The sequence below is a fragment of the Podarcis raffonei genome, chromosome 6 (genome assembly GCF_027172205.1).
Source record: "Podarcis raffonei isolate rPodRaf1 chromosome 6, rPodRaf1.pri, whole genome shotgun sequence".
NCBI lineage: Eukaryota > Metazoa > Chordata > Lepidosauria > Squamata > Lacertidae > Podarcis > Podarcis raffonei.
This window is the reverse complement of record NC_070607.1, coordinates 2,607,455-2,729,350: the sequence shown is the minus strand read 5'-3', so window position 1 is coordinate 2,729,350 and position 121,896 is coordinate 2,607,455. Positions and strand designations below refer to the sequence as shown.

At 43.2% G+C, this 121,896-nt stretch overlaps 2 protein-coding genes and 1 pseudogene across 13 annotated transcripts; 2 read left to right on the top strand and 1 right to left on the bottom strand.

The window, feature by feature from the left end:
* Positions 1-733: 733 nt before the first annotated feature.
* PRRC2C (proline rich coiled-coil 2C) lies at positions 734-73,689 on the bottom strand. Of its 12 annotated transcripts, none has more exons than XM_053391145.1 (36): positions 73,581-73,689; positions 64,182-64,332; positions 62,553-62,730; positions 62,228-62,337; positions 57,771-57,905; positions 56,490-56,731; positions 56,028-56,107; positions 55,269-55,402; positions 55,093-55,180; positions 54,704-54,818; positions 53,006-53,080; positions 49,768-50,317; positions 47,408-47,568; positions 46,306-46,555; positions 44,687-44,900; positions 41,099-43,474; positions 39,589-39,794; positions 39,070-39,224; positions 35,638-35,986; positions 34,706-34,791; positions 34,175-34,360; positions 32,471-32,722; positions 28,755-28,844; positions 25,208-25,309; positions 20,219-20,444; positions 17,908-18,111; positions 17,445-17,557; positions 16,731-16,867; positions 15,711-15,945; positions 14,234-14,356; positions 11,628-11,840; positions 9,874-9,977; positions 9,256-9,321; positions 7,873-7,993; positions 6,692-6,928; positions 734-2,446 (listed from the first exon to the last, which is right to left on the bottom strand). In XM_053391145.1, the coding sequence occupies exons 2-36, from the start codon at positions 64,294-64,296 to the stop codon at positions 2,186-2,188; spliced, it is 8,289 nt and encodes a 2,762-aa protein (XP_053247120.1). In that variant the 5' UTR covers positions 64,297-64,332; positions 73,581-73,689; the 3' UTR covers positions 734-2,185. The 12 variants fall into 12 exon arrangements, with proteins under 12 accessions (XP_053247120.1, XP_053247121.1, XP_053247123.1 ...); XM_053391146.1 differs by having other exon boundaries at positions 14,249-14,356; XM_053391148.1 differs by having other exon boundaries at positions 14,234-14,311.
* LOC128416757 (protein sel-1 homolog 1-like) lies at positions 60,119-61,871 on the top strand (annotated as a pseudogene).
* A 3,883-nt stretch (positions 73,690-77,572) lies between the features above and the next one.
* Positions 77,573-107,418, top strand: LOC128415211 (dimethylaniline monooxygenase [N-oxide-forming] 4-like). Its single transcript, XM_053391157.1, has 8 exons — positions 77,573-77,833; positions 79,102-79,290; positions 94,329-94,491; positions 95,341-95,483; positions 97,632-97,831; positions 102,414-102,769; positions 103,641-103,713; positions 106,703-107,418. The coding sequence occupies exons 1-8, from the start codon at positions 77,702-77,704 to the stop codon at positions 107,121-107,123; spliced, it is 1,677 nt and encodes a 558-aa protein (XP_053247132.1). The 5' UTR covers positions 77,573-77,701; the 3' UTR covers positions 107,124-107,418.
* Positions 107,419-121,896: the final 14,478 nt, after the last annotated feature.

The window sequence follows — 121,896 nt, the reverse complement described above, 5'->3', positions numbered from 1 at the left end:
CAAGTTGTTGTGAGTTAAGAACCACTATTTTTCATCAATATGTTGAGGACTGGTGTTCTGGCTTCTTTTTTATGGACCACATTTCATAACTTTACATCAAACAGGAAAGAACCTGAAAGGATTCTAAATTAAAACTGAAATGCTATTTGTTCCCGGTGGCCAAAAGCCAAACAAACGTTGCACAGCCTGAGGTTTCTTTGTGCAGCACCACAAGCTGTTTTTCCAACTTACAATGGCCCAAGAACACATCTAACAACTCTAGCTGAAGAGTTCAATCTTGAAAGAGATGAGTAACTTCCATCTTCAGCAGTTTCCCCTTATTGTTTTCATCTCAGTCTGAAATTGTACTAAACTGCTCGGTTTGTATCTAACTAGCACATTATAGCTTTGATACATTAAAGGAGGTGTCAGGTGCTGCTTTCAACCCAAACTCCTATTCTAGGTAGCCAAGCAACACTTCCAACTTTAGCACCTGCAATGCAGACTTAACTCAGGACAGTCTCCTCCAGCTGCCTCAGAAGCAACTAGAGAATGCCAGCTGCCCTGGGTCCTAGTTAGTTTCCAAGCCTCAATTCAGGGTGCCGGTTTTAATCTTTAAAGCGTTTTTTGGCTTGGGATTAGGGGACCCGAAGGGGTACTTGTCTCCATATGAACCTGATGGTGTTCTAAGTTCTTCAATGGAGGCCATTCTTTAAAGGTGAGGTGGGTGGCAAAGCATGACATTCCCAGACACTTTATGTAGAGAATATTTTTTATTAGTTTCTGTAATCAAACCCATGTAAATAAGACCTTACATATTTAATACAGTGTTACCCCTGTACAAATGAAAAAAAAGTTTAAACATTTCTAGACCAATATGGCTGTTAATTTCTGTACAATGCCAACTCACAGTACAAGTGGATATCTTTCCCCCAAAGCTGACATCACAGCTAAGTTTCCAAAAATTTCAAATTATAATATTTATATAAAAAGATAACCAATAGCATTTCACTAGGCATCAATAGCAGCAACAGACTTTTCCAGCTTCTGCTGTCATCTGAACAAAATTATACACATTAGACTTTTAGCTCACTCTTCGTTCCAAAAAAATGTTGGGAAGGGGAAGAAGAAATTCTCAGAGAAAACAGTCAATTCTGCAATTGCTATGGTACGTGGTGCTCTCTTATTAACTTCCAATCATTGCCTGAAAAAGTCTTCAGTAACGTCATTAAAACAGCTCTACTATAGCACAGTCACAACTACATATAAGCAGGTATGGAGTATTTTACATTCACAGAAGTTATCATACAGTACTCTCCTACAGCTATACTACTAGAAGGATACAATTAAGAAGGCATTATTTGACTTGATTCTATTTCCCAGCACACAGTGAGCAGGAAGGAGTAGCTTTGATATAAGAATGCATTGTTTCAGAGGATGCTGTCTTGCAGCAGGTTACGTGCTTGTTGCTCTATACAGACATAAGCTGAAAACAGTTTGAAGGCCAAAGGATTCTTTCCCCCAAGTACTACTGAGCCAGAGCTCAATGTGACTGGCAATACAACTCCTAAATGGGAGTATTCTAAACTCTGCACTTTTGGTATGAACATGGGAGTCAATTCGCATCTTCCCCAGTTAATTCAGCACCATATCAAACCACAGCAGCAGCTATAGCCTGCCTTTTAGGGATCTCTGATGTAGAGCATCACAGAATGAAGTGTGTGTTGGTGGGGAAAATGAGGAAGGCTGAGGGTAAGTTGCTCCGTGTGACTTCTCAATTGCCTTAAACTCTCTTGTTTCATTATTAAATAACAGCATCCTCTTAGGACCCTGAGCAACATAAAACCATTTTCACTTCTGTCCAGCATAGCCTTCTTCAATCTGCCTTTCTTTTCAAAATGAAACAGCAAACAGAAGAGCATTTACCACTGGTTAATAACATGCTTCAGCAGCATTATTTTTCATTTTGCATCCTCAGAAAAACAGGTGCCCCTATACAGACAGATTACGCTCAATTCATGTGGTGGCCTGGAAGCCACAAGATCCCCAGACCTTTAAAGCATGTTACCATTCATGTCTGCCAAGGCTAATTAGCAACTGTGTCTATTTATGCCATTCACAGCCTTGAAGGGACATGCTTTGCCCTTTGGCTACAGGTTTTGCCAGTGGCATTTCACTCCCCAATTGAAAGAAATGGGCACCACACTTAGGATTTTGTTTCCTCTGTCTTGATAGCCTGAGGTTTGATTGGTCCAGTTCTAACAGGCTTGGGGGCTGTTGTGGGTGCAGGGCTTGGTTTCTCCGCCACTTTGTCCTGACATACTCCTGGGGAGGAGTCTGCCATTGCCTCAGCCGCTTTACTTCCACTGTCACTCACTTTCTGCATTTTGCTTCCAGGTGGCTTGGCCTGCTGCTGTTCAGAGAAGAATCTCTGTGTTGACTGAAGGACTTCTGCTCTCTGCTTTGCCTTAATAAGAAAGAAAGTGGGTTAAATAAGAGCACAGGCCTGAAAGAAACTACTTATTCAGTGTGTTCAGGATCTGAGGGATTCAGAGTTCTCCTGGTAGTGCCTACAATAGTAACTCACACACCTTGAAATTTCTTCCACAATGTAGTTTGAATGCCAAGACAAAATCATTTCTTGTCATGCCTGGCATTTTGAATTTCTCTGGAGATCCAGTGAACCTGCAGTTCTCCAGATGTTGATAGGAGTTGTCATTCAACTCCCTAACCTAGAGCCTACTAGTAGTACTACAGGAATTAAAAGGAGCTGGAGTGACATTTAGGTCAGTCCCCTTGCGCAAGCCATGACCATGCTTCTTCCTCTCAAACACATTCCAGTTTGTGGTAAGCAGAAAGGCTACAAACACCACCAAAGTCAAGGCCAAAAACGCAATGAAGAATACACTGTATTTCCACCTTTTTATAAAGTCAACCTAAAGGCTACAGTGCCAAAAACATGTCATCAACATTTATACAAGCATGTGGTAAGAATGGAATGTGACCTGTGCAAAGACTAAAAGCAAGGATACAGAAGTATAAAAGTACAGCTTTGCATACAAGTCAAAAACTTCAGATGCTGACTTCATAAACTATAAATAATAGTAGTATGCCAGCATGTGTAAAAACTCAGTGCAATCAAGAAAATAATCAATATTCTTCAGTGAAGTTCTATAGACCCTTCAAATGCCAAACATATTTTGGCTTGGTCAGATTTCCTCAGTGGCAGATGTTCTTGTACAGAAGTTCTACTGTATTTCTGAGTCTAACGTGCTATTGAATTTAATGCACACCTCAATTTTCAAAACCTTGAAACCAAAAAAATTTAATGTGCATCAGCAAAAAGTGCACTCTTTACAACAATCTGGACTCTTTATAACAAGAACACAAAGCTGAAAATGAATGAACAGCAGCTAAAATCTTATGTTCATTTTTCATACGGTCTTGTCCACATCAGAAGACCGAAAAAGCAAAGCCATGCTTCCCCTGCCTGCCCTCCTAGTATTCTTATGTGGGCCCCTTCTCCAGTCTTCAGGGACTGGCTGGAAGTGGGGAGGCAGAAAAAGGTCCTCCTTTCCTTCCACTCTGCAGACAGGCTCTGGATTCTCCCTGCACCCCCTTTCCTTCATAATACATCTAATTTTCTAGCACAACAACTAACACAATACAGGCCTACACAACTGATGGCAGACACACTCACCTTGAGTGTACAGTTCACACAAACCTGACTTCAGTGTCCCTCAGCGTTTCCCCTCTACAAATGTTCTCTGATGGCAAGGAACAGCTTGCCTCCAGTGACACGCAGAGAGAGAAAGACTGTATGTGTTAGTGAGGAAGCCAAAAGCGGGGACATTTAACTAAACAGTCTTAAAGGCATTTCCAAAATCATGCATAGGTGGTGTATTTCTCTCTGGGCTAGAGCTTGGATGCCCCAGCCCTCACGGCCAATAGGGACAGCCCTAGGAGTAGCAGGACGGGGCTTGGAGGATGCTGTTTACTGCCTCCCCCCCGTCCTCGCTGCCAATAAAAGTGACAAAAAATGGGGTGTCCCTAAGAAGAGGCACTTCTTTATTTCGTTTTTCATTTCCAGTAAAAACATTTTTGCAAGTAACATTTACCACTTATAGAAGTTTAAAGACTATTTCCCTCCAAAGCATGGTTTGTAAGGATGAATGACTAGCAACTCTCTCCTGGTCTTAGGCTTCTGGGAGTTGGCTTAGTGAGATAAAAGACGCTTTCTTTAGTGAGCAGGCAGTGGTGCATTTTGCAGCTGCTGCCCACTCCTGATGACCCTTCCACCTCCTTTTAACTAAGGAGGTTGGAGGAAGAGAACACAGACTGAATAATTCATTTCCTTCTTTCTTTTTAAAAAAAGATGCTTCTTTTTGCAAGGGGCTGTGGGTGATGAGAAAGAGAAAGTGGCTTGGTGCCGGTGGACTTTGGGTAGCAGGGGGAGCTGGGAGGGGGGACACAAGCCTCCCGGAGGAAGTCAAGCTGCAGGAGGCCGATGGCCTGCAAAACTACCCTATCTACTTGGATGTAATGCGCCACAGAAACTAATGTACACCCTAATTTTTGCAACGCAATTTGGCCAAAAAAGGTGGGTATTAGATTTGAGTAAATATGGTATATGCATGAGCTCAATGTATCACACTTGTTGATATCTTCCATCTGCAAAAATTTGCAGCATCTTTTTCACAGGAATAACACTTGATTATTGGGTTGCACATTGTAATATTCGTGATTTTGCAAGGGTCAAACTCCATTTTTATCACATACTTGTATAAATATTGCAAACACTTTCTTGGAACTGTAGCCACTAGGCTGACTTTACTAAAAGGTAGAAAATTTAAATATACCGTTTGAGTTTAAAGAGAAGTCAGAATTACAAGCAAACCACCTGAGAAGAATTATTATAATACCATCAGGGCTCGCCAAGAGGAAAGTCCCTTCTCATACCCTTACACCCAAAGGTTGTGTGATTAAGCTGCAGTTAGTCACAAGCACCATAAAAAATTCTGCACAATCAGACCCTGCAAATAATTTTACTCAAGAGAAAAGGATTCTGCTTCCATGAAACAGGCATCCAGTTCATTGTATAGACCTGGAAATTAAGGAGAAGAAGGGGTGGTATGGGGGACAACAACTGAAAGTGCCATTTCCTCTTCACAATTCAACTGTGTATTTCCACAATTTTTCAAAATGGGATACGGGATTCCTGAGCACTATCATCGGAAATGGTAACTGGAATTGAAAAAGCATGCATGCCTGTAACAATTCAAAGTATCTTTTTGTAGCACAAACTTTCCACATGGTATAAAAATGTCTTCTTCTTTTAAACAAAATGATAGATGGTAACATGGCAACGGGCAAGGCTTTATTCTAGGTATCATTACACCTGGTTATTGTTGGCCCTGCATAGGCAAACTCAGCCCTCCAGATGTTTTGGGACTACAACTCCCATCATCCCTGACCATGGTCTTGTTAGCTAGGGATGATGGGAGTTGTAGTCCCAAAACATCTGGAGGGCCGAGTTTGCCTATGCCTGTTGTTAGCCTTCCTCAAGCCAAATATATATTTTTAAACATTTTCTCCAAATGTAATAATGAAAACTTTGGCTGAGAAAGCTGCTACTTGCCTAGGGACAGAAAAAGGACAGCAATGAGAGCAAAATAATTCAGGTGGATGTTCACTACCATCTGCAGTATATGTGCCCTACATGATCTGGGACACAGGTTATCTAAAGAACCACCTTCTCTCACTTGAGTCTTTCTCAGAGGTCCTCCTCCAAGATAGGCGGCTTTTTGACTGTGTTGTCAAAAATGTGGGACTCCAAATCCAATGTCAGGCAAATATATTTTTATTTGCCCAAGCCTTCCAATATGTGATTGAAGATGTTTTTAACTGGAAATTTATACTGATTCTAGTTTAATTAGTCTGTTATGTTTTTACTGGTCCTACTGATTTAGTAATTTAGTTCTATTGGGATTTGATACTGTTTTTTCTTGTAAGTTGCCTGATAAGTTTTAATTTTAATATTAAAACTTAACAACATATTCACTCCTCCCATCCACCCTCAAGCCAGCCAGCCATAATTTGGACAAATAGCAGAACTCATTTATCAGAGGCATTGCCTATTATACTGACCAAACCATTTGAAAATCACAAAAAACCTGTAGATTGTCTCAGGGAACCACTCTTTTGTCCTTGTACACAACTGAAAATAATAAGGAAATTCTGTCCTTTTTAACAATTGACTGGGTGCATTGACTTCTGAGTTCATTTAATCTTATGGTATCCCCACACAGCTCACATCGAAAGGAAAGTGTCTTGTTTCATTCAGAAGGGTCTCCAAGTGCTCTTCAAATAATGTCATGCAGTGAAATGCAGCTATTGATGGGAGGTTCTAGCTATTTAATAATGGTTTTGTACATTTAAAATAAGAGAAAGGCAAAGGGAATAGGTGCAATCCACCCGGCAGCGGACTGCAATAAAAGCAGGCAAACCCTTAAGTGTTGAAATCATATTCCCTGGGATTGTGCTTTTACTAACATGTGCTACCTGAAATCAATATTTGGATTTATATTCTCTGTGGCCACTGCAGAAAGGGGTATCTGAAGGATCGAGAGGCATTTTAATAGTAGTATTTTGCCTTGCAAGCTGTTAAGACTGAACTGTGGTTAACACAGCATGGCCATCCAAAAATACTAACCTTCATGTCTTGTTCAGCCTTCATCGCAGTCTGGGCCTGATTGCCTCTGACTCCAGAGAGTGATCCACAAGGACCCCTGGCCATATGTGGCAAACGAGGGTGGCTCATAAGGCCTGTGGTCATCTGAGGTGGCATCTGACTAGCCAGTGCCACTGGCGGCCTCTGAACAGGCGCTGGGAAGGTGTTAGTATGTGGGGCTCTTACCAATGGAGGGACCAGGTTAGGCTGAGAGAGGATCTAAGTGGGGGAAAAACAACAACAAAAAGAGAGACATTTAGCTGTTAGCATAATGCCAACCTGATCACATGGTGGCTTCTCTGCAGAGAGCACGCCTCCGCCACCAATCAGTGCCTTGTAGTGGGTGCATTTTTTCTATTAAGATTGGCCATGTTTGGAGAATTCTAAGGGGGGGGGGGGCTTAAGGTAGGAAGTGTGCTTAAAAATTGTCTTAGCACATTTGAAAACCAAAAGGGGGAAGGGGTTCCTCAAAATATATGTCAAGATGCAGGGATTGGCAACAGATAGGTTTATGTTTTCAAACAGAATCTGGCAATCTCAAATTTGAAGTGCAACATACAAGACATTTTTAGAATCAAAAGTACACACCACATGTCTCCATATCATATACTTTATAGCAACAGCACTCTGAAAGTACTCCCCCTTTTAAAGGATGCTCAATTTTTTATTTGTAGCTGACTGTTTGGAAGACTGCCTTACAGCTGCATTTCAGGTAAGTGGCGAAGAGCACACAATTCACCAGGAATTTCTGCACAAGCACCAATAAAATGAGTAGAGGTGGAGGCATATGCAATTCTCAGCAGAGCAGCACAGGAGACATTCCTGTTGTATTGTGCACTTGATGATGTCTGCTTTAAGCCGCACACTGGGACCCTTCTCTCAGACACTATTTTCCCCTCCCTTTAAATGTTTAACACTCAAATGTAGCAAGAGCTGTGCGGAGAAGCCTGTGGTCACCTGCCTGCATTAGAGCTGTCCAATCTCTCAACTTTAGGAGCACAGATGTTACTGAAAGCAAGATACAGAATGTTTATATATATTTGATTTATAAATTATTTAAGGAAATATTTGATAGATATTCCTGCATATAGGGGTTCTTCCATTTGAAATAAGCTGAAGATAGAAAATCTCAGACCACTGGCAGTATAGCAGCTGCTGCCCACCTGGGGTGCAAACTGAGGAGGAAATGGTTGCGTCATTCTCACAGCTGCCGACTGAAACTGCTTCTGGTAGACGATGGTATTCATTTTATTGGCCTGACTGTTCGGACTTGTGGAAGCAACCCTTAAAGAGAAAACATTTTAAGTAAGTTAATATATTGGGTATCATAGGCACCAGAGAAACCTTTTGTTACACTTTTCATGTGCTACCTTGAATCCAGAAGAAAACTGGCCATTATTTAGTAAATGCTGTTTGTAGCGAACACAAGGAAACAGGAGTTTATTGTACAGCAATATGAAATAGAGAGATGCTAAAATTAAAGCTTAATTTACTACCACCACCCCACACAAAGGGAGAAATTAAGATTAAATATAAATTGTGGTGTTCTGAATTCAATAGGCAGTGCCTCTAGAAACCCTGTAATACAGCAGGAGGATTTAACACTGTTCTGTTCTTTCAAACAGAACCATGAGACCTTTGCTTTCTTCTGGCACCCAGCAAACATTCCTATGTGATACTGGTAGTTTAATCTCCTGAGCTGCTGCCACACCTGACTAGGGTAATCACTATGGCTAAATGCTTCTATTAAAAACATGTCTTCAGAATTTGGGAAACTCCCAAATAACACTCAGCTGGGGGCTTTATTTTACGGGAAGCACAAAACTTAGCTTTCCAAAACATCTTGTTTAGACTGCCACTGATTTTGTGCTCAGTACCGCTTTCAAAATCAATCTCCAGCTCTGATCAGGATCCAATGTACTATGAAGCGAGTTGTGTTAGCCCTCAAAACTGAGAGGGGAAAACCTGAATGGGAACCTGCTTTTAAAGCTGAGGAGAATTTCAGTGGTTTGGTATGGTGGTCAGCATTTCAAAGGGGAAAAAACATTCTAACGGATGAGTGCAAGCTTATTGTGTAAGCCGAAGCATATATTTGGTCCCCAGCCTTCTATGTTCTGATCTCTCCTCTCAATTTGTGTTCTTCAAGTAAGCATTCAAAATAATACTAAAAAGAGTCTTACAAGTCACCTTACTTTTCAATTTGAGTAATATGAGTGACTTTTGAGTAATTTGAAACCCTAAGTGCTGGCTGTAGCTCAAATCTGCCAGTTCTTCCCTCTCCAACTGAAGACCAAATACTACATGGCACTAATAAGAAGTATTTCTTCTTGCTCTGTTATTGCTGAATCCCTAATACTGCATAGATAATACTGGCGCTATGTAGAAAAATGTACAAGGAAATGAAAATAAATTCTAAGGAGCACTCTTCATAAAATTCAGAACATTTAATCAAACAGCAGTATTCACTGACATGAGTACAGTATCCAAATCATAGTCATATTGATTGTTGTCATATATATATGAAACACAATCCTATGGAAACACACCTGTGCAAGCTCTGCTGAAATAAATGGGAATTGGGCAAGTATGCAGTCATTCTGTCTTCATATTTCCTGCAAAATAAATTGCCCTGTTTCCAAATATGTTTCCTTTTTCATCTCAGTCCTGAGCAGCTCAGTTAGTTGAGCCCTCCAGCCACACAATTACTGACACTGTCTCCTTACTACAAAGTAGAGGAAATACTAAAAAGCAATCTGAAATGACTGACTGCAAAAAGAGGCCAGAATGCCTGTTAATGGCTTAATTAAAACATAAATATTCCACGCCAGCCAACCCATTCCCACATAACCCCATTAATTACATTCACTTAAAAAAAATAAAATATAAAATATAACAATATTATAGCAGTTTTAAGATGGGAGGCGTGGTCCATATTCTGTGTTGTTAGAAGCATGTCCATATAAAATATCATGGCCCAAGTCAATGTTCTGCACAAATCTTTCTCCAAACTGCATTAGCCTTATTTATTTATTAAACATTTCTATGCCACTTCACAGCTGGCTACCAGAGTGGCACCCTTACACTAATGCTTAATAAGTACTATTTCTTTAAGTGGGCTTCATCACAAATCTATGCTGCTAACTTGTTTGTAAAGACTTGCTTACCGGAAGGGACTAGACGTTGGAGTGGTGCTTCGTCCGGTGACTGGAGGTGTGCCTGGTTTAACATCAATGCCACTTCCAAAAGCTTTCAGGTCCATTTCTGACATCTGAAGCAAAGAAACCCAACCAACTTACAAAGGACACAAAATTACACACTAATACTTGCATGGGACACGGGTGGCACTGTGGGTTAAACCATAGAGCCTAGGACTTGCTGATCAGAAGGTCGGCGGTTCGAATCCCCATGACGGGGTGAGCTCCTGTTGCTCGGTCCCTGCTCCTGCCAACCTAGCAGTTCGAAAGCACGTCAAAAGTGCAAGTAGATAAATAGGTACCGCTCCGGCGGGAAGGTAAACGGCGTTTCTGTGCGCTGCTCTGGTTCGCCAGAAGCGTCTTACGTCATATTGGCCACATGACCTGGAAGCTGTATGCCAGCTCCCTTGGCCAATAAAGCAAGATGAGTGCCGCAACCCCAGAATTGGCCACGACTGGACCTAATGGTCAGGGGTCCCTTTACCTTTACTTTCATGAAGGGCCCTGCCATACTCATTTAATCATCTTTACAATGGCAATAGGAGCTAGGAAACAAGTTCCACACCTACTCCAAAATCTCTTTGGGTGGTGGGGAGCTGTTGACATATTACGGTTCATACTCTAATATTCCATGTGACATAATTAAAATCCTCAGCTAGGCAAACTGAAAGCTCTTAAGCACTCTCTACCAATACTCAGTGAATCTCACCAAAAGACTTATGCGTAACAGATAAAGGAGTCACTGAGCATTTGCTTGGTCTCTATGGGACTCAGAAGTACTTACTGGATAGTGTCAAATGGTCTAAGTAAATGTATTGCTATGGTGTTCCAGTATTTGGTTGAGTCCTCCAGAAAGCTATGTGGACAACACGAGCCCCTGAGCACAAACTCTGTCTGCTCAGCCTACCTCAGTCAGCTGTGCAGAGCGTGAGTGGCAAACCCGAGATTTGCATATTGCACGCCAAGGTTTTTGGTGGTCTACAGGGAGCCCCAACAATTCAGTGGAAAATCAGTGGCTTTTTAAAAATAAAAATAGTGACCTCCACCAAACACTTTCCTCCAGGTAATTTTCAGTAGTATAAAAAGAACTGGAGTTTCTAACACACCATCCCCACCCCTTTGGAAACATGTCCTTTCTTCCCTTTTTTGCTTATGGGTCCACTATTTTTAGTGCTACTCAGTGATGCCATTGGCTCACAGCTGGAGAAACAACACAACTGTGGTTCAGAGTATAAGGATGCTTGGGGGAGGTACACTCACTAAGTAGCCAAAAGTCAAGCATTTGACTGTGAATGTGAACCACCATAGGATACAAAACCTCCAGCCTGTGGGCCAACCTTAGCTTACCAGGGGGTCCAATTTGGCCCATGAGGCTATTTCCCTCAAACTACTCACTGTCCACCAGCTGACAACACTGGGTGATGTCAGCTGATGGGGAGAGAGAGTGTTCAATGGTTCTGGCTACTGTTTTGCCAGGGTGTTTCCCTGCAGGGTATGTGCTGGGGAACCTTTGGTTGAATTAGTTTAATTCTAAACCAGTTCCATCCATGTTCAATCTCTTCCATTTGCTATTTCCTCATAAACTGGTTATGGTGCTATAAGGACTAAGACGTTATTCCTTTGGAATGATTGCTATACAATAACCATGGCATGCCTGGATATGATGTGCATTTGTTCACGCTTTCCTGCTGCCATTCAGCAAGATTTAAGACAGTCACCTTTACCTTCCCAGTTATAATGCTGTGTTGAGCTCCAGCGGGAATTAGTCCTCTGAAAGGCTGGCCGACTTGTGCTGGCCGACTCAGATTCTGAGCCTGAGGCTGTGGTGGCGTATGCTGTAAAGGAGGCTGGAGGGACTGTGGAAGAGCAATTAATGGCTGGCCTGCTGATCCAAAGTTGGGCAAAGAAAGTTGTGATCCTGGTATAGGTACTGTCACCTGGAGAAAAACGCAAGAATGACTTAGACACACAGATGCTTCAATAGCTAAAGTGCATCATGATTAAATTGCCACTTCTGAATACTGTTGAGAAATATACACATGTTGCTCTCTATGTACAGCTAATATAATTTGTACCTTTAGTGCATCTGAACAGAAAGAATATACACATTTTTATCCTTTGGAGTTATAAACCTGAAAACATATGGGCAGCATCTGATGATTCAGAAAGCAAGCCAGAGTAGGACATGGTTCTTAGTAAACAGAATTCCCTCCCTGTCCTTCTCCTGTAACTTATGTTTTCCCTATCCCACTCATTATTCCCTGTAAAACTGAGGTTTCAGAAGCAGGAATTGGGTTTTGTGGTGCAGAAAGCAGTAACTGAAAGCATTTATTTCTTGGCCCTGATGGAGAAGACATGCACCATACAGGCTCAAAAGGACAACGCTGTGAGGACACAATAGTGGAAGAGATGTAGTTTCTTCATAGCCACCTTATTTGTGCGGGGTAGATTTGCTAAAATTCCACACACACCCCACCTGGTATTTTAATCATGGCCCAGCCATTTCTCTGCCCCTAATCCTCAAGTAAGCCATGGAGGTATATGGACTCTACCTAGGGAGAGTACACTTAGGGATTGTGTCAAACAGGTTCCACCAAGTGGCCAGAGCACCAATAGGAACACCAGTGATATCGACTGGAAATGTTCCAAGAACTCTCAAGAATCCATATGAATCCATCAGCTTCTGTGGTGGGAGACCATCTTAATGTGTCCCCTACTCTGTGCAGAGAAACAGGAAAGCGAGATATGTAAATCTCACCAGGAAATGAGCTTAAGACAAGTGTGCTTTTAAAAAAAATCTCATCTAAATCACCAAACCTATACCCTGTTCCGATCCAGAGTGTTACCTGCCTCAGGGTGGGATCATAACATATTGTGACAGCTCTATTGTTGTCATAGTAGCCGTGAAGTCCTGAGACACCAAAGATGAGCTCACTATGGATGCTGAAAATCCACTATTAAATTGGTGTGGCATCTAGGGTCCACACATTCAAAGGGAAGGACTGAGAAGAGGCTTAGCAGTATATTTCTAACCCCTCATCTGTTCTGTCCAGCCCCCATTGCAACCTCTCTTGTGTGTCTGTAATGACTTCAGTGATGGTGTCCTCACTGGATAACTAGACAATTAGATACAAAATACCAAAATTTAAAGTGCTATGTGCATAAAATAAGATAGCAGTATCAGTGGCAATATAGTTAGAAGACAAACTACACCCTCCACCAAACAATATACCAAAATATCACATAACACGAAGGGGAAATTGCTCCTGGCTACAACAGGGCACAAGCGCAGTTCTTAATTTATCCACTCCAGTTGCAGACCTTATCTAAATACCTTATTCTGATATTACCTTTCTTACTCAGAAGCAACCATTCTCTGCTCTCATGTAGAGACTTCTGTCTTTAGAGCAGGGAAATTCTGGTAAACATACATACTATGCCCAATTCCCCTTGCAACTCTGCAATAAAATAGAGCCTCCATTCTTGATCCAAAAGGGATGACCTCTTTTTTATTATTGTCCCACCATCCTAATTTAAAGATTTACCTCTTGCCTAGCAACAGTGCTGGCCTCCAATGCCACCATTGACTGCTGAGCCATGGTTTGGGGTCATACCGCAGTATGATCTAATGTAATATACCAAGTAGCCATTATTCAAAAGAGGCAAGCTTATGAAATACTTTTAGGATGTTCGCCTCTATAGAAGATCAGCACATCACTGAACAAACTGAACTGAATGGGAATTGTATGCAGACATTTATCTAGTGCTCCTATTCATTTCTATGTACTCTATGTAGAAGAAATGCCTATGTAGTTTACAGATCTGCACCATCTTGCTAATGTTTAGATGCCATGAACAGCATGCACAGGATTTTTCTAACAAATCCCCAGCAGAAGCACTATGGTCTTGAGTATTTATCACCTGATTTGGAGAAAACTATTCTTGGAAACCACATTATGGTTTTGCATAATGGAAGATCAACTTCCTAGCTGTTGACTCTAGGATCATAAGAAGTTTAACTGGAGTAGGGTAAGGACCACAGTAAACATCACAGTGATCTCTAGACAAAAGGTGGCTTGATTTTTTTAGAGCAACACTTCTGAAGAAAAAAAGAAAAGAAAAAGAAAAAGAACACTATATTGTTTTTTAAAAAAGAAAGTTTTGTGTTAGAACTGTTTTGGACTGCTATATTGAGAGAGACAGCAACTTCTCTATAAAAGAACACAAACTATGTTCTCAAAAGAACATTCTCCTGTCATGAGACAATGGTACTACATGCACCACAAGCACACAAACAAACACATATTAAATATAATTGAAAGCAATTTACCGTGCCATAGTTTACCTGCTGGAGAGCACTGGGAGACGGCGCAGTGTTATAGAAGCTAGTCTGACCTGGTTGCTGAACCTGTCCAGAATACAAATTTGAGGCCTGGGTAAGAGTAGCTCTGGCCTGAGAAGAGAGAGGTTAACATTTTCTAGGTGACTAGCTACGCAAGGTTAATTTAATCTTAAGAACAGAACAGTTGTATGACCATTTCATTTTAGATTTACTCTTCTCTGTACGCTGCAGCAGGAATGTTGCTGAACTTTAATTCCTATCAGCCCCAGCCAGCATGCCCAATGGTGAGAGCTGAAGTCCAAGGACACCTGGAGGGTCACAGGTTCTCCACTCCTGCTATAAACATTTCCACATTTGGAAAAGCAGCAAGCGTGGATAAAATATGTCCCAGATTTAATTGGACACATAACTGCTGCTATGTATAATCTATATTCAAAACAGCTGAAATACATCACTGCCAAATATGGGAACAAGGTTCTATAAAAAGTGTAAGTTTTAATGGGTGAATCAGGACTGCATCAGGGTGTGCAGGACTCTTCCATACATCGGTCTGAAATTACCTGAAACCTGCACGCTATCTCTCTGTTCCAGTTTTCCTTCCTCCCTGCTACAGTTTGGAAAGAAGGGGGTGGGGAGAAGAGGTGTATTTGGGGAATCATATCCAGGGTTTGATGGGGTCCCTTCAAGTGTGGGTAACATTGTGATCTGTCCCAGGTGTCTATGGGTCACCTACCATTAATTACTCACAACGTCCTGGAGCGTCACTGTGTGTAAATGAAAGAAAGGCTGCAGACCCAGCTGCATGGGAATGCTGGCTGTTGACACCAGCCCAGTACAGCAAGTGTTCAACAGTATGGTGCCTCAAACAACTGAAGCACTATGTATAATAATACACACGAGTTGGGCTGTAGCTCAGTGGCAGAGAATCTGCTTTGCACGCAGAAGATTCCAAGTTCAATCCCTGGCATCCTCCAGTGGGGCTGGGAGAGACCCCTGTCTGAATCTGAAATGCTGCAGAGCCGTTGCCAGATAGTGAACCACTGGCCTGACTCAGTAGAAGGCAGCTTCCAACGCTCATATGACAGGGCACAATTAAATAAATGCACATCACAAAAACTGGGAAGGCTGTTTGCATGATAGGGCAGCGAGTGCCTGTGACAGAAAGGATAACATTACCCTGTAGCTCAGAGGTTTTCAACCTTTTTGAGTCCACGGCTCCCTTGACCAACTACATGCTTTCTGTGGCTCCCCTGTGGGGAAACATATTCTGAGCCTCAGAAGTCCAGTTATGTCACCCCTTGCCTACAGAGCCGGGTACTCATTGTCTCATAATGCAGATTAATTTCCCTTTTATATACACTCAGAAGCAGCACAACCATTCCATTTTGTTGTATTAAAGCTCTTGTTGTATTAAAGAGGCTATTCCAACTCTTCAGTTACTTTTCTGGGGAGGTCTGACTCTGACCTGGAGAAGATGCGTATCAATAAGCTGGGAGCCTCCTAGTCCTGAAGCTTGACTCAGTTGATGCTCATACAAGATAGGAATAGGTTGAGTATTAGATGTCTGCTGAAATGCAAGGCTTGACTGTGCCTTGGCAAGTTCCTGATGCTGCACTGCTGGGAAGTTGTGTAAGGCTGTGCCAGAAAGAACCACTGGTGACGGCTGAGACAGGCCACTTTGCATAAATGCCTGCTGGGATCTATAAAACAATAGTGCCCTGAATTAGTTAAGTTAATAAAACGTTATTAAACTACAAAAACTGTTTTTATGATTAAAGTTCTAATGTGCACTAGGCATAAAACAAGGAGAAACACTCAAACGTATCATACACCCCCTTATTACAAGAAAAAGATTACTAAGGGGGGAATCCATGCAAATACTCAAAATTGACATTAATTTTAGACTTCTTTTGTTCTTGTTTACAGAACTGTAAGAATGGTTCTTTCTAGAAACTGTAACACATGACTTAAAGCCACTTCGCCAGCAGTTGAATAAAAGTGTCATAGCCAGAGAAACAGATTATTTCAAAATCTAGCACAAAAATGCACCACACAAGTTGTAAGACATCAAATTTACAATATTTCAAGCGATTCTGCTCAGAATAGCAGAGAAAACCTAAACTGGACAAACACAAAGGACTGGCAAGATTCTGAACAGGCAGAGAAATGATACTTCACATACCACATCTATCCTACTCCCACCTCAGAAATTCTAAGCCTCCTTTTAGTCTAACATTTTCTACACTTATCCCCAAAGCACACAAAAATTTAAAAATGAATGAACTTACTTTGCATAAATTTTTAAATTTTAATGTGGACTGTTTAATTTCAGAACATTTTCTGGACATTTTCAGAACATTTCATAAAACAGTGCAGTTTTCACAATTCTTACACCAATGAATACAAATGGAAAAAATGCGTGACATAGTTAAGAGACTAGAACTAGAAACAAAATGTTAACCAAGAGGTGTTGCTTTCTACTTACCTATAAGGCTGCAATGATGAATTAAACAATTCCTGGGCTTGGGAAACAGCAGGTGCTGCTCCTAAACCCAACTGAGCTTGATGCTGCCCTTGCAGAGGTGCATATATAGGGATTGGTATCTGCTGAACTGATGTAGGCTGTAAGGAATATAATTAATTAGATATCCAAGCAAGCAAACAAACATCAGAAACTGCCTTGTGCTCAGTCCGTCTAGCAATTCTATTCTCTTGAGGTGGCTCTCAAAGTTCTCAGTTAAAAGGATGCCTTTTCAACCTGCTTCTTGAAATCCTTTAACTATAGATGCTGTGGATTGAAACTGGGAGGTTTTACTCACAAAGTGCTCTGACACTGACCTATGATACCTGAACTAATAATGGTGTGTGCATCTCACTAGCTGCTAAAAATATCAAAGGAGTGGGAAGTACCTACAGATTCTGTGCAAGACATTTGGCTTGCAGGAACTGCAGATTACAGAAGGTACCCCAGTTCTTGCAGCTGATGAGCATAATCTTTCAGAGTAGGATGCCTCTCCTCTTTGAATACACAGTTAAAAATGTTCCAGTATGAGCCACCAGCTGTGACCACAACTCAATGGTTTAGCTGGACAAGGACATTCAAAATGGAGAATGGTTGAACTCTGATTTGGAATACAAGAGTCAACATTTGTATTGTTATTAAAAAGCAAATATGCCACCCAGTCAATCCCCATAGTACCTGTGAGAGCCCTGGCTGAAATCCCTGCTGTTGGGCCAGTGATGGAGGAGCCAGTCGTGCATGCTGGGTACCAAAGAGATGGCTTGTATCCATGTAGAAAGCCGGAATTTGAGCTACATAGTCATAAGAGAAAAAAATCAGTAGGATGGTGCATGAGTTAACTAAAAAGTAAAGGTAATTGATATGCCTAGCTGCTAAACAAATGCTTGGAGGGGGGCACATTTCAAAGGCAAGAAAAAAAGACGGATGTAAACTTTCAAAAAGAGCATTTGTGTTTTGTTTACAAATACTACAACATTCAATACAATTGTTGGGAGAAATGAATAGACTACAAAGTTGCAATCATGAAAGTAACCAGAAGATTTAAGAAACACTGAGCTTAAATTTAGTCACCCCACCTTTAAATAGAAAGAGGAACCATTTATACCCAGATACAATGCAAAGAGACTACCTCGTATATTACCTGCTGCTGACTGAGACACATAGACCTGTGGACTCTGCTGCTGCTGAGCAATTAGCGATGGCATACAGCTTAGCTGGGAAAAGTGACCAGCAGATGCCAAATTACTTGTCTGTAACTGCTGTGGCTTCACTTTACAAATGTTGGGTGGATCAGAGGTTGTGGTTGTTTTTGTACTCAGTGAAGAGGTAGTGTATGTTCCAGCTCCTAGAATTACAACCAGCAAAGCACCATTTTAATAGTTACTAAAATCTAACATGCTTCAGTAAGCTAGTCATAAATTTGGTGTACCCTAAGTAAAAATGCAAGTTGCTAAGTACTGCAGTACTTTATTCAAACATTCTACTTCTGTATTATTTATTTATTTAATTTCTGTCCCAACCTTCTTTCCAAAGAAGACCAGGAAAGCTAACAACAAAGCAGCAAAATATCATCAAAAATTTTAAAAACATTAAGAACACCTAGAAACATTCAAACACAGTTAATGTATTCTTACAGGTAATACTTTCAAGGTTGCCAAGAACAGTATATTTCAGTCATCAAATGCTTGGGAGGTCTTGTCATGGATCATCGCCAACCAGGCAACACCCAGACATAACAACACTAACAGGACCTTCCATGCCAATTGAAGGGTGCCTACAGGAGGATTTGCCTAAAGTAGCTTCACAGATTACTTCTTCCTGTATGTGATGGCCCTAGTTGGCCCCCAAGTCTGTATAACAGAGGGATGTGTTGGTAATAATGGTGGCCGCTCATTCTTATAGGGTCACATTTCCTGGATTAAATTAAAAATGATGATGGTGGTGGTGGTGATACACCACCATAGGACATATACAAGAGAATGATACATATAGCCAGAGTTTACTTTGCAGTTTTCAGGACTGCTTCTTCTATAAATGAGGGAGCAAATTGTTTCTCTCCCCGCTCCCTGAATGAAGAAGCAGTCTCAGCAGTTGTGGGAGTTGCACTAGAAAAACCAAGCAAGCCCTGGTTACATGAATAATTCCCTGACATGAGTTTTAAACCACTCTTTTAGACTGCAGTTAACTTTTTTCAGTAACATCAACTGCTTTAAAGCAATGATTCTTTAAATGTTTCCTGGGAGACACTATTGTACTATGAGAGGGGGTGAAGTATGTCATGAAAATGTAAGTCCTCTTATCTTCCACTCTATTATGCCACTTCAAGGAGGCTTTATTCGGTCAATGAACAGGCATAAACAGCATCCAGAGTGAGTAATTTAGACTCTGATGTACAGGCTACGACCATTTTGTGCGATCATTTTAGCCCTGCCCCATTGCATCCCTGTTCTGGATTAAGTAGCATGTTCACAGCTAGATTAAGTAGCATGTTCATATACCAATGTTCTTATGTGCTTAAAATTACACATCACGTGTTAAACTTTCTTAAAAATTGACCAACAATCTACTGGACAAATACTACATCAAGTGCCAAAGAGCTACCTGAACCCCTGTGCTAGATTTGTAGACGTGCTTGAACCTAAATACTGATTTTCTTCCCCAACATTCAGTTGTATTAAAGCTTGATCAGACTTTATTGTCCATAATTAATGGGCTTTCCAGTGAAATTCATGTACTGTAGTAAAACCTTATCTGAGCATCTTAGGCGGAGGAGGAAATCTTGGAAGCTTTCAGTTCCAGGCAACTCTCTGTTTGCATTCCAGGCATTCACACGGGTCAGTGGAGCGCCTGTCAGCCCACCCTACTATCCCCCACCCTCTTCCAGGTTCAAAATGACATGCTCATCGGTGATTGCATGTCATGTGAACACATGCGAAATGGTCGCCACCTGTATTATGGTTTAATTACCATATCTCTATAGTCGAGGTAAACTAACCAAAGCAGGCAAGCTGAGAACAAGCTAGCTATGTGTGTTGCTTTTAGAATAGAGTTGAATAATGCAGAGAGTTAAACAGAACTGGAACCTGAGTTTGCTTTTACCCTCTTCCCTCCCTATCCCTTTAGTGTCATGTCTTTTAGACTGTGGCCAGGGGCTCTCTTGCCTTGTTTCAAGGGACTGTATGCAAGCCGTTCTGGCAGTCTTTTAGACTGAAGGATTATGAAACTTTCAAGGAGATGAATAACTATATAAGCTTTAGAAGACATCTGAAAGCAGCCCTGTATCGGGAAGCTTTTTAATGTTTAATTATGCTTTTATATATGTTGGAAGCCACCTAGAGTGACTGGTGCAACCCAGTCAGACAGACTGCATAACAACAACAACAACAACAACAACAACAACAACAACAACAACAACAACAACAACAACAAGGCTGTAGTCCAAAAGTTTATACCTGACAATGAAGTTGTAGGTGTAACTGAAGCCACAGGAATGGGAGGCATTGATGCACTTGAGAAAGAGCTGTATGTACCACTGGTTGGTCCACTGCTACTGCTGCTGCTTCCGCTGCCACTGCTGCTACCACTACTACCACCTACTGGAGATGCTGACGATGTAGCTGGTGAATTCTTCTCCCCGACATTTGGTGAATTCTCCCATGCTTTGCGAGCAGACTCCATCTAGTAAGAAAAAGGAAATGGTTCCACTTTGAAATACAAATTTAGCCCATTTAATTTTCACAGTGTCTTATTTTCACTTTCTCTCTCTAGATAGCATCCATACTCCTCTAGTTAGCTGTCAGGGAAACTGAATTGTTTTAGAATATTAGAGGTATAAATTGTTTAACGTTTTCAAAAAACATGGGGCAAGCATACAGCAAAGGTTAGAGCCAAGTGTGAATCATTACTAGCTTTGATACATTAAAAAAATCTTTTCTCAAGAAAACCTTTTAGAAGTATTCCCCAGCTATTTAATCCACATATTAAAATTACATTAATGGCACCATTAATCTAACACGTCTTACACTCTAGATCTGAATCTCAGGGACCCACAAGTATGCAATATGAACTAAGCCAAATGTAGCACAATCCTGCACATTGACCATAATACAGTTTTTGAAAACTCCGGTGAATCGTTTGCTTTTTATACCACAGTTTAGAATTTGCCAGTAACCAAAACCAGGATTAAATAGGTTTAAGTAAGCTGGGCTATAGTGGAAAAAGTCAAAGAAGAGATTTGGAACTACATTTTCATTAACTGCCTATCACTGGGCTTGCTTTCAAGTATAAAAATCTGCCCAAGACACGTGTCAACTCTTCATGGTTCTATATTGAAGCTACCACCTTAGCATCTCTGAGCAGTCCTGAAAAACGCATAAACCACCATATTAATAGTACTCATACCTAATGAGGCATCATAAAATTGAACAGATTGTTACTTCTCTGGAAGTTGTATTATATTTTTGCAGTGATTGAATACAGAAACAGGTGATGAAAATATACAGTTGCAATCAAAATTATTCAACCCCCGTTGCAAATCAGGTTTATGATCAAAATTTACAGACTTTCAGCTGTTTGCAATGAGCAAATCAAACAAAAGCAATTGAAATAGCTCAACAGAATGGATGCTGCAAGTGGTTTCTCCAAATTCAACTCAAATTGCAGCTTATACTATCTTCTCCAGTCTCACTATTATCCAACCCCTTCATGGCAAGCATCTTAGTAGAGCAGCCTTTTGCTGCTATGTCCTGCTGCAAATGAGATGCATAGCCAGACAGCAGCTTCTGGCAGTGTTCCTGAGGAATCTTAGCCCATTCCTATGAGCAATGGTCTCCATTTCAGTAATCTTCTTGGGGTTGTGTGCTGCAACCGCCTTCTTCAAATCCCACCAGAGATTTTCTATGGGGTTCAAGTCAGGTAACTGTGATGGCCACTGTAGAACCTTCCAGGACTACTTCTGCAACCAAGCCTTGGTGGAATTTGAGGTGTGCTTGGGATCATTATCCTGTGGGAAGGTCCAGTGATGCCCTGGCTCCAGCTTCCTCACGGACAGCATGTTATCTTCTAAGATTTCCTGATACTTCAATGAATCCATCCTGCCTTCCACATGCTGCAAGTGTCAGAGGATGCAAAGCAGCCCCAGAGCAGAGTGTTCTTTTCCTTCTTCTTCCTCCAGACATAGTGCTGATCCATGGGGCCAAAAAGTTCCAATTCTGTTTCATCACTCCACAGAACAGTATCCCAAAACTTCTGTGGCTTATTTGTATGATTTTGAGTATACTGGAGCTGAGTTTTCTTGTGCTTTTGGTTCAGTAGTGGTGAACGTCTTGGAGTTCTGGCATGAAAACCTTCTGCACTTAGTAAGGCGCCTTACTGTGCTCACTGAAACATCAGTGCCTGCTGTCATCAGGTCTTGCTGCAGCTCTTTTGCAGTCACTTGAAGGTTTCTCCCAGCCTGCCTTCTCTGCATTGTGGTTGCTGCCTCAGATAGCTTCCATTTTCTGCCCTGTCCAAGTATTGTAACCACTGTTCCTTTTACCTTTTAACTTGTGAATTATGCTTACAACAGTGTTTCTGGGAACATGCAGTGCTTTTGCTATCTTCTTGAATCTTGCTCCTTGTTTGTGAAGGGCGATGGTATCCTCTCTTATCTTCTTGGACCATTCTCCAAGAAATTCATATTTCTAACACGACCTATTTCTAACATGCAGCCAAATTTGACACTCAGCAAACACCTAGCCAGCTCAGGTATTTCATGTGTTCTGGCTCAAGCACACCTGTTGCAACTAGTGAAGCCCTTGTTCAGCTACATAAGGTGTGCTTGAGACAACACCTGTTGTATTTGTGCTGTTGTGAAGGATTCTATTCAGGGGGGTTGAATAATAGTGAGATGGGAGAAGCCAGTATAAGTTGCAATTTGAGCTGAATTTGGAGAAACCACTTGCAGCATCCATTCTGTTGAGCTATTTCAATTGCTTTTGTTTGATTTGCTTATTGCAAACAGCTGAAAGTCTGTAAATTTTGATAATAAACCTGATTTGCAACGGGGGTTGAATAATTTTGATTGCAACTGTATACTGTGCTTCTTAAATTATGGAAGAAATATAGCTTGATCTTCTTTACCGTTGCCTTCTTTGAATCACTTCCAAGATGTGGAAGTGGGTTAAAGGCAACCCATGCCCTGTATGTTGCACTCACCCTTCTCCCATGCAATCAGTTGGTTGCTTCGAGCAGCTGCCAAAATTACCCTGCTGACTATCAATTTCAGCTTAAAAGTTCAGCCTAAAAAACCCTGGTATTTACTTCCTTCCTTCCTGGTGTTTAATCATCTGCTTTGCGCTCTTGTGCCACACAGTGAGTACTGAATGACTGCCACCACTGCTCTTCCTTTTAGTGAGAGAGGATGGTTGAGTTTGGTGCAGAAAATGGCAGGTCACCCACAACTGTGGCCTCTTGCCTGCCTTTGAGCTACAGCCTGTCCTGTCCTGATAACCCTTGCCATTGCCCCAACAATCCTTCTAACACCAGTAGGATATGCAGACAGAGTGCAATTTCAAAATACAGCATGCTCTTCAAACCTGCATAGGACAATTAGGAGAATACTGAAGACAACCCATTGTATGTGTAACCACGCCCTGCAACCTGGCAATTGCAACAATCCAGCCAAGATTATTGTGCCAAGATAGCCAAGATTATTGTGTGTTATGAGAGGCATGCTGGTTTTGCCCCCCACAAACTGTAGGAAACATTTTTGCCCACTAGTGTGTGGTCCTCAGGGGAAAATGCTGCTTATCCCTGCTATGGCTTTCAGAAAAGTAACAATAAGTCAGTCTTCAGATGCCACAGGACTTGTAGTTGTCTATGCTAGACAATTTTTATGGATAACCACTTTTGATCATGCGATTATGTATTATATGTATCCGTTTAAAATCAACCCTATTTTCTAATGCAACTGTTTTCAGCTACAATGCATGCTTCAAATTAGCATCTTACTGGAAATTAACCCAGACAAAACTATGTACTGGTTATTAAGCGTATTTTATGGCATTTGAAGCCTCCCCCCCATTAAGTTTAATATAAAATTATATCCCTAGGTGTAAAATATTCCAAATACTGCACAGAAATATCAAATCTTCATTGCAGAACACAAAAGGTTCAAATGTAAAACCTATTTTAACGAAGACAATAGCATGATAAGAATCCGTAACAAGACATTAGATACTGTTCATAATACAAGTGCTGTATAAGAACATGGCATGTGCCTTTATCTACCTTCCTATCGTCCTGCCTGTCCACATTCACAACAACAAATTACATGCAAACTTTATACCAAATACACAAATAGTTCCTCAGACTAAACAGAACAAAAAGGTATATTACTTTATCACAGAAATGCTTTCAGCTGAATACATCCACAGAGGCACAATAGTGAAGCTTAAATGATACGTCAACATGAAACAGATCAGAGAGGAAAAAGGCAGCACAGCCATGTCAATCTAAGCAACAACTGTAATAAGTGTTGAGTGTAAGCTCTGTTGTGCACATTTACTTTACAAGTTGCTTTCAGCCCAGTGCTATGTCTGTTGGACAATTTTCATAAGTATTTTGAAATGTGGGCCAGGTCTTCAAAAATTCAGTCTAGTCTCAGCTGATTAAGAGAGTTACTAGTATATACATATGATGTATGTCAATAAGACAAGAAACACCCTCTAAAATCTGTAATCATAGGAGGCATGTTCCTATTTGGAACCTCTGTCACAAAACCTCTATTTAACTGAGTTATGCAAACACATGTTCTACCACTTTGCAGAACTGAGAAGAATTGGAATCAATCTGTAAATAATGCTACTGAGACTCACTTTGCAGCATGAGATGCACAATATAGTCCAAATGAACACTGTCACCTATGAACACTACCTGGCTGCCTTCACACACATACCTCACACCATCACTAAAAAGGTCACACCAGTTACCACTTAATAGAAAATATTAAGCTATCAGCAAATTCTAACACTGCCAGTCTCCTGCACAAAGTGTGCTGCATCAGCCAGCCAATATACATTACATATTGCTAACCTCAACAATAATTGCTCAAAACAATACAAGCTATTTCACAGAAAGGCATCTGGAACCACCTATCTATACATAGCTCATTTCCCATATACTCTCTATAGGAGGGGGAAATCACAATCACCCTAATAAGTCCTATCTGATATTCTGATGTGCATCCTAGGATTTGGGTGGCAAGAGTCAGCCAGTTGCTGTTAGTTACAAAGTGGGGTCAAAGAAATGTAATGAACCCCCTTAGAAACTATTGTTCTAGTGGTCTAAAAAGCAAAAACTGCCTTTTTGGTCTCTCCACTGAAGTCTGCCAGCAAGATCTTGATGAAGTCTTTCTTCCCCTGCATGCAAGAAAATGACCCTTAGAGGGATGTGGTACATACCTTGAGGGTGAGGTCCACGGTAGCGGGAGAAACTGGAGTTAGGCTGGAGCTCTGTTGTAGAGCCTCCCTCCTAGGGAGGGGAAGGGTGTGGGGCAGGGGCACCTGAAAGGCAGGCAACACACATCACATTCTAGCTAGGTCTATAACAAAAGCCCCAAGAAAAGCAAGAGCTCAAGCAATGCCGCTGAACTAAATTGTCTTTCAGGTGCAAGCATTTAGCAGGGAAGCTTTAACATAAAAAGGACAAAAAAAGATCTGACAGGTGGGGGAAAAGACTTTCTGGTTCATAGTCATGGCTTGTTGACCATTTCCTTTTGGATTTAATTCCAAAAATTAAATTCAGGTTATTGTAATTCCCCTACACTGATTCTCACAGGACTCATTAAAGAAGTAGAATGATGGTCCTCAAACGTTGAGAAATATCCTCCTTTCATAGTCTCACAGGTGCACAAAAACTAAACTACTGCAGGAATAGTACAATTTTACTTGAACTTAACTAAGTGCAATCAATAGATTTTCCTGAAGACTCAAATATAGACAAAACAAAGACATTGATGCTCTCTTACTCTTGGCCATTATCAGTGCTCTTACAATCATTCTTACAAGATACTGCCACAGAATGGAATTAAGCTAGTTTAAAGAATGAAGGTAGATGAAATTTTCAAACCACACATCCAGGAGTAAATTGAACTCCAAAAATACTGTACACAAAAGTCATCAGCACCCAAGAATTACACAGTACTCCATCATGGACATAATAATCAACCTCAAACATTTCAAAACTTTATGAACAAAAGGGATGACAAAGAAAGCCTCAAACACCGCCATAAAGTATACTTAATAGGAAACAATTCACTAACTGGAAACTCTCTTGGAGAGTCGTTCAAATCCTGCTCTCCTTCAAACACAAGCAACATGGTTACGCCAGAGATGGAGTCGCAAAGCAACAAAATAATAAGCACCAGGATTCCATAAGGGGACACTTTTTGTTGCCAGACAGCATTTGCCAAGGTTTACCATCAATCAAAGAACGCAAAACCAAAGCCTTTGCAGACTTACCAAATAAAAATAAAGGTACATTGGATAAAAGCATTTAATTCAATAACCACTGCCATTATTCTGCTCTTAAAGTTCTAGGTTGCTTCGCTCTTATTTGGCATCCACAAATGGTTTCCAGAGTTATTCACAGAATATTTAGGTGTCCACATATTGCAGTAGGAAATAAGATACTAGTCAGAAGAACCATTTGTAGAGGACCTGTACCACTTTGCCGAGAAACACGAGACTAACACACAAACAGAATGGTTACAATTCACATTGTATGCCACATTATTTAGAGGTCATCACCCACACACTTCTCAATTTTGTGTGTGTTGCTTTTGCTTTTTCAAGCCCTTATAAGATGAACAGAAACTTGCCTTCCCTCTTGTAGCTGTGGCTAAAAAGAGATATCTCACAGAGCCATGATTTGGCAGTCAGAAGCAACTTCATGGTATCATGCTTTCACCCCTCAAACTTGTGCATGCCTTCTCCATCCTTTTCAGAGTTTGAGAGAAAAATAATTTCCCACAATGTTTTAATTGGGCAGGCCATCAGTCCAAACCAGGGACTTAGACCCACTTCAAAGCATGGCTCCAATCTCCACTTTGCAGACACACTATGGTTACTGCTAACCTGAATTATCCAATCCAAATTAGCTGTCAGCTGTTACAGTAATCTCAGTGAAAGAGAAGGTGAAGGAGCAGACTAACCATGGGGGTGGGGGAGTAGAGAAGAGGAAGAAGCGTGTGATCATAAATGGATGCTCCAACTGGCTCCATGGCATATGAATTTACTCTGCAAGTGATATTCTTGCACAAAAAGTCTGTTTTGTCACTTACATGCTTGTCCAGAGTAATGCCTACTAGCATAACACAAAAAGCCGATGTCAAGGCTACGGTGGGAAGGGTGTGTGTGAAAGACAACAAAGTAATTATTGAGTAAACCCTATTACTATATTACGATTGCAAATATGATCTTCAGGATTGCGCAATATAGATGTAGTTACCCTTAACAAAATTCTTCCTGCGTGTGTGATGAGTCATATTTTTCAACATGTTCACTTCATGTTATATAACAGATTGGCAATTTTGATATAGAAATAAATTCTAGTAAAACTGATGTATGTGCAGGTGCTGCTATTGGAATGCTCATTATACAAAATCTCAGTTATCTGAACACAAAGAATTATGCCCAAACCTTGGTACATAGATGGCCAATTCAGATACCCAAACAGTCAAAGTTTGCCCATTTCCTTACTTGGTTGTGTTTTGCTGGACAGCAGCAGCCATTTCAGGCACAAAGCATGGAAGGAGATCAGACAAATCAGGGAGCAGGAGAGATCAAAGAAATATTTTTTCTTTTGTTTGGCTTTTGCTGATTGGCTGCAGCAGTTTCAGGCAGAAACCATTAAGTGATGGAGGGAGGGAGATCAGACAAATCAGGGAACAGGAGAGATCAAAGAAATAATTTTTCCTTTGTTCGGCTTTTGCTGACTGGCTGCAACAGTTTCAGGCAGAAAGCATAGAGGAAGAATGGATAAATCATGAATTAGAAATGTTCCCATAGGAAATAATGGAAATCATCAGCTCATTATGCGAACGCTCACATCACAAACCATTTCCTGGGAATGCATTGTGTTTGGAGAACGGAACCTGCATGCAGATGATGCAGTGGAAAGGATTATGTAAGTAAATCCCTCCTGGCGTATTGGAGATGTCATGACTGAATGCTCTCCCACCTACAGCTGGGAAGGTAGCACTTTGGAAAGAAGAGCTAGGCCAGATTTCTTCTCAACACACAGCTTTCTACAGGAAGGGAGGTGTGTGTTTATTTTTAGTGTGGAGGGTGATTTTATGCAAACCTCACCTGTATTGTATATTCTGAAATCAGACAAGCCCAAGAGAGATGACACCAAGTCATCCTTCTGAATGTGTAGTGAGAGCCTTAATGAACCTAGAATTAACTATTTTGTGAAAATCTCAATTGCCATAACAATATGCATTTCCTTACCACATGGTACTGCACACACAATATGCTAATACAGTGGTACCTCGGGTTAAGTACTTAACTCATTTCGGAAGTCTGTTCTTAACCTGAAGCACCACTTTAGCTAATGGGGCCTCCAGCTGCTGCTGTGCCGCCGGAGCACAATTTCTGTTCTTATCCTGAAGCAAAGTTCTTAACCAAAGGTACTATTTTTGGGTTAGTGGAGTCTGTAACCTGAAGCATATGTAACCCGAGCTACCACTGTAACCCTATAGCCTAGCTAGCACTGATTGCTCAAACCACTATTTTTTCCACAATTCTTGAAAGCTTCTCAAAATTCCATTAAGATGAAACACCCACGTTCCACTAGCCTTTATCTACAAGGTCTCTAACATTATTTTTGCATTATTACTACAAAATAAAAATTACAGAAGATCTGTATAGCAGAGTTTTAGTTTTAAATGCCATGAAAAATAAGAGTTATGTTTAAAGCTATGCTTAAAGTAACTAATAAGCTTACATTTGTCACTAAAGCCTCTTCCATCTTTGCACTGCTTGTAGCCACTGTACTGGAGTGAGAAGAAGGTGCTGTATAGTCTGTTACAGACTCCTGTAAAGAAAAGAAGTTGAAGAAGCTGACCTATACAATAACAATACCCTGTAAAAAAGAGAGCTTTAAAGAGATGAAAAAGCTAAAATAATCTCTCCATTCACAACTTCATTAACTAAACTGTCATAACAATAAAGCATCATAAATAACTTTACATAACTTCATAATCCACAAAAAAGGTACATGAATACACTTCTTTTTACTTAAGATAAATTATAGGCCACCTTAAAGACCAAACTCTCTCAAGGTAATTTCCACAATAATAGAACAATGCAATACTTTCAGAATACCAAGCATTAATGAAACCAGCAGTAATAAGCAAATATCCAGCCCCCCTAATATAGCTATAACCTAAAGCATCAGCAGCAAGACAGCACAGCAAATGGATTAAAACAACATTCAAGTGAAGGCCATCAAAACCAGGCAAGCTCTTAATGCCTTCCTAAGGACCTAAGGAGATGTGGCTGGACAAAGCCCTACTGGTACTGAAATCCAGAACCATGAAGGTACTAAAGAAAATGCCTGTCAATTTTCTTGAAGGTTGGCAGGTAAGATGGCCTCCATTGCCAACTATGGAAGTATGGGCAGACTGGTATGGGGGCAGGCCTTTAAAAAACACACCAAAAACCTCAAATCCAACCATTGGCCCTCCAGCTGTTGCTGAACTATAACTCTCATCAGCCCCTGCATGGATGACAAATGGCCAGCAATGATGCAAATTGTGGACCGGCAACATCTGGAGGGCCAATGGTTCTTTTAAATGTCACCACCAGCACTTTAAATTAGGCTCAGAAACACACTAGCAACCAAGTGCAGTTTCAAAGCTTCACATGGACTGACCACCTAGCTCCCATCAAGACACTGACAGTTGCATGCTAAACCAGTTGAAATTTTAAAACTGTCTTTAAAGGAAACCCCACAAGGAGTCCAGCCTGGATGTGACTAGAGCATTAATAACTGTGGCCACATTTGACCTCTCCAATAGGTACACCAGCTGAAGCTGATAAAATGAGCTCCTGGCCACCATCACCTGTGCTTTGCCTGTTAGTGTATAGTACACAAGAACTCAGAAAGTGTGTACTTGGTTCTTTAGTGGGAGGGCAACTCCATCTAAGATCAGTTGTAAGGAGCATGTGATCTCCCTACCTACAGATTTCAATCTTATCTGAATTTAATTTTAGCTTGTTTACCCCCCATCAGTTCAAAGAAAGCATCTAGATACCAGTTTAGGAACTCTACAGCCCCCCTGAAATCAGAGGACAAAAAGGAGGGGTAGATTTGAGTGTCATCTGCAAGCTAGACATTGCTGCCAAAACATCCAGCTGATGTCCCCCCAGCAGTTTTATGCAGATGGTAAAAAGCACGGGGGACAAGACAGACCCTTGAGGCACTCCACAAGGCACCATGGGGAGAACTGGAAGTCCTCCTCAACCACCTTCTGAAAATGCTCCTCAAGGAGGAACTGGAAATGTTTAATTACGAATTACTGAGGGCCCCCTATTTTTCAAAAGCCAAGTCACGAACCCTCTACTTTTGAAAATTTTGATAACTCTATGGTAGTTACCTCTGTAAAGCAATGTTCTGAACAAAATGTGGGGTAGTCCCTAATAAGCAAAGGATTTTAGGGATACTGAAAAAAACAAGACCAGGGCTGAGTGATACCTGGTTTTTAACATAGTGATATATCAGCAGCTAAACATCACGATATTCTGATATATCACAATGTCTGAAATTGGAGATCAGGCGTGGGGATGAGGAAAGGAGCAGCCATGGAGATCGCACAGGTAGGGTGAGATCATCATGTGATATTGGCGGTCCCTTGAAATCGGCTGTCCTGTTCTCCCTCGTATGAGGAGCAATATATTGCTGTGTATTGCCAGGTCAAAATCATGATTGCGGTGCGATTTCAAAAGAGATTTTGGCCAATATATTGAAAAATCGCTGAGCACTAAAACAGACCATAAAATTTGAAAGATCCAGAACATTGTTTGGCATAAGCTATTCACTAGGCCAATCAAGGTTGTTTCTGTCCCAAATCCAGGCTGAAGCTGAACTGGGATCTTCACATGAATGGTGGTATACAAATTTAATAAACAAACAAATAATAGTAACTGGGATGGACCCAAATAATCAGCATCTTCCTAAGCTACCTGGAGTTGATATACCACATCCCACTCCAACACCATGACCCAAAATAGCCAATGTGAAAGTGGACAATAATTGTCCGAAGCCATAGGATCTAAAATGGCCTCCTTTAATACTCTAGTTTAAACATACAAATGTGTATTGACTTTCCAAGGGTGGATAGAGGTGACTGTTAAAAGCCAATTTTTCTTCTTCTTCTTCTTCTGAAGGCAGAACAAGACTATTTGGGAAAATACTAAAATATTTAAAACAACATGACATGGAACATACCCGGACACTGAGGTCCAGCACCGAGGGCCTTCTGGCGGTTCCCTCATTGTGAGAAGCCAAGTTACAGGGAACCAGGCAGAGGGCCTTCTCGGTAGTGGCGCCTTCCCTGTGGAACGCCCTCCCACCAGATGTCAAAGAGAATAACAACTACCAGACTTTCAGAAGACATCTGAAGGCAGCCCTGTTTAGGGAAGTTTTTAATGCTTGATGTATTATAGTATTTTAATATTTTTTTGGAAGCCGCCCAGAGTGGCTGGGGAAGCCCAGCCAGATGGGCGGGGTATAAACAACAACAACAACAACAACAACAACAACAACAACAACAACAACATGCTTTGAAGTTCCAGGCTGTTTTCCTTGATCAGTTGAATAGGTTTAGGAAACATTAGCTACATGACTAACTGATGCTGAAATACTTGATTATTGTAAGGCAAGACATTGCCTGAAAGAATATTTCCACATGCATCAACTGAGAAGAAAGTAAGAGGACTTCTCCCATATGGAGCAGAGGTGGGGAAACTTTGGCCCTGTCATTAGGTTTGGATGCAATGCTAGGTGAAACAATGGCTTAGCTTTGGGGAGCATGGCAGCAACATGACTATGGGAGGAGCAAAGCATCCACATTTTTTTCTCCAAGTACCCACATGTTCAATCATTCATGCTTAGCCATGGTTTGGCTTCATTTTTGTGTGTACCAGAATCCATGAGCCTATGAAACCATGCATTTTGGACAGTTCTTTAAAAGTCTTCAAATAAAAAACAAAGGAAACTGAGCGAAAGCAATGCAGAAAACACAACCCTGTTCTTTGTCTTATGCTGATGTTTCCACCCTATTACTTCATTCTGGAACTAGGAAAAGTATGAGGAAACAAAGCTTTAAGCTGTTTCAGCTTATTTCAGCGACTTGTAGCTGTTGTTACTTTTCTACTAAAGCAAATCTCCATAAAAGCTGCATGGCGCAATATCTGAGCAAGAACGTAATGCTTGGATGCCTTCACTTACTCATAGCCATTTTTAAAAAATGGGTACTGCAAACTTCTAGGACGAAGGCCATAGAAAGAGCTCTACTGAAGCCAGCTTCTCCATATTTATGAAAATTCACTATATATGAATATTTATCGTATTTATAAATATTCCACTCAGGTATATCTAAATTCCACCCATTCAGCACTGATTAGTTAACTTAAGTAGCCATTCCATTTGATTCTTACCTTTTGGGTTGCTCCAAACTCTGAAGCCGTCACGGATATCATTGTTCCTATTTCAGTACCAAGTTCAGCAGCTGCTTTGCCTTCTTTAGCAGGAACAGGGTCTGGACTTCTGACGGCAGCAGGGCTTGGTTTCTCTTGCCCCTCAGGGTCCCCTTGTTGAGCCTCCTTTACTTTCTTGTTCTTTAATGACCGTTCTTTCCCAATGGGACCAGGCTTGTACTCTTTGTTTTCTACTGGACTCAAATCTGAAAGCTATGCAATGTATTGAAAGATTATTGCCTCTTCGTTTATTATGTTTGTTATTATATAACCTATATTCCATCCTTCCTCCCTCGGCTTTTTTCCAGCCAGAACACAGTTCTAGCACATCTCAGGTGGGCACCATTACCATTAAAAGAGAACAAGGGAAGTGTTCCTGGTGAGCTCTGGTACCTCTTTTTCTAGAAAAATAGCATTGCTTTCTCCCAAGGCAGCAATGGGCGGCAAACACAAACATGAGAAAATACAGTTAAAACTAATGTATAAACTTTAGTTACAACTACAAGTGGGCCTGAAACCAGACACAATTAGATCTCTGTAACTGCTTCCTCTAGTCAAACTGCAGCTGGCTGGTCAGCATGGCAAGGTGACTCTCTTAAGTCACCTTGCCATGAATGGAATATTAAGAGACTGGGTGGTAGTTTCTAAAGCCTCTGGATCCAGGAAGGTTTAAAAAGCGTTGCACCACTGCCTCTTTCAAGATGCTTCACATAATTCCCTTTGTGGGAAGGCTTTGACCACTCCCCCAGTCTAGTCAATCCCTGCTACTAGATTTTACCAGTCACGGGCAGAGATCAAGAGGGCACACAATCAACCTCACTACTGTGTCCTGTCCATGTCCTCAGGCTACAACAACAGAAACTTATCCCACAGGCTGTAACATGATGGTGCTCTGGCATAAAGTCTGACATAGATCCGAGTGATTTCGCCCAAAAAGGGATTCACAAATCTCTCACAGTAAGCTATTGAATGGTTAATGAAACAATACCGGTCTGGACCAGTCAATTTACTATTCTATAAAGCTCTGCTGGGCATTCAGTGATGATATGCTCTCTTTGCCACCGGCACTGCCACATGGTAGGTGGAGCTATGTATCTGTACCTCTGTTAGGTCAGATTTGCACTGGGATATACAGGAATCCACATACCCTACGTTTTTTGCTAGTTTTGGGAATTGTTATAATTCATTTTTTCCAGGAGTGAAGTAATGGATTGCAATTCATTATTCCAATAAACAACGTAAGAAAGTATGTTTCAATTTTTATTATCCTGGAAATGCAGCAATCTCTGGTGCCTTATAAATTTTTAATTATCGTCTATTTTTCTTCTTCTATTATTTCCTTATTTAGGTATTCTTGATGCTCCAGTATCTTAAGTTGTATTTTTGATTTTCCTAGATAAATGTATAGACTTTGGAGTGAGTTAATTTGTTTCAGTTATATCAACAAGCAATCACAGCAGTTTTTAACATGTGGCAGTTGATTTTGTGAGCATCCCACATAAATATTCAATTCTCTCCCCCCCCCCCAAATAATCAGAAATATGTTAACCAGGATACATAATCATAGAAGTTTGATTAGATTTCCTCTTGCTGGAACACATGGGCACAAAAATGCAGCTTCTGAAATGCTTCTGTAGTTCATGAAAGTTGGAGAGTTTCACTTACCTTCTGTGCTTTTATAGGTCCTGCCCGGGGCTGCTTTTGCCTTTGCTCCTTTGGTTCAAGAAGCTTCTCTGAGGTCTTCTCTGAAACTGGGCCAACTTCACTGTCACTCCCACTAGATGCTGGAGCACCAAACTGAATAGTTTCTATTCCCAAATCAATTCCACTTTCTTGCCCAACTGTTGTTCCCTAGTAAGGATCCCAGAAAATTTAGTTTAACACAGGCACACTTTTGTTCCATACTGCAACATTCAATTAAGTAATTCACCATAGCTCTAATGTTATCAGCAAATTTATATTATAACCATTAAAGATTATATTTCATATCAATCAGGTTTTATTTAACCTATCAGATATTGGTTTGAAGATGTTAACACCTGTAAGCTAGCTACCTACTAACGAGTAATGGCTGTTTTACCTGTGAAAACTAGTTACCCATTTGAGAAAATGGATAATGTGTTTTGCCTTTTCACTTCTAGCCACTGACAAATTAGAACACAGCTAACAATAGATGAGAACATGTCTGTTCATTACCTCTGGAGATGGAGCTGATCCAAATGATGTCAAAGGCTTGTTCCATGCACTGACTGAAGGAGGCTGGGGAGGGCTAATGGGTCCCACTAAAAGTCCAGAGAACAAGGTGGAATTAGAACAAAATTTGATAGTATAAGTGCTAATTGCAAACTAACTATGATTCCCCCCCTTACATAAAATTAGTGCAAGGCAGCATGCTGCTTGCTAAGAATTCAAAATATTTTAACACTTTGCATGAAATGGTAAGAGAACATTCAGGACAAAGTATCCCAGTTATCTGCTCACAAAGAACACATTAATAAAGTGTGTGCTAGGAGTTCAGCAATTCTATTGCTTCTAGATTGATTTCTATATTATCTACATCCTCCTCTCAAGTAGTAGAGGCCAATGAAAATAAATCAAAAGTTCGGATGGATGGCATGTGTGGGAAGATCAAATAAGCTTTTCATTTTTGGTTAAAGCTGAAATGCCTAAAAATACCTACTGGCATTAGCCTAGGTTAAAAAAAAAGCTCATAGAATTGTAGAGTTGCAAAGGACTCTGAGGGTAATCTAGTCCAACCCCCTGCAATGCAAATGAACAAAGATATGTCAAAGCAGTAAATAATTCTCAACAATTCCCTTTTAAAAAGTGTCCACATAAAAGGCAAATGGCAGGCAGTAAATGTTTTCGCAAACATTGGGTAGTCCTACCCATACATAAGAACAGTGAGGTCAGAGAAAGGAGGACTGAGAATGGGTATATGTGGACAAGCCTTGGAGCTCTCCATCATTATAAATCACTTCACAGGACAGCTTATCTACGTGGAGGTTCCAAAGCATCAACCCAAGAGTAACTGAGGTGCCCAGGAAAGGCTGTCTGTTACTCAAGATTTCAAGCACACATTTTTTTCTTGCATGTCTTACCAGGAGGAAAAAAAATGGCTTGCTTACATTTTTTTGAGATGTCATTGAGGACTGTTGTAGGTGGCACTTTATTATCCCATAATTCGGTTCCTACAGCGTTATGAGATGGTGTGTTCTGAAGAGTTTTGCTTGTTGCTGTATACTCGGTGCTGCTGTTTGCTGCACAGGTTGCCTGTGGTTGCAGCTGAACTGAAGTCTGTGGACTTGGAATCTGAGACACACACTGCAGGGGGAGTTGCGGTTGAGCCTGAACCTGAACCTGCTGAGTGGCAGCTGCGGCTGCTGCTGTCGCCTGCTGTTGCTTTTTGGCAAACCTGGGTGGTAGTTTGGAATTTGGACACCTTCCTTTTTCATTTGAACTCTTTTTGGTCCAGACCTAAAAATATGTAAGATTGTTAAGAGAGCTTGCAGTTTACCTTCCCAGAACAACTGAAATGGAAACTCTGCTCCAAAGAACTGTTAGATATTTTGTTTTCCCATATGCATCAGTTGGGCTTTTTTAAGCTACAATAGGGAAAATGAAGGTTTTATGAAAGGTTTATTAAATCACAAGACATATGGAGAAAGTAAGCAGGAACACTGATTTACACTCAAAATAAAATGGCCATCCACTAAAATTGACAAGAAGCACATTCAAGGTGAAGTACTTTTTGCAAACAATATACAATTTAACCTATGGAACTTATTGCCACTGATATGATATCCACTAGCATTAAGGCACTCTAAATTAAAGATTGGATGAACTCATGGATGACATTACATCAATTAGCTACTACTAGTTGCAAAACTGATTCCTTATTTTCAGTGCCAATACAGCAGTGGGCTCAATTCTTATAATATCCTGATTGTGAACTCCTGAGGCACTCTGGTGGTCAGTCAGGGTTCGTCCACACTTCCACTCGTCCCTTGCTTAGAAAGCACAGGTCTGAGTGGTTTTCCCCTTGTCCTGTTCCTTTCCTTTATATATATATTATTTCTGATTTTCAATTTTGTACATTTCAATAATTTTACAGCCATTTTAACATATCAAAACTTGACTTCCTTCTTCCTCTTTCTGCAGTTCTTTAAATTTATTTTTTATATTTTCTGCATATCTAAATTAACTTAATTTGTTCATTTATTCATCTCCCTTAAATATATACTCTTATAAAACTGCAGGTTATTACAATAATTCTGCCAATGTTCTTATCTGTTTACAGTTTGTTTGTAAATATTCAACAAACTATTTCCATTTTCATGTTTTTCCGCTAAGTTTTTGTATCCATTTTTCTTTTGCTGGGACTTCTTTCCATTTTGGGGCAAGTAACATTCTTGCAGCTGTAGTCGCATACATGAATAAATTTCAATATAGTTTGGGTAGTTCTGTCCCTATAATTCCCAAAAAGAAAGCTTCTGGTTTTTTTAACAAACATTATTTAAAACAGGGGTCGGCAAGGCTTATCGGCGCAGTGCGACGCCAGAAATCCCTTCTGTGCCTGCCCAGATGCCAAAAAGTGCACCTGGTCAGAAGCGATTTCCAGCGCTGCGGACATGCGCAGAAGCGAATTCCGGAGCCACGGAAGAGAGTCCCCATGCTGTGCTGTGCCGGCTTAGCGCAATGCGTGGGGACTCGCTGAGCGGACGGCTCGGTTCGGAGGCAGCTCACGGGCCAGTTAAACGGCCTCCGTGGGCCGCTTCCGGCCCATGGGCCTTAGGTTGCCGACCCCCGATTTAAAACATCTTTTTCAATTCATTATATATCATTTCCCAGTAAGCTTTAATCTTACTACAAAACCACCACATATGATAAAAAGAACCTTCTTTCGCTTTACATTTTCAGCACTTATTTGATTGAGATTTATACATTTTTGCCAGTCTACTCGGTGTTAGGTACCATCAATATATCATTTTCATACAATTTTCTCTTAGACATAACATGCTGTAAATTTTATATCCATATTCCACAATTGTTCCCTTGCTCCATATCTATATTGTGACCAATATCTATTGCCCAATTTATCATTAAGGATTTTACTTGCTCATCCTTTGGCTCCCATTCCAATAATATCTTATACATTTTAGACAGCACTTTTACATTACATTCCATCAGGTCACTCTCCAGTTGTAATATTTGTTCCCCAAACCCTTGTATCCTATCTTTCTTAAATACATCATTCAAATGATGATATTGTATCCATGCTGTTAATTTTCCTGATAATTTCTTAAATTCTTTTAATTGATACTCTCCTCCCTCATTTTAATAAATTTCTCTAAGTTGTCCACCCTTCTATCATATTTTTTCTTTACCGCTATAGCGCTTCCAACAGTGAGAGCCAAAGTGGTGTTTTAACCTCTAATAGATTTTTGCATTTATCCCATACTCTACACATATTTTTCCTAATTATATGATTTGTAAATCCTTTATGTACTTTCACCTTTTCATATCATAAATAAGCGTGCCAACCAAAAATACTATCATGACCTTATAAGTCTAGAATACATGAATTCTCTAATGTCATCCATTCCTTCAGCCAACAAAGGTAAGATGCTTCACAGTATAGTCTCATATCCGGCAGGGAACAACCTCCTCTCTCTTTTGCATCAATATTTTATATTTTATGTTCGGTTTTTTCCCTTGCAAAATATATTTAGAAATATCTTTTTGCCCTGCTCCTTTTCCCAAGGAAAACCCAGTTTTTAGTGCTAAATCGGAGAAACCCCAAATTGTCGTTTGCTCCAATTTAGTGCCAAAGGACTGTTTGAGGTTTTCTACATTGGAAAGCAGCAGGATAAGAGGAAGTGTGGAGAAGCCCTCAGTCCAGAGAACACTCAGCTGCTCAAGCAAAGGATTTGATCTTAGAGTTGTATTGAGAAATCTGCCATGAACTGCAAGCAGCACGTGTTGCTCAGAGCTGGAACGCCAGACCTTCAATGACTATCAGGAAGCACTGTTAGAGCTAACTGGAATTTAAGCGACTTCCCAAATAAGACCAATGAATATGGGTAAGCAAGAATAAAGACTGAAATGTGTTGCCATGAAAGGTTAGGTTTACAAATTCCACCACAGGTTTTGACATTTTTGAAGAAAGTTTATTTATTTATTCTGTTTCAGTCTCCACCAAAGGGCCAGCAAATAAATAAATAAATAAATAAATAAATCAGGGTTCCTGTCAAATAAATAAGAAATTCACTACATTTAAAAAAACAACAACTGCATCATACAAAACTGAGCAACTCAGCATCCTTCTGTGAGAACTGGAGCTTGTGGGTAGCCTGACAGGCTGACACCATGGAGTAAGACTATTTCAGAAAGTAGCCAGCTCAAGTGAACAATGCTTTTAGAGAACTCTTGCTACTGAGTTATTCATGCAAGTGTGAGCTCACAATGGAGGGCAGGAATGCACTGCATATGCACATATTAAATAATGTGTACAAAAAAGATGCATGGGACAGAGAGAGATGATACATATGATACTAAACCTGCACTGTTTGCTCTTCCTTCTTCCTGCGTTCTTCATCTTGCAGGCGTTTTTGTTGCTTTTTTGATACCACTTCAGTAAAACCATCATTGTTCAAATTGGACTGGGAATCTTCAACTACTGTCACTTCAGGGTGGTCATCAATAATCACAACACCTGTAATGAAGGTCCGAAATTTAGTTAAAATTAACCCCTATTCAAATAAATGAAGCCATCATCTGTGGGGTTGATTCAAATGGCAGAAAAAAACAAAATAAAATACTATTATACTGCAGACCCATTTATGCACGTTCAGTATGTGTGCATACGCCAAACCCGGAAGTGATCCAAAAAGTCACACAAGAGGCAGAGTAGGGCGTGGTAGAATGGGGGGTTTGCAGGCCTTTTCCAATGGTGTTTCAAATATACACAATTTCACTGATGTGTGCAGTGCCTCGGAACATAACCCCCATGTAAGCGTGTGTGTGTGCGCGCGCCTGTAATACATCTAAGATTCTGAAGAGGAGCTTCCAGTACATACTTGCATAGTTGTTAAGGTCAAATTGAGAAATTGCATCCACTTTCTCTTTCGGTTTCTTTGGACCAGCTTTGGGCTCTTCTCGCTTCTTGATGTTGGGATCTTTGGAACCTTTCAGGGCAGCAGCGCTGTTCCCACTTTCTTCTGGATGTAAACTGCTCCCAACTGTTTCAGCACTAATCACAACTGCAGCTTGTTCTTCAAATGGTCTGTATCATAAACACAAAATGAGATAGCATTGTATAGCAAAAGGTGGAGGAGAAGGGAGAGGCAGAGCTACATAGAACTTTAATAAGACTTTAGTTGAAGCTAACACGCTCCATTCTGTGCATCACAATGAATTCAGAAAAGATACTGAGAAATGACAAAGGAAATAGAAAGATGGCAAAGAGCCTATAACCAAGTTGTAGAAGAAAAACTAATGGGAGTTGCATTTGGTCTAGTTCAAAACTTAAGTGGGTGAAATTGTTCAACAATAATTTAGAGGTAGAACTTAACTACAGGAGTGCTACTGATATTCCCCTGAAAATACCAAAAGTGGGGATTTTACTGGGGGGGGGGCACAAACCTGGTGGTAGAATACATGACTTGCATGCCCTGACATGTCCTGGTATATACAGCTGTGCAAGAGTCCCGCCTAAAAGCCTTGGAGCAGCTGTCTGTCTGTTTAGGTTAGATGGACCAACGGTCTGTCTCTACATAAGACAGGTATCTTTGTCCCTACAGACGTATACATTTGTTTTGAGTATAGCCTATTTTAACGGCAAGAAAGGGATCTCTAGATGTTTTGATTCAGATACAATATAGGAAAAAGTATCTGATGAAACACTTCTCCCAACAACTTCTAAAGGCAAATTTGTAGATGCTTGAAACACCTACTGGAGGAGTTGCTGTTTCAGGGTTGTAGGCAGTGCTAGTCCTACTCTGAATAATTTGACTATGAATGGTTTAGAACTATTAATTTCAGTGGGTCTAATCTGAGTATAATTTAATTGTATATGACCCACAAATTTGTTTTTCCTCTGCCTACACTGAGCTACAAGGACTGATCAAGGTTCAATTTGGTTAGCTAAAGAGATTCTGTTTTAGTAAGGTGTTTGGGAAAACTCCTGGAACTGGTGCAGAAAATTATACTTCCTCACCAGACTTTAACACAAAAGAGTAAGTGACTCAATTCCACAACTTGTATATGAGGAAATAAACTTTAAAAAGGTAAAAAGCAGTTGGGGTTACAGGTGCCGGAGACAAGAATAATTTGGGGCAAGCATCATTGCTGGATGGTGGTTTGATCTCACAGCGTTCTGTCTCTATCCATAATTATCACCTCAATTTTCCATTTATTTTGCAATCATTAGATACCACTTATCAAAGCTAGTTAACTCGAACCACTACCCATTGAATGGTCATAGCTCTTTAAACCAATTTGGTTAAGTGAATCTATTTTTAAGTTTCCAGTGAACTCAGTAATTGAATGGAATTTCTGCATCCATCTTCCAGTGGCAAACACACTTACCCCCTTTTCCCAGGTCTTGTTGGAGGGCCACTTCTCCTTTCATTTCTTGGCCCTGAGAAGTTCCGTCCAGATTTGGGTGGTCCACAATTTCCACGACGATTTTGCCGATCAATCCCAGGCCGCTGACTGGAAAAACTTCTCTTGGCTATTTCCCTTTTTGGGGCTAGCGTGCTTTCCCCAGTCTTAACAGCTACCTGTGCTGTAACATCTGCTGTTTTTTTTTCATCCCTCTCACGCCTCTCATTGAAATCACTGCTTTCTGAAGCAGTTTCCCACTCTTCATTTGCTTGGTCTGAGGAGTTCTGATTGGACAAGTCTGGTGTCTTACTTCCTGACACCTCCAAAGTAGTGCTTGGCTGTTCATTAACTGCGCTACTCATTGCAGCACTTGATGATGAGCTGGTTGTGGCTTCACTTATTTTTGATGCTGCCTCTCTCTCTTTTAGACGCCTAAAGCGTGGTGGCTTATCTTGCCTGGGAGGTCGTGCAGGTCTTTGCCTACGAGGCCTTTCCCGAGTAGGATCAAATTTTCTCTCAAACTTCGCAGGTGGCCTTTTATCCAGTGACATAGAACCATAATGGTCATGCCTTTGTGGGGGCTCCCCATCTTCAAGTTTGGGGGGTTCCATCTGCCTCGGGTTCCACTGATTCTCTCTGTATCCTGGTTTCCTAAGAGTAGATGGCCGAGGTGGACGGCCAACTGGATCTCTACCCCCACGTCTGAACATGCCCCCCCTGCCACGTCTAGAAGGTTCTCCTTTAGGAAGAAATCCTGGTTTGGGTTTATTCTCATCTTCCCTCCCGTAAGTTTTGTCTAAAACCCTATTGTCCCCTCGGATATTATGTTCAGGTTTATAAGACAATATAGCTTTTGCAGGCTTTTTGACACCTGTCTTTTCTTCTCTCTTTGGGTGTCTGCCTTTGCTTAAGCTGTCCTTGTCTGAAAGAAGGGTGTCACTTGCACTTTCATGCACTTCACTGTCAGAGTCAGTTTCTGAGCCTCTCTGTCTTCGCCGTTTTGGAACTACTTCAAAATCAGAGCTCTCACTACGGGTTTCACTCTCTTCTCTCTGCCTAAGAGGACCAGAAGGCACGTGCTCCACACGAGGCTTAGTGTCTCTGTAATGTGGATAGTCTCTATTGTGGCCTCTCCCACCTCGACCCCTGCCTCCATAAGAACCTCTGTAGCTTCGTCCTCTAGAATAATATTCTCCACGTCCTCTGCCTCTGTATCCTTGGTCTGGAAACCAGTCCCTATCCCTAGCTTCTTTCCAGTATGTTCTGGGAGGCAAACCAGGTTCTCTTTTCACAGGTCTAGTTTCCATACGAGGTCTCTCTACAGTTCGTTCTTTGTTGATTACTTTCTCTGGCTGCTTTTCTTCCTTTGTTGTGCTGACAGGCTGCTGAACTGGTAGCTGCTGGATAGTAAGGGATGGAAGCTCAACAGTAATTTGTGGACTAGGCAGTTGTGGAGCTATGGGTGGAGATGTCTGTACTGCAGGTGGCTGCTGAGACACTGGTGGTACGATTGCAGGCTGCTGGACAATGAGAGGCTGCTGCACAGCAGGTGTAACTGTGGACTGCACAGGCGCATCTGTGCAGTCTGAAGCTTGTGGTGTGCTTTGCAATGCCTTTTTACCACCAGTGGTGGTCTTCTCTGGTTCTAGCCTGGGAGGTGGAACCTGAGACTGTTCCTTTTTCTCAATCTTGCTAGCTCTCTCATTTGTCAGTTTTTCTCCTTCCCTTTCCTTCTTTTGTTCACGCTCTTCTCTTTGCTCACGCTCTTCTTTCATATCTCGAAGGATAGGCTTTTTAATAGGACCAGACCTTCTCACTGGCCTATCACTACCTTCCTCTCTTCTCCCATAACCTGGTCTTGGACCCCACCTAGTTTCAGATTTAGGCTTAAAGGGTTTTTCAGGCTTTGGTCCTTCAGACAGCCTATTAGTTACAAACACTTCTTTTTTCAGTTTACTATCTATTCTTTCAAGAACTGGTTCTTTTGGCTCAATGTGTCTGCTGCTGACTTTGGAAACATTTGATTGTGAATCATTTGCTTGGTCTTCAGATTTCAGAGAATGGCTTGACCCATGAGAAATGCTCTTCAGGGAAGTATTGCTCTCTTCTACAAGCATTTCTTCTTCCTTGGAGATCTGGGAGACATTTTCTGCATTTACTTCAAAACTCAGCGCAGGAGCAGGTGTGTCAGTTTGGTGAGGCTGAGCATCTTCTAAAGTCCTGACTGAAGTCTTCTGTACACTCATTTCACTGGGTTCTTTGAAGAAGTCCACCTTTGTCTGAGAGTCCAAATGAATCTGTTCTGCTGCGTAAACCTCTTGAACAGCTATGTGTTCCTGATCCAGAAGTGCCTCAGGCCTAAAAGAAGGAAGCCACAATTTAAGTTGAATTCCTATCAAAGTCTCTATATATTAAACATGATAAAAAGAATGCAGGACAACTGCTGTAGGATTAGCCCATACAATGTTCACAAGAGACAGAAAATCATTTCTGGAGAGCATTTTAGCCAATGAACTTGTGGTGGGGGACAAGGCTAAAACAGGGGTGGCTAGCCTTTGGCCTCCAGATGTTGCTGGATTACAACTCTCATCACCCCTGCCCTGACAATTGGCCATGCCAATGGTGTCCATGCCCACCCCCCACCCCCAAATTGCACTAACAACCCCCCCGAAGCAGCCAATTAGGAAGAATCATTCTGCCGGTCACTTCAGATTCAATAAAATATATGAGGTACACTGAACGTTCTAGCTGTATTACTGAAGGTCTACCATGCAAAGGTCTACTCAGCTCGCTGTATACCTTCATATTTGAAAGTGTACAAAGCCAGAGCAGTTACCAAGATTATGGTCAGAGTCCAACCTTGCATACTGTGGATTAATGAATCCCTAGAGAGAGAACACAAACTAGAAATATCTTTTGAGAAATATCTTTTGTGCCCCAAAATGTGTCCCTAATACAGTCTTACAACTTGAAGCAAGGCATTTGTTATTTGCAAACAACAGCGTTGCCCCTTGCAATTGGTTATTGGATTTTATGCTCAACACACTTGGACTATCACAAGCTTTGTCTGCAGGCCAGATCCTAACCTCCCCCAAAGACCACTTTGACAGCTGACATCAGGTAACATCTTCAAAAGGCCCCACTGAAAGTGAGTCCCTTTGCACTGTGAAAACCAAACAGCTGAAAGCACACATTCAAAGGTCTTGCTTTCAGCTTCAGACCCCTCAGGTGAACCCATCAAGAACTCCCTAGTGCAACACATCCCAGTGAGATTCCTTAACAGTGAGCTATCCTTGTAAAAGAACAAGTGGGAGCCCATTTTAAGCTCATAATTGTTCCTTTGCAGCTGCATGCTTACCTATACATCAACTGGCATCACATATGTCAGGCAACAGGAAGTGGTTTGGGGAAACAATCTTGTGGGCCAAATTAGAACCCTAGATGGATCTAACTTGGCCCATGAGCCAGATATTCCCTAGGCCTGTTTTACGGTATGTGAAATGCGCAAGATGCAATAGGATAATGCAGAAAAAGATAAATAGAATACAGTAAGAGAACCCCAAAGCTTACCTTAGATCTTCAGTGTCTTCTAGTATTTTGGGGGGATTGCTAGTCTGCTGAGGCTCTGCATGAGGATATGGTTCTGACCCCCACACCATGCGCGGTTCTGACAGAGGAATAGCATGCTCCCTTGCTGATCGAGTAACATGATCAAAAGAGTCCGCAGCAGTTCCTGCCCCTTCCATCTGGTCCCTTCTTAGAAGTGGCTTAGGAGGTATTATTCCTATAATGGAGATATTGAAATTAAGAAGTTAAACCATGCAGCTCAAAAAAGTAACTGAAAGGTCAGCGGTTCAAATCTATGTGACAAGGTGAGCTCCCTTTGCTCTGTCCCAGCTTCTGCCAACCTAGCAGTTTGAAAGCATGCCGCTGCTATGGGAAGGTAAAATGCGGCTTCCAATTGGCTGCAGGAGCTTCCCGCACTCAATAGGAAGCCACATCAGATGTTTGACTTCCAAAAAACATTTGCAAACCAGAACACTCACTTCTGCGTTTGCAACGTTTGGGAGCCGATTTTTCCCTGACAACTAAGGCAATCGAGTACCAAGGTACCACTGTATCTTAATCATGCCAAGAACAGGTCAGGTAGTAGGATTCCACTGTGCATCACCGAAAAAACATTTCAAAGGAATGTATAACGGGACTTTGCCCACACTTAATCCTATATGCCCCTCAAAGAATGGGTTCAGCTGACGGAGGAGAAATAAACATGCAGAAATCCCAAGAGGAGGAAAAGATCAGATGAAAAGAGGTAGCAGGGACTGGGACCCACACCCTGCATTGAAGAGCTCAATGAGCCTGAACAAAGGTTGTAAAGGCAAGCCTAAATGCACTTATCCACCCCTCCTGCCTCTGTTGAATTATTTGCAAAGGGGAAGGGGAATGAAACGCAGCTGTGAGGCTTGCTCACAGTCCTAAGAACTGTGGGCCAGGAATAAGCTCAGCCTGGAAAGAACAGTGTTCACTACTGCTGTCTCCTTTCTCTCCCTTGCCTACAAAAGAGGAACCTTGCACAAATCAGATAAAAATCAGCAGAACAGTGCAGACTTGGAACTCGTTCACTATAAAGGCAGGAGAAAAGACTTTAGGGAGGTAGGAGGTATCCCTAGAGATCAGCCATCATGTAGTCATAGAAGAAAATATGTTTGGACCACTGGGATAACAGCAAACAGACATAAACCACCCCTTTTGAAAACAACAACAATACAGCAACTCTCTAATTTAGCAGTCAGTAAACATCTACTAAATAAACTGGGCAGCCAATTGTAGTGAAACACACCACATACGACAATAAATTAAGTCGCCAAAATTAGAGTACCATAATTCCATACAAACAGAACAGGTTTTGCTAGGATATAACAAAGGTGTAAGATGCATCTCTTTTAAGAAGGAGTTCCACTAGCTGGATGCAAATACAGAAGCAACTTCTTCAGTAGCCATCAGTCTAAAATGAGCCAACCAAAGGAGGATCTCAATTGCCATACCGATTCACATTAGAGCAGGCAAACCATTAGGGACCTTCGTCCCAAACCTTTTAGGGCTTTAGAACTCTAAAGAAGCACTCTGAATTGTGTCGAGCAACAAACTGAGAGCCAACTAAACACCTTTAGTATAGGTGAGATTTGTACCTGGATGCATGGGTGGCAGATCCATAGCAGGCCTTCCTGACATCATTCGTGGATCCACATAAGATTGCATCATGAGCCACCGTGGATCAAAGCCCATAGAAGCCAAATGTGGGGGGTGTGGCTGCATGGGCTGATAGAGCGGTCTATGTTGTGGTGGGGGAACAGGGCCAGCAGAAGGCTGAGAAGGGGTAGACTGTGGTAGGACCCCTTGCTGCTGCTGCTGCTGCCACTGTTGCTGTTTCATCTGCTCCTATAAAGCAAGAGAAAATATGAAATTTTAGATAAGCTACAGCAAATTGCTTTTAAACAAGTTTTTCCTCTAAAAATGTTTTAGGCACCTTATTTCAGAGCTTTTTTGGCGATGCTCCAATTCCAATTGAACCCAATAATTCATTGGTACACACATAATGCTCTTAAGCTTCAAGCTCTGATTATGAGGTTAATGTTTGCTAGATATGGCCGAGACAATAGACATAAACCTTAGCCATGGTTAATAACAAGGACAGGAGGGATTAGCATTTGGAAGTATTATGACTGTACTAGGTCACTTGAGGCCAAAAAGAAGGAAACAAGGAGGACCATTCTTGGAAAAACTTGGATGGGGAAGACAAGCCTATCTTAGCACTGAGGAACATAGTGGACAGACAAATGAATCATCTGGCACAGTAATTTGAATGCATGGTAACATTTGCAAATCTTAAATATGATAGATGGCAAGCTATGGCTGACAGATCATTGAATAACAGCAAAGGTTACAAAACACTTATGAATACGTGAAGTTATTACTTGCCAACTACCGCATGTTACCCACATCTTAAAGTTTAGTTACTTGTCTGGTGTCTCCCCTTAACCACAAATCACAATTCCCCCCCCCCAAAAAAAGTTTTAAGATTATTCACCCTGAGAATGCAAATTTATACTATTAATTAATTAATTAATTTTGTATACCATCCTTCATTTGAAGATCTCACAGCAGTTCAAAGTGCAGAAATGCAAAATAAATACATAATAAAAGCAAGGGGAAAACACCAAACCAACCCATAACTTCATCTCCCACAATTTAATAACTATATGTATTAATCTCAAAGTGCTATCCTTTTACCTGTTGTCTCTGAAACCTTGGTGGCAATGATTTCTGAAACTGTTTTGAATAGCCAGAAGAAATAGCAGGACGAGGCTGAGCACCAGAATCAGTCTCGCTTTCGTGAGAACTTTCTCTTTCACTATGATTGCTTTCTTGAGTGGTGGAAATAGCTTGACACACTGTCCAGGGGTGGGGAATGCAAGAGAAAAATAACATTAGCACCATGGATGATAAATATGGATGATTACAAGTTCAAACTCAAAAACCACTCCAATTATCTTAAATAATAATAATAATAATTTATTATTTATACCCCGCCCATCTGGCTGGGCCTCCCCAGCCACTCTGGGCGGCTTCCATAGAAACCAAAAATACACTAAAATATCACACGTTAAAAACTTCCCTGAACAGGGCTATTAATGTAGGTGGGTTTTTAAAAAGACTTATTGGACATCATGACAAAGCAATGCTGAAACAGGGGAATAGGAGAGGCAGGAACTACAGAAATGTGGCGCAGGTAAGAAAATATTACCTTGAAAGCACACCCCATGGAAATAGGTACGTAAGCTATGGAAAGTGCACAGACCACAGTTCAGGACACCTTGTAATAAACAGAGGCCGTTACCTATTATGCTCCTGATCTACAAACGGTTTAGAAATCTCACCTTAAAGAAGAATTCCATCTCCATAAATCTGGAATAGATGTGCAGATTAAAACCATGTGTTTTTAGAGGCTTTTTGGAAGCTGTCACTGAAGCAGCTCCCATTGCAAATTAAGCACTCTGTTAATAAACGTGACAGCCTGGTTTTTAGCAATGTGCACATTGGCCGCAATCCTGGTGACAGTCATGCAACTAAAACCCCATTAACTTTAATGCATGCAGGATTGAAGCAATGTTTTTAATACACATATTTATCTGCACTGTGGCACATACTGTTCAAAATTGATTAGACAAAACTTGCAAACGCATCCTGCTCCTGACCTTTCGGGCATTCATCAGGATGGTTTGTTTTAAACCCACCTTATAAATTTTCTGTCAGAAGACTTATTATTTCAGATATTACAAATGCTACTTTATAATCTAGGCCAGAGGTTTTCAACCTTTTTGAGTTCACGGCTTCCTTGACCAACTACATTATTTCTGCAGCACCCTGTGGGGTTCAGGAGCCCAGTTATGTCACCCCTTGTCTGCAGAGCTGGCAGCCTCTCATCCTTTTTCGAACACCGTCTCTCGTGGAGTGTTCCCGCAGCCTCCTTTCTTCTCTCCTCTCCTTGAGAATCATCCAGGCAGCTGCTGCTGCTGGTCCTGCTCTCCGATCTGCACCACCCTGCCCCAAGGAGCCTCCTCACACTGCCCCACAGGGGCCTGGGAAAAGGATGCCCCCAGCCTTAGTGGCCCAAGGTGAACATGAGGCCAGCACCTTAGCTTGGGAAGCAGCAGTGGGTGCTGCAGGGCCTGCATGGTGGAAAGGCTCCCTATCAGCACTAGGCACTCAGCTTCTAGGCAGGCCTTGCACACAGCAAGCACCAGAAAGGCGAGCGCAGTGCCTGCCTGCCCAGACTCCCACTTGTTTGTCTATTCTCAACAGCAAGGGCTGGGGTGGACTGGGTGGCTGGCTGGGTTCCCTTGCCCACTTGCTTGCTTATTCCAAGGCTGCCTCAGCTCCTGGCAACCAGCACCCCCTGGCCACCAGTGGCACCATTCACCTGGAGAGCTTGTAGTCAGCGCTGCTGCAACAAACAGCTGTGAAAGCCTTTAGGAGGCAGAGACTTGAGAGGGCATCAGAGGAGGGAGGGAGGGAAGGAAAGAGGGACAGAGGCCAGTGTTGCCTGCAGCACCCCTGACCCAAAATTCAAGGCACCACAGTGTGCCATGACACACGGGTTGAAAACCACTGATCTAGGCACATGTAATCACTACCAAGTAAGCTTTGTCTTCTAGCCTTAGTTTACAAGATGCTGAATGCAGTTGCTATTTATCTCATTTATGAATTGCTTCCCATGAGGCATTCTGAAACAATTTACGACATTTCCTTCAATATATCCAAAACTAAAACTAGTACAGTGGTACCCCTGGTTACGAACTTAATTCGTTCCGGAGGTCCATTCTTAACCTGAAACTGTTCTTAACCTGAGGTACCACTTTAGCTAATGGTGCCACCCGCAGCCGCGCAATTTCTGTTCTCATCCTGAGGTAAAGTTCTTAACCCGAGGTACCACTTCCAGGTTAGCTGAGTCTGTAACCCAAAGTGTTTGTAACCCAAAGTGTTTGTAACCCGAGGTACCACTGTACAGTTCTTAGGCAGTGCTATAGTTAGGATTCTAGTTACAGACAGCAGGTTGCTTACTTTAAACAAACAAAATAACTGGTACAAACCTCTCTCCTCTTTACTGCTGCTTTCACTTTCTTGTGGCTTTTCAACTGTAACAGATGGAGTGATTGGCTCTTGAGGTTCAGACACTTCAGCTTTTGGTTTCTCTTCTGCTTCTTCCCTCTCCACTTTTTCCCTTTCCTTCTCGGCTTCCTTTTCCCTCTCTTGGTTTTCTTTTTCTTCCCTTTCCTTTTCTATCACTGTGTCTTTTTCCTTTTCACTTACTTTTTCCCTCTCCTTATCAGTATCCTTTTCCTTTTCCTTTTCCTTCTCCTTTTCTTTTTCTTTTTCTTTCAGTGGGTCTTCTCGGGGTGGTTTTGTTACACAGCCAAATTTCTCATTTAACCGTTTTAGCTTTTCGGCACATGCTGCTTTTCTTTGCTCTTCCATTCTTCGCTCCTCTTCCTCTCGCCTTTTACGGGCTCGTTCTACAGCTGCAGATACTTCTGCTTGCTGTCTTCGCCTCTGTTTCCAAATCTCATCCTCATCTGGTGTTGGCCTAGGAGGAAAGGGACCTTGCTTTCCTGGCCCTGCCAAGCGATCTGGAAGTGGATGCTATGTTTTTTGAAATAAAAAAGTGCAAAAGTCTCAAACAAAGGCAGTTTTAGACCCACTACAGAAGTGTATATGCAAAGTGATTCTATGGTTCTTTTAGCAACCCCTGAAACAGGGGTCTTCAATCTATGAACTGTCAGAAGGTCTCACACTAAAGTTAGGCCTAACAAGTGAAGTGCTGATCACAAGCAATGCAAACTAGAAATGTGCAATTCTGCTAGAAATCCCTGAGTTCTATTTATTTCCCCCTAGTTGGGCAGCTGTGCAGAAGAATGGGCCTCAATTAAAAGTTGTATGGAGGAAAAAAACATTATCTTAACAGAGAATAATGCTAGGGCTAATGTAGGCCTACTACTCTAAAAGCATCTTTTTAATTTGTTGTAAACTGACAAGCAAAGAATAAAGAAAAAGCTGCAATAAATATTTGCCAACAGTGGTTTCCAAACTCCTCCCACCCATGGACCACTTGGAAAATTGCAAAGGGTCTTGGCAGAACACTTAATTATTTTTCTGCCTATTGTAGCAATTGTAATGCGCTGTGCAGGGTGCTGCAGGATTTTTAAATATATTATTGCTTCTTTTATTTCTTATATGCAGTGTTAGAAATTCCCAACTGCAACCATGTGGAGATCTCTGTATGCTGGGCTGGCAAATGACATCCCCATCTGGTTGGGTCCTTAAGAAGCTAAGCAGAAGAACTTATTTATTGTGTTTATATGCCACCTTTTTCTCCAAGGAGTACATGGATCACCCTCCTCCTCAGTTAATCCCTACAATGACCCTGTGACATAGGTTAAGAGGCTGTGACTGGCCCAAGGTCACCCAGTGAGCTTCATGACTGAGTGGGGATTTGACCCTGTCCTCCAAGGTCCAATACTCTAACCACTATACCACACTACTGGCTCCCTACAGTACTTCTGCTATGGGGCAAGCTATATAAATTAAGTGGATAAATAAATAAGGGAGAAGCAAAATGTCAATTGGAGAAGAATCTGAAATATTTTCCTTGAGGCTTGAACTTGTTTTATTCTGTATTATTTAATTTGATGTTTTAATGCTGTAAAAGCTTTGAGATTTTTTCATTAAAATATAAAGCAGTATAGAAATGAAATGAATACTACCACTACTAAATTTCATTGGGAAAAAGGGCTCCTAGACATTCCGTTGTGGCATCCATAACCTAGGTTTAAGTTGCGATCTGGCAATTAGTTTATATATTTGAGTTTCTAACACTGCTTATAGGTATTTTATTTACAGATAGGTAGCCGTGTTGGTCTGCCATAGTCAAAACAAAAAATTTTTTTCCTTCCAGTAGCACCTTAAATACCAACTAAGTTAGTTCTTGGTATGAGCTTTCGTGTGCATGCACACTTCTTCAGATACACACTTCAGATATCTGAAGAAGTGTGCATGCACACGAAAGCTCATACCAAGAACTAACTTAGTAGGTATTTTATTGCACATGTTAATTGTAACTTGTGCACATTTAACTTTTGCGCATTCAGCTTTATGCACCTGGCAAAATTTCTTTTAAGATTTTAAAAGGGATGGAAAGGTGGTGAGTGTTTGGGGGGAAAGACTTTGGCAATCGCACCCGCCCACTGAACCTAATGTGTTTCGACCATACGCCATTTTGGTTTTAGGTGTTATCCCCGGAATGTAACTCAAGTGTAAGCTGAGTCACCTGTGTCTCAAGTGCAACTCAAGTGTAAGCTGAGTCATCACAATTTGAATTCCACAGAATTAAAATTGTTACATGCTCTTCAAAGACATGCTGTGGGCCACCTGAATGAAGTTTGCAGACCACAGTTCAATTCCCTGTGCTGTATTTTATGGAATTACTACATTTTAAAAATGTGGATTGTAAGGAGTGGAGAAGCCTGTTTTAATCTCTCAACTGAAAGTAATTTACTGCAAAGTATTGCAGCCGGGATCCAGAAGATTGTGCATAGGTATTAAACATAGGCACCAGGGATTTATTGCCTCCCATACAGAGCATATACCTCCTCTGCCTTACTATGGCACTGCTAAGGATCAGGCCCTTGGAGCAGCATTTGATGTGATGTGTGGGACTGTAGCTTGAAGGGGGAAATCACTCCCTGGACATGCATTGCTACACATCCAAAGGCCTCTTTGAATTCTACAAAGTCATTTAAAGGAAAAAACAACGGAATGAAAAAATCAGCTGGTCTTCCATGTATTACAATGTGCACTGCATGACTACTATGCAAAGCATAATCTTACATTTTACTAAAAAATTAAAGAGAGAACAGGGACGTGGGTGGCGCTGTGGGTAAAACCTCAGCGCCTAGGACTTGCCGATCGTATGGTCGGCGGTTCGAATCCCCGCGGCGGGGTGAGCTCCCGTCTTTCGGTCCCAGCTCCTGCCCACCTAGCAGTTCGAAAGCACCCTTAAGTGCAAGTAGATAAATAGGTACCGCTTTATAGTGGGAAGGTAAACGGCGTTTCCGTGTGCTGCGCTGGTGCTGGCTCACCAGAGCAGCTTCGTCACGCTGGCCACATGACCCGGAAGTGTCTGCGGACAGTGCTGGCTCCCGGCCTCTAGAGTGAGATGAGCGCACAACCCTAGAGTCTGTCAAGACTGGCCCGTACGGGCAGGGGTACCTTTACCTTTACCTTTAAAGAGAGAAAGTTAAGGATGGGCCCAGAGGTGAATTTTGCTCATACCTGAACAGATTTTGGCTGAAGCCCAGAACTGCCCCTCTCAAGCACTAAAGACTGGGCTGGTGTCAGACTGCGTTCCTATTGGATTAAAAAGCACAACTGTAAATATTCTTGTGAAACAAACCGAATGCTGTTGATTTAATCCTTTACTAGTTCCCTTTCAGTTGGATGTACTCAGTGTGATGTACACAACATGTAATTACTCACTTAGGAATCATTCTTAACACACACATCTTCGTGCTCCTGAAGGGAAAAAGGGCAGAGATGTCCTTTTCTCCAGTGCTGCTGGCTATTGATGGCAATGTGGTCACTGAAGGTGTGGCACTGTTTGGGAGTTAACACCAGCCATGTTCCCACTGGCAGTGGCTGGCACAACACCCCCAAAAGGGTTGTTTTGAGTGGGTGGAATAGTGTCAGCCAGGGAGCTGCTGGATCCTAAACGGGCCCAGTGACAGGCCAGGGGCTTGATCCAGGCCTTTCTGTTGCAGCAACATGGTGCAGCATAACAATATGCAAACCAGAACAAAAAATGTGACCTTCCTGTCCCGGCCAACAGAAGCTGGCAAGGATTTGGCTCCAGCACTGGCTTCATTCACTTCCATCATCCCCAAGGCCAGGGTCCTGGGTTAGGATTCATCGTTCTATGCCAACACTAAAATCCCCAAAATATCCAGCGACAGAATCAAACATTCTTAAATCAGCCAAACCACAAATCTGTTCAGTGTCTCTGATAATTGGAGTTCAAATGTGCTTAAGGCTTCAGACTACAATGGTCTCAAAACCTCTCAGTGCCAATGTAAGGGGCATGCAGTCTCCAGTCAGTTTCCATGTCAGCACAGAGACTAGGTACCTGTCTTTTGCAGGAGCACTTAGCTGCACAGAAAGTTAAATAATGCCAATTCTCTATTTAGAAAGAATCTTTCAATCTGTATGAGCATTCAATTACATGAACACATAAACACAGGCTTGCTATCTCAGAAAGAAAGTCTTTTTTCAGTTCATCCAAAAAACCCTTTGTTTTGTCAACAATCACATATATGGCAGATCAGATATGAGCAGAATGTTCCAAATGGAAATGGACAGACTAGGTCTTTTGACTACAGTGTTACCTCGGGTTAAGAACTTAATTCGTTCTGGAGGTCCGTTCTTAACCTGAAGCTGTTCTTAACCTGAGGTAGCACTTTAGCTAATGGGGCCTCCCGCTGCTGCTGCGCCGCCGCCACGCGATTTCTGTTCCCATCCTGAAGCAAAGTTCTTAACCCGAGGTACTATTTCTGGTTTAGTGACATCTGTAACCTGAAGCGTCTGTAACCCAAGGTACCACTGTACTGTTGGATTCCATCACCTTTAACCCCACTTAATCAATGATAGGTTTAAAAGGTACTAACCAATTCAATACACCAAGTGGTTACCTCAAAAAGAGAGGCTATAACTTGTTGGGATGCAAAATGCAGCTCAGTCAGAAGGGAAGCTATGATAAGAGTAATTGGGGGGGGAAACCCCTAAAAAACCCAACACAACACCCTTATTTTATGTAAAGTCCCCCCCAAAGCATGTTTCATTACTTCATTTACACTTTCATTAACCCTGGTTGGAGAGGCATACCAGCACTTAACTAGTTCTATCACAATAGTATCTGGATAATGCACACCTAAATTGTAACTTATACATCAGGAGAGAAAAGTGATTAGATAAAAATACCTGATCAAAGTAGTTGCTTTTATTATATGGCACTTTGGAACCAACTGACTGCAAAGGAGCAGATGATTTATGTTCTTCTGAATCTTTCTTCTCCACATCTTTTGTAGGTTCATTACTGCATGAAGGGGATCATAAAAGGTCATATTTTGCATACCACCCTTTTTACATCAAACATGCTTTTTATGTTAATTATGAAGATTATGTTAATCTTCTCAAGTTGCAATTTATATGCAATTTATAGCTGTGTTTCGCACATCCAAAACTCTCGCTACTACATAACTCTCAGTCTCTCGAGGGCATTTTACAAATGTAGTACAAATACTAGCTGATTATTTCAAATTTCTAAACATGAATATTGTGTGTGTGTGTGTGTGTGTTTTACAAATCACCTGCTATACTGTTCTTTCTGGTTACTTCCTTGGTCATCATCATCACTGAAGTTCAACTGTTCAGTATAATCTACCTCACTCTGGGCTCCTAGAATAATAAAGAATTGTAGGTCAGCACTGCAAAACACTTTTCTACATGCAACCAGTTAAATGTTCACTGATATTAATGTTCTTACCAGCCCAGCCTTCATCAGCTTCAGCATCCAAATTATCAAACTTGTCAAGTTCTTTGAGCTCATTAGCACTTAGGATGGCTGGGCGTTCTACAGTTTCTGAGCTCCATGAAGAGGGCCCTCTACCCCTTGGTCCTCTAGAAAAAGAAAGCAATCTATCATGTAGGGTTTATCTATCAGTATTTCACAGTTAAGTCACTGAAGAGACTTAAGATTAGTTTAGTTCAATACTGAAAAAAGTAGATACTTGTTTACAAACAGCAAGTTTAATTAACAAAGGGAACTATTTTCAGTTACTAGATGTCAGAATCAAATGTTAAAGAATCAGAAAGGAAAAAAGTTCTAGGTGCTGACATATTAAGTGCTTGGGTGTCTGAGGTTTCCCCAGTGCTGCTGAAAGAATACAGAGACAATTTAATATATACCAAAGACACACAACAATATATATCATCAATGGACAACAGAGTTTTAAAAGCTATACAAAAATATCAACGGTACAGGGTCCAATGTTATGAATAAGGGAAAACTGCAAAAACATGCACCTGTAGGTTGACTACTGATGTTTTGCTAACATTGGACTATGCACCACTGCTGCTTTAGTAATTTTATGCTTTGCATTGTTGCATCCTCTTTAAAGTTTAAAATAATCATGGTTTTAAAATTATGTTAAATAAGACTATATACACATTATGCAAATATAGTTGTGATATCAAAAGGTTTTAAGAGCAGTAATCAAATCATGCATGTAATTGGTATTTTTACCTGGTAGCCTCAGATGGAGTAGGGAACCTGCTGGGACCTGGCATTTGAGGATATGCCAATTTGGGGTACTGGTTAAACATCTAAGGAAAAAACAAAACACCATCTATGTAAACATTGTATTTTAATTAAATGCCAAAATCATAAATTGGAAAGTGAGCGTTTATATAATATACCATAAATAAAAACTGAAGTCTACCTAAAATTAACAAACTCTTAAATTGACAACTTTATAGAGTTAAGTTATTTAGGTGTGTGCCTTTTTGCAAGTCCCTTGGTGCTCTATGATTTCTCAATCACATCACTTGCTAGGAGAAAAGGACTCTCAGTTAGCAATTAACAGCAACAGGAATATAAACAGCACAGCTGCAAAGAGCTTAGCAATTCCACTTCAAAGGAAAGTTTCCCTCCCTTCAGATCCCTCAAGAGAAAGAAGTCTACAAGATACTGATGGACATGACTTACATAGGGTGGTATCATTGCTCTGTACTGAGATATGATCCCAGGCTGTTGCTGACCATTAAGCTTGGGAGCAGGTGGCAGTGGTATCCTTATATCCCTCTTCTCTGGTACTTTGGGGCCATCACTCTGTTCTACTGGTCCAGGCACATTACCGTCTTCTTGAGCAACAGGTTTTGCTTCTTGATCAGTTGGAGAATTTGGAGAGTTCAGATTCCTGCCTCCACCTTCTCGCCAGCTAGCAACATCTGCAATAGGGGATAGGGGAGGTTATATTCTAAACAGATTTCTGAACACCATTTATTTTGTGTTGTGCAAAAAGTGCTTGGTATATTTCTCACCCGCTTCACCCACCCCACACACCCCAAAAAGGACCTTCAGTGACAAAACTGTCATCTCAGCCTACTTGAGCTGTGACACCACCAAGAATTAGTCCACTTTAGCCACAGAAATTGTTTAACTTGATCAATTCAAGCTCTCTATAACCGAGAACATTCAGCAGTTGCTGTTTTATATAGGGCTATCACTGGCTCAATTAAGGCACTATACTAAACAGTGGTTAAAGAAGCTGAATTAAAGTTTAATGTAGTGTTTGAATTGGTTAACAACAATATGCAACAGGCTGGCAAAACCCAATCAGAAACCACATTTTGAAGTGGGTTTGCAAACTGTTGTTTGTGCTAATTATGGTTGGCATTATGTATTAACTGACATTCCAGTTACACCACTTGCTCCATTTCTAAAGGCTACAGCCTGGATTACAGATCAGGTGGAAAATGACTGTAGACAAGCAGCAGTCATGATTTGATTGTAGGTTTGAATGAGGAACTAGTGGCCTTGCAGGTGCTGTTGGACTCAAACTCGCATCAGCCCTGGCCAACATGGCCAAGGATGGAAGTTGTTGTCTAACAACATCCAGAGAGCCACAAGTTTCCTGTCCCTGATCTCAACTACCATGAATGCAAACCATGTCAGAATTTTTATAAGTTATTTGTAGAAGAAGGGCAAACTACTGGGCTCGGTTTGGATATAAAACCGGAAAAAATGCTTTTTTCCAATTACATCTGATGCAGAGGAGGAAGCTAGAGCATCTGAGTCTGTGCTTATTGTCAGCTTCATCGACTAATATTTAATTTAGGTCAAGAGATCAAGCAAATGTCTACGTGAACAAATGTTTCTTCAAGAGCTGGTAGAATTCATTTGCATATTACTTTAGGAATGGCAACATGGGCAAAAATCTAATTAAAACTGTATTCAAAACTATTATTACATTTTATGTATACTTACTTTGTGGTCGTAAACTGGGCCCAGGACCATAAGGCTCTTCAGCTGCATCCTTCTCTTTAGTCTTCTCTTGATCACCAGCTGCCTGCAGACTAGGAAACTCTTGCTGGAAATAGCTATTTATTTGAACTCCAGGACCTGAGATAGTTGTAAAAAATGCAAGTCAGTAATTAACAGTTCAGAAAATCCAAATCTGCAATGTGGAACGTAATAAGCTTTTATTTTAGTCTCCAATTTCAAATAAGAAATACTTCTTCCATAAGAGATTCTGGTACTTCAGGTACCACTACTGGATCAATTGCCTTCCTCATGGTAAGAAGCTATACCAAGGAGCAAAGAGTAGTCTGCTCTGTTTAAATATATAGTATATGAATATCTTACTTACAGAAAGGTTTTCCAGAACTATAATGGCAGCAACTTGTGATCACTAGCTTTAACATAACCAGAGGCTCATTTGAACATAGCCTAGAAACCTGCTTTAAGAACACACTACATAAATGAGGCCAGAAGACAGTTTTTGGTTCTTCTGTGATAATATTAACAATTGTACAATAGAGCAATCTAAACCCTCAACCTGACATGCTGGAGAGGCTTTGAATGAAGCAGAATTGTCCTGCCCAGTCCAGCTCTGCTGGTGAGGAACAACCCAATATGACCATGTACTCCAACTCCTTTCAGCTCAAAGTAGCATGGCCAGTGGTCAGGGATAATGGGAGCTGTAGTCCAGAAGCATCAGGAGGGTCAGATATTAGGGAGAGAAATATTCTAGATCAATTTTCTTATACATGCAACTTTGGATCAATTTTCTTATACATGCATCCTTTTGATCATAAACTTTTCACACAATGAAAACTGCTGTCTAGCATTTGTACATTAAAAGCCAGGATGGGTTTCAGAATGTAATTTGGAAGCATCCAAAACACATAATACGTAAAATCCCCTTATGTTAAAACTGCTTTCGTTTTATGATTTTTGGATTTGTATTTTATTTAAAAAATAATGGCCAAAATGATATCTAGAAGAATGTTGTGTAAAAAGGGCAAAATAAATAAGGGGTGGGTTAAGATGCCTTGTCAGAGAAATGCCATCAGAAGTGTTGAAAGGATGTACAAAATAAGCCATGCAAAAATAATTACTTCATTTTTCCCAGTAAGTGGGAAAGAGTTGCAGGCACACTTTAAACAGGAAACCCCAAGCATAAGCAGCTGGGTAATCCAAGCAACAGATCAAGGATGGGCTGAGTATAGAAACACTGTACACAAGCAGGTCACCAGCTAATGTTCATGTAGGACCATGTATTGCCTGCTGATTACTGATGGGCCTTGTTCTTATTCTGCAAGATCCTTCTTATGTTCCTAAACAAAAGGGCAAACTGAAGATCACATAAGCTACATTTGCTATACCTTAACTCAGGGTGGCCCAACTTTTCACATTAAGTGGGCCACAAGAGTACTTCACCATGGAACACATGGGCCACAACACTGCATTGTCACACAGGGATGGGGAGCAAAGCCAAAATCTGGTGCCCTCATTCCAGCCCTGTCTTCCCAAAGCCAGGTAAGCAAGGGGCCAGGCTTTGAGAAAGAGGCGACAGGCTCAAGCAGGATCCTAGAGCCCTTCCTACACCTTCCCAAAGCTGGAAAAATGCTAACTAAGCTTTAAGAAGTAGGTGGAAGAATTATAGGACCCTGTCAGAGCCCTTATGCCTCCTTCCCAAAGCCTAGCACCTTGCTTACCCAACTTTGGGAAGGCAGTGCAAAGACTGGGGTGGGGAGTCAAATGTTGCTGAGGGCTGCCAAAAAATGCCATGAGGGGCAGACATGGTGCTTGGGCCATGCGTTGGACCACCTTGCCTTAACTGCAAAAAGAAGAAGAAAAGAAATAGTTTGAGGGTGAAGCATTAATGTTCTGGTAAATAACAGACCATGCAAGGCTTAAGGCAGCTCACTACTGCAACAGAAGTTTCCCCAAACAACATGTTTAAATAACTGTGTGTTCCACTATGCCAGTGCCCACTTAGTCCAAGTTTACTATATCCATCTATGGACCAGGTTCCACAAAAGTCATGGAAGCTGACAGCTGTCATCAGGTATACTCTAAATGCACCTTGAAATAATTAGTTGGAGATATATATATATATATATATATAATCCTTCAACTCTCTGAAGACCAAGCGGTAAACAAATTCAATTAATTATAATAAATTTGTCAGAAGAAAACGTTTTTTAGTTCTAACGCTGGAAGTGAAATTCTTCTCTTTAAGAATTTAGGGGAAAATCAGAGTAACAACAAAATCAGGCATTGCCACCCCAACACTATTTGTCCCACGAAAGCATTAAGACCTAGCTTCTATGAAGCTTGTCTTGCACCCCTACCACCAGCAGCAGAAGAAGAGGAGCAGTAGCCAGATCAAGTGCAAAGCAGGTAAAACTTATGCTATCATCTTCCTGCTTTGCCTGCTACAACTCCCCTGAAAGGAGGAGTGATGCCAGACCATCCCTGGAGGACAATGGACTTGTGACAGCTGACGCAGGGTGGTCCAAAAAGAGAGTGGGAGAATAGTTATCTAATTAGTGGTGGGAATCTTCTTTGTTTATTATTAGTGTATAGTTATGCCTTTCGTTATTATTTATATGGCAGATGTGTTGTTTTTGTTTTTACATGTTATGTTAGGTGATATATTGATGAATTTGTATGACAGCCCCCCCCTGGTCTTTCCTTATGGTATTAAGCATGTGTGCATAATGTATTGCTATAAGTTGCTTGGAGACCTTTGGATGACAAGCAACTATTAAGATTAATTAATTAATTAATATGAGCCAGATGACATTATGATATAAGTTATTAAACCCAAATTCTATTCAGTTACTGAAATTAATTGGAGATGTCTAATAAAAACACTGCAACGAAGAACGCTGAAATCAACTGATCTGCAGTGACATTTTAGAACCTCTCAGCCCTGTAATACTGTAATTCACAAAGTGTGCGTTGTGAGGCAGGCTGAAATGAATCTCAAATATCCATATGCATATGGCCAGAGCAAGATGCCCTGTGCAACGCCGATTCTCTCCCCACTCCAATTATTAAGAACAGCACTATCATTTTGAAGTTGCACCATGAGCAGCTCAAAGTACAGCTCAAAGTTATGAGGGAATATTGCTGTAACTTGAGTTTGGGCACTGACCAGTATGGGATTTATGTAAGAGGCCCAACAAAATGTCTAGCCAATCTGACCAGAAAGTTGGCAGATGTGTAGTTAAAAGTAACTGTACAGTTAGTCCCTTACAGGTAGGATAGCTGTGACACATAATGGATAAGAAATCTCCCACATATAAAACACCCACTACTGACCCAACCTTATGTAAAGCTATCATTTTCAACTGCATTTACTCGGGTGTTGGTGTCTCTTCTTGCGGCAGGGGAAGGAACCCTGGGCAACAGGGATAGAGCAGGCCAGGCGGGTTGTGCCGCGGTGACTGCTACTACTGTGGGCCACAGTGGCACTGTTGTTAGAGGCTCTGGGCCTTGTTGCTGCTGATGAAGAAGGAATTCAAGAGGAGCCTTTTGAATCAAAGACAGCCTTGCCTTCTGAGGAACAGGTGAAAGAGCATTCAAATGGAACCCATGTGGTAGCAGGTCAGATCTTCATTGACTCTGATGAATCAGTCTCACATTGAAGATGGAGAGTGTTTCAGAAGCCAATAGGAGGAAAAGGAAAGAACTTTGGAGGAGTTAAATTCTCTATGACTGTCATCCCTATTAAATAAGGATTTGGGAGAGGTAAAAGCACAAAAAGCAGTTTTGACAGCCACTGGAGGAACTGCAGATGGTGAGCGATGCTACTTCCCCTTTATTTTTCTGGAGAAGGAATACTCAGAATGTACTGCAGATGGGAGGGAAGATGGTAGACTCTGATGTGCAACAACCTACAATGACAAGGCTTATCAAAAGTGGGGCTTCTGTGAAACTGAAGAAGAGTCTAATAAGAGAAAACAAATGCAAGAGGCAGAGGATGTTTACCAGACTGGAATGAAAATCCTTAATGAAAGCAGTAAAAAGGCCCAAAAGAAGCCTATCAGTATCTTATGAGAGAGCTGACATGAATCATACCACTCAACCTTCAAAGCTATTAATTTAAACTACAAACAAACACACACACACAGAGAGAGAGAGAGAAAGAAAGAAAGAAATGGATGACAGAAGATTTAAACTTTTGGGGGAAACTAGATGTCTAGGGCTTTTGTTTTCTCTAAAATGTTTTACGATATAAAATCATTACTCACTTTTCTATCAAGTGATCTATGCTAAATTTCTCATCAGAATAAAACTGCAAAAGACTTGAGGTTTCCTTGAATGAAAGCACAGTACAGCCAAGAACAATGCTTCCACAATGCTATCAATTTTGGCTGCAATGCAAAGCGGAACTGCTGGCCCAAGGAGGCTGGCCCACCTCCACTTACCATCACCCTGCCCACCTTGCTTGGTACTGGCCCACGATTTGGCAACGGGAGGCGCTTCTTGAGGAGCAGGAACTGCAGGCTTTGGCTGGGTCTGTGGCACTTCTGGCGGTCTGAAACCATAAGAAATGTGAAGAAGCAATCCTGTTAGCACAAATGTTTTAGCAGGGGTTGAAAGAGGATGTTACTGATAGAAGACAGAGAATTCAGACTCTTGGATCATTAAATGAAGTGTTTGCCATGGATCTTCCAAAGTGCTCTTGTGGCATATGCCAAAACTTTATACCACTATGCTTAATGAGAATTTACAGTATGACCTTTAACTTACTTTTCTTCCTCGTGTTGCTCTTGTTTAGAAGCCCATCCTGTGCCATCCTTAGGCACAATGTTTATATTAGGATCATTGCCTTTGTTTTCTGCTTTAAGACTGGGGAGATTAGCAGGAGGCGGCATCCTTCGTGAAATGGCAACTTTTCCAAGACTCTGTAATCCATGGCGTGTTGTGACTGCATCAAGAAAAGACATTTTTAACTGCTGACTGTCACAGAAATGTACAGATTTATCAAAGAAATATGATTCTAAGTAGAACTTGGAAGATCTGCGAATCCATTGCTCCTAGATCCCAAGTTAGGATTGCTTTGGTATTTATTCTATGTGTACCCTGTCCTTCTATTGAGACAAATGTGACTTCCATTGTTTCCATAAAATGGGTGCCTCTCATATCGCAACCAGGATGCTGTTCCATAGGAGAGGATGCATCAATAGAAAAAACAAGGGTACAGGCCAAAATATAAAAACACAATATGTAGGAAACAAAGTACAATGAATGTATTTGTCACAATGTACCCGTTATTACAAGGCATACAAGACATGCAAGCGGTACTCCAAAAACATCGAAGTGAATACAGAGTTACAATTAATGATGTATTTTATTATCTCCAATGCAAAGAAATTATTGAAAGTGATGGAGCAGCTGTAGTAATCAGGACTGCAGCCTGGTGATCCCAGTATCAAAGCGAACTGGCTCTAGCCAGTATACAGCAGAAGCTTCAACTTGTACCTGGTGTGGGACTTTGTTAACTTACAGGCTGAAGGATTTTTTTCTCCACTTTGTATGTATCGTATGCCTTGTAATAGCGAGTGCATTGTGATGAATATATTCGTTGTACTTTGTTTGTTACATATTGTGTTTTTATATTTTGGCCTGAATCTGTTTTTTCTATTGGTGCATGCTTTCACACAGTGGGTTCCTTCATTTTGTTCCACAGGAGAGGGGCAGCCACACTGAAGACCCTGCTCTGAATGACTGTGGAGTGGGGCTTCTGATATTTTAGATGTGATTCCCGCCTTTTAGCTGTAATTCCTGAATTGCAGGTGGTTGGACGAGATAACCCTTCGGGTTGCTCCCATCTCTACAATTCTATGGTTCTATTTAAAAAGGTTCAAGCACACTAACAGCCTAATAAAAAAATAAAATTCAAAATGCACAAAACAATCATAGATGGCAGACAACAAGTTAAGGATAAAATGCTAGGGAAGTTTGAAACAAGTACACTACTTAGTAGGCAAAATGCCTGCCAAAAGAGAAATACAGGGTCTTTAGGCTCACAGAAGGCCTAAAGAAAGAATGCAAGATAGGCCTCCCTCAATAGTGTGTTCAACAGTAGTAAACTAAACACATTATTTAGATTTATTTGTTTGTTAAATTCATATCCTGCCTTCCTCCTCAAAGGGCACCCAGGACCCTCCAGAGCAGATCTGGAGAGCATGGAGGGACTGGAGGGGGAGAGAATCAGCAGTCCTCTTGCGCAAGTGGGTGGACATCATTGATAGAACTCAAAATGGTAGCCAACTATAAACAGCTTATTAAATTTAGATGAGATACTTTAATAATGCAAACAAAGCTATCAGCAATGAGCATTTCTCAAACAGTAGTAGCTCATATTACTTTACATACCTGTAGCTTTCTGTGTTTCCAGAGTCTTTCCTTTATAAGTATTAAACAGACTAAGTGTTGCATACTTGGTTTTTCCATCCTTTGCTTTTGTGTTCTGTCCTGACTTTTCAGACATTTCAGTTCATTGAGCTAGAGCCTCCTTGCTCACCCCCTCAAAATGAAAAGAAAACTCATTAGACAATAAATGGACATGTTAACCAGTGAAAGTGACATAGCTTATTTGAGAAAAGAGGCATTCAGAAAGAAAGGTGCTGCTGCAAATGTCCCATGATGACATAGTTGTAGCTCTGCCTATTGTGTATTACAATGGATAATGTAACAGGATGGGCTCTCCTACCAGAGTATAGGAATACTTGGCTCAAGATACTGCCACAGCACAGGCAGCGGTCAGATGAACTGCAACACTGCATTGAAACAATGCTGCTGAAAGACTGTTGTTGAGATGCTGACATGCATTCATCATTAAAACAATTTCACAATCCATGATATTGATTTTCCAGAAAATTTAGAACTAACTTTTTTTGTTCTGATTTCCCCCGAAAATTAGTTAGCATGTTAACATATTTAGTAAATTAAACTAAATCCAAAAAGTATGTCAGGTTAATTTTCCGTGTTGTGTTTCCCCAACAGCTAAAGGTATTTGACCTGAAGTATCTGAAAAGAAAAACAATTCAGTAAAACACTTTATGTGATTTATATGTTATATTTAAATCGGGGTGGGAAGCTGGATCTGGCTCTCCACTGCCATGGACCAAATTGGGACAGCCACCTATCACTTGACATCACAATGACATCAGGTGACCCTATTTTGCCTGCATGTACAGGCAAATGAATGCACAGCCTGCCAAACTTTCAGCTGACTGTTGGGTCTCATGCAGCCCAAAGCAAAGTACTCCACACGACCAGAAAATCAGATGATAAGTTAGATCCTGTGGAACCCATTTGCACAGGGTTTTGCAGGTGCTGCCAATAAGCTTGAAAAACTCCTTACAGTTGAGCCATGTCTTTATCTGCCCCACATCTGACTTGTGGGCCAAATGGGAAGGCATGGTAGGCATGTTAAAGAAACTGATCTTCAGTGGGCAAATTAAGGGAACTGATCATTCCTCAGGTATATTATACATGCCCTGTAGTCAAACAAATATACAAGTTCCATGGACACAACTGAAACACCAATGTGTTGCTGAGGAAATATGGCATGTTTCCTGTTGCAGTTTATCTTCCACCAAAAACTACCCTACACAAATCTAATCTGCACAAGATCATATGGCTTGCTGCTCAGATGTACTAATGCTAACAACAGAGTCATCCCAAACTGCATTCTTAGCTAAGATCATGTTATGTCGTAACATGATTCCACTGAATCGCTCTAGTTCTATAATTTTTTGAAGAGTAATATTAAATAAAGGAAATACCAAACCTTATGGCTAGAATGGCAAATATAAAATCAAAGCTATAATTGCTAATCCCTGGGAAGTCAATATATTTATGCAAACAACTCTACAGGTATGCAAAACTTGTTATGTTAACAGTTTTCAGTGTCTTCACCACATCACATTAAAATCTAAATAATGAAAGAGAAATGTATTCTATGAATTATGATACCTTAAAATATTTACAGGCATTTTAAAAGAATTTAACTCTTTGAGTAACATCATATACTTTGCTGATGTAGTAAAAAAATTGTGTTCTGTTATTTTTGACTACTGAGAAAATCTTCTATTCTGTATAAATATTTGAAAAGTTAACACCCCATAACAATACTTTTAGAAGTTTTGTTTACTAAATATAAATTAAACATACTAAATCAGAACTCTGTTATCTTAAGGGAGTCAAAAATTTACTGGAAAAAATCCAATTCAAAGTTTCTAAAAAACCCCACTAACATCACTTGCTGAAATATTGCTTCCATATTCTTTTGTTTTCTACAACATTTTTCTCAGCAAACCATCACATACATCTATAGACTGTGCTGCCTATATGTAGTCAATCAAACAGGATTTTCACTTTTTGTAATACAATTATGCTCCAAGTACAGTATAATCACATCTTACGTTGGGGTTTGCTGGCAGCAGTATTTGCTCACAAGCAAGCTAGCGACCACATTCTATACTAGCTGCATATGACATCTGTGATGTTGTGAAGGCCCAACACTTAAAAAAATAAATAAAATAGCCCCCCCTTCTGATTCCAATAATGCAAAAAAGGCCACAGCTGTATATGGTATGCAGAGTCAACTGTTACATGGTTTCAAGTGGTATGTAATCACAAACTAAAGAGGAGATGTAACAGTTCTGACTATCAATATATGCCAGATTACAAATGGCATATGTCAGCATCTGCTGAATCATTCATACTCTCATCAAAGCATAGGAAAATGAAAGAAATAGGTTTCCACATCTGCCAGTGTGCCTGGCTTGAGGTCAAGAAGTTTACCGGGATGATGGTTACTAGGTAAAATGTATTTTTTAAACCAGACAGGGGAATCCAGTTACTGACAGCTCAACACATTAACATTTCCAGTTTTAAAAAATGTTCTATCAATATAAAGTCGTACCTTGGCTCTTAAACACAATGCATTCTGGGAGTCCGTTAGACTCTTGGAACCATTTGAAAACCAAGGTGTGGCTTCCGATTGGCTGCAGGAGTGTCCTGCAGCCAACTGGAAGCCGCGCTGGATGTTGAGTTCCGAAAATCATTCAAAAACCAGAACGCTCACTTCTGGGTTTCGATTGCTCTGGACCGATTTGTTTAGGAGCAAAGATGTTTGAGATCCAAGGCATGACTGTATACCACATTGCAATGAATTACAGTTAGTTCTCTTGTCTTTCGGGCAGTTCAGAAAAGTAAGTAGAAAGACTACACAGCCAGTAAACCTTGGTGCATTTGCCAGACCGATGACAGATGTGGAATTCTGTTCTCTATCCTAAAGGAAGGGAAGAGCTAGCAACCTCATGACATTCCCTGGCTAAGGAATAGTGAGGCTAGCAGTGCCTACTTGTTCATCTCTTCCACTAGCGGAAGGTGGGGGACTGAGATTGGAAGTTTCCTTTTTAGATAAACTACGGTTTGTTGGGTTCGGACAACATGACATGGTAAATAGAAATTTCTCTTAAATAATAACTAGATAAATATTAAATCATTTGGATATAAATTATGTAGCTGATTGACTCCAGCTATAAAAGCTGAGGCTCCTGAACAGGCTCTTGGACTGGGGTATTGTATGGAGGGGTGTTTGGCTGTTATTGATATTATTTTCTATCTTTATACAGTCAAACCTTGGTTTTCGAACATCACAGCTGCTGAACGCCGAAAACCCTGAAGTGAATGCTTCCATTTTCGAACACGCCTCAGAAGTCAAACAGCTTCCACAGCGCATTTTTCCATTTTCACCATTCACTTTGCTGACAAGCCCTTTGATTTTCTGTTTTCAAACGTTTCGCAAGTCAAACAGACTTCCAGAACTGATTACATTTGAAAACCAAGGTTCCACTATATTTAGAAATATGTAGAAAGTGTTCAAATTTGTTTTGTACTTTTTGTTGTGTTTTATTTATGGTGTACAGCTTTATTGTAATTATGCAAATCTTTTCATGTAAATAAAATACTGATAAAATAAAACGCTGATAAAATACATTTCTAGTTTCCCAACTAACAATCAGATCTTATTCCTATTGGTCATTGGAATTTCATTTTTGTTTGCCGCTTTCTTTTGTGATGCTTTGGCTACACCATGGCAGAGTGAAGCAACATTGGAAATTTGACAAAACTGTGCTGTGTGCAGGTTCCTATAATCCCATGCTTGGCCTCAGAAACTGTGAGAGCTGCTGGCCAGACTAACCTTATATGAGGATATTTTAAAGACATTCTCTCCAGTGCTAGAAATTAGCCGGGCACATTTTGCAGGCCACTTGCGACCAAGTGAAGATGTCTGGGAGCCAAGGTGGTGCCTGACATCTCCATCTGGAGGCGCATGCATTGGGAACCCTTTATCCCTGGATAAAGTGACTTTTCTTCTTTAAGTTCTCAGAATTCTTAACATAGCTCAATGTTATCATCTGAACTGCCCAAATGTTTAACTGATAATCTATCACAGTCAGTCCATCATTTGAAAAATAAGACTTGCCCAAAAAAGGGAACTAGACATTCCGTTTGGGAGACTGTAACTTTGGTTTAAGGAGCCATTTGACCCCTAGCTTGTATATCTGAGTTTCTAACACTGATTCCCTCTATAGGTAAAAAAAGAAAATATGCAAAATGTGACATCATAATAATATGTGACAAAGATGTAGGCTTCTGATGTAAGAATGAAATAACCGTATTAATAATAATATTATGTAGTTACGAATTAACATGGTTTCTGGTCAGATGCGCAACATTGTTTTGTAAAAATATGAATAATATAAACGGATAAGTCCATTTAAAGCTATCATTTGAGTTGGTTTCCTTTCCTAATGATTTAAATCAGGCACGTCCAACTCCCAAGAGACTGCGATCTACTCCCAGTATAAAAAAACTGGCAGTGATCTACCCATTGTCACTGGAGGGAGGTGGAGTGTGGGGGGGTGGAAGGGAAGGATTGTCCAAAGTTGGGGGTCTGCCATGGGGAGGATTGCCCAGAGGACTTGGGAGCTGGGGGCACTGTTATGCAGTGGTTCCACTCTTTCCTCCTGGGCCGTGTCCAGAGAGTGGTGTTGGAGGAGTGTTCAGACCTTTGGGCTTCAGGGCTCTATCCTCTCCCTCATGCTTTTCAACATCTTTATGAAACCATTGTGATAGATCACCAAGAGGTTTGGGCTGGGTGTTCACCAGTATGCGGATGATACCCAGCACTACCTCTCACTTAAATTGGAACCAGTGAAGGAAGTGAAGGTCGTGTGTGAGTGTCTGGTGGTGGTTTGAGGATGGATGGCTGCTAACAGATTGAGGTTGAATCCTGACAAGACAGAAGTACAGTGGTACCTCTGGTTAAGAACTTAATTCGTTCTGGAGGTCTGTTCTTAACCTGAAACATTTCTTAACCTGAGGTACCACTTTAGCTAATGGGGCCTCCCGCTGCCGCCGCACGATTTCTGTTCTCATCCTGAAGCAAAGTTCTTAACCTGAGGTACTATTTCTGGGTTAGCGGAATCTGTAACCTGAAGCGTCTGTAACCCAAGGTACCACTGTACTGTTATAGGGGAATAGGGGGCGGACAGGTGTGGACTCCCTGCTCTTGAATGGGTAACTGTGCCCCTGAAGGACCAGGTGTGCAGCTTGCGAGTCATTTTGGACTTGTCCATGGAGGCACATGTCAATTCTGTGTCCAGGGCAGCTACCAGCTTCATCTGGTACGCCAGCTGAGACCCTACCTGCCCATGCACTGTCATGCCAGAGTGGTGCATGCTCTGGTTATCTCCCGCTTGGACTACTAAAATGTGCTCTATGTGGGGCTACCTTTGAATGTGGCTTGGAAACTACAATTAATCCAGAATGTGGCAGCCAGACTGGTGACTGGGAGCAGCCGCTGGGACCATATAACACTGCTCTTAAGGGATCTACATTGGCTCCCACTTGGGCTTTTAAAGCCCTAAACCATGGGTAGGCAAACTAACGGCCGAGGCCCGGATCTGGCCCAATCACCTTCTAAATCTGGCCCATGGATGGTCTGGGAATCAGCGTGTTTTTACATGAGTAGAATGTGAGATTTAAAATGCATCTCTGGGTTATTTGTGAGGTATAGGAATTCGTTCATTCCCCCCCAAAAAAAAATATAGCACGGCCCCCCACAAGGTCTGAGGGACAGTGGACCGGCCCCCTGCTGAAAAAGTTTGCTGACCCCTGCCCTAAACAGCTTTGGCCCTGTATATAAAAAGGAGCATCTCCACCACCATTGTTCAGCCCGGGCACTGAGAGCCTTCTGGCTGTTCCCTCACTGCGAGAAGTGAGGTTACAGGGAACCAGGCAGTGGGACTTCTCAATAGTCGCACCCACACTGTGGAACCACCTCCCATCATGTGTCAACTATTTGACTTTCAGAAGACACCTGAAGGCAGTCCTGTTTAGGGAAGTTTTAAATGTTTGATGTTTTATCATGTTTTTACTACTCTGCTGGGCAGCTGCCTAGAGTGGCTTGGGCAACCCAGTCAGATGAGATGGGTGGAATACAAATAATAAAATTGATGTTGTTGTTGCTGTTGTTAATGCTAAGACAGAAGTGTCCTTGCAATTGTCTGAAACCTGTACTGCTGATAGAAGCTGGGTGAGATGAAAGCATTTGGAAAGACACCAAGGAAATAAGAAGAATCCTCATACAGTAGTGACTCCACTCTAGGGTAAACTTCTTCTACCAAGCTGACAATAATCAGCAGAACTCATAATGATAGATTCAGTATGGAAATTCAGCAGTAAGAGGTAAACAAAAATTGTCATCAAGCAATAAGCATTAAGCAGTTGAAGCCAGAAAAGTTAAAAATACCAAAGTATGTTCAGACATACCACAGTAGAAATTTACTGTGGTACCTTGGGTTAAAAACTTAATTCATTTCGGAGGTCAATTCTTAACCTGAAACTGTTCTTAACCTGAAGTACCACTTTAGCTAATGGGGCCTCCTGCTACCACGGGAGCACGATTTCTGTTCTCATCCTGAAGCAAAATTCTTAACCCGAGGTACTATTTCTGAGTTAGCAGAGTCTGTAACCTGAAGCGTATGTAACCCGAGGTACCACTGTATAGGTAAAGAAATAAGAAATGGCTGTGATCTTACTGTAAAAATTTCAGAATTTGACTTAAAAGTAGGAAGGAGGCCCTGTAGTCCCCCAACGTCTACCAGTCCCAGCCAGCATGCTAGAAGTTAGGGATGGCAGGAGCTGAACTCCAGACCACACTTCCCCCAGCCTCAAGTTCAGCTACCTTTATTATTATGACCAGAATCCCACATTTTGCTTTTCATACATGCCATGACACTGCCCTCTGGTATGCATGGTAACCCGCAGCAGGCAACTTTGGAACTGCACATCCTGTAGAATTCTATCAGTTATATTTTATCTGCACAATCAGGATGAATTCCAGGAACCAAAAAGTTGTATTGAAAAATATGTCTAGCCCATCTTGCAGTGTTAAAAACTCAGATATATAAGCTGGGCACCAAATGACTCCTTAAGTCAGGTTAGTCACCAAAGCAGAATGCCTAGTTGACATTTTTGGGCCAGACAGCTCAAAAGTCGTATTTTTCAATGTGACTTTTTAGTTCCTGAAATTCATCCTGAGTGTGCAGATAAAATACAATGGATAGTGTGTGAAAACAGGCAAGGATCCTCAAGCATGCACCTGTAGATGATGGAAACGTCAGGCGCCATCCTGGTGCCCGGTCATCTTCACATGGTCACAAGTGGCCAATAGTCAGGTGCAAAATGCAGTTGGCAGATTTTGAATGCTGGAGTTCCCTCCTATAGCAGCTTGCTTGCTTTCTATGGTGAGTGTAAATGAGGAATGGGGCACTTGGTTGCTTCTCCACCAGTCCACTCACCTTCTCCTGTGCAGGAAAGGTGGCAGAGGCCTTATTGGAAACTGCATTGATGAGACCCCCTAGACTGATGAAGGGAATCATTTCTAGCTCCAAACTTGGTAGTGGAGAGAGGATCCAAGGATTGTCCAGAACACAGAGGTGCAGCTTGAGGTCAGTGACAAGGGGAGTGACAGGGTCCCAAAGACCACAATATCCAGCTTGGCCACCAAAGCAAGCAAAAATTTGTTGCAGGAACACCATTAGGACATATTTTAAGCTAATACAAGATGGTTTAAAGAGGCTAGGATGGTGGCTATTTATATCAAGCAATGGCCTGTATGGGACTTATTCACTTTATCTCCCCTGCCCAAGTTTTTCCTCTTCCTCACCAATTTCATACTGATGTCATATAGACTAGGCTTAAACAGCCTTCCTCTCCTTAATCAACACCAAATGTGTGGTAGCCAAACAATGGCAATACAACCATAGTCTCTCCTAGGGAAGATGCCCCAACTTTAATATATGACAATGATTACCAGCCTGCAAATGTCAATAACTAATCTGTACCAGTTACAGAAAGGTGCATGCACACGAAAGCTCATACCAAGAACTAACTTAGTTGGTCTTTAAGGTGCTACTGGAAAGAAATTTTTTTTTGTTTTAATTTGTACCAGTTCTTGTGTCTTCAAGTTGCTAGAAATATTGCAAACATGTGAACCAATGAGTAAGTTTATATTTTCTCAGCACAATGACTCCAGTGAAGAACTCCATGTTTAGGAAGGCTGGTAGGAGAGTAGGTAACTGTGAACTGGAGCCCACTGAGGTGCTATCCTCAGATGGCAAAGAAATCACTTTTTCTTCCCCAATCAACCCCCCTTCTCACATACACTGGCATCCACCATCTCATGGTCCTGGGACCAAAGAACTTGAAGGTGCACCTTTCTCCATGCAGCCCAACCAACACTTTACAGTGCAGTTGAGGGTGAAAGTGGGAGAGAGGCCTTTCTCCACCTCTGATGGACCTCCCTTGAGTGGGAGGTCAGGCAGGCCCTTCCTTAGCCACGTTCCGGCAAATTCTGAAGGCATTCGTATTTGTCTAGGCCTCTGGAAGCGGAAGGTACTTTTGGGCATTACCGGTTTTATTCTTGACATTTTAATTACCAGATAGGGTTTTCATCAGGTTTTATAGACTGCTAGCCGCCCCGAAGAACCCTTCAGGGGGTAGGCGGGGGTGGACATTTTTTTACAACAACCAGCCAGCTAAATGTTTCCCCGCGGGGGCTGCTGCAAAACCTCACCCGGCCTGACGAAACGAATTGAATCGGGCGGTGGTGGTGCATCGCCAAGTAATAAAGGATCCTCAGCAGCCTCGGCCTGGGTTAGTCAGGAGAAAGTTACTCGTTTTTCCTCTCCCTGGGAAGGAATCTGGGGAAGAGGAGGAGGGCGAGGGGAAAGGGACGCGCCGGAAGCTTACGCGTGAAAAGGGAAGCGGGGACGAAAGAATGGCGCCGGAAAGCCTTCCAAGTGGGAAAGGGCAGGATGCGCAAGAGACGGGGAAATAAAAGAAGGCCGCGTCCCCAATTCCTCCGCCCCCCCCCGCGCCCCCTCTCCTCGTTCCTCCCCCACCAAGCGCAGCAGCATCCCTGCCCCATTCAGAAGCGGGAGGAGGAGGAGGAGGAGGAGGCCGGAGCCGCTCCTCTTTCTCTCACTCCGGCCCGCCGCCCTCGCCTCAGGCCCCGCAACTGGCCCCTCATGCGGCGGCGGCGGCCTCCCCGCGCCGGGTGCTGAGGGCGAAGCCTCCCACGGCCGCCGGCTTGACGCGCCCGCTCCTCCCCGGCGTCGCCCTCCGTCCCCGCGCTCCCTCCCCGCCTCCCGTTAGCCCCGCGCGAAGCCGCCTCAGGCGCGCACTCACCGAGGCCGAAGCAAGCGCCTGGCGTCGCCTCCACACACAGCGGGGCCAAGATGGCGGGCGGGTAGCCAAGCCGGCGGCGCCTCGCGAGCGTCTGACCTCACCGCGCACGCACGCGGCGGCCAGCCCCACGTGACCCTGGGCCTTCGGCGCTCTGGCCGACGCCTGCCTTCCCTTGCCGACGCCAGAGCTGGGAGTGCGGCGGCGCCACCTAGCGGGGCGCCTCGGGAACGGCAGCGGGGCTGTGCTGCTGCGCGCCTCTAAACAGGAGGGCTGAATTTAGCTCTCAGGTTGCTACAAGGCGGATCCAAGAGGTTTCCATCACTTTGTGGACCTCTCAGTTGCACCTGAGTCAGCTTGAAAAGTAAGGGCAAGGAGGTGGTGCTGGATATGGGTCCTGAGGAATGAGGGAGAAAGAATACAGAAGAAGATCCAGTGGAAAACAGTAGAAATTAGTTACTTCCTGCCTTCCCCTGTGCCCTGCTCCCTGGTGTCGAGGAGAAGAGTGTCAGAGCAGTATGTGTGGTGTTCACACATGGCAAAGGGAATACTATCAGGACACAAGAGAGCTGGTTGTGTTATAAGAATGCCAAGGTGTCATAAATGAAATGAATGTTCATAAGTGCACATACATAAGTACATCCTGAAGCCATCATGACTCTCCATAGACCTCAAATGAATAGGGGAGATCTGGAACAATGGATTCAAGAACTAAGGTATTTACTATTTCCAAAGAATGACCCAGACAGACCAGGATAAGGTGATCAGCAAGCATTATCAGGTATCTTGACAGGCAGGAGGGAAGCCACTCTTTCACATTTCTGTTGTAGACCTCCTCTTTCTGTGATGCTGGTATGATGCTTGTAAGATGGCCTTTGGTGGGGTGGGGGTGGGCAATTTCTCACATACTTTTTCTGGGTCCTCACCTCCATGCAAGACGGGAAGGGGGACGGACTCTGTTGCAACAGAAAAATAAAGACTTGACTTGCTTTGACTGGTTCCTGCCTCCGTGAATTCTTCTCTGACCAGTAATGGACTTAAGGGACACAGCGTCCCTTGATGGGGAGTTGGGCTGTAAAAGCCAAAGCCAAATTTTCCTTATCAGTTTCTGCAGTTATATATAACAAGATGTGTACCCTCACTCTTGCTTACTTGTGTGGTGTGGAGTGATCTGGGATGTGGTTTGGTGTTGAGTGTTTGAAATGGTGAGGGTTCTACATGGAGAAGTGTTAGCAATATGCTCACGCTCCTAGGAGTGCTATGATGCTGTGTCCTAGTGCCCCCCTTATGTTCTGTGCCCTTTCTTCATAACTTCCCATCACAAGTTTCCACTTGTGATCTCTAGATGTGCATGAGAGATATGAACCCAGACAACACACCCTATTTTCGGTGTTAAGTTCTTCCTGTTCTTTATAGACTCTGGGTGCAAGTGTGCTTTGTTAAGGTTTTGAGTTACAACATATCCTATGCTCTGTCACAGTGGCATGAGAGGGATGAATGTCAGGGTAGGGACACCTGTTATATATTTATATATTTATTGCAGTCTGCAGGAAGCATAAAATGGTCCAGAGGAATTCTCAAATTATGGACCCCAAATACAAAATTCAAGACACTTTTATAACATTCTCTTTACATGATTAGCTCATGAATGATCTTTTCCAAGGACAGCGGCATAGCAACTCCCGCTGGCATCTGGGGATGACCAGCATTTTGGGGAACACCCAGTGGCTTTGCCCATGTGCAGCACCCAAGAAGCCCAACAACCAGCGTGCAGCCTGCCCCTGCCTAGCTGCATGGGCAGCTTGAGAACACCCTGTGCTTACTTTTCATTGGTCTACAAAAATGTGCTTCTACCTATTATACACTATTATAACAACACATAATTTTAAAATGAAGCTATAAATCCATCCATTCTTCTGTCTCCTGCAAAGTGTTGCATTTTGGGTAGTCTGTTACATGAAGCGGTCAGTCTGAGTGTTCTTTAGAACATTAGTCTCTTCAAGGCCACTTTGTCTTTCTGCTATGCAAAGCTGATAAGAGAGGCTCTGCTTGCTAGCAAAATACAAAAATGCATCTTCTATTCATAGGTGGGGGTGCACGGAGAAGAGAAACATAGTTTAAACTTCCAAGTCTATGTTTCTGACTCTACAGTGTAAGAACACAAATGGGGTCACAATCCTTCCCTTACTCACTTGACAGAGATTATCTGATTGATACTGGACATTTCTGGCTTTGGGACTTAATGGGCATTACGTTAAGTGTGTAAAACCATTGCATTAAAAAGCTCTGGTTAGCTAGGTATCTGCTTTTATACAGGGCAATGACACAGACACATTGTGGTTGTTACTGTGAGAACATGTTTATGCAGACTCAGCACTTGGCAGGCTGTGTATCAGAAACATGTCTTTGACAGAGGGTGAGAGCATAGGGGTGCGTTCTACGGGTTCTGACATACTTCCTGGGCCAGGTCATGACACCCAGGTATCACATGTGCAAACACACACCCAGATGCAAACACACAAGGGTGCCACATACACAGACGTGCCACACATTCAACAGCAGGGCCTGAAATTTAGGCAGTAAGGATAGCAGCACCTAAGCATGTGCAGAGTCTATTCCTCTGCTCACCAACAGCTGCAACCTGTCCCCACATGCGTAGGGTTAAACAGCACAGATTCCAAAGCAGATGGCCTCACTTTTTTTAGAGAGAGGGGGAAAAGAAAAAGAAAAGAAACCACTAACTTCAAGCACTGATTCAAGATTATCAGGTACCTCTTTTAGGCCTGAGCTGAAGTTCCCTTAGATTCAGATTGCCCCTCTCCCTGCAGCCAGGATTAAAGCAGCAAGTGAGAGGAGCTTTAGTCCACTCACAAATACTCTCTCCCCACGACTCATAGATAGCCCTGCTCTGCTGCCATCTCCCTTGCCTGCCCACCCACAACCCAGAAGGCTCCCACCTGCAACATGAGGAGAGATTATCAAAACCTCAGACACACAAATCAGACCACACGCTGTCCATGACCTCTCCTTACCCTTTGGGGGGGCAGGGAGCTAGAGAATGAATTTGCGGTGACATTCCCACCTGTGTCAAAGTCACCTAAAATCCACAGCAGATAGATCATTGTTGGGAGAATAGCACATAATTTAATAGACCTCTACCATGTCCCCACTTCCTTTTTGTTTTACTGAACTTAAAAAGCCACAAATGTTGTAACCTTAGAGCCAACTAAAGAGCTGTAGACTGATGAGCAGGAGACGGAGTAAGTAAACTGTGATGTTATAATCCTGCTCTCAGCTGCATGCAGGATGTTTCCAAACTTTCCACTGTTGCGAGTACATTTTCTTGGAAACAGTAATAACTACAGCAAAAAGTGTTATGTACTGAAGTTCTCACCCTGGGCCAGCAGGGGGATACTGTAGATAGTTTTCACTCAGGTCCGCATATGCAAATAAGGAATTGAAAGTGATGTTCAGGGATTGGATAGTTACAGAAAGTTGTTACTGTTGCTTTGTAGTTGAGCTCTATATAAGTAGGCTGGCTGAACCCTTCAGCCCTGTTCTGTTCTGGCCTGTGAATAAACAAGAGCTGTTTGAATAATCGCTGTGTTGTCTGATATGTTCACCCACAACTTAACAAAAAGCCTCTTTTTTTGTCTTCCCCTTTGGTAGGCATAGAAGAGCTAGGCATAGAAAAGCATACTTTGGGACATGAATGTTATTTGCTTGTGCTTATTTTAACTACTTGATATATTTTGCTGAATATTCGTTATTCCTCATGTCTCATAATTTATGGAAGTGTGTTGCTTGGTCACAGTGAGTAGTGTGACCATTCTGGGGGAAGGGAAGAGTCAGATTGCTTGGTAGCAATGGGAAATTACACAGCACTCAAGCACACCAAAGTGAATACTGCTGCTTTGTTAACTTCACTACCAAGATTGACAAATACATACATCTGGGAACAGTTACTGGGATTGGGAAATACCAGCTTATGCAACAATCCTGTGATTTACAGGAAGCATGACCTTTGCACTTTTCTTGTATACGGAAGAAATAACTTGCTAGCTAACTTCCTCCTGAAGAAGTAAGTGTGCCGAGAAGTTTCTTTCCAGACACCAGACTGAGTCATGGTGCGAAGAGTGGCAATTGTTGGAGCAGGTGTGAGTGGACTGGCCTCTATCAAATGCTGCCTGGATGAAGGGCTGGCGCCAACCTGCTTTGAGAAGAGTGATGGCATCGGAGGACTGTGGCAATTCACAGTAAGTGGCATAAACTCAATTTAAAGCTTTAAAGAAAGTGATGGCATTCTGCTGCTGGAATTCATGCCCAAAGCCAGGCAAGAGACAGTGGCCTTGCTTCAAAGTGGGTACAGGTGTGCATCACTAGTGTGGTAAACCTGCTGTGGAAGCATGTTTCCACATTTTGTTTAGACATTAGGCTTTTCATACTCTCCCCCTGTGTAGACTGACCATGTGGGGAAACTGGACTGTATGCACAGTTCCCACCTTTCATTTACATGCATTCATCTGAAGGTCAAAACAGAGAGTGCTGGTAAGTTACTTTCCACGCAGCTGGGAACTCTGTAAAAGAATAGTTGTACTTGCGTAAGTTCTATTGACACCCCGAATGTGTAAATTAGGGGCAAGAACAGTTTGAATAACCCTGCTTCCTCCCCCACCCAAACTTCATTCAGCTACACATTTTGAATGCATGAAAATGCATGTACAATCTTTTGTTCTCCACCAGAATCAGAGGAATTCTATTTTGTGCTTCCTTTCAGCAGACACTGGCTTTGCAAAGTCCTAACCAGTTGGAATCTGGTGGCATCACTGACCCGCCTTATAGCCAAGGATTGCTAACAGAAAGTTATCAACACCCTGTCAAAACTATCACCCACAGAAGGTGGTGTGTGTTTTTTGGTTGACACCAAGAGCCTAGGGATGCGGGTGGCGCTGTGGGTAAAACCTCGGCGCCTAGGGCTTGCCGATTGCATGGTCAGCGGTTCGAATCCCCGCGGTGGGGTGAGCTCCCGTCTTTCGATCCCAGCTCCTGCCCACCTAGCAGTTTGAAAGCACCCCTAAGTGCAAGTAGATAAATAGGTACCGCTTTATAGCGGGAAGGTAAACGACGTTTCCATGTGCTGCACTGGTGCCGGCTCGCCAGAGCAGCTTCGTCACGCTGGCCACGTGACCCGGAAGTGTCTCCGGACAGCGCTGGCCCCCGGCCTCTTAAGTGAGATGGGCGCATAACCCTAGAGTCGGACACGACTGGCCCGTACGGGCAGGGGTACCTTTAAGAGCCTAGGAAGCTGCTTTATACCAAGTGAGAACCTTGGTCCATCTATCTCAGTATTTTCTGCAGTGATTGGCAAGAGTTCTCAGATGTCAGGCCTTCTGTAGGCAAAGCAGATGGCCACTATTCTCTGACCCTTCCCCTTGTAAGGTTAGTGTTGAAACCAGTGTAATTTCACAGTGTAAATGATTTACTCTGGCATCTTACTTACTGTGTAACTGCTACTGCCACACAGGAAACGCCTCAAAAGGGAAGAATTGGTGTTTATAGATCGGTTATGACCAACACCTCCAAGGAAATGACCTGCTTCAGTGATTTTCCGTTCCCTGAGGATTGCCCCAACTACCTGCGCCACTCTGCGCTCCTGGAGTACCTCAGGGCGTATGCGAAGCATTTCTGCCTTCTTGACTACATACGCTTCCAGGTGAGGGGGAAACTAACAGGCAGATATTTTGCAAGGCACAGGGCCAGAGAGTGCTCCATCTGTTCTAAGGCTCTCCTCCTGCATTGCAGGGGGTTGGACTAGATGACCCTTGGGTCCCTTCCTTTTCTTTTTTTAATTTAAATTGCTTTATGCATTTTACAAATAAAAAAAATCCATAACCAAAACAAATATAAATAATGGAAAATAAAAATATAAGCTCCACAAAAAAATGACAAAGGAAAGAAAAAAAAGAGAAAAGAGAGGAAAAGAAAAGAAATAAAGAAAAAACACAAACAACAAAATTTTTTCCATTACACAGAATCATTTCTGGACTACAAACCATCTTTTATATAATCTATACACAAAGTTCCTGGACAGAATTTGCCTTCATATTTCTACCCTTCACGTTTTTCCCTGTTCCTCTATTGTGTCCCTTATTTGCTTTCTTTTGACTTCCCTCTAGTCCTTTGCGGTTTTTATACTGCACTTACTTTTAAGTAATCTGTATTTAATTACTGTAGTGAACAGAACTTTTATCTGTGAATTTAATCAAGCGACAACCAAGTGTTGTTGGAACCATGTTTTGTTAGATAATTTTTAAAACAGTCCCATTCTTTTTTTACCTTATCTCCAAAGTGGCTTCTTATTAAGTCTGTCATCTTGGCCAATTCAAGGTATTCACACAGCTTAATTTGCCCTTCGTTTTTAGTTGATATTGACTCATTTTTCCAATATTTAGCTATTAATATTCTGGCTGCTGTTGTTGCATAAAAAAACACTCTTTTACTTTCTTTTGGAATGTTTACCGTTAAAATGCCTAATAAAAATGGTTCTGGTTTCTTTAGAATAATAATAATAATAATTTATTATTTATACCCCGCCCATCTGGCTGAGTTTCCCCAGCCACTCTGGGTGGCTTCCAATCAAGTGTTAAAAACAATACAGCATTAAATATTAAAAACTTCCCTGAACAGATGTCTTTTGAAAAGAAGATAGCTGCTTATTTCCTTCACATCTGAAGGGAGGGCATTCCACAGGGCGGGTGCCACTACCGAGATGGCCCTCTGCCTGGTTCCCTGTAACCTTACTTCTCGCAGCGAGGGAACTGCCAGAAGGCCCTCGTTGCTGGATCTCAGTGTCCGGGCTGAACGATGGGGGTGGATACGCTCCTTCAGGAATACTGGACCGAGGCCGTTTAGGGCTTTAAAGGTCAGCACCAACACTTTGAATTGTGCTTGGAAACGTACTGAGAGCCAATGCAGATCTCTCAGGACCGGTGTTATGTGGTCCTGGCGGCCACTCCCAGTCACCAGTCTAGCTGCCGCATTCTGGATTAATTGCAGTTTCCGGGTAACCTTCAAAGGTAGCCCCACGTAGAGCGCATTGCAGTAGTCCATGTTGAATAGTGGGTAGACATGGCAGACGACACAGCGATTTCTCCAAAGCTGCTCTTTATTTTGTAAGCTGGAACAGAAACTGAACAGCAAACAGCTCAGCCGGCCTGCTTTTATAGGCAGCCAGCTTTATTTTCTTTCTTTTTTAAAAAGATATTTATTAAAGTTTTCAATTTTTTATACAAACAAAAAACAAACAAAGAGATTAAAAAAAACCATATAGTTCATAAAACATACTTTTCAATAACAAATTTCTCTGACCTCCTCATGCCTCCCCTTCTTGTATTCCCTTTCAGATTATTTGTTCAGCAAATCCTTAATTTAAAGCATTACAGCTTATAATATCACCTTATTTTCTATCCAAACCCTTTTTTTTCATCCATGTTCCTTTATATCATTACAGCTAGAAACCACTCAATTTCAATCCAACATCATTCAGCATTCCTTAATTTTACAATATTTCTGTAAGTAGTCCTTAAATTTTTTCCAATCTTCTTCTGCCGACTCTTCTCCCTGGTCACGGATTCTGCTCGTCATTTCTGCCAATCCCATACAGTCAATCAGTTTCATCTGCCATTCTTCCAGAGTGGGTAGATCTTGCGTCTTCCAATACTTTGCGATGAGTATTCTTGCTGCTGTTGTAGCATACATGAAAAAAGTTCTGTCCTTCTTTGGCACCACTTGGCCGGCCATGCCCAAGAGAAAGGCCTCTGGTTTCTTCAAGAAGGTATATTTAAATACCTTTTTCAATTCATTATATATCATTTCCCAGAAAGCCTTAATCCTGGGGCACGTCCACCAAAGGTACCTTCATTTTCCTTACATTTCCAACATTTATTGTCGGGCAAATGGTAGATTTTTGCAAGCTTGACTGGGGTCATGTACCACCTGTATATCATTTTCATAATATTCTCTCTTAAGGCATTACATGCCGTAAATTTAATCCCGGTGGTCCACAACTGTTCCCAGTCAGCAAACATAATATTATGTCCAACGTCTTGTGCCCATTTAATCATTACAGATTTCACCATCTCATCCTGGATATTCCATTTCAGCAGCAAGTTATACATTTTTGACAAAGTCTTAGTTTTGGATTCTAACAATTCTGTTTCCAATTTAGATTTTTCCACCTGGAAACCAACTTTCTTATCCGAATTGTAAACCTCCATTATCTGGTAATAATGAAGCCAATCTCGCACTTTATCTTTCAGTTTCTCAAAACTCTGCAATTTCAGTCTGTCCCCTTCTTGTTCCAAAATTTCCCAGTATTTTGGCCATTTGGCCTCCATGTTAAGTTTTCTCTGAGCCTTAGCCTCCATTGGTGACAACCACCTTGGAGTTTTATTTTCCAATAGATCCTTATATCTAATCCAAACATTAAACAATGCTCTCCTGACAATATGGTTTTTGAAAGCTTTATGTGCTTTAACCTTGTCGTACCACAAATATGCATACCACCCAAATACATTGTTGAAACCTTCAAGATCCAAAATGTCTGTATTCTCAAGAAGCAGCCAGTCTTTCAACCAGCAGAATGCTGCTGACTCATAATAAAGTTTAAAGTCTGGCAGGGCAAATCCACCCCTTTCCTTTACATCAGTTAATATCTTAAATTTTATTCTAGGCTTCTTGCCCTGCCAGACAAATTTAGAAATGTCTTTCTGCCACTTCTTGAAACAGTCCATTTTGTCCAAAATTTGCAATGTTTGAAACAAAAACAACATTCTAGGCAATACATTCATCTTTATAGCTGCAATTCGACCCAACAAGGAAAGCTTCAAATTTGACCAAATTTCTAAATCTTTTTTCACTTCAGCCCAACATTTTTCATAATTATCTTTAAACAAATTCCCATTTTTGGCTGTCATATTAATCCCCAAATATTTCACTTTCTTAACCACAGTCAGTCCTGTTTCATTCTGAAACTTCTCTCTTTCCATTGGTGTTAAGTTTTTCTCAAGGACCTTAGTTTTCAACTTGTTCAATTTAAACCCTGCAACCTGACCAAATTCTTGAATTAATTCTAAAACTCTTTTGGTACTAGATTCTGGCTCCTGTAATGTCAAAACTAGATCATCTGCAAATGCTCTCAATTTATACTGTTTAGCTCCGACCTGTATACCTTTAACCATCCGGTCCCTTCTAATCATATTCAGCAAAACCTCCAGGACCGATATAAAGAGCAGAGGGGAAATTGGGCATCCCTGTCGTGTTCCTTTTTCTATCTTAAATTGTTCCGTAACCACATTATTTACAATTAATTTGGCCGTTTGTTCTGAATATATTGCACCTATACCATTCTCAAAGCCATGGCCTACCCCCATACCCTGCAGGTTCTTTTTCATAAAACTCCAAGAAATATTGTCAAAGGCTTTCTCCGCGTCCACAAATATCAAAACTGCCTTAGTATTTATGTTCACTTCTAACTTTTCCAAAATGTCAATTATATTCCTCAAGTTATCAGAAAGATGTCTTCCCGGAAGAAAGCCCGCTTGGTCCTTATGAATCTCCTCAATCAGTACTTTTTTCAGTCTCTTAGCCAAAATGTCCGCAAAAATTTTGTAATCCACATTTAATAAGGATATGGGACGGTAGTTCCTAAATTGAGTCTTTTCAGTCTCTGTTTTTGGTATTAGTGTAATATAGGCCTCTTTCCACGATTCTGGTGCCCTTTTCCCTTCCAAGATTTCATTGCAGACTTCCTTCAATGGTTGTAATAACCACTCTTTCAAGGATCTGTAGTAACTGGAAGTCAACCCATCCGGTCCTGGAGACTTGCCTACTTGCATGTTTTGAATGGCACCTTCTATCTCCTGGTCAGATATTTTACAGTTCAACATAAGTTTGCTTTCTTGTGAAATTTTTTGTAATCCATTTATCTTCAAAAATCGGTCTATGTCCATTTCGTTCTGTGGCCCTTGTGCATATAGTTGTTTAAAATACTTCTGGAAGCAGTTCCTAATCTCAATTGGGTTATGTATATCTTTTCCTTCCACTTCCAGATTTGTAATTGTATTTAATTTTTGTCTTTTTTTCAGTTGCCAAGCTAGTAGTTTCCCACATTTATTTGCTGATTCAAATGTCTTCTGTCTCATTTGTTTAATTTTCCATTCTATTTCCTGATTCATCAATTCCATATATTGTACCTGAAGTAACTTTATTTCTTTGAAGATCTCCTGTGACTTTGGCTTTACTCTCAGTTTTTTCTCTCCTATAGGCAGCCAGCTTTCAACATTGTAGCAACAACAACCCAGGGTTTCCCGCCTAAAATAACTGACGTGGACCTGAGTGAAAACTATCTACAGTATCCCCCTGCTGGCCCAGGGTGAGAACTTCAGTACATAACACCCCTCCCCACCGAGATAAGGCGTTAGTTACCATCGTAATGGTTTCCTTATATACAGCACTACACGTAATGGTTCAATTAGGCACAAAAGCATATCGGTTACATTTCCCATACTTAGACCAACAGTGATACATGTCCAACAACATAGTCCTTTAAATAAGTTGGGCGCTTTGGAAACTCTGCCAGACCGCCGGGGACTGGTAGCCAAGTCCGGGGGGCCACACAATTCTTGCTGGGGCTGTGTTGCGACCCTAGGTGGCGTTGAAACCAAATCCCCTGGACCCGCTGCTGTGGGTGGAGCCTCCGCAAGTGGAGTGGTCTGAGTCTGTGGTAAGTCTGGCAGACCCTCTGAAGCGGCTTGGTTCAGCTCCATGCTGGCAGTTTGCGAGGGAGGTGTAGGTGGAGCCTCGCCATCTGTAAGTGTCTCTTCTGGAGCCACAAGCGCAGTTGGGGGCACCACAGTAGTGTCCAAGTCCCCAACTCTGCGCCTAAGCTGGTCTATGTGCCGGCGCCACAAGCGTCTGTCTTCGAGTGCCACCTGGTACGAGCGAGGTCCAGTGACTCCCACAACTGTGGCTGGCACCCAAGGAATGTCCCCCACATAGTTCCGGGCAAAGACCTGGTTTCCTGGAACAAATGACCATGGCGCGTTGGCACAGCCTGGGGGTTCGGCCACGGCAAAGTCTGGGTGCAGCCGGTCAAGCGGTGACCTAAGGCGGCGGCCCATAAGCAGTTCAGCAGGACTCCGCCCTGTGGCCGCATGAGGGGTGATGTGTTGCACGAACAAGTATTCGGTGACCCGCTCGTGCCAGTCTCCCCGGTCCAGGTGCGCCAGTGCCTCTTTTGCCGAGTGCACCATTCTTTCCGCTTGCCCGTTGCTGGATGGATGAAAGGGTGCCGTTAGGGCATGGCGGATGCCCAGTCCCAAAAGATACCGCTCAAAAGTGCCTGACATGAACTGCGGTCCGTTGTCGGAGACAAGGACATCAGGACACCCATGCGTTGCAAACAGGCCTCACAGCACCCGGATGACGGCCTCGGTAGTGGTGGAGGGCATCAGGGCCACCTCCAGCCATTTGGAATAGGCGTCCACCACTACCATAAAGGTCTGGCCGTGAAAGGGGCCAGCCAGATCGATGTGCACCCTCGACCAGGGTGTCTTTGGCGTCTCCCAGGTGTGTCCCTTAGCTGCCGGTGGTGCAGGCCTCGATTCTTGGCACGCTTGACAGGCGGACACCCAGGCAGTGCTGGCATCGTCCATGTTAGGCCACCAGACGTAACACCGAGCCAACGCCTTCATTTTGACAATTCCCGGGTGGCCAACGTGCAGAGCCTCCAGGACGCGTTGACGGAGTCTTTCGGGAATCATGACGCGGTCTCCCCACAGCAGACAGCCGCGATGAGCTGAGAGTTCACGTTGTCTGGTTTGAAGGGCTGGAACTCTGATGCAAAAGGCCCTTGTGGCCACCCCCTCCACACCCAGTTGAGCACACGGCTGATGGTGCGATCCTGGGCAGATGCGGAGGCCACAGTGGCAGCCGATACAGGCGCTGCCAGAAGATCCTCAATCAGGAGGAGCGATGAAGCTGGAGCCGGGTCTTCCACAAATGCTGGAAGAGGGCAACGGCTGAGGGCGTCGGCATGGCCCATTGATTTCCCCGGGCGATGGACGAGCCGGTAGTGGTAGGCAGCCAGGAAAACAGTCCATTGCAGCATGCGCGGTGAGAGGACCGGTGGAGTTGGACGATCACCGGCGAGGAGGCCCAGGAGCGGCTTGTGGATCAAGGCTAAAGGAGATGGGCGTACCTGTATATTGCCCCAAAGTGCCATCAAAAACCTCAGCAAAGTCTTTGACCAGACCCTCAGTCTCTGCGTTAGAGATGCAGTTGATGCCGGTGACTTCCAGGCCGAGGGCATCAAACCAGTCTAGCCCTAGGAGGCTTGGCCGCTGACCTTCGACCACCACCAACCGGAGCAGGCCCGAAAAATCCTTGAAGGCGATCCGGAACCGGCCAATGCCTACCACGGGAATGTCATTTCCCTGGTAGTCTCTCAGGTGTACGCGGTGAGAGTCGAGTTGCCTTTTGGACACTCTGGGTACCAGTCTTTTGATGGTGCTCCAAGACACGATGGACAGGGCAGACCCGGTGTCGATCTCCATGTCACATGGAGCTCCTTCAATGAGCACCGTGACGTTCAGCTTGCGTCACGTAGGCGGGTCGGTTTGGCCAATCGTGGTTCCAGACGGGCAGCGGCAGTTGGTGAGAGCGAAACAGCTTTCCTTGGCAGACTGGAGTGAAGACTTGGACTTGCGAGTCGGTGAAGGGGGGGTGTCAGATGGAGCCGATCGGCAGACCTTAGCGATGTGGCCCCTTCTGGAACACTTCCTACAGATGGCGTCTCTGAATCGACACTTGGCACGGGAATGGTTGCCTCCGCAGCAGGCACATTCCGGTTGGCCCTTGGACTTCTGTTGGAACTTCTTGCGCTCCCGCTTTGTCTGGTGCACGTCATCGTCTTCACTGGAGGATGCCTCATCACTGCTGGCCTCTTCATGATGCACTGGAACTGGCTTCCTAGCAAGACGCAGGCTGCTGGACTTGCGGATCTCCTGGGCGGAGCGTTCAGCAGCTTCTGAGGCCACAGCCTCCTCAATGGCTTTCTGTAGCATGAGGTCTGGCTTGGCGAGGAGACGCCGTTGCAGATGGATGTCCCGGACCCCGCAGACGATTCAATCCATCAGGGCATCGTCTAAGTCTCGGAACTCGCAGTGCATTGCAGCTTGCCTGAGGGCAGTGGTGTAGTTGCTGATTGACTCCCCCTCTGCCTGGTTCCGGTGGTAAAGCGCATGGCGGGCAGCAATCTTGGACGGCTTTGGTGCGTAGTGGTTGTGGAGCTTCTCTTGGATCGTGTCCCACGGTGTTGCCTGGACTGCTTCAGGTGCAACCAATGCTCGGGCCGTCTCAAACACCTCAGGCCCACAGAGGCTGAGGAATAGGCCCCGCTTCCGTTCCTCTGATACTGGCTTGGAGGTAGCAGTCGAACCGAGCGAGGTAGGAGTCCCATGATTCAGAGGCTGGCGCAAACGGCGGTAGAGGCACAAGTGAAGCCATGATTCCGATGCCGGAGAGAAGGGCGATGGATGGAACACAGTGCTCTAGCCAGAACGGTCAGCTCTGAATTGGTTCTGTCCAGTGATTTCGCTCAGTGATTTCGCTCTGTGATTCAGCTCAGTTCAGAGGATGGCCGCATCTGGCTGTGCTCTGATGTCCACCGATCCCATCCTCGTCGCCAGTGTTGAATAGTGGGTAGACATGGCAGACGACACAGCGATTTCTCCAAAGCTGCTCTTTATTTTGTAAGCTGGAACAGAAACTGAACAGCAAACAGCTCAGCCGGCCTGCTTTTATAGGCAGCCAGCTTTCAACATTGTAGCAACAACAACCCAGGGTTTCCCGCCTAAAATAACTGACGTGGACCTGAGTGAAAACTATCTACAGTATCCCCCTGCTGGCCCAGGGTGAGAACATCAGTACATAACAGTCCAAGCAGGAGATAACTAAAGCATGCACCACTCTGGCAAGACAGTCCGCGGGCAGCCTGCATACCAGATGGAGCTGGTAAACAGCTGCCCTGGATACAGATTTGACCTGTGCCTCCATGGACAGCTGTGAGTCCAAAATGACTCCCAGGTTGCACACCTGGTCCTTCAGGGGCACAGTTACCCCATTCAGGACCAGGGAGTCCCCCCCACCCGCCTGCCCCCTGTCCCCCAAAAACAGTAATTCAGTCTTGTCAGGATTCAACCTCAATCTGTTAGCCGCCATCCATCCTCCAACAGCCTCCAGGCACTCACACAGGACCTTCACTGCCTTCACTGGTTCTGATTTAAAAGAGAGGTAGAGCTGGGTATCATCTGCATATTGATGGACACCCAGCCCAAACCCCCTGATGATCTCTCCCAGCGGCTTCATATAGATATTAAAAAGCATGGGGGAAAGGACAGAACCCTGAGGCACCCCACAAGTGAGAGCCCAGGGGTCTGAACACTCATCCCCCAACACAACTTTCTGGACACGGCCCAGGAGAAAGGAGCGGAACCACTGTATAACAGTGCCCCCAGCTCCCAGAAGGATGTTATGGTCGATGGTGTCAAAGGCCACTGAGAGATCCAGCAGAACTAGGAAACAGCTCTCACCTTTGTCCCTAGCCCGCCAGAGATCATCGACCAGCGTGACCAAGTTTCAGCCCCATGGTGAGGCCTGAATCCCGATTGGAAGGGATCCAAATGGTCCGCATCCTCCAGGCGTGCTTGGAGTTGTTCAGTAACCACCCGCTCAATCACCTTGCCCAAGAATGGAAGATTTGAGACTGGGCGATAGTTGGCCATAATGACCAGGTCTAAGGATGTTTTTTTAAGAAGCAGTTTAATGACCGCCTCTTTCAGCGGGTCTGGGAAGGCTTCCTCACAGAGGGAAGCATTCACCACCCCGCAGAGCCCATCGCCCAGCCCTTCCCGGCTTGCTTTTATCAGCCAGTATGGGCAAGGATCAAGAAGACAGGTGGTTGGTTTCACTTGTCCAAGCAGCCTGTCCACATCCTCGGAGGTAACAGATTGAAATTGATCCCATATAACATGACTAGACAGAACTCTAGCACTCTCCCGCCCTGGCCCTGCTCCCACGGTGGAGTCTACCTCCTTCTGAATCTGAGCGACTATCTGCAAAAAACTTTGCAAAAGCATTGCAGGAGATCTTGGGGTCCCTACTCGGCCCCAATGACGAAGGTGGTTCCGATAGATTATGAACCACTTGAAAGAGTCTCCTGCTGCTGTTTCTGCAGATGCAATAGAAGCGGCGAAGAAGGTCCTCTTCGCCGTTGCCATCGCCACTTGGTAGGCTCGACCTTGAGCTCTAACCCGTGTCCAGTCTGAATCAGAGTGAGTTTTCCGCCACCGGCGCTCTAGCCGTCTCAGCGATTGTTTCATCACCCTCAGCTCCAGGGAAAACCACGGGGCTGTCCAGGCTCCATGCAATCGTAGAGGGCGCTTCGGAGCCAGACAGTCAATAGCCCTGGTTAACTCTGTATTCCAGCGGGTCACCAGGGAATCAGCTGAAAGGCCATCAACATGGGATAAAACATCCCCTACCACTCTCTGGAAACCATTTGGATCCATTAAGTGGCGGGGGCGGGACATCCAAATCGGTCCCACCTCCCTGCAGAGGGGAAGGGTCGCGGAGAAGTCCAGTTGCACCAGGAAGTGATCTGACCATGGCACTTCTTTCGTTTCACTTTTACTTAGTGTCAGATCACCAACATCCATAGAGGTGAACACCAGGTCTAAGGCATGCCCGTAGCTATGAGTTGGGCCAGACTTATTCAGGGACAGCCCCATGGAGGCCATGCTTTCCACGAAGTCCCGAGCTGCCCCTTGTAAGGTCGTGTCGGCATGGATGTTAAAATCCCCTTGGACAACCAAGCTAGGTGTCTCCAGGAGAACATCCGCCATGACCTGAAGCAGCTCGGGAAGGGAATCCTTGGTGCAGCGGGGAGGTCGGTACACCAAAAGGAATCCTGTACTGCCCCTATTGCCCAACTTCCAGAACATGCACTCAGAAAACTGGGTCTTCCCAATAGGACGCCTGGTGCAAACTAATGACTTCCTAAAAATCACTGCAACCCCCCCTCCCCGCCCCCATGACCTGGGTTGGTGTGTGTAAGAGAAACCTGGTGGACAAGCAGCGGCAAGGACAGGCCCATCTGCTTCATCCAACCAAGTCTCTGTCACACATGCCAGGTCAAATCCTCCATCCACAATCAGGTCGTGGATGGCAGTGGTCTTATTCATCATTGACCTGGCATTGCACAGCAACACTTTCAGGCCATGTGGGTTTCCCCTGCTGATTCCAGTATCCTTCCGGTCAGGACCAGACCCGGAGGTAGGGATAGTCCTCAGACAACGACTAAACCTGCCTCCTCGGTAATGACGTGGTCTGGTTTTAGCATAGCTCCTCCTCCTGCCCGTGATCACTGAGATCGGATGTCCTGGTGCTTCTGCCCCTGTGGAACCTGCCCCAGCCATTCTGTTGGCTGAGGCCCACTCCCAGGCAGCCCTGACCCTTTCCCCTTAAAAAGCGAAATACAAACTTAACAGTGGCCTAACAAAATAGTAAAGCAAAACAAGCCAAAAACAATTATACTAGAATAAAACTAATCCCCACCCCACTCAACATTTATCCCACCCCAAACCAAACCAAAATAAAATAAAATAAAATAAAATAAAAATACATAAATAAAAACCACCGTTCACAGTGGTGCAACAAAGTAAAAACATTTAAAAAACATTTTAAAATATGTAAAAACATTTTTGACATTTGCTGCAGAGTAGCAGCAGCACCAGTGTCCTTAAAGCTGTGACGATGGTGAGTGTGGGCCCCGCCCCCTAGGCCTGGTGGAATGGGCCTGCAGGAGGGAGCAGCCTTCCGCAACACTCACGATGGCAGCAGCCATTTTAAAGCATTTTTTTTTAGTTCTTCATATATCATGTTCCAAAATTGTTTAATTTGAGGACAAGTTCACCACATGCGGAAGAAGGTTCCTATATTTTCTTTACACCTCCAACACTTGTTATTATTTTTATTGATTTTAGCTAATTTGGATGGGGTCAGTTACCATCTGGAGGTCATTTTCATAAAGTTCTCTTTAATCAGATAGCACACTATAAATTTTAAATCTTTTTACCATAAATCTGCCCACTTTTCTATTTCAGTTGGGTAGCCAAAATATTGAGCCCATTTCACCATCACTTCCTTTACTTCTTCATCTTTCAGATTCCAATCTAATAACAGTCTATGTTTTTGATAGTGTCTTTCTATTATTTAATATTAATTCTTTTTCTAGATCTGTTATCTTTGTATCCAATCCGTTTATTTTTTAATCAGATTTAATTATTTCATTTAGGTGGTAAAAGTTTTAATTGGTTATTTTTTTCTTCTATTATTTCTTTATAGGTAGGCCAATTAGTTTCCATATTTTTCTTTTTCACTGTGATTGCCTCTAACAGAGACAACCACCAAGGGGTTTTTGGTTCTTGTCAGCGCTGCCCAAGGTCCCAGCTCACACAAGACCAACGCTGCTGCTTGCTCAAGTTTAAAAGTCTTTATTGAAGTTCAGTCTCATTTCTAGACGCGCAGCGCGCAACGCTACATCTATCCGTCAGACCGTAGAACTCCCATCTGAATCTCCTCCCCCCTGACACCAGCTTAAGATTCTAGCCTTACTCCACCTCTTCCTCTGTTCCTTCTTTCTCTGGGTCCTTCTGCTAGTCGGAGTCTCAGCCCTCCGAGATTCTTCTGACGCTGATTCTCCCGACTCCTCCCCCCCCCTCCTTCGGGCTTTAGGACCTGGCTCCCAATCCGGGTTTTCTGCTGTCCCGCGCTCCTCCACATTTGAACTTGGCGCGCGCGCGCAGCCTCCCACTTTCCTTCTGACCGTTACACTTGTGTCACTGCTCCCCCTTTCGGGGAGGCTAGCTGGACCTGGCCTTCCCTCCGTCTCCCCACTCCCCGATGGAGGAGAAGCTGGTCCTGACTCACGTGACTCTTCCCCCCCACTGTGCTCTGGTGGGGGAACTGGCCCTACTGCTCCGCTACTCCCTTGGGACTCCCCTCTGGTTCCTTGTTTATGGATCGTCCCCTCTGGGATTCGCCTCGCCCTTACCATAGGCACCCCCTCCTGGGAATCTTCAGATTCGCTGGAGAAGCTCATGGAATCTCTCGGTCCGCTGTCATATTCCCCTACGCTCCCCTCTGATTCCTCTCCTCCGTTCTCTATTTGCTCTCTCCCCTGCTCTTCTGCTCCTGAACCTCTGACAGTTCTAATAGTTTTTTATTTCTTTCTCATACTGCAAAAAGCGATCTCCTTATTATATGGTTAAGGAATCCTCTATGCATTTTGACTTTATCGTATCCTAAATAACCATGCCAGCCAAATCTATTGTCCCAGTTTTCAATGTCTAGTATACTGGCAGTTTTTAATATTATCCATTCTTTGAACCATACCAGACATGCAGCCACGTAATATAATTTAAGGTCTGGCAGAGTGAACCCTCCTCTATCTTTTACTTCCATTAACAATTTAAACTTAATCCTCAGCTTTTTACCCTGCCAGATAAATCTTGCCACATCTTTCTGCCAATCTTTCAAATAATTTATTATTGGTATTGTTTGAAAGAGGTACAACATTTTCGACATCAAGGTCATCTTAACTGTGGATATTCTTCCCCATAAAGACAAATTTAGCCTCCCCCAAATTTCTAATTCTTTTTTTATTTCCTTCCATGTTTTGGCATAATTATTATTGTATAAGTTTATATTCTTTGCCGTAATCCAGATTCCTAGATATTTTGCTTTGTTTGTTATTTTTCACCCTGTCGTCTTTTCTAACTCTTGTCTTGCTTGTTCTGCCATGTTTTTCACTAATAATTTGGTTTTAGCTTTGTTTAATTTAAAACCTGAGACCTGACCAAATTCCTTTAATTTTACCAATGTTTCTATTTCTATGGCCACGGTGATCCATGCGACGGTCACCTTCAGGCTTGACTACTGTAATTTGTTCTACGCGGGGCTGCCCTTGAAGCTGTCCCAGAAACTCCAGCGGGTGCAGAATGCTGCAGCAAGACTCCTCACGGGGTCTCTGCCATGGGAGCATATTCACCCAGTACTTTTGAAACTGCACTGGCTCCCGGTGGAGTACAGGGTCAGATTTAAGGTGCTGCTTTTGAGCTTTAAAGCCCTTCACGGCCTAGGACCCTCGTACCTACGGGACCGCCTCTCCCGGTCTGCCCCACGGAGAGCCTCAAGGTCCATAAATAGCAACACCCTAGTGGTCCCAGGCCCTAAGGAAGTTAGATTGGCCTCAACCAGAGCCAGGGCTTTCTCAACACTGGCTCTGGCCTGGTGGAAATCTCTGTCTCATGAGACCAGGGCCCTGCAGGATCTGATTTCTTTCTGCAGGGCCTGTAAGACAGAGTTGTTCCGCCTGGCCTTTGGCTTGGAGCCAATTTGATTCCCTCCCCCTCTTTCTTTCTTTTTTCTTTTCCTTTCTCCTCCTGCGATGAGGTTTCAGTATTTTAATGTTGTATTTTAATTTTGTTTTTAAGTTGTATTCATTCAATTTGTTTTTATTATTGCTTGTTAGCTGCCCTGAGCCTGGCCTTGGCTGGGGAGGGCGGGGTATAAATAAAAATTATTATTATTATACTTTCTGTTGGGTTTTCTGTCATTATGATTAAATCATCAGCAAAAGCTTTTAATTTGGAAGATCTGCTGCCCAACCTACCGTAATTCCTTTTATTTTTGACTCCTCTCTACTTGCTTTTAATAATGTTTCCAGTATTGTAATAAATAGAAGCGGTGATAGTGGACATCCTTGCCTGGTGCCTTTAGAAATAATAAACATTTCGGATAACTCATTATTTATTATGATTTTAGCTTTTTGGTTTCTATGTATCGCATTTATCCCTTCCAACTCTACAGTTCTATTCTTGATTCTGTGCTTACATAAAACAGATTTTTTTTTGCACCCTGTTTTCTTTTTAAATTTTCTTTTTAATTTTCTCATTTTACAAGAATTATCACATAGATACAGTTGCACAACAAATATAGAACTACCGTATTAATGGGCCCATAGGGCGCCCCGGTCATAGGACACACCTAGTTTTTTTGGGGGGAAATAAAGAAAAAAATTTTTATTTCCCCCCCAGGCGCAGGGCTGGGGCGGGGGAAGCCCGACCCCAGCCCCCAGAACAGGCAGCTCTCCACAAGCCGTGGGACAGCTGCGCGAAGCCCGAAGCCTGGGGGGCGCTGAGCTCAGCGCGCCCCCAGGCTTCGGGGTGCAGGCAGCTCTCCATAAGCCATGGGAGAGCTGCGCGACTTCGCGCAGCTCTCCCACGGCTTGCGGAAACTTCCTGAAGCCTGGAGAGCGAGAGGGGTCGGTGCGCACCGACCCCTCTCGCTCTCCAGGCTTCAGCAAAAGCCTGCATTCGCCCCATAGGACGCACACACATTTCCCCTTCATTTTTGGAGGGGGAAAAGTGCGTCCTATAGGGCGAAAAATACGGTAATTATCTGTTAGGGATTTAATGCCATGCAAGCTATCACAACACCACAGTTCAAGAGGAAAACCACTTTGACCCGTGCTTTCTAGGCACAGAACAAGCAAAAGTGTGGACAAGCCTAGCGTGCATCATTTGAGTTGCTTTATTCTGTTGTGTGTTGTTGTTTTTTTGCTTTTACAAGACCACCGTATGCAGCGTCAGAAAACACCCCCATTTCACAGCCACTGGACAATGGGTGGTTGATACTGAGACTAATGGGGAGAAGACATCGGACATCTTCGATGGCGTAATGGTTTGCAGTGGCCACTATGCAGAGGTCAATCTTCCACTGGATTCTTTCCCAGGTGCGTTTTGAATGCATTACCTGAAACAGCACATAAGCTAGCATGATTGTGTTCCCTCTCTCCTCAGGCAAAAGAGATGTGTACTAAAATCTCAGAATATCTGGTACCTTCAGTCAAAGGAATTAACGGTGCCATGAAATCACTGATAGACAAGAGTTGCCATGTCTGATTGGTACCAGTGGTTGGCCTGTCATCAGGCAGTGGAATCTGAAGGCCATTAAGGGTGGCAGAACAGAAGGCACACCTGACCCACAGGGCACAATCCACAGGGAAGTTCTCCCATACAAGCCCTAATGAAATAATCACAAACAGCTGGTCATTACAGTTGCAAGGAGAAAGTTGCCGTTTGAATTAAGACTCCCCTTTACATTTGAGAAGATTTGATGTTTCTGCTGGTAAATTTGAAAATGTTTCTATTGTTTCCAACAGTCTCTGAAAAACTCACAAACAGGGCATGAGCTTAAGGGCTTTTCTAACCCTTTTTTTATCCCCAGCATGCAGTAGTCCGAGATATACTGCATCTGAACAGGAAGGTTCCATTTAGCTTTTATGGACGACAGCTCTTGACAGACCATGGATTATTATTTTTTAAATCCTCTATGAGAACTTGAGAGTCTCCTTGTTCCATCAGCCCAAGAATCTGGATAGTTGAATTCAGATGGTACTCAGAGGTATCTTGCCTTGGAGTTTCCCCTTAGCCTTTGATACATGGATATAATAAGATGGCAGCATACATCCGGCACTGTGCTGAGCAGCAGCTAAGGAGAAGGGGGGGGGGGACCTATTATCCAGTGGGAAATCTCTTGGGAAATAAGGGTATAAAAGCATTTCCTTCTTTTCCCCCCTCAGGGATTGAAAACTTCAAAGGTCGCTACTTCCATAGCTGGGAATACAGAGATCAAAAAGGGTTTGAAGGGCAGAAAGTCCTAGTAGTTGGTGCTGGCAACACTGGAGGGGACCTTGCGGTGGAGATCAGCCACACAGCTGCAAAGGTACCACCATCCTTTAGGGACAAATAAGTGCTGAGCTTATTTCAGTCTTGAGTGGGAGAGAAATCACATCAAGAACAACAAATTTATAGAGTGCTTTCAAGTTTAGCCCTTACAACAGCCCTTTTAAGGTGGTTTTTAATTATTTTTACCAATAATTTTGTTGTTTTTGTGTTTTTGTAAACTGCTTTGAGGGTGGTGGTAGTTGTTTTTACAATCAAGTGCTGTAGAAATTTTATGGGGGGGGGACTAACTAACAGCCTTGTAAGGTAGAGCATTATTATTATCATTATTATTCCCATGTTACAAATGGGAATAGGTGTGTTGAGGTTGAAAGAAGCAGCTTGCTTAAGTCTACTTAGTGGGTTTGTGGTAAAGGCAAGATTTTCACTAGGGACTCCTTGATTCATGACGGTTCCCATCTCTTAGCCACTGTGCTTCACAGCCAACCATGGTGTGCATTGTCCGGAATGTGCATATACTTCAAATTTTAGTCATCACTACCACTCGGGGCCAAGGCTTGTTATGATTATGGCAAATTCAGCCCTTTCCCATTGAGAAATATTTGTCCCATCCTGTCCCCACCCGGAAACTGCATTGGGAGGGAAGCCTGCATTGGTGCCACTGGAAGCTTCTCAGCTGATAAGATGCAGGTGGCGCTGTAGTCTAAGTCACCAAGCCTCTTGAGCTTGCCAGTTCAGATCTGTGTGATGGGATGACAGCACTTAATCTTTAACTTTTTTACCTCTCAGCTGATGTAGATAGAAGCTGGGGAGGGTAATTTTCATTTGGAACATAGCATGGGGGAGGGGAGGATTAACCTCTCCCTCCCCACTCCCTGTGGTCCATCTCAAACTTCCAACCCAACCCTAGAGTTATTTACATCCTTTCTAAAAGTACTTGTTAATAGTGTTCCCATAAGGAAATGGAGTTTCCCTTGGCCCTTACACTCTGTGTTTTGATCTTGATCAGCCTCCCCCAGCTTAGTGCCTTCTAGCTATTATGGACTACAGCTCCCTTCAGCCTAGCCACTATGACCAGTGGCCATGTCCACACCACAGCTTGTTTCTTAAGGGTGCTGGGAATCATAGCTCTGTGAAGCTACAGTTCCCAGGATCCTTTATGGGCAGCCATGTGCTTTTCTTGTATGGTGCAAATGTTGGCTGGAGGTCACCAGGTTGGGGATGGCTGATCTAAATGATCTTCAAGGCAGCTTGTTGTTGTTGTTAGAAATTATATACTGCCCTATACCCAAAGGTATCAGGGCAGTTCACATAAAAATATTACAGTATATAAAATAAAAACAATAACCCAATAATACCTCCCCCAAAAGATCCACATTTTAAAAGGGTATGGGAGGTTGATCAGCTTACAGCAGAGTATGCAATTCATACAAAACTCTGGAAGGGTCTTGGTGGTGGGACATGATCTTCTTCACTCTGGTACTGCTTCCACGACTGTCCTTAAGTATCATGACAGGAAGCACCAGATGTGATGCTTCTCCTCGCAGAGGCCAGATGGAATGTGCTCTTGGCTTGATTTCTGTTGGTGGGGTAGCTAAGAGGAGAAAGGTGGTCTTTGAGCCTCTCCCCAGCCCTCTGGCGCTTCTGCCACTTTAAGGGGTCTGTAGAGAGCCCATTTGTTGCATTCCCTAGTCTGCACACCCTTCCACTTTTAGTCCCAATGTTGCTGCATTATTGCCCTCTAGAGGGGCATTTGCATTTCAACATTTGTGGGATAAAAAGTTGAAGGATTTCAGCAGGAAATTACGGGACATGCACTGATTGGAAATGTGGTTTTCCACCCTGAAACTTCTTCAGGAACAAACAGTATTGAAAGCAGGATGACATATAACTGCCCCATACTATCAGGAGCACAAACACTCATGAATGCACAATGAAAAGGACATATGGAACGGCTCTTGGTATGATCTTGGTCTCCTGCTTCATCATCTCATGGCTATTTCCTGAGGAGTTACTTTTGCTATTAAGATAATGATATTGTGTGAGCACTATCAAAAGGAGCTGGCCAGCCTTTGGGCCTTGGTCTCTTTGCCACTCCATCAGACCAGTTCTCACATGCTCTCAAATCATCTGCCAGGCAGTCGGCAGCACCCTGAGGATATGCTTCTTCACTTTGAATCCTCTTCAGGTCTTCCTCAGCACCAGAAGTGGAGCATGGGTGGTAAGTCGCATTTCAGAAGCTGGCTGGCCCGTTGACATGGCCTGGACAACTCGCTTTTATGGGTTAATTGAAAAGCTGCTTCCAGAAGGCACCATATACAAGCTAATGGCAAAGAAGATGAATCGATGGTTTAACCATGAGAACTATGGCTTGATCCCTGTTAAAAGGTAATCTTCTGAATTAAGAATGTGCAAACAAGAATGGCCTGCTTACAGAAACTGAAGTTTCTGAGATTAGCATTCTTAAGTAGTAATTAACCTCAATGGGTGAACAGTATCTATTGGGAGGGGGGATTCATTTCCCAATGCATTTTGAGCAAATTTCTCTTCTTCAGCATCACTAGCCACAGTTGTCAAGGCACATACATATTGTCAAGGAGCTCACTTCTTGTTTCTATGAGTTACTTCTACAAAGAAGATCATTTTGCTGAAAGCTCACTGTAACTGCAACAGTGCACAGTAACTATCTATACGCTGGAGTGTGATTCTTGTCATACGAAGCTTTGCTGGATTTCCGTGTCTAAGGCATTGAAGTACCCTTCAGTGCCTTGGACACGAAAATCCAGCAAAGCTTCATATGTCAAGAATGAGTGTTAGAGCCAGTGCAAAAGGAGCACTGGCTTCTTGTAAGCCGTGAGAAAGGCATGCAGATGACCCAGCCTCAGGCACAGGAACAGCCACAGCCTTTCAATAGTCCCAAGAAGGCCTGAAGTTCAGTCTTGCTCTTCGGCGCTGGGGCATCACAAATGGCTCGTACCTTGTCCCCAGTCGGGTGGATCCCTTCTGCGTCCACCATAAATCCCAGAAAGTCCACTTGAGGCACTCCTAGTAGACATTTTTCCCGCTTCACCTTGAGACCCGCCGTCTGGAAACGGTGCAGAACGGTGCGGAGGCGGTCCTCAAACTCCTCTGGTGTGGGCCCGGCAATCAACACATCATTGAAGAAGGGGGTGACGCCAGGAATCCCTTTAAGGAGGGAGTCCATTAGATTCTGGAATATGCCTGGTGCCACACTGACACCGAATTGCAGCCGCTTTACCCTGAACGCTCCTCTGTGCGTCACAATCGTCTGTGCCTCTGCTGTGGCCTCATCTACTGGCAGCTGTTGATATGCTTGGGCCAAGTTCAGCTTGCCAAAAATTTTCGACCCAGCCAGGGTGGCAAGGACATGGCTGACCACTGGCACTGGGTATGCATGGGCCGTGAGGGCCTTGTTTATGGTACATTTGTAGTCTGCGCAGATGTGGACCGAACCATTAGGCTTGACGGGTGTGACGATTGGGGTTTCCCAGGGGGCATTAGGCACCGGCTCCAGCACTTCTTGCTCCACGAGCCGGTCCAATTCCTCGTTTATACAGGGTTTCAGGGCGAACAGGACCCGGCGGGCCTTGAGCCTGACCGGTCGTACTGCGGGGTCAAGCTGTAGAGCAATGGGGGGGCCCGTATACTGTCCCAATTTCCCATCGAAAACCCCCAGAAATTCTTTGCATATGGCGTCCACGTCCACTTGTAAGCTAGTGTGGTTCACCCTGGTGACGGCTAGCCCCAGTGGTCCAAACCATGCCAATCCCAGTAAGCTAATGTAGGGGCCCTTGACCACAAGCAAGTCCAGTTGCCGCGTCCGCCCTCGGTATTGCACCCTGAAGGTCCCCACCCCCATTGTGGAGACCTTACGTTTCTGGAAGTCCCAGAGGGTGAATGGGGCCGGCCTGAGTTTGGGACCCCCAGTAGGACACAGTTTCCTTAAGGTCCTTGCCGAGATTATGGATAGAGTTGAACCCGTGTCAAGCTCCATGTGGCATGGGGCCCCCTCTATCTGTACCTCTACATAAACTTTCTCTACGTTGGGGTGGGGCAACTGGTATACCTGGAAGTCCGTGAGCTCCGTCGAGTTGCCTTGGTGTGTTGGGCCCCGGGACCTGGGGCTCTTGGATTGGTCCTCTGATGCCTGGCGTTGGGTGGGCCGAGCTAGACACACCCGGGCGATGTGTCCCGATTTTCTGCACTGCCTGCACTCTGCATTGCGGAAACGGCAGGTCCTCCTCTCGTGAATTTCCCCGCAGCTTGCGCAGTTCCCTCCTTCTCGTCGAGGCAGCTGTGGTCTGTGCGCTGCTTGGGTGCGCTGCTGTACTCGGTGCACCTCCTCCATGTCAGATCCTGAGTCGTCAGTGAGGTCTTCATGGTGGACCCTCGGTTGGGACGGCAGGCTCGGCCGTGCCTCTTGTGTCAACCTCTCGGCAGCTTCCGTTGCCAGGGCCTCCTCCAGAGCGACCTGGAACGTTAGGTCCTTCTTAGCGTAGAGGCGTCGTTGCAGCTTCTCATCCTTCAGGCCACCGACGAGGCGGTCACGAAGCATGTTCTCCAGCTCTGAGAAGTTGCAGAACCGGGCGGCTTGGCGGAGAGAGGTCACAAACCCAGTTATGGTTTCCCCAGGGGCTTGCCGCTTTGCGTAGAAGGCATTTCAACGAGCCACCACTGAGGGCTGCGGCGAAAAGTGCCCCTTCAGCTGTTCCATTATTGTTTTGTATGGAACAGTAGCAACGTCTTCAGGCATAAGGAGAGCCCGGGCGATTTCAAACGTCTCCTCTCTGCAGACGCTGAAGAATATCGCCTTCTTCTTGGCGTCTTCTTCGTCGGTGACCCCTTTGGCTTCTAGCAGGAAGGTGAAACGGGAGGCGTACGCTTCCCAGTCTCCAGGTGCTGGGTTGAACGGCGAGAAGCTGCTGTCGGTTGCCATTCTGAGTTCCTTGTGTTCCGGAGCTGAAGACTGGATACACGGTGCGAGGCAGCGGTGCGGCAGGTGGCAGTGCTGTGTGTGGCAGTCAGCTCAGCGGGATCCCATCCTTGTTGCCAGTGAAATATACCCAGAGTCGCAAAGTGATTTCATGCTCTTTATTCAGCTCATAGTGGTGAGGAGGAATGAATGAATGTCCCCTCAAAGTATCTGCTTTATATACATTATTTACACAATGGGCTGCACATGATTGGCTAATTCCGGAATTCTACTGTAAGCCAATCAGGTTGTGGATTCACTTCTATCTGGAGCATGATTGGGTGGTTCCTGCCAACCAATCATACTGCTGCATTGTTCTAGGACCAATCAGACTGCTGCATTCTGAATCCTATTGTTCTAGGACCAATCAGACTGCTGCATTTTGGATCCTATTGTTCTAGGACCAATCAGACTGCTGCATTTTGGATCCTATTGTACTCAGTACATAACACCTCCAACCCCTTAGAATGAGTCTTTCCCCTCCATGTTCTCATGAAGGTACCACAGAGTGCTTACCAGTCCTTTCTTTCCAGCAAGTATCACTCCAAGGAAAGTCCAACAGTGAGTCAAAGAATGTAAAGTGCTTCACAAAGCAGGTCCAAGCAGCAGCATTTAGCAAAAAGTGTCAGGCAGTTTTACTATCAAAATATTTATGGTAACTGGGGAAGGGGGCGGCCTGGCAGCACCTGCCTCTACTGAACCATCAAATCCCAAACAGGGATACCTGCTGTGGTGGATGACCCTTGCTCTGAAAGGCGGGGCTAAAATTAAAGGGTCCAGGAACTCAGACCAGAACAAATTTCATAAAATCATACACACACTTTACAAAAACAAAACTATACAAGAGAGAAAAACTTCAAATAATTACACAGATAAAAATGGCTCAGAAGGTAAGAAAACAAGAAACACTATCTTATACAGCTAATTAACACAAACACTTACACTTAAATCTCAGTAGGCTGAGCAATGGAACAAGATGCTGTCAAAAGCCCAAAAAGACGCTGACCTCAGCTTGGCTGGCTGCTGAGAGCTCCCACCAATTCAGGTTTTATGAGAACTTATCGACTACGGGCATTCAGCTCTTCCACCCCGTTGCCTGGCGGCTTCATCATATATCTTGAGGCAGCAGGTGAAAACATTCATCTATAATAATAATAACAACAACAGTTTACAGTCAGGCCCAAATTAAAATAACTGCCAACCCCAACTAAACATTTAACCAACCCCAACCCAAACAGAGGACCCCAAATTAAAACTGTTTAAAACATTTTAAAACATTTTAGCCAAATTGCTCCAAGCAATGTCCCTCTGGCTTCCCAGGAGCCTCTTTGGGCTGTTCAGGATAAGTGCGGGCCCCGCCGTCCAGGCCAGGGGGAAATGGACCTTGCGGCAGGGAGCAGGTCCTTCTACCATACACACGGCAGCAGCATCAATGTCCCTCTGGCTCCCCATAACCAGGCCTTGAGACAATCTATGGTCTTTAAATATGTTTGTGGGGCGCTATCGGTTTATTTTGTTTTATTACATATTTTGTATTCCCATTTTGTATTTTTATGCTGTGAGCTGCCCTGAGATCTTCAGATAAAGGGTGATATGCAATTCTAACAAAGAAATAAATAAATTCCATGTGTCTGCTCCTTCCTCCTCAGAGATCAGACCCTCCAAGTGTCCATATTTCCCGGAGACATCCCTGATTTAGAGAAGCCGTCCTGGTTTCTGATTGGGTCCCAGAATGTCACACTTTTCCTTAGGATGTCCCTATTTTTTTTGGATAAATGTTGGAGGGTATGAGAGATTCAACTTGTAGAGGTCAGGGGTAGGGAGGAAACCAGAAGAATGCTTGTACACACCAACAACATATTTAACAGGCATGCCTATCATATCTCAGTGGCATAGTAGGAATTGTCCTTGGTAAAGAGGGACAGCTGGTGGTCACATATGGACTAATGGTGTTTCTTTCCACTTTCTGCTATTTAGCAATTCATCGACATCTTTAATTTTGAATGATGAGCTGCCTAGCTGTATCCTTTGTGGAACTGTGACAGTAAAGCCAAATGTGAAGAGGTTTACGGACACCTCTGCCATCTTTGAAGATGAAACAGTAGAAGAGAATATAGACACGGTCATCTTTGCAACTGGCTACTCTGCCACATTTCCCTTCCTGGAAGAGTCTCTGCGTGATGCTTGCAGGAGCAGCACATCTCTGTATAAGCACATTTTTCCTCCTCACCTAGAAAAGCCCACGTTGGCTTTTGTTGGCTTTATAGCATTAGCTGGACCCATTCTGCCAGCAGTGGAACTTCAGGCACGTTGGATCACAAGGGTATTCAATGGTATGAATGAATAATTTTATTGTCATTTTCCAGTTTACACCAAGGGGAAGCACAACAACGTTTAACAATGAAACAGTAATTGTAAGAAGGTATGAAGGAGAGGAAATGGTTGGCACTCCTCCTACGCTGTGACCTGCTGAGGCGAACATCAGATCGGGCACCACTCCTGTTTTGCATAAGGATGGGGTAGACATAGGATTAATTGGAGTAATTTGGCCTTTAAATAGTTTCATGTGTGCCAGATTAAAAACGAAAACTCAAATAAGAACCCTGCTGGGTTGAACCAAGGACTCATCTGGTCCAACATCCTGTTCCCACAGTGGCCAACCAGACGCCCACAGGAAGCTCACAGGTAGGACCTGGGTGCAACAGCAACTGGTACAGGGGTAGAGCATAGATCAGTCCTTTTCATCTCCATGCACAACACTGTCATCAAAAGTTACAGTATATAAGGCTTCAGCAGTTTTTCAAAAGTTTCCTCCTATAGAACAGAATTTCTTCAAAGTCTTGTGAAGAGTTTCTAAAATTTGCTGGACTGGGGCTGGGAGTTGTGGTGGCCAGAAAGGCATTTTGAATCCCACCCCCCGTCTAATTTGTTTGTACTTCTGCAAACCTTGGGTTCCCCTCAGAGCTGCAGACAATTTTTTTTGCATGTGTGTGGATGATGTCATATATGGACTTTATGCTACCACAACATCTAATTAGGATTCATCTCAGAGTTACACAACCATCCCAGTGTGGACTTTAGATTCCTCAAGCCTGACAGGCCATCTCTCACTAAAGGCAACTTGAATCAAAGCAGCAAGTGTACTTTCCTTTTATTGGCTGAAATACAGAAGTTCATATTTGTCATTTTCTTTCTCATACTCAGGGTCAAGTGAGCTCCCTCCAATGAGCAGACTGATCAGTGAAGTTGCTAAAAGGAAGAACGCACTCCTTAAAAAGTATGAAATGCTATATATTATTGTGCATGTTGTATGACTGTAATCATTCAGGGCTTATCCACACTTACCTTTTGCTGTGCTTTTTCCACACAAAGGTCCATGCTTTAATGCTCTGCGTGCAAGCGTTTTCCTCCCCCCCCAAAAAAACCCTGCTCTTTAAAGCTGAATCAGGGCAAACGTCAATCTGGGTTTTCCATGGATTGCTGTTTGCTCCAACTGAGCTTTAAAGAGCAGGTTTTTGCAGGCCTGGAAAGAGTGGAGGAAAGGCAAGTGGACCACGAAAGTGGTCATCCCCTTGGTCTTTTAAAATTGTAGAGCCTCCAAACTAACATTGCTTTATTCCATTGGCCCCTACATCTATAACTTTTGATTTTTGTTGTATCCAATTACTAGTTTTTCTACCTTTTAATGATATTCCTACCATTGCACAAAACCATGGCCTGCTGTGTTGCTCTTAAGCTGTTCATGTTTCTCTATGTCATAGTCCATTTTTGGATCCATAACCCATCAGAGGCAATATACACATAATGAACACTTTAACTTGCAAATCTAACAAAATCTAAGAATGGCACACCTTAAAACAATGGCTTGATTTTGGGAGTGGAGAAAGACTTGTTTGTTTCCCAATCAACTTTAATTGCACCACCTGAATTTGCTGATATGTGTCTGAATAAAAAAACAGCAGCACTCTAGAAGAGCCCTGAGTGGGGGGAAATATACAGAACTGAGAATTTAATGGCAGAAAAGAAGAAGATGCCATAAGCCTGTGGAGTGCTTTGCTCACGCTTTTGGGAGGTTCAGAGATGACTTCAAAGAGTAGTGAAGGATATCAGGCACCTCCATCCCCAGATATTTGCTGCTACCCCATTTACCCACTTTCAGAAACAACATGCTAAGGTCCCATACAACATGGGTTAAATTTTTAGAAACCTTCAGGTGGTTAAAGAGACCTCCTTCACTTTTTGCTGCTCCTGCTCTGATTGGCTGCTCTCTAGAAGTTTTTCATCCATGAAAATAGTGCCCTCGTGTGGTTAAAGAAGAGTTTCCACCACACTTGAATTCCCAGTCTTTGTCCGACCACTGAGCAGAAAATACGTGGTCATCATTATCATCCTTGTGCCAGATTTCACCATAAGGAGCAGTAAATTTTTTGTCAGGAGCAAGATGAGAAAAAAGAGCAGATTGTACAAATGGTCTTCCTCTCCTCTCCTTTTTTGATTCCTTTATGCTAAAATGTTGTGGGTGGGATATGGGGGAACGGCAGCATTATCAATAATTCCATTATTCCATTCCAAGAAACAGATGACCAGACTTCTCACCTGAACACAGATGCTGAACCTAATGCAGTGAACTACATTTGGCATCAAACAGGAAGAAGTTCATTTGCTGTTCAGACATATATCAGAAAGGCATTCAAGCTGCACCCTCACAAACTGGGCCCCTGGGACAGTCTGGGCAGCTCTGTTAAACCTGCCCCAGCCCTTCGCGCTATACTTCTGAGCAATATTCTGAGTATTTGCTTATGTGACCTGGGACTCACCTACATTAGTAAAGATACAGCGATTTGAATGTGCTATAAACATACAACACCAGATGGCACCAGAGAGCAGAAAATTTTAAAACACGGTTTTCCATAGAGATTTCTTTCTTTTGTTATGATGATCTAATTTCTGACTTACTTAAAGCGTCCCCCCCCCCCCAGTTTTCTTACCATGGAGGGTTACTACTACCACCACCACCACCACCACTACTACTAATAATAATAATTTCATTTCTATACCGCTTTATATTTTAAAGAAAAAAATCTCAAAGTTTATGCACATTTAATACATTAAAGCATCAAATAAAACAATCCAGAATAAAACAAATTCAAGCTTCAAGGAAAATCTTTCAGATCCTTCTCCAAGGGACATTTTGCTTTCCCTGTATTTATTTACCTATTTAATTTATATAGCTGCCTCATAGCAGAAGTACTGTAGGGAGCCAGTGTGCTGTCGTGGTTAGAGTGTTGGACTAGGACCTGAGAGGCCAGGAAGCTCACTGGGTGAGCAGCTGGAATACTGCAGAACCAAAAGAGGGAGGTAAAAAAAAAGCTTCATCAAAAGCAAGCCAGGGGCTTCAGCATTGCCCCTACGCTAAGGGGCTTTACTTACCCCATTGAATTAGAAAAGAATTCAATAAACTGGTGGACCTCTGGGTTCCATTTGATGCCAGTGTTTTCATCCTTTTTTGATTCTATGATATCAGCAGCATGTCTGATTGGCTCCATGGCATCCTAACATGATTACATTTAGCAGTGGTCTCTGATTGACTAGGATAACTAGAGAAGGAATGATAAAGAGAGATAACAGTCACTGAAGCAACAGCATAGGCTGAAAAAACAGCCTTCTAAAATTGCTATTTTTGAGACAAAGGTCAAATTGGAAAATACTTGGCATAATGCTCGGCTGTTGAAATTTGTTGGCCAGCACCTGGGTTCAAATTATTTCCTCAGCCATCAAGGCAATGGGCAAGTTGCTCCTCTCAGCCTAACTACTAGGAAAAAATGACAAGTAAGGTTCTCCAGCATGTTGCCCCCCACCTCCAGCCCCCCATGACACTGGACCCTGCCTCTTCTGCCCCCCACATTCCGGTGTTTGGCTCAAAAGTCTAAAAGGGGCTTCTAACCACATTTGGCTAAATAGTTAGAAGCCTTTGTGTTACATTACCCAAGTTCCCAGTTTTGAGTAGGCTTCAAACTGCCTCTGGCCTCCACACTCAAGCAAGGAAGCATACAAGGAGAGGAGAGGACCTACCTGGTGCGCAGGATACAAGGGGGCGGAGCTGGTCCATGCACCCCCCGCCCCCTATGTATCTTGAAGGCTCATGGGATCAGACTGTGTAGTACTACAGTCACCTCTGCGGGGGGGAGGGGGGGCTACAAGACAGGTGAATTGTGCTTACTGGGCCTTAGAAGCTTGACACTCTTCCCATTTCTTTTCCACTTTAGGGGTATTACTGATATTTCCAGCAAGAAAGACAAAACCAGGATAAGATTCGTCTCCTACATGGATGAAATTGCTGCTTGCCTAGGTGTGAAGCCCAATGTGCCATTGCTTTTCCTATCAGACCCCAAACTAGCCTGGATGGTTTTCTTTGGCCCCTGCACTTCTTATCAGTACCGCCTGACTGGACCTGGAAAGTGGAGGGAAGCCAGAGGTGCAATCCTGACCCAGTGGGACCGAGTTCTAAAGCCCCTGAAGACACGGGTCGTAGAAGACTCTCCCCAACCTGCTACAGTTCCCCACTGGCTTAAAGCCCTTGCCCTGCCCATATTTCTGGGGGGCGCCTTGATCATTCTTAAATACCCACCTCCTGCACGGCTACCAAGAACAAATGGATGGAGTGTATTAAATTCGTTTCATGTTTAGTGGGTTAAGCAATGTTCACAATGCCTGGTCACACCAGTCTTGAAAAATTACTCATGACCAGAGAAGCCATGTGCAGAGAGTCAGGCACACGCACTGGAGCTGTTCTTGTATTTTGTGGGTCCTGTAGGCTTGGGGAAATGATATTATAAACTTAGCATGTAGTTTGACTGGATAAATGTGAAGTCTTTATTTTCCAATTATTGTTTAACTGTGAGGGTGATCTCTGTGTTGTAACAGTGTAGTCAGAGAATAGTTTACTGCCATGGTTCCCAATGTGGGGCCCACACAGGGCCGTAGCTGGGGGGGGTGAGGTGGGGCCCCACCGGGGTGCAGGCGATGGGTGTGTGTGCAAAATAGGCTAAAAATATGTCCATAAATATTTATTATTGCCTCATAAGAAATGGTTTTAAATAGAGGGTGAATAGAAGGGGGGGGGGTTTGAAGGAGAGGCAGAAAGAAGAGCTAATTTGTCTGTAGCTAGGGGGCACAATCTGGACGGTTCTGCCAGGGGTGCAAGATCACCTACCTACAGCTCTGGGCACACGCCCCACAGGGGGGCAATTTGATTTTTATGGGGGGCAATTTGAGAGTGAGTTATTAACAGTGAGAGGACGCGGGTGGCGCTGTGGGTTAAACCACCGAGCCTAGGACTTGCGGATCAGAAGGTCGGCGGTTCGAACCCCTGCGATGGAGTGAGCTCCCGTTGCTCGGTCCCTGCTCCTGCCCACCTAGCAGTTCGAAAGCACATCCCACCGCCGGCGGGAAGGTAAACGGCATTTCCGTGCACTGCTCTGGTTTCGGTGTTCCATTGCACCAGAAGCGGCTTAGTCATGTCTGCCACATGATCCGGAAAAACTGCCTGTGGACAAACACCGGCTCCCTTGGCCAGTAAAGTGAGATGAGCACCGCAACGCCAGAGTCGTTCGTGACTGGACTTAACTGTTAGGGGTCCTTTAACTTTTTTTTTTTTAAATTAACAGTGAATGGCCTTTTAGGCTGCCTCCATGTGAATAGGATTTCACTTTTTGAATAATAAGAATTATATGTCACAGTGGGGGGGGAGGCATCAGGATTTTAGAGATGCTTAGGTGGGGCATGGCCCAAAAAAAGGTTGGGAACCACTGGTTTACTGGGAAATGAGTTTCACTGTATTCAGTGAGTAAGGGGGGCTTTTGAACTGCAGCGGGAATGTTTGATTCGTATAGGCCATGTGGCACAGTAATATTGTTGACCTATGAGGAAACAAATTTGGAGACAGCAGCAGTTTATCTGACACTCCATATAGCTTTGATTTTCTGCAACCTTCTCCTCAGGTCAGATAGATCACGGGATGTTAGTGTGCAATCTTTTTTTCCTTGGCCTTCAATTATTTCAAACGGCAGCAGATTTTAGCTATAACAAATACATATGTCACTTCATAGTTATAGTTTAGAATGCTCCAATATAGCTTCGTTTGAGAATAAATATCTGCAGGCACTAACTGTAGTAAAGTCAGCCCTTTCTATTCCTTTACAAGTACAGGCAGCTCCCCGTTTACACGTGTTCAATATGTGTGTGACTGTGTATATGCGCATCATGCAGAACCCGGAAGTAACCTGGAAACATCATAAAGCCAGCACTGAAGAAACATCACTAAAAGGGGTGGGGTGGGGGTGGGGCAGGGCAGGAGCGGAACAGGGGGTGGGGGGGGGGTTGCAGGCTTTTTCAATGGGTTTCGATTATATGTGATTTTACCAACGTGTGTGGTGCCTCAGAACGTAACCCCCACTTAAATGGGGGGCTGCTTGTAAATTACAAATGAGATCACATTTTCATATTCTATGGCAGAATCACAGGCATTTGTTTTCTGTTTTTTATAATAGTTTTTATTGGTTTTCAATTACAATCCAATAATAGCCTCATTATAACAAGGATTATATATATCCGAGGATGTGGACAGGCTGCTTGGACGAGTGAAGCCAACCACCTGTCTCCTGGATCCTTGCCCATCCTGGCTTATAAAAGCGAGCTGGGAAGGGCTGGGCGATGGGCTTCGTGGGGTGGTGAATGCTTCCCTCCGTGAGGGAGCCTTCCCAGACCCGCTGAAAGAGGCGGTTATTAAACCGCTTCTTAAAAAACCATCTTTAGATGCGGCCACGATGGCCAATTATCGCCCAGTCTCAAATCTTCCATTCTTGGGCAAGGTGATTGAGTGAGTGGTTGCTGAACAACTCCAGGCACGCCTGGAAGAAGCGGACCATTTGGATCCCTTCCAGTCGGGATTCAGGCCTCATCATGGGACTGAAACTGCCTTGGTCGCACTGGTTGATGATCTCCGGCGGGCTAGGGACAAAGGTGAGAGCTGTTTCCTAGTTCTGCTGGATCTCTCAGCGGCGTTTGATACCATCGACCATAACATCCTTCTGGACCGTCTTGAGGGGCTGGGAGCTGGGGGCACTGTCATACAGTGGTTCCGCTCCTTCCTCCTGGGCCGTGTTCAGAAAGTGGTGGTGGGGGATGAGTGTTCAGACCCCTGGGCTCTCACTTGTGGGGTGCCTCAGGGTTCTGTCCTCTCCCCCATGCTTTTCAACATTTACATGCAGCCACTGGGAGGTTTGGGCTGGGTGTTCATCAGTATGCGGATGATACCCAGCTCTACCTCTCTTTTAAATCAGAACCAGTGAAGGCGGTGAAGGTCCTGTGTGAGTGTCTGGAGGCAGTTGGAGGATGGATGGCGGCTAACAGATTGAGGTTGAATCCTGACAAGACAGAAGTACTGTTTTTGGGGGACAAGAGGCGGGCAGGTGTGGAGGATTCCCTGGTCCTGAATGGGGTAACTGTGCCCCTGAAGGACCAGGTGCGCAGCCTGGGAGTCATTTTGGACTCACAGCTGTCCATGGAGGCACAGGTCAAATCTGTATCCAGGGCAGCTGTTTACCAGCTCCATCTGGTACGTAGGCTGAGACCCTATCTGCCTGCAGACTGTCTCGCCAGAGTGGTGCATGCTCTGGTTATCTCCCGCTTGGACTACTGCAATGCGCTCTACGTGGGGCTACCTTTGAAGGTGACCCGGAAACTACAACTAATCCAGAATGCGGCAGCTAGACTGGTGACTGGGAGCGGCCGCCGAGACCATATAACACCGGTCTTGAAAGACCTACATTGGCTTCCAGTACGTTTCCGAGCACAATTCAAAGTGTTGGTGCTGACCTTTAAAGCCCTAAACGGCCTCGGTCCTGTATACCTGAAGGAGCGTCTCCTCCCCCATCGTTCTGCCCGGACACTGAGATCCAGCTCCGAGAGCCTTCTGGTAGTTCCCTCATTGCGAGAGGCCAAGTTACAGGGAACCAGGCAGAGGGCCTTCTCGGTAGTGGCGCCCGCCCTGTGGAACGCCCTCCCATCAGATGTCAAAGCGATAAACAACTACCTGACATTCAGAAGACATCTGAAGGCAGCCCTGTTCAGGGAAGTTTTTAATATGTGACATTTTAGTGTATTTTTCATCTTTGTTGGAAGCCGCCCAGAGTGGCTGGGGAAACCCAGCCAGATGGGTGGGGTACAAATAATAATAATAATAATAATAATAATAATAATAATAATAATAATAATAATTATTATTATTATTATTATTATTATTATTATTATACCAATTTATAATACAATTATAATACAATTATTCAAATACCACATATACAATTTAGATAAGGTGCTAGAATTGATGGCTTGATTACTTGCTTTATTTCTGCATTCCAAAATCTTACTAATTTCCATTGCATTCCAGTCATAATATTAATCCCTTGTACAATGACTGCAATATTAATAACTTCTATTTGTGTTGACACATTAAATGTTTTATAAAGCTACAAGTGAGGCACTCAGGCTATATCCTTGTTCTTCCAGTGTGTGGCAATTATTCTGTTCGTGGTGTTCCTCCTGTCCTTGTTAAATGTTATGTCTATCTTTTCCCCGGTTGTTGCTGTTACTCATCATGCCTTAGGCAGAGCTGATATCTCATTGTTGTTCCAGAAATTTCTCCTGTCCCGTGCTTCATTGTTTTGCAACTTTAACAACAGTTGCAAAAGTCACTCTGTCCCATGGTGAAAAATTGTTTTCACCATTTTTCCTCTCAGCCTTGGAAGAAGAGTGGTCTGTCGAACTTCAGATGACTCAATAACGAACCTTATCAGTTCCTTGGCAAGTTCACAGACTCCTTTCATCCTTCCGCCCAACTGAAGATAAATGAGCAATTATACTTCCAATTAAATTAAATTCCAAGTCTTCTTAGCGTTATTCAGTTAACTCAGTAAATAATAAAGGATGGGGAAGAGTCAGCTCTAAGTTTCCATCGTAAACGTTTTGCATAATAGAGCTTCCCTCCTTTCCCCCCCTTTTTTACAAACACACAGTTCTGTTTAACATTATATTCCTTATCTACAATCCAATTTCTTTCATCCTCGCTTGTACAAATATAATTTGAAGTAGCATTCAGAGGAGGGTTGCCGAATCATAAATGTAGAGAAGAAAGCTTTAAATAAAGAAACTATAGGCCCCCCTTCTCCCACACCATCTTTTATACCACATGAAGTCTTCTCTCAAGTTCAAACCTTAAATTATGCTCTAAGTAACAGCTTCTTAATGGCGGCGTTGGAGGGTTTTCGGCAGGCGAAGTGCTTTTGCACTCAGTGCCTCCCTGCCTCCCGCATTCCAAGCTGGAGTAAGAGCCAGGTACCGAGACTGACTGTGAGTGAAGGTCATTCCCCCCTGTCCTTGGGGGGAATTTGCAAAGATAACTACCCTCAGTCATCCTTGTTTTTCCTTCGCCAATAATCTCCTGCTGTTGGGGTAGCTGCCTCCACTAATGCAGAGCGGAACCAGACAGATTAAACAATGGCATGGACAAACCCTGTGATTCATCACTGAGCAATCTGCCTGCACACAACCTGCAAGTATTACTGTTCCTAACCCAGAAAAATGTGAGTACAGAATCCAGCAGGTAGGCAGTTGCAGAGTAGTCTTCTCCAATAACAGATGCTGCACTAACCCAGAACACCTGGCTCAACTGGTAATCACATGGAGGCAACAGAATGGACCTGTGGACTACCAATTGCCACTCCCTCTCCTCCCCACAAAAGGAGGTCAGCCCATTAGCAGCAGCACTTAAATTATCCTAAAACAAAGTCTGGAAACAAATCCACCTAGCTCTTAAATGGGACCAATGGAATCAGATACACGATCTGTTACCTCAGAAAAGTACTCCAGTCATCCAGAGTTGTGGAGTACCTTGTCAACAATGTGCTGAAGACACGCAGCCCCACCTCTTTGCATCTGAAGGGGTGGCAGCGGATGTGCTGGACCAATGTCTTGCCTCCGCAGTGGACTAAATGAAACAAAGCAGACCCTGCAACCACCCCCTGAGGGTGGCAACATGAGAAGGGGCCTTTTCTGTGGTGACTTCCTGCTTGTGAAATGCTCCCCCCAGGGAGGCTTGCCTCGCATTTTCACGACGTACGGTATATTTTGGTGCCAGGTGAAAATGCTCCTGTTCTCCCGCCCTTTGGCTAATTAAACAATCTATGGCTGGGGGGTAGTGTTTTGTTTGTTATTATACTATGTATTTTTGTGTTTTTATACAGTGAACCAACCTGTGATCCTTGGATGAAGGGTGGTATATAAATTTTAAAAATAAATAAAAAGCCTTCTCATAGTTCAGGGCACCAAATTTTGGGTTCACACCATTTAAAAGACCAAAGTCCGGCTCTGCAGGGTTCTGGGGCTCTCCACAAGTTGCCCATGGGCGGGCTAAGCAAAATGCAGTCTGTGAAACAAAATGCACTATAAAATATAGGAAACGTATAGTCCTGTTAAATCGCTAAACTTAGAGCTATGTCAATCATTAACAAATCAGAAGCAGAGGGCTCTGGATGAGCCCCAAGGTGACTCCTGCAAGCAGCCACTAGAAGACACTCAAAGACAATAATAATAATAATTAAAAAGTAGCAAACCATTCTTTAATTGGGGGGGGGGAGGTTGAAAAAAGAGAGGTTTGTGAAAGAAGGTTGCGGCATTTGGGACTTTTTAGTTTAGAGAACATTGGATAGTTTGGAAAAAGTGGAAAGAAAAGTGTTTTTCTCCCTGTCTCCTAACACTAGAACTCCTGGACATCCAGCGAAGGATTCAGGACGGATAAAGCAAAGTCCTTCTTCATACAGCATTCAGAAACCAAAACACTCACTTCCGGTTTTTGATCGTTTGGGAGCCAGAACATTCAACTTCCAAGGCGTTTGGGAGCCGAGGTACGACTGTAATGATAATTGCATTCTGCCCCATATGTCTATGTCTTTATTGATTTCTTTCCATCTTCTCCCATAGTTATCTTTATAGATGTTATGATTATTTACTGATAGCCACACTCCTAAGTACTTCACATTCTTCTATATTTTCCAGCCAGTAATTTCCCTTAATTTGTTTTTGGCTTGATTATCCATATTCTTAACTAACATTTTGGTTTTATCTTTATATATTTTTCTGTGTTTTCATTGTCCCTCATTTCCCCACTTCTCATTTAAAAACGTGCACAGGGAGTCAGGGGGTCGTCGTGTCTTTGAATTCTATGTAGTGGCCACTTTGATCAGCAGAATCAGCACCACTAATTAGTGCCACATCAGACCCGTTTCCCATTTGTAAGGACTCCGTCACTGAGTGTGGCAACGCTTTGGAGCAAACAGGGACCTTCACCATCCTCTTTTCGGCGCCTGCTAAAAGTGTTCCTGATTAGACAAGCCCACCCAGGTGCACAGAAAGTTGAGGTAATTTTAATTATTTTGGTATGTTAACCTTTGTATCTTTTCAAGTATATGTGTGAATTTTTATTGACTTTACTGTTTTATCTCTTGTAAACTGCTTTGAGGGTGTGTTTTTTTTATTATCAAGTGGTGTATAAATTTTATTAAATAAATAGGGTGAAGCAAGGGCTGCAGGTGCATATGCAGCCTGGCTCATTGCTGTACAGCACTTGGAATGATATTAATTAAACAATTCAGTTGCTGGAATGATGCTAATAAAATTGCAAGTGTTATTTCTGACAGTGCTGATAACGGATTTGGGAGAAAGGCAAGGGAAGGTGTTAATGGCTTCTGGCCTTTATTGACCTGAAGCAGCTGCTGCAACACTAAGCAAATTATGGTACATTACGATGCAGTCTTAAGAGGGTCTGCTGTGCAATAGAATGAGTAGCATGATCTTTTTTCTATACTTGGTTCTTTAAGTACTCCCAGTGGGCCTGCTTAATGGACCCCTTTATCTCCTAGAACTGATCTGGAAAAGGTAAATAAAGGCAAATAGCAATATATGCCTGGTCTGGAGCACAAGAAGCAGGCCAGGTTCCTGGAGGCAAAGGAAGAGGCCCTGGAGCAGGAGACAGGTTTGTGATCCACTCAGCTAGAAGCAAAGCTGGCATCCAATTATGAATTAGCTTTTCTCGTCTTAAAGCATTTAAGCCTCTGCTACCTTTTCACTGGGTCTTAGATTCTATTACTTTATTCCAATATATTGTCTACATTCACAGTCTCTATCAGTTCTTGATCCTGAGTCATCATCAACAAATATAAAGTAACTGCTTGTGCTGATTTTTGAGGCTTGCATTGCTAACCTATACATGTTTTTAAGGAATGAAATCCCACTGAGATGAATAGGCCTATATGTGTATTTATATGTGTGTGTGATTATACCACTTTATTCTAGGGAAGCCTGTGCCTTTTACTTTTCTGAAGAGGGCCTTCGGGATCTCCAGTGGGAATTTGCAGCACCCCATCAAAATGCACCTGGCACTCTTCATTGTTTGGGGCACCGGGCTCAGGGATTTTAGCTACTCAGGCCTTTGGTAGTTAAATTAACCTCTACTGTGGTGTTCCTACTTAAATGGGGTGGAATAGGATTTGTCTTTCTTATTGTGGCATTGGATGAACATTTTAGGAATCTTGTATTGTACATTGCTTTGATTGATTTTATCGGTCTGTATTCTATCTTTCTGTACAAAGCAATTAACAAATATAAACAAAAACAATGCAGGGAACAGCCATTATGGTGCCCCTGGCCCGATGTTTTTGAGTTAGGGATTATGAGAGTTATAAGTCAACAACTTCTGGAGGGTAACACATTGACTATCCTTGATGTAATGGCTCCATAGGATTCAGTGAAAATAATTTAAATCACCTTTGTGTGTAATAAAGGGATGCCATGGCATATAGAAAGAGTCTGGTGGTTCTGTTCCTTGTGTTAATTTCAAATCATGGTAGTTTTCTCCACTACAGCTACAGTCTGTAAGGATTTGTGCCATCTAGCCAATGTATGATCTTGGGATGTTTTCCACTGAGTTAATGATAACCAGGCAAGCTTTATAGTCATAGTAAAAACTACGGTAGTTCTGTTTATAATATCCTAGATTTTTTGTCATCAAAAAAATTCAGAAACATTAGTTTTGGGCAACAGCTAATAATTTTTTTTATAAATGTTAATCATTTCTTCCCCCACCCTCAACTTTTTATTCCCATTTTACAGCTGTGTTACATAACCAACAGCAACAACAGCAAAAAACCCACAATTCCCCACTCTGGAGATATCCTCATATGTGATAATAGCAATTCCCACACAAGAAAGTCAGTCATTTCTATAAATTGTTTTCATGAAATCCATATGTTAGTATAAACCCCAGGGCAGCTTTTTTCAACCTCGGGTCCCCAGATGTTGTTGGACTATAATTCCCATCATCATTAGCCAGGCTGGCCAGTGACTGGGGTGATGGGAGTTGTAGTGGAATTACATCTGTGGACCCAGGGGTGAGAGAGGCTGGCCCAGGGACTGGTCCTCAACTTTCTGACATGTCAATCATTTATGCCAAAATTAAAGTCCAGAAATTATTACTGTAAATGAATGTACAATCCTACAGTTAATGATAGTATGTGCCAGTTTCCCCACAAACTATCCAGCAGGTGGGCAAAAACATTTTTGATATCTGTAATGGAGTTTGATGTCATCCCAGAGCTACAAATTCTCAGAGTTGCCTGAGAAGAAGGAATGGTTGTGAAACCCTTCTGGGAATTGTAGCTCTGTGGGGGGAGCAGGGTCAGCCTAACACCTTCCAGGACCCTTAACTACAATACTTACAAAGAACTCACATTTTTGCAGTGAATAATGTAACTGTTTTTAACCTAAAATAAAAACACTAATAGATGCTAATTCTTCACCATCTCTATCACTTTCAGAAAGTAGCAGCAGATGGCAGTGTTGTAACACCAAATGACCAGAAATCCTAAGGGATAAAAATAAAGTCGGAATCCATGTGAGATGGGCACATTGCAGGCACATCCATGCAAACCAGCTTAGTAGTGCATTCTTCTCGGTGCCTACTTTAGCAACATCTGCACAGGCTGGCCAGAGAAAGGAGGTCCTGGTTTATATGGAGATCGAGTTCCTACTTTACATCTAAAGCAATGCACCTTCATAATTTATAGGTTTGTCATCCCATAAACATCAGTCTAGTCCAGAATTCTCAACCATGCCTGTTGCCAGGATCAACAGCCAGAAGTCTTTATCTCACCTACCCAAGGTAATTTTACCTGAAGAAGTCAGGCTAGAATCTTCACTGTTAGGCACAGATCAATATTTTTGAGCAAAGCAGCCATTGAATGCCTATGTGGGGGGCATAGGGAGAGAAGAGGGGTGTGCTATTATTATCTGTGTCTGTTGCAAGCTAAATATTCCTTAAATAGCCTATATAACCACCATGTTACCTGCTCTTTGACTAAAGAGCACCGCTGTGTGTGTTCTGTACATTAAAATCAATTTCCCTTGCTTTGCATTTTTTTTTTTTTACTCCTGTGTGATTTGGAGTGTGCTTCTAGTCACAGGGAGGGGCACCCTCAACCACTGAGTATCTGGCACCTAAGATTTCAGAAAGCATTTTCTGCACACTTTCAAGCAAGTAGCACTCTGTGGCTGGCTGGGGACCTGAGTGATCAGTGGGAGAGCTGGCCACTTTAAATGCAGGTGTATGAAGATCTGACTTGGAAAATTGCTGCCTCTGTTGTCCAGAAGGACTTTGTGTGCTTGGATCCCTTTATCTGACCCCCTACTCCACCTGCCCACACCTTTTATGTAATGGTTCTATTGTGTCTTTTATCAGGCTATGTTGCTGAGCTGATGGAATTAAGAAAGAGAAGACTTGAGGAAGACACAGCTGTTCTTCAGTGGCATTCTTCAGCTGAGAGTCAGGGAGGAAGGGGTATGCGCGTCTTAAAGATTTCCCTGCAAATACTGTGACCAAATAGGTTTATAGCTCTTCTTATCTTCTTACTCTTTCCTTCGCCGGGATAAACACACCTCCATCCAGCTGGGCCAGTAATGTGCTTTGTCAGCAATGGCAATTCATTTCATCACTGGGAAAACTAACAACCACAAATCTCTGCGTACTTCACAGGCTTCTCTCTTAGGATCAAAGCCCCATCTATGCTGTTTAAAATAGTACCATGCTTCCTTAAACAGCCATGGCTTCCAGCAAGGAATTCTGAAAGCTGTGGTTTGTTAAGGGGGCTGAGAGTTCGGAGGAGACCCCTATTCTCAGAGAGCTACGGTTCCCAGAGCGGTTTAGCAATCACAGGGAGCTCTGAGAATTGTAGCTCTGTGAGAGGAATCTGGGGGCCTCATAGTCCAACCCCCTGCAAGGCAGGAATCTCAGCTAAAGCATGCGGGACAGAGGGCCACCCAACCTCTGCTTGAAAACCTCCAGGGAAGGAGAGGCCACCACCTCCTGAGGGAGACGGTTCCACCTCATAACAAGTCTCAGCACCCTTAACAAACTCCAGTTCCCAGAATTATCTGGGGGAATCCATGACTATTTAAAGTGGTGTCGTAGTCCTTTAAATGTATGGTGTGAACATGGCACTGCGCTAGGATTCTAGGGGAGACATTCTGCAATTCAAGGATAATGAATGAGCAAATAAGTCATGTGCATCTTTGCAGGTCTAACAGTTGTTTAAGGTACAATGAGTGTTTTTTACAGAAATGCTGGCCATGTGATGTACACACAGCCTGAGTTATGGGCCTGTTGCAATAGATCCATTGGTACCTGTTAAGTTGTGGGTGAACATATCAGACGACACAGCGATTCTTCAAACAGCTCTTATTTATTCACAGGCCAGAACAGAACTGAACTGAAGGGTTCAGCCAGCCTGCTTATATAGAGCTCCACTAGAAAGCAACAGTAACCATTTCCTGTAACTATCCAATCACTGAACGTCACTTTCGATCCCTTATTTGCATATGAGGCCCTGAACTGTCTACAGTATCCCCCTGCTGGCCCAGGGTGAGAACTTCAGTACATAACAGTACCCACTGTCTGTGGGCTTGGCTGCTGTCGTTTGGGGTGCTTCAGTGGTGAGAGGTTATGGCAACCCCCTCTTGCTGTTCAGGAGTTTTTAGGAGTAGAGGTGTTGGGAGATGGTAAGCCAAACTGTTTCCTGATTGGTCCAGGCTTCAAGGCCCTGTCCTGACCTCTGCTTGCCAATCTTGCATGCAGTGGTGCCTTTTCAACTGGAGAAAATGCACTAGATTATTTTTCCAGCTGTCTTATTCCAATCATTTATAGTGGGTGATAGAAACTGGTCCACTGCCCTTTGGAGTGGGGGAGAAGTTTTTCTTTCTATCTTGGAGACAAGCCAGTTTATAGTTTTCTTGCAAACTGGATTTCCCTGGTCTGTTCTTTGTGATGTCAGCACTTCAGAATAGCAGCGAGTCAGCTCTGATCTCTTGCTCATTTGGACACAGTCCAAGATGATGGCACCATTCTGTATACTCCCAGCAGCAGCCAGTTTGAGTTGGAAGTAGAGGAGGGAGATAGGATCAGATGAATACACACACACACACACACACACACACACACACACACATATACATCTCCTTGGAATTTTACTAAGCATGCCTTCCTGTTAACTTTGGCCACCCAAACTTGAAAACTATTTTGAAGCTGATAATGATTTTTGCTGTACTAGTGACCTGCTGCTTTCCATCACACCGTACCGTACACTGTAGCCTTTACATTTGCTTTAAAAAATTCTAGAATTTTTTTTTTGCAGACTACCAAATGATACAAGGATAGACTGCTATGGGCTTCATTCTAGTACATGCAGTTAGCCCTAAACTTAAGTGGGGGTTACATTCCGGGGATCGTGCCTAAAACCAAAATCAGATACCGTCAAAACATATTGGGTGAAATGGAGGGTGGGATGGCCAAAGTCTTTCCCCCATGCCTGCCCATTTTCTGCTCCACCCTTTAATTATTCAAAAATCCTTTTGCCAAGTGCGTAAAGCTGAATGCACACGTGTTGAATGCATGTACATTGCAGGCTTACTGTATCCAGCTCCTGCCTTACATGTACTCTATGCTATAATAAGGAAACCTCTGCAAGCTTATTATTCATTTTAATTTATCCTGACCATGCTAATCATGGGGAAGGGGGTGCAAGGAACCTTGCAAGAAACTGAAGGGCCCCCACTGCTTCCCACTCTCAGCCCCTGACATCTTATTGAGCCACTGGTCTTGCCTTCCAATATTTCATCAGGGTCCTTAGGCATATGTTCTCAGCCACAAGGGCTAGCTAGACACTGCTTTTTTTAAAAAAAATGAAAGGAAGTTGAGATTCTGCAGCTGAGGTTTTCTGTCATGTCCTGGTTCAGTTTTGTAATGGTTTCCTTGTAATGCCTTGCTATGTCTCCAGCTCTTTATTTTTTTTTGTAAGTCAGAGATTCCCCCCCCTCCTTTTTGTATTGACTAACAAATTAGTTAAATAAATGAATCTCAAGGGGCTGAAATCTGCACCAAAATACCAGATTCCTTTTCCTTTGCTATCGTGAAATTGCTTAGCACATAGACAAACTGATCATTGATCCTATTAGTCATGTTTTATGGTCTTTTTCACTCTAAACTTTTGGAAGAAAAAATAAGCTGTTCCAGAACTATAGTGCTTCATCTCTTTCTTTGTAAGAGGCTAATCTCTCTTCATCCAGAAAAGATATAGAAGATGGGTAGCAATTATTTTGTAAGAATTTCAGCAGCATATTCATGAGACGCAGCTGCTTGCTCGTGAGAATCAAGCTCTGTGATTAATATTCTGAAGAGGTAGAAGGCTAATTCATTTCAGTATAATTTTGCATTTGTGGCACTGAGCCTTTCCAGCGTTGTACAAAACCATTTCTTTACCACACAGCAAGAGGTTATTTTCCTCAAAACATTCAAAGCATATGCTCTGAATGTGGAAATTTTGTTGGAGAATGGGTTTGCCTGCTATTGCAAATAAGGTAAAGGTAAAGGACTCCCAGACGGTTAAGTCCAGTCAAAGGCGACTATGGGGTGCAGCGCTCATCTCGCTTTCAGGCTGAGGGAGCCGGCGTTTGTCCACAGGCAGCTCTCCGGGTCATGTGGCCAGCAGGACTAAACTGCTTCTGGCGCAACGGGACACCATGACGGAAGCCAGAGCGCACGGAAACGCTGTTTACATTCCCACTGCGGTGGTACCTACTTAACTACTTGCACTGGTAGGCTTTCGAACTGCTAGGCTGGCAGGAGCTGGGGCAGAGCAATGGGAGCTCACTGCGTTGTGTGGATTCGAACTGCCAACCTTCCAGGCAGCAAGCCCAAGGGGCTCAGTGGTTTAGACCACAGTGCCACCCACTCCCATCATTGCAGATAAACGATATGGTAGATTTTCTTTTGAAGAGGATGTATGCTACACAGCTAGGTACAACCATTTGTCATTCTCCTATAGTTTAATCTTTATTTGTTTAAGACGTGTGTATGTGCACTGTGGTTTTGAAAATTTGGCCTGTGTTAGAAGGTCTATAGCTCAGTGACAGAGAACAAGTCCTTCTGTAGCCTCTCCCCAAGATCTGGTTGCATGCTTTTCAGTTTTAGTTACTGCTGTTTCTCTTCCTGCCTGTCTCTCTTTTTCATCATTGTTGTGAAAAACACTACTTACTTTGATTCTTCTTTTACCTCTTCTGTGCATTGCCATCATTCACTACTTCCACAGGAACAAACAAACATCTCTTTGAAAGGCTCTGCTGCTTCACAACTCATTTTTCCCATGAAGGAGTAAGCAGTTTCCCAAACCACACAGATGATTGGCAGGGCTAAGATACAGTCCACACCCACACTTTAAAGCACTATCATTACAAGGTAAAGGTACCCCTAACCGTTAGGTACAGTCGTGGACAACTCTGGGGTTGTGGTGCTCATATTGCTCTATAGGCCAAGGGAGCCGGCGTTTGTCCGCAGAGTTTTCCCAGGTCATGTGGCCAGCATGACTAAGCCGCTTCTGGCGAACCAGAGCAGCGCATGGAAATGCCGTTTACCTTCCCACCGGAGTGGTACCTATTTATCTACTTGCACTTTGATGTGCTTTCAAACTGCTGGGTTGGCAGGAGCAGGGACCGAGCAATGGGAGCTCACCCCGTCGCAGGGATTCGAACTTCAGGTCAATGCCCGACCTGAAGAATTTGGAGCAAATGATTCAGCAGAGGAAACACAGCCCAGAATAACTAAGGAGATAGTAGAAGAATACTTGGCTAGTCTAGATGTATTCATAGAATCATAGAGTTGGAAGAGACCACAAGGGCCATCGAGGGAGAAATGTAAAGTATTGCACTTGGGGTGATATGATAGCCATGTTCAAATATATAAAAGGATGTCACATAGAGGAGGGAGAAAGGTTGTTTTCTGCTGCTCCAGAGAAGCGGACACGGA

Excerpts from the sequence above, each read along its gene's own strand:
- PRRC2C (XM_053391145.1), bottom strand. The coding sequence starts at position 64,296 with ATGTCTGAAAAGTCAGGACAGAACACAAAAGCAAAGGATGGAAAAACC. Across the intron at positions 44,901-46,305 it reads TCTGCCACCCATGCATCCAG|GAATAATACCTCCTAAGCCA; the intron begins GTACAAATCTCA and ends TCTCCATTATAG. Across the intron at positions 11,841-14,233 it reads AGCAGGTAAACTATGGCACG|GTGACAGTACCTATACCAGG; the intron begins GTAAATTGCTTT and ends GTTTTTCTCCAG.
- LOC128415211 (XM_053391157.1), top strand. The coding sequence starts at position 77,702 with ATGGTGCGAAGAGTGGCAATTGTTGGAGCAGGTGTGAGTGGACTGGCC. Across the intron at positions 94,492-95,340 it reads TCCACTGGATTCTTTCCCAG|GGATTGAAAACTTCAAAGGT; the intron begins GTGCGTTTTGAA and ends TTCCCCCCTCAG. Across the intron at positions 95,484-97,631 it reads TCAGCCACACAGCTGCAAAG|GTCTTCCTCAGCACCAGAAG; the intron begins GTACCACCATCC and ends AATCCTCTTCAG.